Genomic DNA, 144,179 nt, shown 5'->3' with positions numbered 1-144,179 from the left:
TTCTTTATGATCAGGTAAATGCAAGCAACTGTGGAGCCCGTGTCCTGTATGCTGATAAATGTATACAATGCTGGACATCATTGCACAAATGTTCAGCAGCCCTTTGCAGCGGCTAGCATTGTCGGGTTTATGGATTCAACAAAGGCGAATTATGGCAGACCTTACACCATTCTGAATCCTGTTGTGGAGGAGCGAGTATTGTAATGAGTGTGGGAAGATCATGGAAATGGTATGGATATGCAGAACTTCAACACCTATGTGGCTTAGTCATCCTCTAGCTCTGGTCATGTTGCGCCAATAGATCATATACCCACATCATGTACACCATGTCCAAGCCCTTCGGTCTCTAGATCAGCCTGCCAACATGCAGTCTTGCCAATGGTTGTTGCAATGATGTTGTGAAGATCCATTTTTCGCAACGAAGATAGTGTTCAGAGATAAGGATGGTATCACTAGAGATGGGACACTTAGTTTTCATAACGAACATGTGTGGAATCAAGCAAATCAACAAGCAGTTGAAGAAGTATGGCATTAGCGCCGATTTTGAATTATACATTACGCTGAGGCTGTAGACTAATAAGACATTATGTACTATCAGATAGTTCGACTGGGGCAAGGTATAGTCACTTACGATCAAACGACATACATATCCTACTAGAGGTGATACCATTCCAACAATAGCTGCAGCTACAACTTATGCAAGAGGGAGCACTAGCCCATTTTCTTCGAAATGTCCGAGAAAATCTCCCACAGACATTTAATGGGCAGTGGGCTGGTCTGGGAGGTTCAGTACGTTGGCTCGCTGGTTTCCCGGATCTTAATCCCTAGGGTTTTTGGTTGGGGGAATACTTCTTGATGTATGGAAGACCCATGAATGATGTACAAACACTACAGAAACGCGTTATCAATGTCTGTCTCCTCATCTGTGACCAATATGGAGATTTTTATGGAGTGCGGGTTTCCCTAAGACGTCAGACAGGAGCATGGCTTACTACAATGGACGTTAAATAAGCAGTGGAACTCTTTTTTTCTGAAAGCAGGTTGGTTTTATTCAGGAATCCAGTACACAATGTTATTCTCTTTTTCAGTTACAAAACTCTGTTTCTCTGCATATTCTCCGTTCCATGCTACCACTTTATGACACCACACTGGATGTGACTTATACCCACGTGGTATCACTGTGGTGGTCGACGTCATACCCAACGTCTTGCTGCATCATTAAAATCATCCACGTATTACTTTATGCATTGGGGCACTGAGATGGAAGTCGGAGGTGCGAGATCCGGACTGTATGTTGGACAAGGAAGAACAGTCGAATGACTATTCCAACTGATGGATAACCGTGTCAGCCCTACAGAGAGAGTCGTCCAATGGAGCAGTGAGGTGTTAGATGGTGATCCGTCACCTCCAATGAGAGTGTCTACATGTTCCAGCATTGCAGGAGTCACAGCTGTGTGCGACCCGCCAGCATGAGGATCGAACAGGTTCGCGCGACCTTGTCGCTATGATTACAGGCGCTTCGCCCTACGTGTCACCATGCTTTTGTTTACTGCCAGGGCTCCGCCTATGAACATCTACGATGCCCTGATTTTCTGTCGAAAGAAACTCAGTGACAGTTCCCTGCTTGGAACGCTGCTCCGCTTAGAGACGCCATTTTGAAGGCTACGTATAGCTAGGCGAACTATTGGAACTTAATGGACCTGCAGAGACTCAGGTGGTAATATTCCACGATATCTCGTAACTAATTTCGCATTTTTTTCAATCGAAATTTGCAGAGAAAGAAATGTGCTTCCTTAATTATTGAATACTCCTCGCATGAATGTTCTCCTTCTTCAGCGATGGCTGAGAAGTGCTGATCTATGTAAAGTGCTGATCTATGTACTAACAAGCTGGTTACACTTGAATCTCTGCTGTTCCACAGTGACAGAACAATATGTTTGTGTTTGTTTGCTCACATGTTTACTGCATTATGAACGTAGTTCTTAGTTGAAATGAGAGTACAGCAGAAGAGATGTTTCACAGTAGCCAAGATGAACAAGCACTTATAGTCCACTGGATATTTTTTCCTTGTTTTGGTTTACAATACTGCCTCTCAAAATAATGAATCATTTTTTTCTAGTTTTTTTGTGAAATCGTGTATAGCTGCTGTTGTTACAGTTAAGGATCGAAAATGCGCAGTTTACTTCAGCGGTTGCAGATAATTTTAAAACTAGTGAAGCTACACTGAAGTAATTATACATAATTGATTGATCATTCATACAATATAACAATCATTCATACAGTATAACACAGGTGTTTACACACAGGTGTCAAAACTTTTAAATAGAAAACTGAGTGAAAATCCAACTGTCCACAATAGCTGTCTTTATTGAAATCGATCAGAGACTCACACAATCGGTTTCGCAGTTTTAATTCACTTGTTATGGCGTACATTTGCACAGAAATTTTTATGAATTAATACCTTGATAATGGGGAAAAGAAGTTACATATTTCCAAATACTGAGTGAATAGATTTATGCAAGCAATAAAAACTGTGCAGCTGTTACCAATTTCGGTGTGGGCCACATACGCTCTACAAAGAACGGTCTGAATCATACATAATAAATAAGATTTGTAATTTCGTACCAAAAGATGGTTACCTTGACTGTTATGTTGTTTGCTACAAGAAGGTATTTCAGAATGTCGCAGAGTAACAGTTGGCATGGCTATGCTAATTTCTCAATCTTCTTCATTTGGTAAAACCATCATCAACGAAGAATTTCAATCCCATAAAAGTGAAGGAATTGAATTAGGATTCAGAAACCGATCCTCGACTGAAAACAGTGAAGCGGTAACGAAAATAAAAAAGAGTGGAAAAGCAAACAAAACGGGACTGACCTGTGTTAAAATTACGATGACCCATCTGTCACATTACCGATAAAAAAAAAGGTTTCCGTGTGCCTACGTTAAGCAACGGACGATGCCCCTCATCAGTGTTATTTAGGAAAATTTGGGTGCTGGAGTGATGGAAGAATAAAATATAAATGAAGTTAATGACGGAAACAAATAAATTAATGTACAAAAATACAGTGAATATAATTATTTTAACACATTTTGAAGTTGTCAGTAAACGAAAGGAAAAAGATTATGCTGAATGTCAAACTTACTGGAAAGCGACATGCTTATGTGTGTTTCACCAACATAATAGTAAATATGGCGGCTGACAAGCTGTAAGGTTTCCAGAGAGTTGTTAAGGAAATCGAACTAAGGCGAGCAACAAAATCAGAAATATAGTAATGTTACTAAGGTAAAAATAACTTTTTAAAATCGTGCTACTTACTTCTGTAACATTAAAATAATGTACTCAATAAATATAGCTATTGCGTACTATTGGACATTTTATTCGGTTTTCTGTTTAAAATTTTGAAACCTGTATGTAACACCCCCTGGGGGTTGAATTTCCAAAAACAGTGACATGGGTATGTTTTATTTCTAACAGAGAAACCAAATACAAATTTTCATTGATTTAGCTTCAAAATTGCTTGGACAATGAAGTATTTCAAGAAACTTTTATCCCCTGTTTCACCCCCATAATGCTTAAATTTCCACGAACAGTGGAATATGTACTCTTTTATTTGCAACTGAGAAGCCAAATATAAATATTCATAGATTTAGCTTTAAAAACACTTTCATAGTTAAGTATTTTCATAAAACATCTCATCCCCTATTTCTCTCCCTTGGCGATTCAGTACCCCAAAAACACTGAAACATTTGTGACCGAGAATTAACTGCAAATGTCTGTATATATAGCTTTAAAAAGACTTTAGTAGTATTTAATAATGATACAGTATCGAAAAACGCTCCCATCCACTATTTCACCGCATGGGCTTAATTTGCAATCCTTCTGATACGTGTATTTCTTTATTTCTGACTGGGAAACCAAATACCAATTTTTGTAGGTTTAACTTCAAAAATGCCTTAACAGTGACCCCTTCATCCCCTATTTCACCCTCTAAGGTTTAGAATTTCGAAAAATCCTTTCTTAAACCACGCCTACAGTACAAGATCCACACCTTCTCCAAATTTCAAGTTTCTATCAGCGGTTTGGGCTGGGCGATGATTAGTCAGTCAGTCACTCAGTCATGACGTTGCCTTTTATACACAGATATTACTTCACTTATTTCATAAATAAAATCTGTCAGTATTTATATCTTCTGTTTACGCTACATATCTTTTAGGTTGTTTCTGTGTTCACTGATATTAAAAATGTTCGTCACTTCGTCCGTCATGTTTTTCGCGTACACGGATGACAAGGGGCCTGACGAGTAGCACACGTGAGTTCACTTGCCGCTCGTGAAGAGGTGTCCCCCGACGCTACAGCAAGTGCTGAGCGGTCTCGGCAGTGGCGCCGCGCCCCCAGACACACGTTATCTGGCCATTGTCTCTGGATTGAGGCAGCGCAGCGGCCACTACATCCACTATGTCGCCGCTCGGTTTCCGGGCTGGACACCGTCCAGTTGCGAATGTTTTGTTAGGTCCCGGACCGCACAACTCGGCGGTAAGTTCTTGTGTCGTCGCTTTTTCGTCCTCTGCCTCGGCCCTCCGTCTGTCGCCAGCGGAACTTTAATTCCCGGCTGGAGAAATCCGTTTCCTAGCGAGCTGGGAGCGAGTTAGCGGACCGCTCCTCGTTACGGTTACGCAAACAGGCCGGTAACAACGGCCGGAGGACTCTCCGCTCAATCCCGCCATTACCGGCCCAGATCCGCCTCGTTAACAGACCGCAGCGCTCTTAGAAAGAATCCTAACCTGCGAAACCCGACTTGCAGTTAATTTTCATTTTCAAATATGAAGAAAGTTGTGAATTTTTTATTTGCTTTCTAATGAGAGAAATAAAAATACTGTAATCAATATCATTTGTGTCACACAGACACCTGACATATTGCAGCACATGTCGGCATATTCTTTGGACGTTCCAAGTAAAAGCTCTCTGGTAGTACAGAACACGGCTTCTTCTTTCCACATTTCGACTAAGATACCACTGATTAAGGCAGCAGAAGTAACGGCTAGAATTTGTACCGTCTGTTTTCGGTGCTGCCAAGATGTACAGGGTGATTCAGCGGGCCCTGCGTACAGTTTTTATGCAACCCGCAATGCCTTCGAAAACCACACCGGGTTTTCACATTTTATAGCTCACTACGCACGAACTGTTAGCCCTACAGTAAAAATTAAAAAGATCATTTTGTAGGGAACGTAATGTAGTTAAATTTTGTAGTGGGATACGTTTTCGCTGGAGGCCAGGTGCCCCGACTGGGACTCGAACCCGGGATCTCCTGCTTACATGGTAGCCCTCCAAGCGGCAGTGGATTCTGACGATCTAAAGCGCCAATGAAACAGAATTTGGCACGAAATTCCTCAGGAGGATATCCGACAATTCTGTCAATCAATGCCAAACAGAATAACTGCTTGCAAAGGTCAACCAACACGTTATTGAGTTGCTCAATTTGTGAATCGTCTTAGAGTCTACTTTGTGAACTTCTGTCACTGACTTACTCTTGATAGTATGACCAAATGTTTGATCGTTTTGGCAGAGAACTGGAACACTTAGTTTTGTTGTTTGTAAAGTTCTCTGTTTTACCAGAAACGGTACAATATACTACTATAAGCACAAACAACACATAGAACAGTTTGAACCGTTATCATATAATTTGCTTGAAGCCAGCATAATTTCTTTCAGATAAATTTTGAGTAAGCATTGTAACTGAGTGTACCTGTGTGCGTCCGTGTGTGTGTGTGTGTGTGTATGTGTGTGTGTGTGTGTGTGTGTGTGTGTGTGTGAGTGTGTGTGTGTGTGTGTGTGAGTGAGTGTGTGTGTGTGTTTCGTGATGGCCCTGCAATGTGACTGAATTTGTCGGTGTCGGCGGAGGAATTGTCCAGCCTAACACCTCGTAGGAAAGGTGTTGAGTATCAAGAGCTTCAAATGGTTCAAACGGCTCTGAGCACTATGGGACTTAACATCTGAGGCGCATCAGTGCCCTAGAACTTAGACCTAATTAATCCTAACTAGCTTAAGGACATCACACACATCCATGCCCGAGGCAGGATTCGAACCTGCGACAGCAGCGGTCGAGCGGTTCCAGATTGAAGCGCCTAGAATCGCGCGGCCACACCGGCCGGCTATGAAGAGGAATGAAGGAAGATTTGTGTTTAACTTCCCATCGACAGGCAATCATTGGAGAACCAGCTCCGACTACGGTAGGCATGGGAAGTAAATCGGCAGTGCCTTTTCAAATGAATCATCCCGAACTGGCCTTGTGCGATTTAGGGAAGTCAAGCGAAACCTAAATCTAGATGGCCGAACGGGGATTTAAACCGTCGTCCCCTCTAATGCAAGTTCAGTGTGCTAGCCACTACGCCATTATGTTTTGTGAGTTAATTCGTGTATAGCTCTCCACAGTTGTCTTCCAAAATTGTGTGACGTATCTTATATTATTAACCGCTAGATTATCCCACAGGTCATGTGGACAACGGCATGTGCTTAATAACAACAACGTCTTAGATATGTTTTGTCCATTAAAACTTGCCCAATCTAACAATTCATGCTGCTATTAGTAAATGTGGAGTGAGTGGAAACGTCACATCGCGCTTATTCGACCAGAAAGGAAAGCCAGGCACGACGAGGGTGTGTTACACTCTCCTGGTGAGTGCCCAGCGCCACGGAGGCGAGCAGCGAGAGGCCGACGCCAGGGGCCTGCTTTCGGCGTCTCAGCCGGTCATTAGCCAGTCAGGCAGTGTTGTTTGTCTTTGGTCCCGCCGAGGCGCCCCAGGATAGTACACAGCGCAAATTGACTCTCGTTGTACTCTGTGTTTACAGATGGGCGCCGCTCTCCTCAGACGGGACAGTCAGAAGCCATCGTCTGTAATCCATTGTTGTGGATACATGAGCCGTGTGATTCAGGCGAAAACGCAGGAAACATTACACCACAACCCCTGGACTTTCTTTACACTCTTACTTCAGAGTTAATTTTTTCTCTATCCTCCAGACACAAAAATCAAAATGGTGCAACGTCGATAATTAAAAAAAACATTATGGATATCTTTGTATATTAGGTAACAACAATAATTTATGTTGTTGTAGATATTTGTTTGTGTGTGTGTGGCCGCATTGTGGTCAGAGCTGAGGTGGAAACAAAAGTAAATCAGGGCAATGATTTTTAAATATGATGCTGTTTTAACCAGACTTCGCTAAGATATTTTAACAAACTCTTTTGCAGATACGTGATCCACTATAGAACTCTTCGTTACAGCAGGACTATTACCGTAATTTAAAAATAAAACATTAGTCCCAATAGGAACCACGCACCTCACCTAATGTGACATGCAGGAATCTAATCAAAGCTTTGCTTTATGTCAATGATGTTGCTTGGCTGATACTTTGAGAAGATTAAATTTGATCTGAACCACACTGTGCAATGTCTTTAGTTATAGTAGTACTACAGACGAATGCTGAAGATTAGATGGGTAGATCACATAACTAATGAGAAAGTATTGAATAGGATGAAAGGCATGGAGATGTAGGAGGCAATGGAAACCACTCCACTGAATACACATAGTGGACATCCGCAGGACATGTGGCCTGTCATTGAAAAAGTGTCGTGATGATTTTTCCACCGGCAAAAGAGTCCGGAATAATCCCTTATTCGGACTTCGGACCTCCAGGAGGGGACTGCTATGCGGAAGGTAACATGAAAAACGGATTGAATAACCAACGAAAAGATAACGTTCTACGAGTCCGGGCATGGACTGTCAGAAGCTGGACCACGATAGAAAATCTGAAAATGGGAATGCAAAGAATTAGTTAAGATATAGTAGGTGTCAGTGAAGTGAAATTGAAAATAGATAAGAATAGGGTAATATCAACAGCAGCAGAAAATGGTATAACGGGAGTAGGACTCGTTATGAATAGGAAGGCAGAGCAGAGTGTCTCACTGTGAACAGTTCAGGGATAGGTTTTTTCTTATCAGAATCGACAGCAAACCAACACCGACGACGATACTTGAGATATACATACCGAAGCCGCAAGCTGAAGATGAATAAATAGAGAAAGTATATGGGGATACAGTATATAAAGGGAGATGAATATCTAATACTCATGGGGGACTGGAATGCAATTGTAGGGGGAAGAATACAAGAAACGGTTACACGCACATACAGGCTTGGGACAAGCAATGAGAGAGGAGAAAGACTAATCGAATTCCGCAGTAAATTTCAGTTAGTAATAGTAAATTCTCTGTTAAAGAATGACAAGTGAAGGAGGTATACTTGGAAAAGACCAGCTGATACGGGAAGATTTCAGTAGATTCCATCATGGTCAGACAGACATTCCGAAATCAGATAATGGATTGTAAGGCGTATCCACTAGCAGATATAGAATCAGATCAGTAGTGATGAAGAGAAGGCTTAAGTTTTTTTAGAGATTTGTCAGGAAGAATCAATACGCAAAGAAGTGGCGTACGGAAACACTAAGGAATGTCGAGATACCCTTGAAGTTCTCTAAGGCAATACGTACATCAATAAAGAGTAGCTCAGTAGGTAGTACAGTTGAAGAGGAATGGACACAGCTAGAAAGGGCAATCACAGAAGTTGGACAGAAAAAAATAGGTACAGAGAAGGTAACTGCGAAGAAAGCACGGCTAACAGAAGACATACCTCAGTTGATCGATGAAAGAAGAAAGTACAAAAATGCTCAGGGAAAATCAGGAATACAGGGATACAAGTCGCTGAGAAATGGAATAAAGAGGAAGTTCAGGGAAGCTGAGACTGAATGGCTTCATGAAAAATGTGAACAAGTCGGAAAAGAAATGTTGGTCGGTGGGATTGACTCAACATATAGGGCAGACAAAACAACCTTCGGTGAAATTAAAAGCAGGGTTGAAACATTAAGAGTACAACGGGCGGAAAGGGGGGAAAATTTGTCTCATGTGTAAGAAGAAGGAGGAGTGGATTTAGAAGAGATAGGGGCTCCAGTATTATAATCAGAATTTAAGAGAGCTTTGGAGGACTTAAGATCAAATAAGGCAGAAAGGACTGCTAACATTCCATTAGAATTTCCAAAATCACTGGAAGAAGTGGCAACAAAATGACTATTCACGTTGGTGTGTAGAATGTACGGTTCTGGCGATGTACCATCTGACATTCGGAAAAATATTGACCACATAATTCCGAAGACTGTAAGCCCCAGAAGGGCGGTATTATCACACAATCAGCTCAACAGCTCATACGTGCAAGTTCCTCTCAAGAATAATATACAGAAGAACAGAAAAGGAAATGAGGCTGTGGTAGATAACGAGCAGTTTCGTTTTAGGAAAGATGAAGCACCAAAAGCCAATTCTGTCGTTGCGAATGATAATGGAAGCAAGACTAAAGAATAATGATGGCACATTTGTAGGAATTGCCGAACAGGAAAAAGCATTCGACGTTGTAAATGGTGCAAGACGTTCTAAATTCTGAGAAAAATATGAGTAAACTATAGGAAGAGACAGATAATATATAATGTGTACAAGAGCGAAGAGGGAAAAATAAGAGTGGAGGACCAAGAACGAAGTCCTCGGATTAAAAAGTGTGTATAACAGGGATGTAGTCCTGCGCCCCAACTGTTCAGTATGTTCGTCGAGGAAGCAATGATGGAAATAACAGAAAGGTTCAGAACTGGAATAGGAATTCAAGGTGAAATAATATCAATGATACAATTCACTGATGGCATTGCTGTCCTGAGTGAATGTGAAGATGAATTATATTATCTGCGGATTGAAATGAACAGTCTAATGAGTACAGAATACGATGGAGAGTAAATCGAAGAAAGACGAAAGTAATGAGAAGTAGCTGATATGAGATCAGCGAAAAACTCAACATCAGGATTGAGCGTCACGAAGTAGAAGAAGTTAACGAATTCTACTACGTAGGCAGAAAAATAACCAATGACGGACGGGGTAAGGATGACATCAAAAGTAGACAAGCACTGGCAGAAAGAGCATTCCTGGCCAAGAGAAGTCTACTACTATCTCACATACCAATTAATTTGAGGAGGAAATTTATGAGAACGTGCGTTTGGAGCCTTGTGTGGTAATGAAACATGGACTGTGGGAAATCAGAAACAGAAGAAAATCGAAGCATCTTAGGTGTGCTGCTACAGACGAACGGTAAAAAGTAAGTAAACTGATAAGGTAAAGAATGAGGAGGTTCTGCGCAGAATAGATGAGGAAAGGAATATGTGGAGTTGTTGTTGTTGTTGTTGGAAATACTAGAAGGCATCAGATAGATTATATAATGGTAAGACAGAGATTTAGGAACCAGATATTAAATTGTAAGACATTTCCAGGGGCAGATGTGGCCTCTGACCACAATCTATTGGGTTATGTGCTGTAGATTGAAACTGAAGATACTGCAAAAAGGTGGGAATTTAAGGAGATGGGATCTGGGCAAACTGATTAAACCAGAGGTTGTACAGAGTTTCAGGGAGAGCATAAGGGAACAATTGTCACAAATGGGGGAAAGAAATACAGTAGAGGAAGAATGGGTAGCTCTGAGGGATGAAGTAGTGAAGGCAGCAGAGGATCAAGTAGGTAAAAAGACGAGGGCTAGTAGAAATTCTTGGGTAACAGAAGAAATATTGAATTTAATTGATGAAAGGAGAAAATAGAAAAATGCAGTAAATGAAGCAGGCAAAAAGGAATACAAACGTCTCAAAAATGAGATCGACGGAAAGTCCAAAATGGCTAGGCAGGGATGGCTAGATGTCAAATGTAAGGATGTAGAGGCTTATCTCACTAGGGGTAAGATAGATACTGCCTACAGGAAAATTAAGGAGACCTTTGGAGAAAAGAGAACCACTTGTATGAATATCAAGAGCTCAGATGGAAACCCAGTTCTAAGCAAAGAAGGGAAAGCAGAAAGGTGGAAGGAGTATATAGAAGTTCTATATAAGGGTGACATACTTGAGGACAATATTCTGGAAATGGAAGAGAATGTAGATGAAGACGAAATGGGAGATACAATACTGCGTGAAGAGTTTGACAGAGCGCTGAAAGACCTGAGTCGGGAGTAGACAACATTCCATTAGAACAACATTCCATTAGAACTACTGACGGCCTTGGGAGAGCCAGTCCTGACAAAACTCTACCATCTGGTGAGCAAGATGTATGAGACAGGCGAAATACCCTCAGACTTCAAGAAGAATATAATAATTCCAATCCCAAAGAAAACAGGTGTTGACAGATGTGAAAATTACAGAACAATCGGTTTAATAAGCCACAGCTCCAAAATACTAACGCGAATTCTTTACCGACGAATGGAAAAACTAGTTGAAGCCAACCTCGGGGAAGTTCAGTTTGGATTCCATAGAAATATTGGAAGAAAGATAAAGGAAAGGCAAACTTTCGTTTCTAGCATTTGTAGACTTAGAGATAGCTTTTGACAATGTTGACTGGAATACTCTCTTTCAAATTCTAAAGGTGGCAGGGGTAAAATACAGGGAGCGAAACGCTATTTACAATTTCTACAGAAACCAGATGGCAGATATAAGAGTCGAGGAACATGAAAGGGAAGCAGCGGTTGGGAAGGGAGTGAGACAGGGTTGTAACCTCTCCCCGAAGTTATTCAATCTGTATATTGAGCAAGCAGTAAAGGAAACAAAAGAAAAATTCGGAGTAGGTATTATAATCCACGGAGAAGAAATAAAAACTATTAGGTTCGCCGATGACACTGTAATTCTGTCAGAGACAGCAAAGGACTTGGAAGAGCAGTTGAATGGAATGAACAGTGTCTTGAAAGGAGGATATAAGATGAACATCAACAAAAGCAAAATTAGGAAAATGGAATTTAGTCGAATTAAGTCGGGTGATGCTGAGGGAAGTAGATTAGGAAATGAGACACTTAAAGTAGTAAAGGAGTTTTGCTATTTAGGGAGTAAAATAACTGATGATGGTCGAAGTAGAGAGGATATAAAATGTAGACTGGCAATGGCAAGGAAATCGTTTCTGAAGAAGAGAAATTTGTTAACATCGAGTATAGATTTAAGTGTCAGTAAGTCGTTTCTGAAAGTATTTGTATGGAGTGTAGCCATGTACGGAAGTGAAACATGGACGATAAATAGTTTGTACAAGAAGAGAATAGAACCTTTCGAAATGTGGTGCTACAGAAGATTAGATGGGTCGATCACATAACTAATGAGGAGGTATTAAATAAAATTGGGGAGAAGAGGAGGTTGTGGCACAACTTGACGAGAAGAAGGGACCGGTTGGCAGGACATGCTCTGAGGCATCATGGGATCACAAATTTAGCATTGGAGGGCAGTGTGGAGGGTAAAAATCATAGAGGGAGACCAAGAGATGAATACACTATACAAATTCAGAAGGACGTAGGTTGCAGTAAGTACTGGGAGATGAAGAAGCTTGCACAGGATAGAGTAGCATGGACAGCTGCATGAAATCAGTTTCAGGACTGAAGACCACAACGACAACAATGTTAAGATATCGGGGAATGACTTCCAACGTACTAGAGGGAGCCTGTAGAGAGGAAAAACTGTAGAGAAAGACAAGAAATTGGAATACATGCAGAAAATAATAGAGGATATAGGTTGCAACTGCTACTCTGGGCCGGCCGGGGTGGCCCTAGCGGTTCTAGGCGCTACAGTCTGGAACAGCGCGACTGCTACGGTCGCAGGTTCGAATCCTGCCTCGGACATGGATGTTTGTGATGTCCTTAGGTTAGTTAGGTTTAAGTAGTTCTACGTTCTTGGAGACTAATGACCTCAGAAGTTAAGTCCCATAGTGCTCAGAGCCATCTGAACCATTTTGCTACTCTGAGATGAAGGGATTGGCACAGGACAGGAATTAGTGCCGGGCCGTATCAAACTAATCAGAAGATAGACAGAAAAAATAAAGAAATGTTTATAATACTGGTACGATAACAATAAACAGCATGGGGGATCTTTTAACTGATACTTACAGCTGCCATTATCTGGCTAGGTGGAGAATCACCTTTCGTTCGCCTCACACACAGCTTCCCGTGAAACAGTCTGTGACGTAAAGCTTATCAATTACGAGCACCTTACAATTCTCAACCCTGTGCCACAAGTCTCGGAAGTGTCTGCCCAGTTGAAAACCTTCAATCTTTATGTTTCAAGCGTTCCATTTTGTTCATCACTGTAATTTTTGATGCAAGTAACGGTAAACAATTGCCTAGTGCTAAGTTTAATAACTGTGAATGATCTTTCCTCTCTTCATGGTAACATTACATTTTGATTTACAAGAAGTTAGTGAACCAGTACATCAGTCCGTGCGTTTGTACGAGATTTCGGAATGATTTGCTGATTCTTTGTGTGTGCTTGCCTTGATAATATTATTTAAAGGATTGCGTTTGTTATTTTCCTGGTTATTTCAGTTTTTGTAAATTTCCGGTTAATGTGATGTGATATTTGATGTTCTTGTTGATGGACATGCTTCTCTAATTACGTTACATTTTTAACTCTTTGTTGTGTCAATAAGCCACTGGGGATATCCTTGTAATGTGCCAAGGTTATAGAAACGTTGATTTTTGTGTACCGATTATGCTTATAATATACTTTGTCATGTGCAGTTAATAATGTCTGTTGGATCTTTCCATTTGTTGTAACTAATGTTTCTTCACAGGTGGGCAATCCGTTAATTAAGGATCTGGCATTGACTTTCGTTCTTATTGATATAGTGTTTTCGTTACTTAAGAATATTTCCTTACACATTATGGGATAGTTATTACGATGTTGACATGAATTTGGTATCAGAAAATAGTGCAGTGCTTGTAGCGTGTGTTGCAGTTATTGTACTTGGGTGTAGAACGGTGCTTAAGTAGTAATGAAGCTGGCCATGTTTACAAACAGGTAACTGCAAATCTAATGAACTCAGTAGGAGCTGTGCAACCCGCAAGTAAAATCAAAGTGCAATATTCGTATGTACGTGACAATGCTACATGAAGCACTCTGTATTCGGGCCACAAGTGGCCCATCCTGACCACTCGACCGCCATGTCAACCTCAGCTAAGGGTGCCGATGGGAGGAGTGTGTGGTCAGCACACCACTCTCCTGGTCGTTATGATGGTTTTCTGTGAGCGGAGCAGCTACTATTCGGTCGAGTAGCTCCTCAATTGGCATCATGAGGCGGAGTGCACCAAAAAAAAAAAAAAATGGCAACAGCGCATAGCGACCCAGATGATTACTCACCCAATAATGGTTTTCTGTGACCGGAGCCGCTACTATTCGGTCGAGTAGCTCCTCATTGGCATCACGAGGCTTAGTGCACCAGTAAAAATGGCAACAGCCCATAGCGACCCAAATGTTAACCCACCCAAGTGCTGGCCACGCCCGACAGCGCTTAATTTCGGTGATCTGAAGGAAACCGGTGTACCCACTGCGGCAAGGCCGTTACCAATGCTACATGAAGGAGCAACAAAATCTATTCAGAAGCATAACTAACTGATAAATGAGTTCTAGCTTCATGCATAAGTTAAAAGGAAAATTAATCCATGATCACAGTTTTTAATGCAAGAAAGTAGTTGGGTCCTCTAGAAGAGATAGGGCATTACTAATATTAAAGAGTGGTGGTAATCACTGTACTTGCAATGTTACATTATTCTTTTACTAAAATTTTTGTTTGCCAAGGTAGGAAGGAATGATACAACGGTTACTAGTTATGAGAAACTAACTGACGGTCTTCATCTGTTATTAAAGCAGATGCTTTGTTACAGTCGTGTAACTAATGGTCGTTGTATCCTTCCTTGTGATCTTAGCAAATAAAAGGTTCCCAAAAGAAGACTGTATTTAATGGTCTCCTCCTGGATCACTGACAATATCAGGTAAGTAAAACTCTGCACTTACCTGACATTGTCATCAAATAAATCTGATGGTTGAACCAGTCTTGGTACTGGAACAATGTGGAGAACATTCTATGAGGTAATGACAGCAAACAGTTTCTGGATGTGAACCTGTGGCATACGTCAGGCAGCAGCCAATTCTGTCAAGATGAGTAGTGGTATACTGAGTGATACAGCTGTGTCCACCACTCACGCCTGAGAGTAGTTTCTTGCAATGTAATCATAAACTGTGTTTAATAGAAAGCTCGTTTCTTGGCCTCCATGCGTTAACTACGGTGAACTATTGTATGAAACATGATACTCGTAACATCCCGTCCCCTCAGTAAGACAATGAATTAACTTTCGCTATTATGGATGATCGTGATCAGTTAATAACCTCTCACGTAAGGTTTTATTTTCTCACACAAATATGGCAAACAGTATTGTTTGATTAATGTATATTTATATATTCTTTTGCTGGGTGCAGGCTTAGTGATCTCAGAGTTCCTGAGCTGACAACAGGAAGAGCCGTCAGTCCTCCGTCACTCTAAGCTCACTTTATCAACCTCTGTACTGCACGTATGTGAAAACTTGTGCACCATGGTGAACAAGGATATTCACTTGAGCGCCTGGATTGCAAGGATGGTTAAAACCTCTGTAGAATCCTCCTCAACCTCAAAGTGTTCTGCACGCCGTTGAGATGCGTGGTTGATGAGGTGGAAAAGTCGTTAGCGGGCAGCCTCTGGGGAACCTAACGCCCCTCAGTTGCATGAGGCTTACTCAGGCACTTGGGGCTCTGTCTGCCTGTGCCTTTACTTTCCTAGTTGCTATTGGGACCGAGGTGGAACCCTCAAAATGTTCTTATTCTCCTCCAAGCAAAATGGTTGCTCCGCTGGGTACCAACACCCAGTCAATGAAGAGCGCTCATGCAGCAAGTCCTCCTGACTCAGGTATTAATTCCAGTAACAGAAAACATGCAGGTATTTATAAAGAATCTTTGAGGAAAAAGGGCAGCTTCGAGAAAGTTTCGCCTTTCTATATTCAAAAAGACATGCAGGGTATTTATGGCACTTTAAAATCAGTCAAGCGGTTGCGCAGTGGGGCACTGTTGCTCGAAACATCGAGTAACAAAAAAGCGACAAACCTGCAGAAAGCCAAAAACCCTGGGGAATATGCCACTGAAACTGAGCTCCATTCCTCCTTAAGCTACAGCAGAGGTATCGTCACATGCAGAGATCTGCTAGGCGTCCCTAAAAACGAACTTAAAGCTTAGTGCGCCCAAGAAAGGATTGTTGACCCCGAGAATATAATGAGAAGGGTAGATGGCGATCTGTTTAAGTTAGACTCATTTATACAGACTTTCAACAGCATAAAACTTCCACAGTACCTCAAGGCACGTTTTCTTCCCCAGCCTTATGTCCTCAACGCAATCCGCTGTCTCAGATACCAGAACGATGAAAGTACTACTCTTTGGTGTAAAGGAGAAGCAACTTGTGCAAATGTAAACCCAAGCAAATTAATGAAATAGATCACGTCAACTACCACCCTCAGGTGACGTCGCGTGTTTTTCTCAGCCTGCACATTAATACAATCCCCCTCCGTCTTCCCTGCCCTCCCCCTCTCCCAACTTCCCTATTGGCGCGAATTTAGAATTTTGGCGGGAATTTCGGTTTTGGGTGGCAATTTATTTATCCCAAGACTCTGCTGACGTCCCACCCCACCCCATCACCCGAGAATTGTCGAGAAATTAAAACTGGTGGAGCCCTATCCGGGACTCAGACCCTGGTCCTCCTAGATGGAAAGCCCAACTGTACCCACCTAACACAATAATACCACCTGGGGCGCTTGGAATTGGAGGGAAAATAAAAATTGTGGTGCCTCTTCTGGACAGAATGCCCAAGTGCAGCACTTAACACATGGAAACTGCCCATATGTAGGAGAGGAAGGCTAGGTTATTGTACTTTATTTGCTTTAGCTGGGAAATTCAAGTAAAGATCGATCCTAGTCACATAATTAATTATACAGAACGGTTCTAATTACGTAACTATATGCGTAGTGCTACACAATGACCGCCCAAAATCGTAATGCAGCTCAAAAATTGTCGATGCCGTACAACTGGTGTTTTCCTGGTCGGAAATTATTTCACAATACCACCCGAAAGAAGTACCAGACGCACTCAAACTCGACCCTTCACCTACAAGCTGGTGGGAGAAAGGTTGAGGTTTAAAGTACTATCTTTATTTTTTGGGTGGGAAATAGATTCAACTATGGCGTCGGACAGAGGAGTTTGATAAGTGTATTAACTGTAAGCATACAGCTGAGGACTGTATCTATCACTGTTTGACGTCAGAGTTCGCCACAGTTGCCTGCTCAACAATCATCCTGCAGCCAAGTAATCGAAGCCAATACATGCTACCACAACCGATGGAAAAAAATGCTTCGCTGTTCTAATTACACTTCGAAGTTGTCAAAAAACCAGCACTCGTAACGAATGGTTCATAATGCAAAACTTGTTCTGTGGCTTGGGAGAAAATCTTCGTAATAACGCAACTACCACAAAAACCGATCCCAGAAGATTGCAGAGGGGCAGCAGTTACAGCTGTGTCGTCCTCGATGGGCACTCACATACTAGCCAACTTGGAGGTAGTCATCACTACCCCCTTCCACCCCTCATTTCACCCTCCCTCTCTCCCTCCCCCCTCCCTCCTTCTTCACATAGATAGAGGCGTATTCTGTCATGCCATTGGTGGTCCACGAAAACAACCTGCTGGCACTGACACACTGTCACATGCCTCCGGAAATCAGTCACAGATCGATAAAAGACCAGAACAAGACGCTTCCTTCAACTTATTAAATGTATTTCTCGGAATGATTGGTCCTCTCCGGAACAACAACGTCTTGGAAATCAGTAAGCTCTCTTCCTGAAGCGACGGCAGACCCCGTGGTCCAGGAGGAAATGGGGGGGGGGGGGGGGGGGGCGTGGCAGCTACATTTGTTTGTGAGGGACAGGAAAATTCCTCGAGTACAGTACTATACCTCCCGGCTAATGTGTTTTCTGTACCGTACATGAGAATAATACTCACGAAGGACTCTCTTCATCCTTGCGACGGACATCTACCACACAAAATAGCGAAACTGAGATGATGATGAACCATCGTAGTGGATCTATAGAAGTATAAAAGATTGTTACGTAATACCGGTAATATAACTTGCATCGAAGATGGTAAGCTCTTCAACAGGAAGAACTTAAATGTGCTTACATCCTCTACAGAATTGTTTTGCTAATAGTTTTTCTCTCTTTACGCGTGTGTAGCAGTGTCGAAAATAACGTATAAGGGGTTGAAATCGACACTTCGCGACTGGTAATATGGATGCATAATTTTATGTTTGTAAAGCTGTTAACGGCGGACGGTTGTGGTTGTAATGAATAACTTGCTAACTGATCATAACTTACGTTGCCAGAGATCCGCACCCTGTAGGTACGGGGAAGGGAAACTCTCATGTTCCAGAAGAGCTGTCTACACACTGTCAACTAACCAATGACTTATTACTAAGACAAAATTATACTCAAAATTTGTAGGTTGTAAATGTCCTGACATGGTTGTGGGGGTGTATCAGAATTCGAAGGTGTAAACAAAAGCAACGAAGCTCATCCGGTAGGCAAAAAGAGCATACACTTATGAGAAAAATTATCAGAGCAACAGCAGAAATCAACTCTGTGCACAAGTTAACTCCCGGTTCCAGATCATCGGAAGTCTGATGAAGGTGTAGAACTGTGGCAGACTTTGAGTGTGCATCAAGTGCATCACTACATGAGTCTGCAGGCGAGCTCTCTGATATGCCGTAGAAGTACATGGACTTGTTTCCAGACTACGAGTTTCCAATCTGCATCACTCGTCAAGTCTCATCTAGGTATGAGGCGAGTGTTTCTATAATCCAAAATGTATACATGTAGATCATGAGGAAGAGGGGAAACTTTAGGATTGTTTAGTAGGCTACTGTATAGGACACGCAAATATCCTCGTATAAAATCAAACATCACAAGGGTATGCCAGCAGTATGAGCATTTACATACGGGAAAACATCAAAAAATATGAGAACATGACATAAAATTGGTAAAAATCGAGGGAAACCTGGTATAATTACGAGAAATTGATGGTGAATACGTAAAATTATGGGAAATATGACGAAATGTGTAAAACCGCGAAAAACCTAGCAAAATTGCGTAAATTGATTGAGAATACATGAAATTAGAGAAAACGTATCATGAAGTGCATGGAACTGAGGTGAGTTGAGGGTACCCCGTCACTCAAAACTGAGAAAAGCTTAAATTATGCTCTGACTGCATTCAGTTTTAACCCTTCCCCTCCTCCTGTAAACTACGTGGGGTTTAGTAACACATACTTCAACAAAGGCGATGTAAGTATTACACAGTGGCGTTATATTAAAACATGCAAGCCCATGCATCCCAGTTCATCACTGTGTTCTCACACATGCAGTTGAATATAGATATTACTGAATTACGGCTAGTTCTTACAAACAATGATATTCCTTAAGTATTAAGGAGGAGAATCAATGACTTTATGAGGCTTAAGCCTTTTCCTGGAGTATTCTGTAGGAGAGTGGACCGCTGTCACATGTATCACCTTTGTTAGTGTGAGAGGTGTGGGTGAGGGGGATGTGTATCCGAAAGATACAAGGGAAAAACGTATAAAATCCATTAATTTCCTAAGAGACAAAACAGCATTTTCCGCACTTCATTATAGTTGGTTTATAAGCAGATCGAGCAGTGGATATACACTGAAAATGCTATCCTAGCACACCAGAATAATGTAGGAAGCAGTTCTATCGTTTTAAAGTTTGTCACCATAGTGACTGGGATAGAAAACTTGCGGGTTGGTTGTATGTCTGAAGTCGGACAAATATATCTTGCATTAGAGTATTAAGAGCGTTGTATTCCACACGACTAATACTTCAGTAACTGTATGGCATTAACAAGATATCATTTTTAGGCGCAGAACCATGTAACCATAGGAATGAGTGTACACCGCTACATGATCATTTCTCTCATGCCGGTATCGTCCTACTACTGACCCCAGACAGTGGAATAGTGCTTCAGAATTTATAGCTCGGTTCATTTACGTGAAATGTTTCAAACTCCATCCATCTGGATCTCCATCATTTATAAAGAATACATTCCTTCTTAACCGCCTGTCATATCACTGCAACACTCTCATGTCTACTGTAGACCGATAAGAGGCGGTACCTTCCCCGAAACGCATATATCTGGAGAGATCTTGTGCTTTCGGATGGGAGCTGTGGGTAAGACTGGTGAGTCTCCGACTTCATCCTAAGAAAGCGAGAATCCACAGAAGGAAAGATGGCCAGTCGTAATCGTAAGTTCTGCACTATGATCAATATGTTGGAAATATGAAGATAACCCAATTCCAACGGTATAGGATGCTGCATTCGCAATATAGTATATAGTAGCTGCGAAGGAATGGAGGGGCGATTTAGCAATGATAAAGAAAATGGGAAGCATTTACTGTGTCATTAGATGACGTTGAAATTACGGAACAGCTGGTAAAACCGCTAAAATTCATCACGCTACCAACTGCAGTGTGTTACCGCAGTGCATCGTCCCATATCAACAATGTCTTTCCAATCCAGTCTGTCCACTGGAATACCGTTGATTACTGCATGATGACTGACACTATTCGGTTGAAATGAGAGCCTTAGCGGAACACTGGATATCTGTTGCTTCTCACTGTGGAGCATGGGATTAAATGTAGAGGTCAGCACATTGAGACAGTTATTTGGAAGCGTTCCGCAGTGTGCAGACTCGTCCTATTTCAATATGCTGTGATGCCCTCCACGTATTTTGTTTTTACCTATAAGATAACAGTACCTCTTTCTATTTCCACTACCTCGCACGTCTTGTGAATGGCACCTTCCGGCGAAGGTCAACATTGGAACACTAATCATGTACATGACAGCAAAATAGGGCTGGAATGCTCGTTGAAACAGAAATCCGAGACATTCGCTACCCCGTCGCTGTGGAAGATGAGATTAACTGTCTAGGTCATTACCTTCGGATAGCTGTTGGAAACTCTCTACAATGCTGCAAACTCTTCCAGTCTCCATATGTTGCGATGTCTTCCACATTTTCGTCAATGAGAAACATCGCTTCTGTTTTTTATTTCTACCGAACTGTGTGTTGTGGGAGCTGTATAGTTTACACCATGCAATGTTAAACTTTCTGTGAGAGCCAAATGATCGAAACGTATTTATACCGTTTTAGCACCTGACACAGACCTCGAAGTCATAGTAAGAAAAGAAAATTTGTGGTGGTGTAAAAAAACCGTAGTCGTACCCTGGTTGGATGTGTTAACAGCCCAAAAAACAATGTATTAACCCGCTTATGAAGGCCCAATGCAGAAACCCTCTCTTTTGACTGACAATCTTCTGAATATGGTCTTCCCCCAGTGCAGTCGACAAAACTTTACAAACATTTGTGTTAGCGACTTCTAGCACTGGCCACGTGCTCCAGTGGGCTGATGTGTGTATATATAATATGCTGGATGTCAACTCGTAGACTGTATTTGTGTTTTCGATACGTTGTAAGAGATAGATGTGGTTAAATATGATAGACGTTTCTGTTATAAATAGCGGTACAACTAGTTAAAATTTGGATGCAGATAGTTCTCTCAAAACTACACCGACTTCGCTCATGAAATTAATAGAAATCGGATTATCTATTCTCATGGAATCATGACTGTTTTTATTATTATTGCCATGACAGTGTTTTAGAAAAACAGGTGATACTGCTTGTCTTGTTTTAATTCGTACTTCATAACCTCTGATTATGAATAAGACACCAATTGAATTAGAGCTAGTTGTGGAACCCAGAAAAGACAGCGGTTTTTTTCCGACATGTGAGTAGATTGCGTGAAATAAGCTGTGATGATCAAACTGCTTGCAGAACTAGACCACAACGATCTACTGTACGATAGACAGTTTACAGACAAGTCGGTAGACGGGAGTTACGGAGCAAAAATATCAAATGTAAGCATGAGGATGGTAAATTGTGTCAATGTAACAGAAGACAGAGAGAGAGAGATTCGGTAAAATTTTGTGGGAGGTTCTGTTATGAGACAGGCCCCCACGATTTGTTTCATAAATGACAGTGCGATATAGAATCGTATTGGTAAAATGGGACTTGCCACAGCGTACGAAACAGAAACGTCCTCCTGAATTATATAGTCTGTCTGTAAACTGAAGAGCGAGCAAGCGAGTCCCTACTCTGCCTACCCTGCTACGTCACAGGGCGCTTCTACAGGCTGTTTCACAACGTAGTACCGGCCCTGCGGCGGTGCGCGCTTCATATCTGTGGCGACGCCGCGTACAGATACGTCCCGGCTGTGTTTATTTTTAGACAAATGCATTAAGAGTATAAGGAAAACAAAAGACTATAGCTTCTTCGAAACAAAACATTATAGAGTAAATAATATTAACATAAGAACGGAAGTCAGTATTCTACTACAAACATAGACCCGAATGCCTCTTCATGTGAATGTATGTTCCTCTATTCGTAAGACGAACCAGATATAGTGCAATCAACCTGTAGAATTTAAGGCTTGTTCTTACTAAAATGTAGAAGTTTTCTTTAAAGGGTCTGCATTGGAACTTAACAATTCTTGCAACACGAAGAGTGTTTAAAAAGTAAGCAGAAATTTATAATTCCGTGTTTTGTATTAGTTCGGTTTGCACTGCTTTTTTTGCCACTCTCTTCGTAAACATGTCTGAAAAGTATCTGTGCAATGTTTTGCATATTGGGTATTTACCCAGTTCTCAGTTGTCAAATGGTTCAAATGGCTCTGAGCACTATGGGACTCAACATCTTAGGTCATAAGTCCCCTAGAACTTAGAACCACTTAAACCTAACTAACCTAAGGACATCACACACACCCATGCCCGAGGCAGGATTCGAACCTGCGACCGTAGCAGTCCCGCGGTTCCGAACTGCAGCGCCAGAACCGCTAGACCACCGCGGCCGGCTCTCAGTTGTCAAAAAAGTTATATGTGTTTTGGTAGCATCAACTATTATTTGTTTTGTATAAAAATAGATTAGAGAATCTGTACTAAATTTTGTTATAAGAATGGAATAAAGTGTATCAAATTTTTAGGAATGTTAAATATTGCTTTTGGTGAGTCTCTTATGAGTAAACCCAGAACACACAAGTGGTATAAACATTTCAAAGCAGGCCTTAAAGGACAGCAGTTTTACAAGAATGGGTGAGATTAAAAATGCAGTCAAAAGGCCTATGAACTATCCCGAGGAAATAATTCCTAAAGTGTTTTGGGAATTGGAAAAAGCACTGGCATAAGTGTATAGCATGTACTGGGGAATATTTTGAATAGGATAACATTGTTGTAGATTAACAAGTAAAGTTCTTACCAAAAAATAAAAATTAATATGTGAACGCACCTTGTATGTCAAGCTTTTTACATAGAAGTCCAGAATCGGTATACGTGTCTCGAAAGAAATTTCAGTAGTGTTTAGATTAGCTATTGCACACATGTTTTAAGCAATATTCCTTAGAATCATGTGAATAGTAACCGAGATAGAGTTTTAGTGACAGAGTATATTCAAATGCTGCTGTTCTCTAGGCATTAAATGTATTACGTGATTGAATCACGTTCTGCTAGCGAAACGTTAATTGATTTTACCATGAAGCTCTCAAGTTATTCCTGGTTTTGTACAACAAGTGATAATGGTATTTATTGCTTTGGACAACATTTGACTGTATTTATCTTGGAAAATCTTTTACTACCATGTACTACATTTCTACCAAAAGAAATTTCATAGTGTATGAGCAGAGTCAGGCTTGAAAGAACACACAACATATTTTTCAAAAAAATATTCATTGCCTGTTTACATACATCGTATTTTAGAGGTCATCATCAACATTGTCACTATCATTACTGTCGTCGTCGTCGTCGTCCTCGTCGTCATCACTTTCTAAATTAATAACTATAGCGTCTATTATGTCTTCCATAACCCCATCCTTAACCCAATATTCTCTTTCAAGTTTCTCCACATGGAGGCAGTATGCACTCCAGTCATCTTGACTTATCGTTTCAAAACCTGTAACAATTGGGACAAGTTTTTGTATACGCTCTCTTTCGGTTACGGCAAAATTTAGTTCGGAATAAAACATGGAAGCTCAGAAAATGTCTACATACCTTCTTTCACCAACTGCAGCAACTTCGTCATGCAAATATCTCCAAGAATATTTCTTCCTCTGACGAAATTCTTGAGCTTTGCCCACGCCATTTCAATTGGATTTAAGTCACAGTTGTATGGTGGAAGTCGCAGCAAAGTGTGTCCATGGGCTTCAAGTATTTTATTAATTTCAAATACTTTGTCTTCCGGCTTATGTTGTTTAATTAAATCAAATAATTTTGTTTTTCTCATTGTCAACTCAGCTTCCACCTTATTTTTTAATAACCATTCAATCATTTCGCTTTTATTCGAGGACCTAGTTGGAGCTTTGTTGTGTTCCTTGTTGTGATATGAAGCGTTGTCCATAACAATAACACAGTTCGGTGGCAGATTCGGAATCACTTTATTCGATATCCAATTAGAAAAATTTTCGTAGTTCATTTGCCCATGGTAGTCTCCTGTTGCACAACCCGCTTTATAAACCAACTGTGCGTTGGGTAAGAACCCATCTTTTGATCCAATATTCACCACTATAATCCTATTGCTTCCGCTAACATTGTCCATAATGCCCTCAACGCCAGGGCCCTGCCAACATTTTCTGTAAGTAATGTTATTGTCCACCCAAGTTTCATCAATATAAAAGAATTTTCTGCCTAGCTCCCTTAATTTCCTCACTTGGATCAGATACTTACATCGCCAGTCAATTATATCCGTTCTTTCTACGAGAATCTTTCGTTTACTTACAGATCTTTTCCAGGTAAATCCCATTTCACGCAATGTCTTGTGTAAAACATCTTTCTGCCAAGGAAAATGTATTTTTTGTTTCACGGCATTAAGCAATTTCCGTAATGTCGGCACTATTTTTTGGTTTATGTAAAAGTCCTCCATCGTTTGTCGAATGACTGATTTTGTGAAACTGTCTATGACGATGGGTTTCCTCCCTAAATTATCAGTTTTCCTTCGCGGCGATTCCAGTAAACCATGCGGCTTGTTTTCACGTTCCTTCCTTATGCGTCCTATAGTGGCGAGGCTGACGTTTGCATAAACTGCAGCCCTTTGATTGGGGCTGTTAATGTTAACCAACAGTTCTTTTTGTGTTGCCTCCTTAACACACGCTGTAATAACGTTAGAGACGATCGAACGCTCGTTACTCCGCAAATACCTCCTCTTCTTCGTATTCCGCACATTTTCTTGCAATGCAGGGCGATTATCCATCACTTCGGGATACTGCAGTATATCAGTGAGTACACAAAGTCAACTGACTGACGCTGGCAACAAAGATTCCACAAACAGAAACGACGTATATCAGTATATCACTGCACGCTGAACTACACCGCTAGACGGGTAACAGGGCAACTGATTTTGGGTGGCCCTGTAGGCCGGTGGCAGCGTTCTTCCGGGAAAGGCCACTTCCCCCACCAAAGGCGCTGCTCGCTCTTCAGTTTACAGACAGACTATAGCATGTTGTTGTCGAATGTAATGATGACGGTGTTTCTTTCCGACATGTGAGTTAATGGTGTGAAATATTGTATTCTCTAACGTTATTTAACATGTCTGAAATGTTTATAATTCACATGTGCATAACAGTTTATTTACAGATACTGATTTGAAAACGAGAGACACACTCAAGTTGTGTAATTTTTCTATCAAGCTGAAAGAAACTGCTTAATAGAGTTTTTTCTCTCTGGAGATTACATTCTCTCTTTTTCTTTACTCAACGGTTTCTAAATAACAGCAACATTCTGCGGAGATCGGTAATTTTTACAGCAAAATAATAGAATAATTTTTTTACCAATTTTATGTGGGGTGGATGTGTATAGGGCCCGACCTCTGAATGTAATCAGTAGTGATGCACTTTGTTGGATTTCGCAAAACAAGGAGATGCGAATTGTATCCTGCAGTCGAACATTTGTTTGTAAAATGAAATGAGAATGAAGTAGCCTGTTTTCGTGGAAAGAGGTCATTTATTATGGATGCGATTGTCTTCGGTTATAAGAGATACATTGACATTAAGTAGAACTGTACTCCATTACAGAACGGCAGTGTGGGGGACAGGCTAATGTCTGTGTGTGTATGTGGGGGGGGGGGGGGGGAGGGGGTGGTCGCGCTAGGCAGATATGCCCCGACCAGAGCATGGCATGTGGGGTGTGGCAGTGTTGCTATATTTGAGATGAACAAGTTGCCCTTCAGGCAGCCCACCATTTGTATCCTGTTGTTTAATTGATTGTACCTATTTTTGTGTTGGTGAAGGACCGTCACTTCCATCACTTCTAGACTGCCAGCGTCTGCAGGGGTACAGCGGAAGGCCGGGTGCGGCCAGTAGCTGCGAAGGGATGGCTGTCGCCAGCAGAAAAGCCGTGAGGTGCTTGGCAGTACCAGTTGACCGTTTGTAAAAGCCCATGTCCCCCCCACTCGTGGGTGGATGGTGGGAAGGAGCTATGAGGAGAGGTAAGATGGCCTCGAATTTCGGCAGTTTGTGAGCTTCCATCGAGGAGGACACAGCTGCAACTGCTGCCTCTCTACATCTTCTGGGGGCGGTTTTTTGGTAGTTGTGTTATAATCATGATTTTTTCCCAGTCCTCATTATGTCCCATTCATTACTACTGCTGGTTTTTTCATGACAATTTCGATGTTTGATTACAACAGTGACGCCTTTTTTCCATGAGGTGTGGTAGCGTGTATTGACTTCGATTACTTAGGCTGGGATGATTGTCGAGCAGGCGTCTGTAGCGAACTCGTATGTTAAACATCGATAGATACTGTCCTCAGGTGTTTGCTTACAGGTAATACAATTATTAAACTCCTCTCTGTCTGACACCAGGATGTCGTAACTTGATTATACAGGGGGTTTCAAAAGGAATATACGTGTTCTGAATGCATATATTTATTAAACTTAAAGACATACGAATATGAAACTTATCACACATATTTATTAACCTCTCAAGTTTAAATTACAGATGTTCAATGTGTCCTCCATCAGCGACACGAACAGTATAACATCGATACTCAAATTCCTCCAATACTTGGGCAAGCATGTCCGTCACTGACGTAATGGCAGTGCGGTTCTGGTTCTTCAACACTTCCAGGTTCTGTGGGAGTGGTGGTACATAAACGTTGTCTTTAACGAAACTACACAGGAAGGAGTTAGAGGGTGTTAAATTCGATGACCGTGAAGCCTAGCTGATACATGCTAAGTCACCAGCTCGCTGACGACCAATCCAACGGCTTGGTTGAGTTCCATTCAGATATTCACGCACTTGGCGACTCCAGTGAGGGGTTGCCCCGTCTTGTTGAAAAATTAGATTGTCTTCCTGCAGCCTCGGAAACAACCAGTTTTGTAACATAGCGAGATACTGATGACAATTAAACCAGTTGCCATGAAAGAAGAATGGGCCTTAAACAGAGGATTGGGATATCGCACAAAACACATTGACTTTGGGCGAATGTCGTAGATATTCAATGGCTGCATGTGGGTTCTGTGGACCCCAGATTCGAACGTTGTCTTTGTTTACATGACCAATAACATGGAAAGTCGTTTCATTACTTAACACGATGCGTTTTTCGAAACTGTTGTCATTGTCAATCGCATCAAGAATCTCGTTACAAAACGCCACATGTTTGCGTTTGTCATCAGGACGCAGAGCTTGTAACAGCTGTAACTTACACGGATTCATAACCAACCGACGTCTCAAAATATGCCAAATTGTTGTTGTAGGCAGCTGTAACTCCCGACTGGCACGACGAAATGATTTTGAAGGACTACGTTGGAAATCAGTTTCAATTCATGCAACATTTTCTTCAGGAACACAAGGGCGGCCAGGACTCTTTCCTATACATACACATCATGTACATAGGAACTGTTGACACCACCTGCAAATGTTCCACCCATTCAGAGGGTCAATTCGTACCTTCATCTGAAACGTCTTTGCACTGTAATCACGAAATTGCACTGCGCTAACTGGAGAACACAAAATTATTTCTGCTGGGGAGTAGCCAATTGAAACATATGACGGTTATTCCGATAATGAAGGGAGACGAAAATTTAATAGTCATGGGTGACTGGAATTCGAGTGTAGGAAAAGGGAGAGAAGGAAACATAGTCGGTGAATACGGACTGGGGCTAAGAAATGAAAGATGAAGCCGCCTGGTAGAATTTTGCACAGAGCACAACGTAATCATAGCTAACACTTGGTTTAAGAATCATGAAAGAAGGTTGTATACATGGAAGAACCTTGGAGATACTAAAAGGTATCAGATAGATTATATAATGGTAAGACAGAGATTTAGGAACCAGGTTTTAAATTGTAAGACATTTCCAGGGGCAGATGTGGACTCTGACCACAATCTATTGGCTATGACCTGTTGATTAAAACTGAAGAAACTGCAAAAAGGTGGGAATTTAAGGAGATGGGACCTGGATAAACTGAAAGAACCAGAGGTTGTACAGAGTTTCAGGGAGAGTATAAGGGAGCAATCGACAGGAATGGGGGAAAGAAATACGGTAGAAGAAGAATGGGTAGCTTTGAGGGATGAAGTAGTGAAGGCAGCAGAGGATCAAGTAGGTAAAAAGACGAGGGCTAGTAGAAATCCTTGGGTAACAGAAGAAATATTGAATTTAATTGATGAAAGGAGAAAATAGAAAAATGCAGTAAATGAAGCAGGCAAAAAGGAATACAAACGTCTCAAAAATGAGATCGACGGGAAGTCCAAAATGGCTAGGCAGGGATGGCTAGATGTCAAATGTAAGGATGTAGAGGCTTATCTCACTAGGGGTAAGATAGATACTGCCTACAGGAAAATTAAGGAGACCTTTGGAGAAAAGAGAACCACTTGTATGAATATCAAGAGCTCAGATGGAAACCCAGTTCTAAGCAAAGAAGGGAAAGCAGAAAGGTGGAAGGAGTATATAGAAGTTCTATACAAGGGTGACATACTTGAGGACAATATTCTGGAAATGGAAGAGAATGTAGATGAAGACGAAATGGGAGATACAATACTGCGTGAAGAGTTTGACAGAGCGCTGAAAGACCTGAGTCGGGAGTAGACAACATTCCATTAGAACAACATTCCATTAGAACTACTGACGGCCTTGGGAGAGCCAGTCCTGACAAAACTCTACCATCTGGTGAACAAGATGTATGAAACAGGCGAAATACCCTCAGACTTCAAGAAGAATATAATCCCAAAGAAAGCAGGTGTTGACTGATGTGAAAATTACCGAACTATCAGTTTAATAAGTCACAGCTGCAAAATACTAACACGAATTCTTTACAGACGAATGGAAAAACTAGTAGAAGCCAACCTCGGGGAAGATCAGTTTGGATTCCGTAGAAACATTGGAACACGTGAGGCAATACTGACCTTACGACTTATCTTAGAAGAAAGATTAAGGAAAGGCCAACTTACGTTTCTAGCATTTGTAGACTTAGAGAAAGCTTTTGACAATGTTGACTGGAACACTCTCTTTCAAATTCTAAAGGTGGCAGGGGTAAAATACAGAGAGCAAAGGGCTATTTATAATTTGTACAGAAACCAGGTGGCAGTTATAAGAGTCGAGGGACATGAAACGGAAGCAGTGGTTGGGAAGGGAGTAAGACAGGGTTGTAGCCTCTCCCCGATGTTGTTCAATCTGTATATTGAGCAAGCAGTAAAGTAAACAAAAGAAAAATTCGGAGTGGGTGTTAAAATCCATGGAGAAGAAATAAAAACTTTGAGGTTCGCCGATGACATTGTAATTCTGTCAGGGACAGCAAAGGACTTGGAAGAGCAGTTGAATGGAATGGACAGTATCTTGAAAGGAGGATATAAGATGAACATCAACAAAAGCAAAACGAGAATAATGGAATTTAGTCGAATTAAGTCGGGTGATGCTGAGGGGAATAGATTAGGAAATGAGACACTTAAAGTAGTAAAGGAGTTTTGCTATTTGGGGAGCAAAGTAACTGATGATGGTCGAAGTAGAGAGGATATAAAATGTAGACTGGGAATGGCAAGGAAAGCGTTTCTGAAGAAGAGAAATTTGTTAACATCGGGTATAGATTTAAGTGTCAGGAAATCATTTCTGAAAGTATTTGTATAGAGTGTAGCCATGTATGGAAGTGAAACATGGACGATAAATATTTTGGACAAAAAGAGAATATAAGCATTCGAAATGTGGTGCTACAGAAGAATGCTGAAGATTAGATGGGTAGATCACATAACTAATGAGGAGGTATTGAACAGGATTGGGGAGAAGAGAAGTTTGTGGCAGAACTTGACCAGAAGAAGGGATCGGTTGGTAGGAGATGTTCTGACTAATCAAGGGGTCACCAATTTAGTATTGGAGGGCAGCGTGGAGGGTAAAAATCGTAGAGGGAGACCAAGAGATGAATACACTAAGCAGATTCAGAAGGATGTAGATTGCAGTAGGTACTGGGAGATGAAGAAGCTTGCACAGCATGGAGAGCTGCATCAAACCAGTCTCAGGACTGAAGACCACAACAACAACAACGACGGTTACCAAACGAAACAGAAGAAAATTGACATTTAGCGGCTATTAACATAAACTGCACTATGCATTCGTTTCTCCAACAGCCGAGCCGAGGCGCAGCGATCGATAGTTTGGACAAAATAATACTTTGTAATACGTATATTCTTTTTGAAACACCCTGTATTTCCCACCAAAAAATGAACGTAGAATTTACAGCCCAGTACCTTATACGCCAGCTCTTTTCCCGTCACTTGTAGGTGAAGGGTGCAATATGGGTGCGCTTGCCACTACTTTCGAGTGGTACTGTGAAATTTTTTCCCAGCAGGAAAACACCATTTGTAGGGTAACGTCAGTTTTATGCTGCACTGAGATGTTAGGCATTGAGAAGCGCTCTGCATACAGTTGTTTAATTAGGACCAATCTGTATGATTAATTACGTCATTAGGACCAATTTTTAGTTTCCCAACCAAAGCAAATATAGTACTCTCACTTAACCTTCCTCTCCTGCATATGGGCAGTTTCCATGTGTTGGGATCTGTAATAGGGTATTACGTCCAGAAGAACTACGGTTAGAGTCCCGGAAAGGAAACTGCCATTTTAATTTTCCCACCAGTTCCTAGAGCCTCTGATGGTATAAGTGTGTTACGTAGATGCAGCTGGGCTTTCCATCCAGGAGGAGCAGGGTTAGACTCCCAGAAAGGGCACCGAATGACGTCAGCACATCCCTGGGACAATAAATTCCCACCAAAATTCAAAATTCCCACCAATTGGGTAAGTGTGGGAGGGGAAGAGGTGGGGAAAGGGATGGAACCCACGTACAGGCTGGGAGAAACACATGATGTCATCCGGGAGGTGTGGTGGGCGCGTTTTGAGGATGTAATTAATTGATGAATTTCATTAATTTGCATATCAATTTGATATGAAAAGCGTGCTCTAACTGCCACCTACCTAATACTAACCTACCTATGAAGTAGTCGCTTGTTCACCTTCATTGAAGTGCGTATATTGCTCTACAGATTACCAGGGACTGCAGCATATATCCTGAAAAATTAAAGATACAAGAGCTTAAAATTACCAGACGCGCATTGTGTATGGTGAGGCATTCACTATCTCCTTTGCTTCTTTTCTTAAACAGCCAGCGAGAAGAGCAGCTACACAAACGGAGGTTTCTAATGTCGGCATGTACCTGAGTTTATAAATGAACTTGTGATGCAAAAGTTACTTCGAAGCCCATACCTCCTCCGAGGACATCAGATAATATCGTGGCTGCCGACGTCTCTAAGCTCCCTGCACCTCCAAAAGTTCAGTCTGGTCCATTGTCCAGTGTTACCACCACCACCAGGGCAGTTGTTACCCCAGAGCTTCCCCAGGACAAAAGAATTCAAAGGGAAAGACTCAACTGCTGATAGAGACAGTAAGTAAGCAGTCTGTGATGTTGATGTCGATCTCTCAGACATCTCTCACGATTCGTGTTCCTATCCGATGGACCTTGATGTCCTACTGTAGCACTTAGCTCGCCCCAAGACTAAGCCTTCACCCACTACAGACTCCCCTCCCCAGCGGAGAAACAGGGTGATAAATGGCTCACTTTCTACAGTAAATCATTAACAGATTTGACACGCAAGTAGAGGAACTGAAACATATATCGCAGGAACGACCCATGCGGTTGTACTTGTGGGACACACGTTTTACAATGTCTGATGCCCCTGTACTATGAGGCTCTACCCTTCATCGCTAGAATGATCTGACCGGGGAAGCGACCAAGACCGTTATTGCACTGTTTGCCAATGACAGGTACCCCCTCCTCTGCTTTCCGATTAGCTGTTGATCTGCAAGCAGTAGCATTTGCAATTTGTGCGTGTCAGAGATTTCTTGTTATGTCACTATATTTACCTCCACAAGATGCAATAGACTATGAAGCTATCAAAATTTCTGCTATTGGGAAACTTCAATACCCATTGTTTATTATGGCACTTGACCGCTACTTACCCACCGTGTCAGGTATTGGAGAGTCTCATGACGTCTCAAGAGCTGTGCGTACATAACACAGTCAATCCTACTCGTTCCAGTGCTGTTACTGATATCTCTTTCTGCTCTCCTTTGCTTTCTCTGTTCAGTGGGAAGTCACTGACGACCTCCATTCCCGTGATCATAGCTTTCCCGAAAGAATACAGCCATTATGGATGATCAGCAGAGCTGACTGGACACTTTTCAGTCGACTGGTTATATTTGACCCCGTGACAGCGTCCAGGAGCAGGTGGACCAAATCACATGAGTGGATCACTATGCTACTAACGTCGCCATCCCAAAGTCAACAGGTTACTTTCGAGGCAACCTTTTCCTTGGTGGACTCATGAGTGCCATTCCGTAGTCTAGCTCAGGCATGTGGCTCTGCGACGGTTTAAGTGCTTCCCAAAGACAGAAAGGGTAGCAGTTTTTCGATTGGCGAGCGCAAAGGCTAGACATCAAGAAGGGAAAGGAAAAGTAAGAGTTCGTGGACTGTCTGAATCGACCTGTTACAGCCAGCTATCCAGCATGCTTTCCTACATAAACAACTTTGTAGAAGTATATACTTTGATATCAGTAAGCGTATGACAATACTTGAAGATATAGCATTTTAGGACAGCTCCACCTGGTAGGCTTCCGTGGCCATGTCCCCATCTTCATTCGTTCCTTCTTATCTAAGCACATTTTTCGGTACCGAGTTAATGTCGAACAGTTTCCTCAGAGCAGTGTTTTAGGTGTTAGCCTCTTCGCCATAGCCATAAACAATGTGACATCGATGGGGCCTATTTTGCAGTTTTGCGTTCCTTCTCTAGTATTGTCACAGCAACTTGTCAGTTGCAACTTACAGCAAAGAAGCTGGAAGAGTGGGATGCAAAGACTTGTTTTACTTTCTCTGCAGAGAAGTGTGTATGTGTTAATTTTCAATCGTTCTTGTTGTATTCTTAATTTAGCTGAACTGATTGTATGCCAACGGCCTTGCAGCAGTGGTAATATCAGACCACAAAGATTAAGTTCTGTTGGTCTTGGCTTGTAGTTAGATGGGTCATCATCTGGGTCTGCCCAATGCTGTTGGCGAGCGGGGTGCACACTGTCCTTCTGAGGTAACTGAGAAAAAACGACGCCAGTCGCGAAAACTGACAACTGTTGGGAGAGTGGTGTGCTGACCACATGCCCCTCTGTATCCACATCCAGTGACGCCTAAAGACTGAGGATGACACGGTAGGTGATCGGTACTGTTGCTATTTCAAGGTCTTTCTAGATGGCCTTTTTTGAATTTATTATGTGGAGCACCATTCATCCTTTGAGGACGCTTTGCTCTTTTTGGGCCACATTTTTACTCCAAACTGTCGTAGTCACCACAGTTGAAGGACTTGCTGTGAAGATCCGAGATGGCGAGGCGTGTGTGGCTCGTGTTCGTGCCATATCTCATTTGACATCCTGTTTTTACTGTACTAATACGACGTTATGTTAATTTCAATTACTGGTGTCACTGAGTTGCCGGTTTGACTGCCTGTGAGCGGCAGCAGCGACTCTTATCGATATAACCCCTGGCGTATTATCTCTGATGACTGCCGTGTGTTCGGAGTTAGTTGGGATATGCCAGTGAGTTGGGAGGTACTAGCAGTGCAGTTTGGACCTAGCAGTCTTTGACTTAAGACGTGGCAGTAGTTCAGTCGGGGCGCGGCTGCAGTGAGATCCTGACAGCCATGACTCACCCGACGGTTGCCGATACAACGCACTTTAGTGCGGACCACCTTGGTTGGTCGTCTGTCGCTCGTCTTGTCGGACAATGTGTATGTTTGCCGGCGATCGCTTATGGGTTGCCTGCGTTTGCCGACTCGTGATTTGTCCATGTTATTGCACAGCCGCAGCCGTTAGTATTGTCTAGCCTTTCGTGCAAGTGTTCGTGAAACTGTGTGTAGCTTGTGATGTCGACTGCTCAGTTGTTTTAGTGCCGTCTCCGTGCTGATGTGTGGCAGTCGGACGGCTGGTGTGGATCAGCCAGGAAATTTCCGCGCGGCAGTAGGCCGGGCCCGCTGGCAGTGTGTACGCAGTGTCGGAGTGTGTGGGAGCTATTCCGATTGCTACGAGGTTCGTGCCTCACCGACCCAGGACATCAAAGTTGAGCGGTGATTTAATTACCGAAGCCAGTCTGTTCACATTATGCTCTTGGTTTTCATGGTTGGCTGTTGGGGGATTCCCATGAGCAACAACGAGAGTTCGAGTTGGCGAAAGTTTGTTCACCATCCGGAGGAGTTTAAATGTATATTGCTTATTTGAAGTCCAAGTGCACCAGTAGAATTTTCTGCCTTATGGCCATTAGCGTTCCGGCCACCTACCCTGACCGCTGACGTAAAATTCAGGTAGTGTCCTTTCTTCACCGTGTTCTCGCTGTCCAACACGTGAATGTAGTTAAGACAGCTTATGCATACTTGGTTGTGGGCGGCTATGCCTTTTACGTTTTGGCTTTGGAGTTCCTTGTGTACTGGTCAGGTGGAAAGCAAGTCGTCTTGTCGGTGGGTCGGTTGACTGTCTCTTGGTTGGGTTGCCAGCGGATTGGATATAGTTGGGCCGACTACTGGTCTCCCCTAAGTGAACATTAATATTTAAAGTGCAGACCGACCCCCGAAAACTTCCGAGCGCTGCTGGCTGTACTGCCTTTTCTTATTAGTGTTTGATCGTGTATATTCATGGCTCATAGCTATAGGTTTGAATTTGTATGCCCATAGTTCGGTTTTAAATAATGGACCTGCCGCCGCTTCAAAGTTGAATGTCCTTACTTCTCAAGTCTTGCAGTGATTGGGCCTTCAGCCTCATTTAAAATATTTTTTTTGGTAAAGCTTTGGGCCTTCTGCCTTTTGAAAATTCATTGTAGTTGTGTTTATCAATCATGGGCTTTCGGCTATTTTAACATTAAAACTCTTTACTCGATAAATCTTAGATTGTTTGGGCCTTCATCCTCTTTTCTTTAAAATTATTTAAGGATAAAGCTTTGAGCTTCTGCCTTTCAAAATTTAATGTAGTTGTGTTTTAAAAATCATGGGCCTTCAGCCGTTTTAAGTCATAAGATTTTGTGACATATTCTGTCGATAGTTAAGTTTGGAATTGGAGCTGTAATGTTTGGGCAACTAAATAAAGTTATATGTGTTCGAACGTATCTGACAGCGGCTCAATTTTGGGCCCTCTCCACAATTCTGACTACCTGTTCTGCCCTACGGATTTAACCAGGCGCGTAGATTTCCTGGCTGATCCACACCAACCGACCAACTGCCGCACATCAGCATGGAGACATCAATAAAAAATCTGAGCCACACAGGGCTTAAAGGCACTGAACATTATGGAGCGACTTAGCCGCAGGCCTTGGTAGCTGCAGTTTTATAATTATTGTCTGTGATCATAGGCGGACTATAGGTGCTTTCTTTTCTGAAGATAAGTGACACGTTTCACCTTGAGGGGATAAAGGTGGCCACGGATGCTTACAGGATCGTCCCAATACCCAGATCCGGTGCTGAGACTGGTGAACCGCCACTTACTATCCTACAGCAAACCCTCATGGTATGCCATGTGACTATTTTCTTTGTTACTTCTGATTCACCAGCACACCATACTGTTGCTGTCTAAACCATGAGACACCTGTTTATCAATCGTCCACTGGCTGTAGAGGATTTTGGAGTGTGCGCGAAGTGTTTGCTGTAGTCTCTTGTTGTAGGGCACGTACAGGTAGTCGTATTGAGCCATAAAAGTAGTCTAAGATATCCAAGACGAGCTTGTTTGCTTACAAAGACTGGGGAAGGAGGTGTCTTTCTACTGGTTGCCCATGTGCGAGGCGACATGGGTACCGTGAAGAAAGAAAGGGCAGATGTAGGTGCAAGGAGGCGTGTAGTGGTTCACAATTTGTTCAATGGACCATCTTCCTGCACGCTGTCGTCTCGTTGTATAGGTACAGAGTCATGCGTTGTTGGGTGACGAGAGGCTGGAAGTGACAGATACAAGCTGCGTCTAGAAATTTGTGGCTAAGAGCGTCACTGGGTCGACGAAGTCTTTGGTAGAGACCTTCAACTCCGCTCCAAACAAAAAGGTCCCGGATCAACTCTGATGACCATTCTGACTGTTACCAGTGTCTTAGCAAAGGTGTTTCAAACTCTTTGCGACAAACGTCTATGGGTGATGGATCTCGTCAGAGGGAACAAATTTCTTTACAGCTACAACGTTCACCAATGCTTCCCCACGATTTGGGCGTCCATAATGATAGATTATGCCCCTGAGAGGCGTCAGGACGTAGTCATTTTCTTATGCAATATATGTTGCCTGCAGTCCGCAGCTCGTGGTCGTGCTGTAGCGTACTCGTTTCCCGCGCCCGGGTTCCCGGGTTCGATTCCCGGCGGGATCAGGGATTTTCTCTGCCTCGTGATGACTGGGTGTTGTGTGATGTCCTTAGGTTAGTTAGATTTAAGTAGTTCTAAGTTCTAGGTGTCTGATGACCATAGATGTTAAGTCCCATAGTGCTCACAGCCATTTTTTGTTGCCTGCAAACAAGTCATTTGCTCCAGGTCAAAGGCAGTATTCCGCGCTTCTAAAACTATTTTTTTCCTCTTAGAGATACCAACTCTTACCATTTTCATGTTGAAAGTCACTATATCGTTTTCCCGCTGCAGGTAAAATTCCGACGAAGGACACTTGCTAGTTCTGTGAAATGCCTTCGTCACAAGGCCCCTAATTGCAATTAAATGTCGCCTTAAGTCGCCAGGAAGGCGACTCCGCATGCAGTTATCTACTACCCGCAGATGTCTTTCGCAAAGACTATGAAACAACATACACTACTGGCCTTTAAAATTGCTTCACCAAGAAGAAATGCAGATGATAAACGTGTATTCATTGGACAAATATATTATACTAGAACTGACATGTGATTACATTTTCACGCAATTTGGGTGCATAGATCCTGAGAAATCAGTACCCCGAACAACCACCTTTGGCCGTAATAACGCCCTTGATACGCCTGGGCATTGAGTCAAACAGAGCTTGGATGGCGTGTACAGGTGCAGGTGCCCATGCAACTTCCACACGATTCCACAGGTCATCAAGAGTAGTGACTGGCGTATTGTGACGACGCAGTTGCTCGGCCACCATTGACCAGACGTTTTCAATTGGTGAGAGATCTGGAGAATGTGCTGGCCAGGGCAGCAGTCGAACATTTTCTGTATCCTAAAAGGCCCGTAGAGGACCTGCAACATGCGGACGTGCATTTTCCTGCTGAAATTTGGGGTTTCGCAGGGATCGATTGAAGGGTAGAGCCACGGGTCGTAACACATCTGAAGTCCACTGTTCAAAGTGCCGTCAATGCGAACAAGAGGTGACCGATACGTGTAACCAATGGCAGCCCATACCATCACGTCGCGTGATACGCCACTATGGCCATGACGAATACACGCTTCCAATGTGCGTTCACCGCGATGTCGCCAAACACGGATGCGGCCATCATGATGCTGTAAACAGAACCTGGATTCATCCGAAAAAATGACGTTTCGCCATTCGTGCACCCAGGTTCGTCGTTGAATACACCATCGCAGGCGTTCCTGTCTGTGATGCAGCGTCAAGGGTAACCGCAGCCATGGTCTCCGACCTGATAGTCCATGCTGCTGCAAACGTCGTCGAGCTGTTCGTGCAGAGGGATCGAGACGTGGCTGCACGATCCGTTACAGCCATACAGATAAGGTGCCTGTCATCTCGACTGCTAGTGATACGGGGCCGTTGGGATCCAGCACGGCGTTCCGTATTACCCTCCTGAACTCACCGATTCCATATTCTGCTAACAGTCATTGGATCCTAACCAATGCGAGCAGCATTGTCGCGATAGGATAAACCGCAATGGCGATAGGTTACAATCCGACCTTTATCAAAGTCGGAAACGTGATGGTACGCATTTCTCCTCCTTACACGAGGCATCACAACAACGTTTCACCAGGCAACGCCGGTCAACTGCTGGTTGTGTATGAGAAATCGGTTGGAAACTTTACTCATGTCAACACGTTGTAGGTGCCGCCACCGGCAGCAACCGTGTGTGAATGCTCTGAAAAGCTAATCATTTGCATATCACAGCATCTTCTTGCTGTCGGTTTAATTTCGCGTCTGTAGCACGTCATCTTCGTGGTGTAGCAATATTAATGGTCATTAGTGCATGTATACAGGGTGTCCTTCCTATGTGACATCAGACGCAGTTTATCTGATGTTACGGCAGATATTTTTACTTTCGTTTTTGCGAAGTGTAGCTGAGTGCTGCGCAGTCGGTGCTGGAGTACCGGGTTAGTCTTCTTTTTTACAGTCCCTATTGATACATATCGTTAAAACGAATACCATACTTAACCAGTTTGAGACAGTTCTGTCGAATGGAGAGTAGAATTCCGATTTAACAATCAATTTGCTTGTAACCGGAAACAAACCGACACTTGGTGTCTTAACTGGATGCCGCATGAGAGGTGTCATGTGCAATATTTGTTTTATCTGACTCATATACTGTAAGACCGAAATTGCCAATATCTGCAGAAACTCTAGACAAAATGTGCCTGATGACCAACCGGAGATACTTGGATATATACGGGATGATTCTTATTAACGTTTAAAACCACTAGAAGCAAAATAGATGACGATGAGATAAGTAATTTAAAACAACACACATGGGGTCGTAAATGTCGGGAAATATCCGAAAAGGATGAGAAATGTTGAACATGCGACGTCGCCAGACGACATACATCGCCTTAAGCACAGCGGGTGGGGTTCGTCATGAAGGGATGACTAACCGATTCAATACGTGCATTCAAGCAAACATTTCTAATTTCGAACACCTCTTGTAAATGTGATCTGATGTAAACGTAGAAAATACAGAATTATGGTCTTCGCTGTAACCAAGTAGAACTTGCTCTTATTTCGTTTTTTCTTCTTCCCCCCCCCCTTTTTTTGTTTACAAGCATTACTTAGCAAAGGAAACGTAGATATCTTATTGGAAACGAAGCAGTTCGGAAATTTATACTTATTTACTTGTGATGGAAGAAAGTAGCTTTTTGTTGTAATATTCTTTGCAGTAAACTAGCGGATACCGCGAGACCCGTAACTAAAATAATAATTCTTACCTCACTATAAACAAGTAATTATGTAACGCAATGAAAAATGCACTACATGCCAGACGCAAGACTCGAACCACGAGCTCCACGCACTAAAGTTGCACCACACAGACTGGAATATTTGGCTTGGACTGGGATCATCGGCTGCGGCAGACGGATAGGATAAACCGCTGAGCTTGAAGCAATGTACAATGTGATTTGGAATCCAGTTTTGCTGTATTTCACGACATTTGATACCATAAGTGTATTATATTAAAGTAATTGCCTGAGCGGCATATATATGGCTTCGCAGTTTCTTTTAATGGTAATGAGAATCGCAAACACCTTAATTAAAGTGCCCTCCACCTCAGGTAAGAGAGGATCAAAGGCAATAAAATAATTTTTACACAACCCCCTGAATTTTAATGGTAAAAGACTACTGATATAGAAATTATATATGATTTTAAACCATTTCCACAGTTCACGTTGCTGACACTAGACCAAATTTGCAGATTAATTAATCATTTAAGCTGCTTTTATCTGTGACACATACACTGCTATAAGCTTTTCCTGAAGCCACTTCCCGTACCAAATGGAACACTGGGCTTAACGTTAATGGCTTCACACAGACCCAAAAATCGGGGCAACATTTTACTCATAACTTTATCAGTTCAATTACTGACCACCCAGAAAATCTTGGCCAAATCCTATTATCCGATTTTTACCCTCGTGAGCCGTTCACCCTGGTCACACATTTTTGTTGCTCTACACTGCGCAGCTAAAACGTTGTCCTTTGCTTTACGCCAATTTCCTGGCAGGATACTGTCACGATCGGTCTTCTCTCACGTTCTATGACTCTCGCAATTGACAGTATTAAACTCATAATTTAGCCATGGAATGGACTGGTCCCATACCATTTAATGTTTGTAATGATATGCAGTCAAGGCCACTTTCAGATTACGACTTACCGTTCCTGCAAATCATTGCTGTAGATAATAGAGTGTGGCGTGACTAAAAACCAAATCACTTACATCGATTCGACAGGAATGCGGATGCGTTATAATTTACAGGAGTTTTGGAGATCCCGAAGCTAACAAAAACGTTTCTTAAGACCTTCATCTTCTGTCTAGTAATTAACAGACAAACCTTAAAATCTCATCGACTACCACAGACAAGAACTTACGTCGATTCGTTGATCCAGGAAGAGAGCCCATGCACGAGAGAGGACTCGAAGCTTCGATGGGGAGAGCGGCGCGAATCGTGGCATGACCCCTGCGTGGCCCACAGTAGATGCTTTTAGAGAAAGTACCTGTGTATATCTTCTTTATTTTCTATTTTTTTAAATCGCACTTAATTCAGTATCGCTATTTGGCACTAATCAGATTCTGTAAGAGTTCTGCTAGACTCACCAATACAATTATTCACCCTTCCTTCCTCTTCCATTTCCTTCACTTGTCTGCTATTTCCCTTTTTTTTTTTTTTCCTGGAATCTTCCTGGAACATTCGACTTAGACTATAAGGAATAACATTTTCCGTTCCCCTTATGTGCTTGTCTTGTAATTTCAAAGCATACAAACATAACAGCTGTCGAGCAGTTCATCTGGTTTTACGAAGGCGAGCCGACAATCAATTCAGTGCGTGGCTATCAGCATCCAACGTAAAACTTCTGTGCTCCAGATACAAACGGAACTTTTCTATAGCTAATAATGCTGCTAGTGCTTCTAATTTAAATACTGAATAATGAGTTTCTAATTCCGTCGACGCCCTAGAAGCAAATGCTAGTTGCCTACATTGACTATTCTCTTCTCCAGACAGAAACGGAACTTTTTATAGCGAATAATACCCCTAGTGCTTCTCATTAAAATATTAAATAAGCAGTTTCTAATTCCGGTGATGCCCTGGAAGTATATCCTACTTGCCTACGTTCACCATTAGCTTCTTGAAAACGGATTGTCACTACCCCCGCCCCCCCCCCCCTCCATGAATGTGTCAGTCTGACAAATAAACTGTTTTTCAAAATCAGGCGCAGTCGACACTGGAACATTAAGCAACGCATTTTTAAGCCTCCAAAAGCATCTTATTACCAATCCGTCCAAAGTAATTTCTCCCATTCTCACATCAGCTCATTACGTTGAGTCACTAACTGAGCAAGATTATGGACAATCTTTCTGAAGAAATTGATGATTCCAATAAGTTACACCTTGAACAGTTTTTGGTGGAGGAAACGTATAAGTAGCATGCGTTGTTTCTTGATTAAACTGTAAGTCCTCCTCTAATATGATATAAATGAAATGCAGGAATGAGCTCAACTAATGTTTCGAGGTTTCACAGTATCACCCTCTTCCCTTAAACGCTGTAATACCTTACCTACATTATTCAAATATTCTTCTAATGATTCTCTGTATACGATAACATCAAATAAATAATGATACACAAATTTACCTTTTAAATCATTAACCATTGTGAAAGCACAGATGCTTCTGTTGATGACGTAAAGGGCAACCTTTGAAACTCATAAAGATTCCACTCTGTACAAAACGCTCTGGCTGCCTTGGAATCTTCAATCAAGGGTATCCAGTAATTTGCCAGGTTAAACTGTAAAACTGTAGAAGATCCCTTAAACCAACAAAAACAGGTACGCAAGTCAGAAAGTGGTTCTGACTGTAAAAAACCTTATTCAACTGTCTACAACCAGTTGCTGCTCTAAACCCCTTGCTCCAGTTTTAGAAATAAAAAATAAGGGTGAAGCATAGAGTTAGTTACACATTGTTATAGTAACTGATGCACAATCTTCCTCAGTTTCTTTATTTTAGGAAGAGACAATCTATACGGTTTTCTTTTGACCAGTACCTGACCCATCAGCTGTTTTTTGTATTTAATGCTCTTAGTCACACCGCATCCCTCCGTAAGAACATCGGCATATTCAGTTCGTAACTGACCAAAAACTTTCATTCACAATGGCAGTAGTTGCCCTATATTCATCTGCTTCACTGCTTCAATATCACATTCTGGGCTACCTGCACATCATTAATTCCATTATTTGTGCAAAACGGATATCTCTTATCTGAGCGAAATTTAAATGAAAATTGCCTTACTGCCCAATCACAATTCAACCATCCCTTTTGTGTGACGGGGGACCTAATGTTAAGTTATTTGAGAAATGATCAGTAACTAACAAAGTGGCTTTGCAGGATCACCATTGTATATCAGTTTTCTTACCGAAGTCTCACCAATTATTTTTAACTCCAAATCACCTGCTACCTCACATCTCATTCTAATGTTACGTAACTGTACATACCAACATTTTCATAATACTATTGCAAACCCAATATAAAAACGGAGCTCTCAGAGTGTCAGTCAATGCACAAACAGGTTACATTGCCTGACCAGTAATAAGTTCTTGCTCTTACCCGTTATCATAATCACAACACTTGTCTGCCTCCTTGCGTCTTACTCGGAAAATCACGTGCCTTTTGTCCTTCTTTATGGCATTTAAAATACCCCATAATTTCTGCTACTTCAACCTCATTCAGCTGTCTCAGTTTTTCTTTATGTTGAACTGCCTTGTTATTCACTGGTCTGATCATCTAACGCTTTCAGTTCTTGTACGTAGTGTTTCTGTCTCCGTGAATATCTTAACTTTATTAAAGAAATCTTTTCTGGATCATTCATCTAGTTTGACTCCTTTTAAAACATGTTTCACTAATTCCATTTCTTCAACCTTCACAAACAATGGATTACATCAAGTGCTAATTTCACATACATAATTAGATTAGATCTTTTCTTCACCCTGAACCTGAGAATAGTAGTTGTGAACGGATTCGTACATGAGCCTTACAAATTATTTCCTGCAGCCGCAGGATAACCCCTCTAGTTGGATTATTTGACAAATTTTATCCTCCAGCATTGCTTTTGCTGGTGGATGTAGTATCTTTAACACATCGGCAAGACCTACATTAGATATTCGGCCCACTTCCAAAAGATCCTGTGTGGAAATTGTGTTCTGCGGAAATTGTTCTCTAGCAACAGTCACTACTTTTTTTAATGTAGGATCATCTGCTGATATGATGTAAAACAATTTTAACTTTTCTTTCCCCTCTTCCTTTCGGAACTGCAGATTGATGTCCTCTGCTTCACCACTACTTCTTATAGTCTAGCCACTTCAGCATGGTAGTCAACAGCTACACTCATTAGCCTCCGAATTTTATTTTTCCGTTCTACTTCTAACTCGTTTGTCTGCAAATATTTAATCCTATATCCCCAGTGAACAAGCTGAGGCTGCCGTCTTTTGACTTGCCTATGTGATGGTGCACATGGCTCAAGAAAGACCAGCATACTGCCGAGCGCTTTTAAGGCATTTATAATCATAGAGATAGCCACACTCATGTCGTTCCGGCATGACATGTATGGCGCACCCTGTAGTCAACATACCAGCTCAACAATGCATGTCTATCCTCTCCTCTTATTAGAAGCCTGTATAACAAAGATATCTTTCTTAAATCTCCAACCCCAGGAATCATTCGACACTTCATTTTGCAGAAACAGAATATTACGGCAGTATCTATTCACAACAGTATTGACGATTTTCAGCAAGACATTTCCTACTATATTTTCCATTGACTGACCACAAGTGTTTTCTTGTTATATAACCACAGTATGCTATCGATCGAAGCATGCTCGGCTCGTAATCCAGACGCCTGTGGACCATAACCATGCTCTGCTACAATGAGAGGAAAGAGACATGGATATTGGGAAGTGGCACGTAATGGATGATTGGTGGTTGTCAAAGAGAAACATTTAAACAATTATTTGACACTCAGCAACCTGACATAGATAATAATTACTGAACATTTATAACATGCCGTGCTCTACCAGATCACTGTCAGTACTTATCTTACAAAGTACACTAACATTTGGCCATGCAGACTACATAAGAAACTACTACAACTTACTTAAAGTTGTTTGTGCAAAAATTCAAATACATTTAAGTAGCAACTTCCATAAACATAAAAGCCTTTTCAAAATTAATACCGTATTAAACTGGTTTATCTAACTTTTTCAAAAAAACAGGAACTGAAATTATCTTTAAACAAATAAACTTGAAACAAAAACATTTACTGTTAATATGCTGCAGAATGTTCAATAAGGACTTTTGTTACTATCAGGCTTATGTCCAATGACAATTTTCATATACAATATGTTCTACCTTTAGCGGTAATGTGCTCAATAAAAAAAGTTAACTTGATTTCTTGATATCTACCACTCCTTTTTGACTTGTCAGGTTGGCTAAGTTCTAGTATCATCTCTCTATGTTTCTAACATTAACGAGGTTAATCACAGAATAAGATCTAAAGATCGGAGCAGCTTGTCTTGCTAACAGTTTCAGTTATTACTTGATCGAGCAAATTTTAGTTATTACTTGATCGAGCAAACTAATTCTTCTGTGGATAGGTTACACTTGTTTAGAAGTACATCTGTAATACCGTTCAATTATGCGCGACGTGACATCGGTACATTTGCTTTATATCTTCAAAACAGCTTTTGACGATTCCCGTGCTTAACGTACCGTTTTCTTACGCAACATAGTCGATCTCCAGTTCCAATGCTCGCCATTCACGGTAGATGCATTTCAAATCCACGCATCATAATCTAGACCTGAGGCGCTGATACCAGCGGACAAGGCTCCCATCACAATACCGGCCGCCTCCTACAATCGCACCGTCTACGCACTGTCGTCTCTCTCTCTCTGTATATGGAGAGGACTGCTAATCGTGCAGTAACATGCTCTCTGTTGGTGACCACAGCTGTTTCCACAACTTCAATTCTTACTGGGTACCGAACTCTATCTCACTCTTACTCTTTCCGGCGATTACATTTATGTACCGCATAAATCGTGTCTTTGATAAAAGCGGATTGATAATGTGGTAGGGATCAAACCTTTGTTAGATACAAAAGCTGATATCCTCGGCGTAGAGCGTCCGTAACCTTCAAACACATCCCCCCCCCCCCAACCCACCAACCCGCCCACCCACACACACACACACACACACACACACACACACACAACGTTGGATGACAATTTCGGCTAACTCTAGGCGCCCTTTAGTATTTGCTGGCCAAGGGACGATTGGTCATCACAGAACTAGCGGGGTCTACTGACCAGGTGCCTTTCACACTATCTTAGTAAACTGACAGGTTTATTTTCATCAAGAAAAAAGATATATGCTTAGAGACACTCATTCTTAATGTTTCTTGTTGAAAAAAATAATAATTTGTTGAGGTACTTCAAAGTCTTTTGACTATCATTACGATATTCATGGGAAATACACACACGACCTTGTATCGATCATTCTGAAGGGTTACGGACTCCCTTCACTGTGCACATCGAAACGAAGTGAGACACAAACTGCAGTTTTTCCCGGTACAAATTTTCAGTCGCGTAACTGCATATTTACGCCTTTTTCAGTGCTGTTCAGCTATAAATCACCAGTCAAACTCGTCCGCATTCAGATGTTTAAAACACATCCCACGTGATATGGTTTGCTCAGGTCCTCAGCATTCCGTTTAGCGCTAATATGAATGAATAGGAGTTCATCTCTGTTTTGCTGCTACCTTCAGTCTATCTTCAAAGGCTCGATCATCAGCCATGAGAAACACCTCGTCTGTGTATACCCCATCATTTGGATATTAGCGCCCGCGATCAGTTTAACTTCCTTGAGATGTAACGATAGCATGCGACCAGGTATTGTTCAAGAAAACAGGTGTGTGTAAAGTACGAAGCTCAATAAGCCTCACTGAAATTTACATACATTAACTTAAACTTTCATACTAGTCTTTATGTGGTCCACTCCAAGTGAGAAGTAGTGTGAATTGTTAAACAACCGACAGAACTGGTGATCGCTTACGAATCTCTGAGAGCACTAAATAAATACCAGAAAATTACGAGAGTAGCCGTGTGTATATATTTACTGCTCGTGTTACTTATAGCTCCTTGTTGGAGAGCGTGCCATCTGGCTCGCGATACACATCCTCTGCTAGACATCCTGCGAAGATATCCGTTCCCTTCAGATTGAGTGAACGAGTCTTCACTACCACATGCTGGATCGAGGATCTGCCAGTGTATTATAGACATACCTCATGATATTGTCAGAAAGTGAGGTGCTAGTAACATGTCTTCAGGTCCATTTAGACGCTTGGGGTGAGGAGGGGGGTGGGTAGCATATGAGTATATTATTAACCAGCACCCCGACTGCATTCGCACTACGATGATATCAAAATCAAATAAATGAGACAATCTGTGGAGATAATAGTCTCAAGCTTTTCATCGGGTGGTCGAATTTGCAGATTTAATGGAATCGGAGCACCAAAACTTTTAAGTGGCCGGTTTCAGCCTTCAGGCCATTTGCAGATGTTCTCAGTAGAACAGCAGGAGCCACTCAGTCAGTTGTGAATACTTGAAAATGACCTGTAGGGGAAACAGGCCGTTGTAAAAACATTATGAGAATATGCTGCAATGCAATGTAAATATTACTGACAGTTGAGGATGTCTTTTTTTTTTTCAAAGAAAAGTACTGGACAAAATAACGCATCAGACATGGGTTTAACACGTGCATTGCGGCTAGCCATGGGAGTGGGAGACTTTCCCTGACATTCAGTGTGCATGAAACTAAATTCCTCGATGTCTGTAGGTTGGCATCTTTTCCAAGCAAAGCTGGAGAATATTCAGGATAGCTTAAGGCTTCAGAACAATTGAACCAGCTGGAATGAGTAGGATTAACAGAAAATAATACAGCTCTCACCAATACAGGTTACCGTTTTTATAACGTCCATTCTGTCAGTGCTGTTCCTGGGCAATGGTTCTTTACAGTTGGTGTGCCCGTCTTATTTTTACACCACTAGTAGATGCTCGTACAACATAATAACTTATCTCCTCCCTCCCAGTTTTAGGTATTCCGTTGCCGGTAGTAGGGACGATTTGATCAACAACACCCCATATGAAACTTCCTGGCAGATTAAAACTGTGTGCCGGACCGAAACTCGAACTCGGGACCTTTGCCTTTCGCGGGCAAGTGCTCTACCAACTGAGCTACCCAAGCACGACTCACGCCCCGTCCTCACAGCTTTACTTCTGCCAGTACTACGTCTCCTACCTTCCAAACTTTACAGAAGCTCTCCTGCGAACCTTACAGGACTAGCACTCCTGAAAGAAAGGATATTGCGGAGACATGGCTTAGCCAAAGCCTGGTGGATGTTTCCAGCATGGGATTTTCACTCTGCAGCGGAGTGTGTGCTGATATGAAACTTCCTGGCAGATTAAAACTGTGTGCCGGACCGAGACTCGAACTCAGGACCTTTGCCTTTCCCGGGCAAGTTTTCTACCAACTGAGCTACCCAAGCACGACTCACGCCCCGTCCTCACAGCTTTACTTCTGCCAGTACCCCGTCTCCTACCTTCCAAACTTTACAGAAGCTCTCCTGCGAACCTTGCAGGACTAGCACTCCTGAAAGAAAGGATGCTTGGGTGGCTCAGTTGGTAGAGCACTTGCCCGCGAAAGGCAACGTTCCCGAGTTCGAGTCTCGGTCCGGCACACAGTTTTACTATGCCAGGAAGTTTCATATCAGCGCACACTCCGCTGCAGAGTGAAAATCCCATTCTGGAAACACCCCATATGTTGTTGAAGTTATAGGCTCTCCCAGCGGCTACTACCTTAGCTAGGTTTTGAAGGTCGAGACGCTCGTGGTGTGCAATACCCTGGTACCGTTTGACTCAGAACTGACTATTGATTTCAAGGCTCCCATCATTCAGCACCGGCCAACTGGACGTTGAGTTTAATTCTCCAACTAATGAAATTCGTCCATCATCTGCTGGTGGAAATACTGTGTGGGTGCTGATTTGGATGTGCTTGCTGTGTAATTACGAGGGTATTGCTGATGCCGTCAGTGCGCAGAGGGGTTATAGTAGTTAATTTTATTAGCGTATGGGTAGTATAGACGTATCAGTGTTTACTTATGTATGCATACACATATGACCAGATGAGAAACCTTATAATCTTTGTGCTTCACAACTGGATATCCAGTCCATCAATCCAGCACACAGTATCTGTAGGAGCCAGCAGGGAATCTTCTTCGTCAGCGCGAAAATATCTGGTCTTGCAGTGACATAGAATGTGATGAAAAGTCTGGTGTGGAGCTTCTCAGTCACACTCTGGATTAGGTAGCTTTTTTCACTTGTGGAGAGCATCTCTGCAGCGATCGTGGCTCGTTCTGCTTTTGTTTAGCACAGTCTGCGTCTTGCGTAGTAGGTGGGGTCCACTTGGAAGTCTAGTACCTCTAAAGATGTTATGCAGGCGCGCATCTGTTACTGCCTCCCACCGACCTTTCCATTCACCAAGAGGTTTGAAATCCTTGACATTCATGTCTGCACCATCACGTAGGATTGGGTTGCACGATTTCAGTCTTTTAAGATTCAAAAGTTGCAGGTCACTATGCCCAGATAGACTCTGATTCTTGGAGATCTTGTGTGACTCCCTGATAAGGACAGTAGACCTACGTAGATCAGGAGGCGTTATACCGGTTAGCAGTGGAAGCCAATGAACTGGAATAGAACTGACTGAACCAGATATTGTGCTCTTTGCAATATTCAGCTGGATCTCAGTAGGCCATGTTTGTTGACTGCTCATCCAAACAGGTGCACAATACTAAGCACCTGAGTCCACCAAACCCTAGGATGAAGATAGCAGGGTGGTTGCTAAAGATCCACAGGTAGTTCCACATAGCTAGTGGAAAAAGTTGTTTCGAGTCCTCAACTCTTGAGACAGGTTCAAAAGGTGCTGTCTGAACGATAGTGTACGGTCCAAGGTGACATCAAGATATTCTGTGTTCTAATTATAAAGAGGAATTCAGTCTCTGAGCCGCGCGGGGTAACTGCGTGGTCTTAGGCGTCCTGCCACGGTTCGCGCTGCTCCTTCCGTCGGAGGTTCGAGTCCTCCCTCGGGCATGGATGTGTGTGTGTTGTCCGTAGCGAAAGTTAGTTTAAGTTAGATTAAGTAATGTGTAAGCTTACGGACCGATGACCTCAACAGTTTGGTCCCATATGATTTTACCACAAATTTCCAAATTTCTGCCTCTGAAACTTACATTCAAATTCACGTTCGACAAAGGATTATTTAAATGGAAGCAAAGACTCCTCTGTTTTAGTCACACTGGGTTGAAGTTTCCAGGTTTTGAAGTAACTTTCCAACGTAGACAAGTCGTTGGTCGGGATCTCTTCAGTTGTCTCCATTTCCTGGTTTTGTAAAGCTAGAGCCAGATCATCGGCATAGCAGGATTTTCTGGGGGAAAATGTATACGTACAGCTGTCATAATTGTTAATGGCGCGATGGAAACTGATGATGCGTGAACCAATGTCGGTTTCAGAGGCAGTTCATTACCGCAGATAATGACTAGCATCATTTAATTTTGCCTGTGGAATCTCAGCATTGCAGAACTGGGTTTTACTACGTCAGTGTATATAGAGCATTTTGATGGATTTTCATACGCAATTTGATTCAATATTTTGGGGAAACTATAAAGGCATAGATCAAAATAAAACAGAATCACATGTATCATTCAGTGACAAAATAACTTTCTACGTAGCATCTGAGTATTGTGTCTCTTATGAGATTTATAACTGATTATTTCCTGTGCGAAAATATTAGATAATCACACAATTAAACACATTGAATGACCAAGTACACATACCAAACAATTCATTATTTACACTAATAGATAAAATAATAGAATAAAGTTCGCAAAAAGGATAAATATAAAAACAGTGTTCAATGTAATAATAATAGAACCCAACACCTTTACACTCACTCATCCATGACCCCTTCCCAGAATATTGAAACGGAAAGACAAAACAGCTGTCACCAAAGTTCAGCCACTCCCTAACAGCTAATACAACCGCCCCCGAACCCCCCCCCCCAAAAAAAAACCAGCGCTTCCCCTCCCCCCCCCTCTCTCTCACCCATAGGCACACAGACGGTATAAACAGCGTAAACAGAAGTTAGTAACAAACATATACTTCGTCAGGTTGGCGACACATAGGTAAACATACGAAAGACGTGAAACACGTAATGGAGTCGCAATATTTACGCCGTGAAAAGAAGTGTACGACGAAATAGTTGTATCGAGTGACAGAAGAACGATAGTCCACCACAAAAAAGAGTGATAAACATGCTGAACAGTGTGTGGATGGTGAAAACACGAAGAGGTGAATATAGAACAGTGACAAAAGTGGTAGTGCGACCTCCAGACCAGATGTGAGGAAACGCAAATCAGCAAATCGTAAGTAATTACATTTTTTACAAAAAATCGCGAAGTGAACTGTTTGGTAATTTATAACTAACAAAAGTGTATCAATATAGATCCCACTGATGATGCCTTGAAACAGTAGAAGGCGAAACGCGTATGGATTAAATAAAATAAACGGCAGGAAAAGGCAGTTCGATTTGCAAAACATGTATACGTATATAGGAGTATGAATAGACCTCCACTAAACCCTGCATAATCCTGCTTTCGCTCTGAAGGCAGAGAAATACCCAGCAATTCAAATTTATTTTATAAATGTAACCAAAATAAACAGGTTTTTGGGATATTTGAGTTGTTTCCTCTGGTTCTGTTTCCTTGTATTTTAACCAACTTGTAGTACAGGTTAAAATTCCAGTTACGTAGCTGCATGTAACTTAAAAAGAAATGTACTTATTCTTTAACCAAACGACGATTTCAGCTACGGACACTCTGTATCTAATTGTTCTGAAAATTGGCAGTGAAAAGTAAAACTAAAGGTTCCTCTTGCAAATTTAGCCTCTTCTCTTTCTAACTCCAAACGGTAAATTTCGGCAAACTAAAATTAAAGCAAAGACACCATCATCGAAATTAGGTTACTTCGTGTCTCACTGTTTGCAGTTCCATCTGTTCCAAGAATCGTACTGTTAATCACAAAGGTATCAGAATTCCGAAGAGCTCTTTATCGACGTCTTATTCGAGATCACAAGGATATAATATTTGTTGCCCAGAATGTTGGTTCTTGCTTACACAGCTGTTAAGACTTATGGGCCTAATATTCTGCAAGTCGTTTATTTTTGCCTATTATCGCCAAACTTCAGCGCCATTATCGCAGGCTTAAACTTTGACGTAACTTCGCGACGAACAACAGGTGCCTCCTCGGAGACCAAGAACACAGCCTGCTTCGATAAATTAACATCCACGGTGAACATCAAGTTCCCGGTGGCGCTGTTACAAAAGAAACTCAATATGAACTTCCGAGAAGGGATACTAAGGCAAATTTTTACGATGAAAAACCCATTAACTAATAGGCTGTTCTTAATATCATTCCTAAGTCTTTTGAAATTTCTTGAAAGGAAAATCATTTCCCCAGATATTGTATATACTTTTTTATTTAAATCACTAGTGGACAAGTCAAAGCATATCATGGATTTACGTATGCAATGAGATTCTATATTTTGTGAAAATTATAAAGGTATAAATCAAAATAAAACAGAATTACATGTATCGTTCAGTGATAAAATAATTTTCTACGTAGCATCTGTGTGTTATGAGTCCCTTATGAGATTTATAAATGATTAATTCCTGTGTAAGAATATTAGATAATCACACAGTTAAACACATATATATGAGTGTGAATACACCTTCACTAAACCCTGCATAATCCTGCTTTCCCTCTGTGGCAGAGAAATAACCAGCAATTACAAATTTATTTTATAAATGTAGCCAAAATAAAGACAGTCATTCAATTTATCACAAATCGGTAAATATGTAGGTATGAGGCCTGTAAAAATTAACACTGTTTTCACTTACTTTTCCATTTGAAAATGGCTATGTAGCTTAAATTAGGCAACAGTGGCTTACACAATCACAGGTATATAACCTCAGTGGAATTAACGACGTCTTTCAATAAGTTCTTAACTTTGAAAGCACAGTGACTGAAATTGAACATTCACCTAAAACTTGCAGCTTTCGAAAAAAAACATGGAATTTATTTCAAAATAAAGATGTCCTAAAACTGAATGAGGAGAAGCAAGAACCCTTGAAACAAATGAACTTGTTCCATTGGGATATACGTAGCTGAATAGAAAAGATCAAACTGATTAGACAGTAGTTAGCCGCGACGCAATGTATCATCAGCTATTCAAGAATAACAAGAAACGTTGCTGTTCATTTCAACTGAGCAAGATCAAGCAGAGCAATTAATATTTTTGGTCCAAGTGTTGACGCAGTTTAAATGATCACGTATGTTGCCACATTTTAGGAATAATAGTGCTAGTTTTCTGTCATGATTATAGAATCAGATAGGCCTAATGTGAACAGCAAAAGGTGCACGAGTAAGTGTGTACTACAACTGCGTGCACGTACGTCTCCACATAGTACTCTCTTGGCAATATGTTATGTAATGAGATCAATGTTATTTATGAGGCAAAAAGTATTGAATCATAATGTATCACGCAGAAAGGTCGTAATACTCGTATCTTCTGTGTATGACAAACGTCTGATCGAAGTTTTACAGTTGGCAGTCTTTACTAAAATGCACAGTCCGTGGCACTTACAGAGCCATTGATTCTGCAACGTTAAAACATTCAGCACATTATGATGCTGTCACAGATGTTCGCTACTGTCTTAAAAATTTTGTGAGCTTAAGGTGCCAAAGTGACTTGACTATGAAGTTGTCTGGACTAAGCCAAATTCGATTTTTGTAACAGTATTGGCATATAACTGAAAAATTTTAAAGAAATAAACAATGAAGTCCCATCGTTAAAAGGAGTGTGGTACGCCTGACATTAATTTGTGATATAGTCTGCCTGTTCGCAGTTCTTGTTAGTGGGATTAGATTACATCAAGTTTTCGTTTCATAGAACCCAAAAAATGGGATGCATCTCGTGGGTATGGAACATGTCAGAAATTGTAGCACAAAAAACATAAAACATTTGAATATGATACTTACATCCCTGATCATTTGTCAGGAGAGTGTCAGAATAGGTGAATACTTTAAAGCAAACTGGAACTGTTAATAATTACGGAATTAATACACTGTCAGAATGAAACATTGCTACACACTTTTCATAAGTCTATCATAACCAAAGTATCTATCTTGACAGTTATCACCAGCTGCTATCAAAACTGAAGTCTAACAAACATCTTTACTTAAGCTGGTCTCGCAGTCGCTGTTAAGATATTCATCCATAGAGTAGGAGTTGCGCATCAAAAAGTGTTTCAAACTCTGTTTAAACTATGCTTTATCCGAAACCAACGTTTTCATAATTGCTGGCAGTTTCTTGAAAATGTGTGTTCCTGAATATTGGACCCCCTTTCGGAGCAAGGTAAGTGATTATAGGTCCTTATGTAGATTGTTCTTATTCCTAATATTGATACTATGTATTGAGGTATTGGTTGGAAATGGAAACATATTACGTGCAGCAAATTTCATTAAGGAATAAATATACTGCGAAGTAGTGGTTAGAATATAAAGTTCCTTGAACAAGTTTCTACATGATGTTCTTGAATTTTCATCATAAATGATTTTTATTACACACTCTTGCACGCTAAAAACTTTTCCTCGGATTGACGAGTTACCCCAGAATTTGATCCTATTCGACATAATAGAATGAAAGTAAGCAAAGTATGCAACTTTTTTTATGTTTATATCTCCTACGTGTGACTTCGTTCTCACAGCAAAGAGACTTGTTTAGGTGAGTCAGCAGTTCTGTCGTATGCCCTTCCCAACTGTATCGAGCTGTAATCCCAGACATTTAACACTGTCAACCTCCTTTATGTGCGTGTCTTTGTATGTTATACACATGCTGGAAGGAAATGTCTAATAAGTTCTGAACTGCAGATTGATTTATTCATTATTTATTGATTTATTTAACCTGGCAAGATTTGGGCCATCAGGCCCTCTCTTACATTTAACCAGGCATTCTACTTATTTTACATTCATATGTTTTAGTGTTTTTGTTGTAGTCTTCAATCCTGAGACTGGTTTGAAGCACCTCTCCATTTTACTCTATCCTGTGCAAGCTCCTTCATTTCCCAGTACTTACTGCAACCTACATCCCTCTGAATCTGCTTATTGTGTTCATCTCTTGGTTTCCCTCTACGATTTTTACCCTCCATGCAGCCCTCCAATGCTAAATTTGTGATCCCTTGATGCCTCAAAACATGCCCTAGAAACCGGTCCCTTCTTCTTGTCAAGTTGTGCCACAAACTCCTCTTCTCCCCTATTCTATTCAATACCTCCTCATTAGTTACGTGATCTACCCATCTAATCTTCAGCATTCTTCTGTAGCACCACATTTCGAAAGCTTCTATTCTCTTCTTGTCCAAACTATTTATCGTCCATGTTTCACTTCCATACATGGCTACACTCCATACAAATACTTTCAGAAACGACTTCCTGACACTTAAATCTATGCTCGATGTTATCAAATTCCTTTTCTTCAGAAACGCCTTCTTGTCAAGTTGTGCCACAAACTCCTCTTCTCCCCTATTCTATTCAATACCTCCTCATTAGTTACGTGATCTACCCATCTAATCTTCAGCATTCTTCTGTAGCACCACATTTCGAAAGCTTCTATTCTCTTCTTGTCCAAACTATTTATCGTCCATGTTTCACTTCCATACATGGCTACACTCCATACAAATACTTTCAGAAACGACTTCCTGACACTTAAATCTATGCTCGATGTTATCAAATTCCTTTTCTTCAGAAACGCTTTCCTTGCCATTGCCAGTCTACATTTTATATCCTCTCTACTTCAACCATCATCAGTTATTTTGCTCCCCAAATAGCAAAACTCCTTTACTATTTTAATTGTCTCATTTCCTGATCTAATCCCCTCAGCATCACCCGACTTAATTCGATTACATTCCATTATCCTCGTTTTGCTTTTGTTGATGTTCATCTTATATCCTCCTTCCAAGACACTGTCCATTCCGTTCAATGTGTTTTAGTTTTAGTAGGTATGTTTAGTAGGTATGTTAAACTACATCTAGCTCAAAAAGTGAAATAAACAATTAGAGAGGCACACTTGGAAAAATGTATACATATTTGTAGTTGATAAGTACTGTTATAATTAGACATTATGAAAGAGACAGATTTTAGATAGGAGTGCAAGCAGCAGGGAGTATGAGTGAGACTGATGGTGAAGGGAGGAGAAGAATAGAGACATGATGTAACGTAATTAAGGAAATATAAAGGAAAAGAAGATTGCGTGGTTAATAGAGATAGATGAAGAGGAAGATAGGAGACGCTAGCTGTCCTATTTGACAGAGGAGAGGATTGTCCTTGTGCATTAATTTAGTGGAAAACGTTATAAGGATGACAGTACGAAATGCTTCAGCTTCTTCTTAAAAACAGCAGGGGATTGAATTTTGCGCAAGATAAGGGGCAGTTTGTTCCAGAGGCGGACAGCGGCAACTGAGAAGGAGTTTACAAAAGTTTTTGTTTTGTGAGTTGTCATAGTTAGGATTATGATGGCATGAAAGGTGTTTAATCTCTGAAGCAAGGTACTGGGGTGCTTGCGCGACGAAGAGTCGGTGAAGTAGACATAGAGTGTGGTAGTCACGCGATTTGTGCGGCCGCAGCCACCCTAGCTGGCAGTATGAAGCACTAACATGAACATATCGGCGAATGTTGCAGGTGTAACGCACACAGGCATTCATAGTTAGTTATAGCCGTCGGTTGTTTTCACTTCTTATGCCTTGTTGAATTACAACACAATACTGGAGGTTCGGCAGAACGAGTGCCTGCACGAGCTGGCGTTTCAAGTCCTGTGAAAATACGTTCCGAAACTTTTGAGATCATAGAGACAAGCCGACGTCTTTCGGCACACTGCGACTGTATTCTCCGCCCAGTTTAGACGCTCATCCAAAGTTGCACCCAAGTTCTTAAATGTTTTCTGAAGTGGTATTGGAATAGGAGTCAGCCGTTCGCGGAAATCTGAACTTATTAATTTCTGATGCGCTATTAAGATTACTTGTGTCTTTTTTTGCATTTAGTTTATGCCCCAGGTTTTTCGCCCATGTCACTACTGAAGACAGATCATCATTCATCCGAGCGATTGCAGTGTTTATATCTTCAGGTCAGACGCTTAGGTAGAGCTGGAGGTCGTCGGCATAGAAATGATATTTAGAAGAGGAGAATGGGTCTTTTCAAAGTTTAATGACAGTGAATTAGGTTTAGACCATTTATTAATGTCAGAGAAAATTTGATTAGCAGCTCTTTCTAAATCTGTACTTGACTTGCCACTTATTGCAATGTTTATATCATCTCCAAACGAAACATAATTAGCATCTGGCAATGTAGAAGACGGGAGGTCATTAATGAACACAAGAAAAAGCAACGGAACAAAGATGGATCCCTTTTTACCAAATGAGGAGTGATATGTCATTCGTAGCCGTCGTTTTGATTATTTATTTTGCACTCTGTCGCTTTCTATTTTGTGCCAAGCATCTCATCTATACATACCAATTGCATCCAATACCTCTTTTACCAGTTTTCAGATACGTGACGTTTATCTATTTGTTCAATTTTTTTCTCTCCTCCATAATCTCGGCTATTCCCTTGTTTACATAAATCCTTTTAAACGATAGCCTAATGGATCCACATATCGTCCAATCAAAATTTGTGCCCCGCCTTTGTCGATCTCGATGAGAACGGGACGTTAATCCAGAACCTTCTTTTCCTTTTTCTAGGGAAAAAAGTAAGAAAGAAACAATTACGTCTCTTTTTAAATGTCAAATTTTCTAGTACTGGATTGCCTGACCTTCGCCGTCTTCTAGTAAGAGTAGCTGTTGGAATATCACATCAGTATTTACCTGAAGCTGGTATAGGACGTTATCTCATCGTCCTGTGTCACTATCGGATGGTCCTTTCTTGAAGAGTCACTTGCTGACCGCTGGATTCATAGAGGTGGACCTATGCCACTTTCATACTTCATAAAATTTGCTATAAGTGGTCGATTTGTGCTATTTGTGTTGCAGGATTGCGGATACTGTGCGACTAGGAACAAATGTCATTAATTAAAAGGCGTGACAATACATGGATAATCAGATGGGCAAAGTGTGTGCTGTAAATGGTGTACGAGTAGATGCGTACTACCGGAGCCGATGAGATATACGGGCCCTTTCGCTTACGTCGCAGCACGTGACACTACAGGTGTTAAGAGCTGCAGCGGCCGTCACAAGCAGGGAGAGAGTAACTATTTTAGACCAAACGATCGTGTTGGAGGAACATCCGCACCTGAGCATTATAGCACAGGTTGAAAATACCGCTTTAGTTACAAAGTTCTTTTATTATCACGCGACCGGTTTCCGGCTCTTATAACAGGGAGTCTCCTTGTTCTGCTCTCATAGGTATCACACACCCGCCTAGTACACGTCCGCCGTGGCGCTCTCGGACCACAGCACCAATTTACGACACCTGAAGATGGGTTTATAAGAGCCCGAAACCGATCGTGTGATAATAAAGAACTTTATAACTGAAGCGGTATTTTAAACCTCTGGTGTTTTAGACCAGTTTAATACTTCGTAAATAAACTTTGAAAAACACTCACCCTCTCGATAGCATATGACAAAGCTAAAGATTTCATTAACTGCATTATCATTGACATATTGATTTCCGCCTGTGCCCGGACGTAGACGAACGTTCGGAATGTATATGGGGCAAGGCAGCTAAGTTCGCAATGGGGCCCGTTCTTCCCGTGGTCACCGGTACTGCAAATAGATCAAACAAGAAAACATCATGTACCTGATATTTTAAGGGAAAAAAGCACACTTGCAAGATAACAGCCCCGCAATCGATCCCGTTTGGACTACAATTCTGGTGGTTTGCATTTATGACCTTCTGAAAACACAACTTTAAACTTTGCGCCGGCTTCAGTTGTTACTCGCTTCATCTCACGGCAGCCGCTTAATAACTGCAGAACATCAATATGATAATATTCTTAAAATAATGTTGAACGTATATGAGCGTGCATTTGACGTATTATTTCATATTCCCCATGTGGAGTAACACATTCTTGAACAAGACTTCAAACTACGTAGCCCACCTCCCCCCGTCCTCCACCCTCACCTTCAGCATCCCGCAAAGAAGAGGTCTCTGGTTCTCACACCTGTGTACAGCACTTTGCTCTCGGGTAATCGTGTGGCTGCAGTGGGGGGTGAGCGGGAGGCAAACAACAGGCGCATGCGAAAATTCAAAAGCTATACTTTCAGAAGTTCATAACTGCATACGATCAGAATTACGGTTTAAGTTTCTATGCAGGATTGTATACTCGGTTGATATCTTGTAAGTGTGATTTTTTTTTCCTTAATATATGGTGTCAGTTTGGTGACGTTTCCTTTTACGTATCTTTCCACGTTGAAACGAGTAAAATTATTTACTTACAACGTACATATCTACAAGCAATGAACGAGAGTGGGTATAAATACCAGGAGAGTAGAGAATGAAAGAACAAACTGATGAAACTGAAAACGGTCCTGTCGGAATTAAAAAGGAAACAAAACAAAAATACCAAAGTGTACATCAATCGACATTTGTGACATCACATCTTGGTAAACTCAGTAAGGTATTTTGATATGCTTCGAAACTCCTTGACGTGCTGCTCACAAGGAGTTTATGACAATTTCACTGAGTCATTTTCCACGCTTTGACAGCGACGTCCTCAGTCAATAGTGCCAATAATTTTAATATTAGTAAATAGGTCTCCCATGTATCTCTGATAATTTATAAAAAACTTTATTAAACTACTGTAAATCATATTTTGAATTATATTTTTACCAATTCTGTAACTTTTTGTTACTTGATGCATTCAGAATCTCCAGCTGATGAATGCACAAGTAACAAACAATTCATTACGCTTTAAGATGTGGAATCAAGGTTTCTGGCAAGTTGCAGTAATGAGAGTGGAAAGTTTTGAGCGACATATGTAGCACTCGTAAACGAAGCAAGTTTGTGCGATGTGCGTTATTTCATTCAATTCGTAAACTATGAGAAAGTGCAGCATTAGTAATGTTCGCAGTCGAAACAACCAGCAAAACTTTTTGGCAAATACGTTAACATTAGGGCAATATTCTGTCGAAATATTAAAGATTCAGCGCCGTTGAAAGTAGACACCGGATATTAAGTTTGAAAGCGTGATGTATGATGCAGATATCATGTTAGAATATTAAGCATATGTTCTGTTTTCCTTTTAAGAATCATCCAACTGAATTATTAGCTATAATTAACTCTCCATCGCCGGCCGCGGTGGTCGAGCGGTTCTAGGCACTTCAGTCCGGAACTCCCCGGCTGCTACGGTCGCAGGTTCGAATCCTGCCTTGGGCATGGATGTGTGTAATGTTCTTAGGTAGGTTTAAGTAGTTCTAAGTTTAAGGGACAAAATGACCTTAGCTGTTAAGTCCTGTAATGCTTAGAGCCATTTGATCTATTTTTTTTAAGCTCTTCATCCAAATACCTATTAACTGCAAATCAGAAGTAAATCGTTCAATTAAACACGATTGATCTACCCTCTGTAAGGAAAAAGTAATTACAAGAATTTCTCTCCAGAAATGTTTGCAATACTTTACGTTCTGTTATTTGGCTGTAAACTTGTTGAGTCATTTTGAATCTTTTGTGAATTTTTGGAATATTCTTCATTGTGGTTGGTTGTGCACACAATGAGAAAGCGGGAAGCAGGCAAAGGGATGTATATCAAAGTGTGTTACTGACAGTGTCGTGATTAATTAATTAATGCGTGACAAAACAATTACATGACTGAAAAATCAGACCAACATATATGGTGTTCTGAATTTTGAGATATCGTACACAGTTCTCAACATTCCTAAAAAGACTCTTCTCTTTTAACCAGCGCATAGTTGAGGGTCTCTAAGTTTCCCGTTACAAGGAATATTTCTCTCGCTAGCATTACGAGAAGTAATCCATCTTCATACTGCGCCCGAACATGTAGTCGGTACCTCTGCGCCGAAACACGCGTGCGTCTGCATCTTGCCTTCCCGGGGGATAGAGAAAGAAGGAAAGAAAGAAAGAAAGTAGTGAGGCAAATCTGGAGATTTATCGCCCTGGAGCCACGTCTTGGAGCGGAGGCGAGTCGCCAGCAGCGACGTGGACCGCCGCTGCGCTGTCGGCGTGGCTCAGACGTACTGGGGATTGGGGTGGGGGGTGCAAGGAGGGGACTGGCGCGACAGAATAAGCCGACGGGCTGCTGAGAGGCGAGCCGTGTTTTAACCAGATTATGACCGAGATCTGCAGCGGCGGCTGGCGCCACATCCGGCTGGCGCCACCTCGCGTCCACTTCCCATCTACCTATCCACCCCTCCGTCTACCGCCCTACCTGCTGCGAGAGACGGCTTACGCTGCGAGAATTATTCCATACGGCTCCGGCGCGCCCACCCGCTTGTCCGACGAGAGTTATGTTGCGAAACTGCTCGCTCGCGCCCTATTTCCGCGTTAAATGGGAGCCCGACAGACGGCGTGCCATTAGTTATCCCATTGTCTCCGCGGTGGAAATCCTCTTGCGCGATCTGGACTGCATATTCCGCGAGGCTGCGTACCACCGCTCGCCTTCTCAGCGTTGGGTACTTAATCATCTCACTTATTTTATGTTTAGGCATTATATTATTCTGGAAGCTCTGGACGACTGAGAAAATATCTTACACTGCTGAAATATTGCACGGGGCAGTAGGGAAAACACCTACTGGCAAACTCTGTGTCATGAACGTCGTCATTATTATCAACAACAAAAATTCACAATATCGTCATTAACGTTGGACTGTAATGCACAATCACGATTATTTTATTAACGTTGAGCAGTGTTCTGATTAGTAAGTCAAACACAGTGTGCGATTTAGTACAACAAAACATTACATTACAATCTGTTATTACCTACGTTGGTCGATAAGAACTGGAATTCATTCGCAACCATTTCACTAAAAGTAATTCAGAAGCAGTCATAACTTTTTTGTTAATCGAAGTAAATCGGTCAAATTAAACTTTGAGTCACTCTTCTGGCGTACAACGCGCAATTAAACTAAAATGAGACATACGGAAAAAAAATTGGCAGGGTCCGAGTAGAACTCGCGATCTGAGGGTTGCCTACAAACTCAATTACGTAAATAGACAGTCCGTCCATACCAGAAAGCACGAATCTCGACGTTTTTTGCCTGTCATCGAAATTGACATTGGCAAGATATCGGTACCAGGTATTCCAGCACTTTCGAGAGTAATTCAGTTTCACGCTTGAAGTCGGATAAAAAATGACAGAAGCATTTGCGTGTGTTATAATTACAAATTAATAATTTTCTGTACTTTGTGCCTTTACTTGCAAAGGGGAAGCTTTCTTCTTGCCAAATTTCATGTTTGTACGTCAAGGGGAAGTGACAATTAGAGTTTAAGGAGTGATTTCGAGTATAAAAATATGTGACAAAAATCGCCGAATTTTTTGATTGCATTGAATTCGAAGCTTTTTTACATCGCCAAGGAATCTCAGACCTTAATGCGTGACGTAAATTTTAAATGCATACGTTTACCCGTTCCTGGAAAACAGTTGTTTGAAAAGTCGGACAGACAGACAGACAGACGGGCGGATCACAAGTGATCCTATAAGGGTTCAGTTTTTACCGAGTCAGGTAGGTAACTCTAAAAAGTAAGTAAACTGATAATTATTTAAAACATAATCACAATAACTATCAATTGACGTATCCCAGTGTGAAACAAGACACCCAGTCCCTTCATGAAAAAGTGTTTGCGGCTGCACCTCTTCGACCAGAGCAAGCTGACGGCCACGAACGTCTATCTTCAGGGCTCCAGAAATATGGGTAGTTCTGCAGCCTAGTCAGAACTGCAGCACTCTGTTGCAGGATAATGTCCGCCCACATGTTGCCAAGGTTGTTTCGAATACTCTGCAGAAGGTTCGCTGCGTAGCCTTTACATATACTCCATAGATTAGTGGTCTCTCCCCAAACTTGTTTGTGACCGTATACTTCCTTCGGGCGAAGAGGTGCACGCCTGGACACGACCATGGTTCTCTAGGCAAACCAAAAGCATTTCTTCATGGAGGCTCTGGCCATCTTTTCTGACAGTGTGATAAATGTATTAACAGTTATGGCGATCTCTTTTCAAATAATAAATAGTTGTTTTTCTCATTGTCTTCTTTCCATTTGACTGCCCCTTATACATAACACACGACATATTAACAATTTAAAACGCTGATTTTCTGGCCATCGTGGCACTGAACTCTCGAAACCTCTCGATGAATTTCATCTGTGCAATATTGCATCCGCTTCTGCGTTTCAGTCTAAAATGCTCTGCCTCAGTAAACTGTTGTGGAATGTACTGTACTGGGCCAACTAGAAAAGCTTAAAAGGCATAATATGAGGACTGCAGGCAAGTCCAAAGTGCTATCCGCTCATTTGATGCCAGGAAATCGCTTTCAGGTGCGTGTGTGGTCTTCTTCATAATGATTCGTAACGTCTCGGTCCGTACATTGGGCACCAAAATGGTGTGGCTACAATATGATTTCATGCCTTTCACATAGAGACTATTTAACATTACCTTTTTTTCTGAAATTATTCCAGTCTCTGTCTTCCTGTATAGTTTTTACCCTTTACTGCTCACCGTAATACCATGGAAGTTATTCCGTGATGTCTCAACAGATGTCCTGCCATACTGTCCCTTCTTCTTGTAAGTATTTTCCATATATTCGTTTCCTCATCATCCCGGACCTTATCAGTTCACCTAATTTTCAATATTTGTCTGTAACACCATATATCTAATGCTTCCATTCTCTTCCGTTCCGGTTTACCCACAGTCCACGATTCACTACCATACAATACTGTGCTCAAAACGTAAATTCTCCGAAATATGTTCCTCGAATTAAGGCCTATGTTTGAAACTAACGGACTTCCCTTGGCAAGGAATGCCCCTTCTGACAGTGCTGGTCTGCTTTTCATGTCCTCCTTACTCCATCCGTCATGGGCTGCTTTGCATCCTAGGTAGCAAAATTCCTTAACTTCGTCTACTTCGTGACATCAGTCCTCATGTTAAGTCCTCGCTGTCGTCAATTCTGCTGCTTTTCATTACTTTCGTCTTTCTTCAATTTACTCTTAAACCATATACTATGCTCTTTAGACTGTACATTCCATTCGGAGAATGCTGTAATTCTTCTTCGCTGTCATTGAGGGTAGCAATGTCATCAGCGAATCTTATCGTCGACATCCGTTCTCCTTGAATGAGATTTCCACTCTCGGACCATCCTTCATTCTTGCTTCTTTGATGAACAGAGTTAACAGTAGGGGCGAAAAACTACAGTCCTGTCTTACATCATTTTTAAACCTAGCACTCCGTTCCTGGTCTTACACTCATACGATTCCCTCATGGCTCTTGTTCATATTGTACACTAATCGTCTCTCCCAATACCTTACCCATATTTACCTCAGTATCTTGAACTTCTTGCACAGTTTGACAGTGTCGAACGCTTTTTCCAGATCGACAAACCTTATGAACGTTTCTTGATTTTGCTTTAACCTTGCTTCCATTCTCAACTGTAACTTCAGAACTGCCTCTGTGGTACATTACCCTTTCCTAAACCCAAACTGATCTACATCTAACACATCCTCAGTTTTCTTTTTTATTCTTCTGTATATTATTCTCGTCAGTGGCTTGGATGAATGAACTACTAATCTGATTGTGCGAAAATTTTCGCACTTGTCGGCTACAGTTATCTTCGGAATTGTGTGGATGATATTTCTCCGGAAGTCAGATGTTATATCGCCAAACTCATACATTCTACACACTAACGTGAATAGTCGTTTTTTAGTTACTTCCCTAAATGACTTGCAATTTTGATGGAATGTTGTCTGTCCCTTCAGTCTTATATCATCGTCAGGATTCCAAAGCTCTTTTGAATTCTGATTCTGAATACCCTATCTCTTCTTTCGGTGACCCCTGCTTCTCCTTCATCACATCAGACAAGTCTATCCCTCACAGACGCCGACAGTACTATTTCCACTGGTCCGCTCTGTCCTCCACATTTAACAGTTGAATTCCCAATATGTTTTAATGTTACCACCCTTCCTTTTAATTTCACCGAATGTTAATCTGACCCTTCTGTATGCTGAGTCTGTCCTTCCGACAATCATTTCTTTTTTGATTTCTTCACATTTTTCATGCAGCTGTTCAGCCTTAGCTTCCCTCCACTTCTAATTTCTTTCATTCCTAAGTGACATGTATTTCTTTATTCCTCAGTTTCCCTGAACATTTTTGTGCTTCCTTCTTTTGTCGTTCATTTGCAGTATTTCTTCTTTTGTCCATGGTTTCCCCGCAGTTACCGTCTTTTTTCCTATCTTTTTCTTTCCAGCTTCTGTGATTGCCTTCTCCAGAGACGTCCATTCCTCTTCAACAGATCTGCCTACTGAGCTATTCCTTATCGTATTATCTATAGCCTTAGAGAACGTCAAGCGTATCTCTTCATTCCTTAGTAATTCCTGTTAAACTTCTTTGCGGATTGATTCTTCCTGACTAGTCTCTTCAACTCCAGCTTACTCTTCTTCACTACTAAATTGTGATCTGAGTCTGTATCTGCTCCTGAGTACGTCTTACGATCCAGCGTCTGATTTCGGAATCTCTGCCTGACCATGATGTAATCTAACTGAAATCCTCCTGTATCTTTCTACCTTTTCCAAGCAAGTATACCTCCTCCTCTTGTGTTTCTTGAACATAGTATTAGCTAGTACTAGCTGAAATTTATTTCAGAATTCAATTAGTCTTTCTCCTCTTTCATTCCTGGTATCAAACGCACAGTCACCTGGAACTCTTTCTTCTACTCGTTCCCTTCCATCCGCACTCCAATCTCCACATGACTATTAGATTTTCGTTGCCCTTTCCGTAATGAATTACCTATTCAATATCTCTTCATCTTCAGCTTGCGAAGTCGCCATGTATTCCTGAACTATTATTGTCAGTGTTTGTTTTCTGTCGATTCTGATGAGGACAACCCTATCACCGAACTATTCACAGAATTCAATCTATGCTTTACCTCCCCCTGAGTAACTAATCTTACCCTTGTTATACCATTTTCTGCTCCTGTTCATATTACCCTATACTCATATGACCAGAAACCCTTGTCTTCTTTCCATTTCAGTTCACTGACACCCACTACATCTAGACTGAGAGTTTGCATTTCCTTTCTCAGTGTTTCTTGTTTCCCTACCACGTTCCAATTTCTGACACGCACGCCCCGACTCGTAGAACATTGTCGTTTCGCTGGTTATTCAGTCTTTTTCTCGGAATCAACTTCCAATTTTCAGTCCCCTGTAGGAGATCCGAGTGGGTGACTATTCTGAAACCATTTGGCAATGGTCTTCGGCCCCTAATGCTGATGATTTTTGTTCAAAATTTAAGCGATAGCGGTGTTCGAACCCTGGACCGAAGACAATTTGATTAATCAAAGATGCTACCTCCTTTTAGTTCTCTGCAGTTGTTCGAGGAGAACGTCATTCGACACCTGTTCTACTTGATCGTTGAATATTTCACTGAGTTTATTTGTTACAAACTGGCAGTCAGCCCTCGAACAGAACGCACTGAGCTACCGTGCCAGCAAGCCCCTAGACCTCGAGTCTTAGTGAATGGTTACCATGCGTCAGTTGAATCATACTACGGGGACATAACATATGATAGGAATCTGGAATGTCAGAGCTTGAAACATCAACGTTAGGAAAGACATCTGCTGAAACATTGGAGACAGTCGTGGGCTACTTTTACATTTGAATTATAAAAATACAATGACAGAAGAAAAATCGCAACACTAACAAGGAGTTTTGTGACATTAACGAAAGCTGTGGCGTGTTTCTACATCTTAAAGAATGTCTCTTCGAATTTCGGGCCAGATGCATAAGAGTGACGCTAGCAGTGCCTCTTTGAGGATGCAAATCAGGTCTGCTTTAAATGCGCGCTGTGACGGTCGAGAGCGTTAGTTACCTTTGTTACTGGAAATGTTGGGTTGATGTTAGTCTAGAACGCCTTTAAGGCGACAAAGGTGCCATTATCAGCACCTCGCCGAGTTGGAACGAGATTGCGTGATAGGGCTAGGAGAATGTCGACGTTCCTTCTGCGACACTGCAGAATGACTTGGCAGGAATGTAGCCATTGTACACGATTGCTAGCAGCGGTGGTCACGAGAAGACCATGCTACACGCGGACACGTGGCACTTCCGAGAGGGAGGACCTCCGTGTTCGGCATATGGCTCTGTCGTATCGTACTGCATCTGCAGCAGCAATTTGACCAGCAATTGGTACCGCAGTGACATTATTTACTTATTATTCATTATTACAGTCTATTACCTGAAAAGATAGAATAGGCCACACGAATCACTTTTCGTGGGAAGGTAATAAATTACGTATTAACCAATTATTTCTGATACTTAATTTTTAAAATACTGCAATTACTTCTACTACTACAATTATTAATACCACACTACAATAAGCTCTACAGACTCTGTTCTCTGTTTATTCATTTATCTTAGTTAATTTAACTTGTAGACGGTTGTTTCCGCTACTAGATTCGCCCTCATTCCGCCCCAGACCACAGCCATTATTTGCTGGATTCATTGGGCATCGGGCAGCACTTCAGCAGCTTTTCCACCACTCGCATCATTGGCACGTCTTTAAGTCCACACTTCCATAATCACTTGCACCAACGCAAGGTAGATTCTTGTTATACTATTTCATTCGGTAGTTGCCGACCTCAGCAATCTTCTCTCCAACTGCAAAGAACGTTGTCTAATCTGGATAGCAGGATGCTCACTTATGGCTGAATACCTCGTGAAGTCCTCCAAGACTTTCCTGGACACTGCGGATGTAGTATCGTCCAAGACGCACCAGATAGACTCACTCCTTAGTGCTGCTTTGGAATCCAACATCCTCAATACCTGACGTCCATTCATAGAGCTCGCATGTCCCACAGTGTGTATTCTGGTGAGCCCACACTGCAACAAGTGCAACTATCATTCATCTGTATTTTGATTTTGTACAGATACGTAGCATAAGAGCCATGGGCAGTCAAATAATGTATCAGTCCACTCGATGGGTTAAGAAATCTCATTTTTAATCTCTCCCTGATGTTAAGGAGAAATTCGTATACTCTCCCGCCTGTGCCTGACAGGTCACATTCATTTTCCCAGAGTTGGAAATATGCAGTCTCTTACTGCTCTATTCGATTTGGCCTTAGTTCGAAGCTACTTCCATTTGACTGACTTTCTTTAATCAGTAAAAGGCTCTCCTTTTCCTAATTTCGAAGTCCAGTGGACATTTTTCTAGAATTACTAACAAAGCATCATTTGGGGTAATGCAGTACGCGCCCGTTAATCTTAGTAGCACTCTTCGTAGAACTCTTCTCACTAACGAAGCTAGCTTCGCTACCTGCAATCTGTGAGCCAAAACGCTCCCACCATATCCTGCGACTGATTCAAATATATATTGGTGGTATACTCTGTTTGTTCTCAAGGGAAGCAGAAAATGCCTATTTGCAATTATTATAATTTTATTTATGACGTTTGTAATTTTTCTGACTGCTTCCTCTGTATGATGTGTAAAGTTTCGACGTTCGTCCAGAAATACCCCAAGATATCGCGTTACTGCGCTTCTCCTAAACGATAAATCATTTTATTTTATTTTAGGGTTTCTTACTAGGTTCCCAAGTGCTAGTGTGTCAGGTGCTAGGGACAAATTAACACTTCGACACCAATCCTCGAGTTCGTGGAGTGTCGCATTACATTCGTCTTCCAGAATCCTTCTGGAGTCACCGCTTACAATGAATATAACTTTATCTGCCAATGCTACCCGTCCGCTTATGTTATCCCTGACACGTAATTTCTGAAGTATGAGCTCCAGTGCTGGACCACACGACTGATCCCTGCTGACAGCTTCTTTTTATTGTCTTCATAACTATCTTTCCTGGCGTGTTAAAGAAGCATGTCGCCCGTGTCAGTAATCTCTCAGGCAGTTGTACAGCGCCTGTGGACACTACAAATCCCTAAGGCGACCATAACAAGGCGGCCACCATAGGTTATCGAAAGCACCATCAATATCAATCATCACCGCTACGGAGTACGTAGAATGTGTACCTGTCACTAGCGAAATAGCCTTATTAATTGCGACTTCAGTAGATTGCCTCTTGTAAACCCGTACTGGTGAGGGCTCATCCCGTGTGGTAGTTGGTGGCCTCGCAATCTTTTGCATAATAATTTTTCAAATCTCTTGCCGAGAACAACCAAACGAGAGACTGGTCTGTAGGATTTGGATATCACTGGATCCTTATCTAGCCTTTTAGTAATTATTACCACTTCAGCGTTCTTCCACGGTGCAGGGACTCTTCCTTGCAAGAGGCACTCATCGTACAGTTCGCACAGGTAACTATCTAATTGGTCGCACAGGGCTTCTATTACTTCACGTGGATACCGTGCGGTCCTGGAGGCTTTTTTCTTTTTCAGTATTAAAATTATTTGTCTAATTTCTTCTTGTGCGAAGGGATATACAACTTCATTGTTTCTACAGTCTTCCCATATCATTTCTCCTAACCTACGCTGATCATCTGTCGATTGTTCTTCTCCATCGTTAGGAAGTAGTGTTCCATGTTAACTGAATCTTCCGTCGGTTCTAGGTAGAGCAACATTACAATAAATGAAAAGCACTAGTTTTCTTTTATTCTACACTATTACTTTTATTGTGTTAACCGGTTTTCAGCTTATAAGGCCATCTTCAGACATATACTGAGTATTGTCACCAAAGAAATTACAATGTTTGAAAACAATATTGGAAGAGAAGTTACACGTCTACATTGAAGCAGAAACGTACAGTAAGTAACATCTTTGACAGTGTGGTGGTAATGCAATATAAAAGGAAAAAAATCAGACCAGTAAATAAATAAAAATAAAAACGGAGTAGACAGGAAAAAACTTGAACTCGAAATAGGAACAGCATGCCTGCATAACAGTTTCTATTAATAAACAAAACTAATGAAATAAAATAAAATTAGTACTTGACAAGGCTATTTAAGGAGGTATAACACATGGAGAGTGATACACAAACAAATTAAAAGAAGAAAGAATTGTCAATGTAACTACAGAATATACGAGGAACTTAAGCAATATCAGTAAGATAAACAGAAATTAATAAATGCAGGAAAATGGAGAATTGTGAGGGAACACAATGTAAATGCAATCTTTGAGAGTGTGGTGGTACTGCATTTTAAAAGGAAAGAAGGCTGAACAGTACACAAATACAAAAGGAGCATACAGGAAAAGCATTAGCATTATACTCAAAACTGTGACTATGTAATACTTTGCATTAAATAAATGAACCAAGTAAAATAAACTATTTGAAGAGACAACTGCAAGAGGTATTAAACATGGAAAGTAATACAAGTACCAGTTAGAGGAAAGCCTTAACAATTGAAACTATAGTTTATATCGATTACGTGGCAAATTTCAATAAAATAAAAGAACTTAATGAATACAGAAAATGGGAAATGTAGGAACAGACAAAGTGGGAAGTAATGAAAAACAGAGATGACTATTTGAAGTTTAGGAGAGGGGAAGTGTTGAGCTGTGTCTGGTCATTTAGGATAAGGTCAGGACTGTGAGCTAGATGTCTGTTAATTTACAAGGTTTCCAGTAGTTTGAGTATATGGCCTTTGGTTGCTAAGTGAAGGACATCGGATTCTGGCTGATAGTTGTGACCCTCATTGAGTACTTGCTCAGTAAATGCGGAGTCAGAATTCAGCAACCTCCAGCTGCATTCGTGTTCAGTCAGCCTAGTTGATATGTCTCTGCCTCACTACCAATGTAAAAATTGTAAGCCGATCACCGGTTAACACACTTAAAGTAATACTGTAGAACAAACGCAAATTAGTGCTTTCATTTACTATGTAGTGTTTCAATTAGTAGGATCGCTGACTGTTTCTAACTTACTGTTACCGTCCGATCATTTCTCTCGAGAGTTAATAACATTGTTGGTGACTGCATTTTTTCGCAGACTGATTATATGGTACACCCCAGGGATAGATTTCTAAGTTAGCCTATACGAATTTCTTCCATCGTTCCATTTTTGCTTTCTGTAACTCGTCTTTAAAACGTTATTTAACATACCGATATCTACGCACTTTCTTCTTGGGTCATGGTGCCCTGGTATAGCCTCCTGGGTCTTCCTCTTTCACATCTTAATTTGTGCAGAACCCGAATCGAGATGAAAGATATTCCTTTAGAATGAGCTCTGCTGACGGATATCGATGCCTCAATTGTTCTATGTATATCCACTGTCAGTTCTTGCGCTTCAACATCTACAATTTCACCCAGTGATGGACTTCCCGGACAATTAAACACTCTTCTAAATTCTTGCCAGTTAGCGCCGTTGACGCTATATTTGGGCCTTATGCATACGCTTTCTATGGTACCTTGGATTTCCCTCCCAGTGAAGATATACAAGGTGTTACGAAAAGGTACGGCCAAACTTTCAGGAAACATTCCTCACACGCAAAGAAAGAAAATACGTTATGTGGACATGTGTCCAGAAACGCTTACTTTCTACGTTAGAGCTCATTTTATACTTCTCTTCAAATCACATTACTCATGGAATGGAAACACACAGCAACAGAACGTACCAGCTTGACTTCAAACACTTTGTCACAGGAAATGTTGAAAATGTCCTCCATTAGCGTGGATACATGCATCCACCCTCCGTCGCATGGAATCCCTGATGCGCTGATGCAGCCCTGGAGAATGGCGTATTGAATCACAGCTGTCCACAATAAGAGCACGAAAAGTCTCTACATTTGGTACCGGGGTTGCTTAGACAAGAGCTTTCAAATGCCTCCATAAATAAAAGTCAAGAGGGTTTAGGTCAGAAGAGCGTGGAGGCCATGGAATTGGTCCGCCTCTACCAATCCTTCAGACACCGAATCTGTTGTTGAGAAGCGTACGAACACTTCGACTGAAATGTGCAGGAGCTCCATCGTGCATGAACCACATGTTGTGTCGTAAAGGCACATGTTCTAGCAGCACAGGTAGAGTATCCCGTATGAAATCATGATAACTTGCTCCATTGAGCGTAGGTGGAAGAACATGGGGCCAAATCAAGACATCACCAACAATGCCTGCCCAAACGTTCACAGAAAATCTGTGTTGATGACGCGATTGCACAATTGCGTGCAGATTCTCGTCAACCCACACATGTTGATTGTGAAAATTCACAATTTGATCACATTGGAATGAAGCCTCATCCCTAAAGAGAACATTTGCACTGAAAAGAGGATTGCCACATTGTTGGATGAACCATTCGCAGAAGTGTACCCGTGGAGGCCAATCAGCTGCTGATAGTGCCTGCACACGCTGTACATGGTACGGAAACAACTGGTTCTCCCGTAGCACTCTCCATACAGTGACGTGGTCAACGTTACCTTGTACAGAAGCAACTTTTCTGACGCTGACATTGGGGTTATCGTCAACTGCACGAAGAATTGCCTCGTCAATAGCAGGTGTCCTCGTCGTTCTAGGTCTTCCCCAGTCGCGAGTCATAGTCTGGAATGTTCCGTGCTCCCTAAGACGTCGACCAATTGCTTCGAACGTCTTCCTGTCGGGACACCTTCGTTCTGGAAATCTGTCTCGATACAAACGTACCGCACCACGGCTATTGCCCCGTGCTAATCCATACATCAAATGGGCATCTGCGAACTCCACATTTGTAAACACTGCACTGACTGCAAAACCACGTTCGTGATGAACACTAACCTGTTGATGCTACGTACTGATGTGCTTGATGCTAGTACTGTAGAGCAATGAGTCGCATGTCAACACAAGCACCGAAGTCAACATTACCTTCCTTCAATTGGGCCAACTGGCCGTGAATCGAGGAAGTACAGTACATACTGACGAAACTAAAATGAGCTCTAACATGGAAATTAAGCGTTTCCGGACACATGTCCACATAACATATTTTCTTTATTTGTGTGTGAGGAATGTTTCCTGAAAGTTTGGCCGTACTTTTTTGTAACACCCTGCAGTGCATGGTATTGTGGTCAGTTGATGTCATTCCACTCTCAACTTCCAGCCTTTCACACGGCGCGCCGCTGTCGTATTTGTTAATATGGAATCAATATTTGACGCTGTTCCTCGTAAGTTGTTGGATTGTGAGGTGCATTCAGTGCCTGTACGCTGAGTTCCATAATGACTTCTTCTAGTTGTCTTCCACGGACATCAGTCAGCCGGCTATGCCACAATACTGGCTTCTCATTTGCATCAGTGGTGTACGCAAGAGGCTTAGTTCGTCCTAGGTGACTAACATCCTCTAGTCTTAGCAGATACTCGTCGATGGCGTCACTAAATTGAAAATACATATAAATCAAGAGGCAACTCTCCCTTCCGGTTAACATTTCCACACACATTATGTGTTCTGAACAGTAGTGTGATATTTTCGTCACCATTATGGCCTTGTTAAATATTATTATTGCTGCCATAGGACGTCGCCATTTTGTCACTATCTGTGCAGTTATTGGCGTACTAGGGATATTTCCTGCCATCACATTCGGTTTTTTTAGGTAAAGCATTAGAGCTATGGTGTTACAAACAATACTTCAATATTATGTTAGATACACCGTCGTATCCATAAGAGTTCTTGGTCTTTAGTGATTTAATTATTAACTCAATCTCCCTCTTTTAAGTATCACATTCGGTTTTTGGAGGTACATTACATCTAACTGCAGCTCTTATGCCACTCTTCTAGCCTCGTGCAATTCGCTGATACTTCTGTTGGCGTTAAGCCGTCCTATTTTTATGATGATGGGTATATAATCGGCAGTGTTGCCCTACTCGCCTGTAACCCCATGCCGAACGACCATGCGTCATCACGAAGTGCTTCTACAACGTATCTAGGGAGAATGAGTCATTTCTTCTGGCAAAAACCTGCTTCAACAACTTATTCAGTTTCTCCACTTCTGTTGGCTTATTATTCACTCTCAGATGGATTCTGTCTACGAAATGAAGAGCGGGAAACGTAATACAATCCATTTCTGGATGCTTATCCGTTACCATATGTCTTAACTCTGTTGTGTCATCGGCTCTTCAGCTCTAGTGAGATGTATAACGTTCTTTGTGCTTTGATATATGTGTCGGGGATCCGGTCCGGTCTGTGCTTCATTGTTTACTTCTTTGTAGTAGGTGTTGGTTTTCTGTACGAACTGGCTCTGAGTCTCCCACTGTTTTTGTTGCAGATTCACGTCCTGCATCTTCTTTTACTTCTGTCGGCAGCGTAGTGTATTCCTTGGATGTCTACTGCCGCATTCTACGTACAACTGCCCAGTTCGTGTGACCAGATCCTGATCACCTGCATCGTATGTCACTCCTGGATCCGCTTCTGGTCTTGCTTCTCTGTTATACCACATAGTTCTGAACAGGACAGGGCGAGTGACAAGAAGTTAGGAGTGGGATCGGTCGCCGCCAGTGTGGAGGGATTGTGGCTCTCCCTTTGGTGCAGAGTGCGCGTCGGCGTTTGCGCTGCGTCGGCTGAGGAGAGGCACGCGGACCGCAGCGCTGAGTCAGGCGGCCTCTGCCGCTGCCGCTGCCTCTGCTGCTGCCAGCTGCTCCGCAGTCCAGACGAACCGCGACCGAAGCGAGGCGAGCCACGCTAGATGCGTACGGCGCTGCTTCCGGCGACTCAGCGGCGCAGCTTAACGTGCAGAGGTCGTGCATTGCAGCTTGTTCCACATCAAACAGATGTAGTCGGGTTGGCTACCTGGAAAGGAATGGTGGCGACTGACACAGCTAATTGAAATGATAACGCAGAAGGGAAAACTACAACAACCAGAGAAGCAGTGAATAAACGACAGCGGCATGAAGACTTGATGACATTTATTGAAAATTAATATTCCGTCTTTCACAGCCAACCCCTGGCCCCTTTCCCCACCCCGTCCCCTCCCCACGTAGACACACTCTGCATCACACTATTCCTCCGGCCACTCACCTCACATATGAGACAAAAAGTGAAATAAACAAGAAACACCTCAAATAGGACAGTTTATGTTATTTTATATACTGTGGTGTAATGAAACAAAATATTAACAGTTTTTGCCGATTTATTCATTGCGATACATTCAGTCATCCCTACATCAATGTAAATAACAAGCAGGCTACTAAGCGGTACCCAAGGTACATTCTAATTAAAAACAAAATCAAACTGTTACTTATTAGTATCGTTACGTAACTGGTAAGACTATCATCTTACGTTCAGAATAAAAACATATAAATCTAATCAATTAGGAGCTGAACTCTGCCAGAAAAAGTTATATAATAAGTGAAAAACTGTAATTTAACGCAAAACTCGCACAATGAATAGATCATTTCAAAGAAGTATATGGGATTGAATATTTAAGTAGAAATGTAAACTGCAAATGAAAAGTACTATGTTATTTCTTGGTACAGTCACATTTTTTGTGATATAGTAATAAACGATTTCGATCACAATGGTCATCTTCAGATGCTACAAAAAGAAAACTTATACTAAAACCTTGTTACTTGATTTAAGATTTCAGTGTAATCCATTGTGACTGAAACCAGTTACGATTTTATTGCTTAGCAATCTAAATTATTGTTTTACTTAAATGAATGTTTCATCGTTCTCGTATACGAAAAAAGGAAATTTATTTTAGAAAAATTAGTGTTATCTGCTCTTTTATTTTCTATATATCTGTACACGTACAGTTTCAATTTCATCGACACTCTGTGAATCACTATGAACTGCGTGATCCTGGAAAGGGGGGGGGGGGGGGGTTAAGTTTTCACTGACCCATACATTAATTTTTACTCCTCCTCTTATTTTGCGAATGGAGCGTGGGATACGCCTCTGTGTTAGTTTATTATCTCTATAATTTTATCTGCACGATCTTTATAGTATGGAAACGTAGAACGCTCAATAACATTCGAAGTCTGTACGCTAAAATATGAGTCTCTGAGAGTCCCAGGCATGTTCTTGAGATATGTACGGCATAGCAATTCTAGTTAGCCAGTTACCCAAATCTGCGACAATTCGCGGCACTTTCACTTATTGATACTATTTCCGAACCGGCTAACCATTCCCGACTCATTGTAGAAAGTTATATATATATATATATATATATATATATATAGGGTGAGTCACCTAACATTACCGCTGGATATATTTCGTAAACCACATCAAATACTGACGAATCGATTCCACAGACCGAACGTGAGGAGAAGGTCTAGTGTAACTGGTTAATACAAACCATAAAAAATGCACGGAAGTATGTTTTTTAACACAAACCTCCGTTTTTTTAAATGGAACCCAGTTAGTTTTGTTAGCACATCTGAACTTCTAAACAAATACGTAATCAGTGCCGTTTGTTGCATTGTAAAATGTTAGTTACATCCGGAGAAATTGCAACCCAAAGTTGACGCTTGAGTACCACTCCTCCGCTGTTCGATCGTGTGTATCGGAGAGCACCGAATTACGTAGGGATCCAAAGGGAACGGTGATGGACCTTAGGTACAGAAGAGACTGGAACAGCACATTACGTCCACATGCTAACACCTTTTTATTGGTCGTTTTCACTGACGCACATGTACATTACCATGAGGGGTAACTCCTGAAGTTCACGCACGCTGCTGCGAGTCAGTGAAGTGAGAAGGCACTGAGCGCACCAGCGGCCAGCTGAGACTAGCACATTTCAGCAGGCCAGGCAGACTGCGCTTTGAACAGTGAGTAGGCGAAGACTGCGCCATCGATGTGGGGCACCTTGGAGCATCGAAATCCGGACTTTAACTTACTGGTGGCGGCTGATAGTACCGATGGCATTCTGAATGCTGGGGCATTCTGCAAGACGGGGTTGCAGCTGACATCTTAAACCCACTGGTGGTTTAATTGATGCGTATAAATGACGACCCGGTGGATATCTGTCGGTGAAGGAATGTACTGACGATCTACACATTATTGCATCGATGAGTTGTTACGAGCGACTTGCCACGCGTTGAACTCACACGTCGTGCGTTTCACAGATCAGTCTGTCGTTAGCCGCTTGTCTTTAGAACGGTAGTAGGAACACCGTGTCTCGATATTTCTTGACGTCAAGATGCTCCGCCCATACTGCAACATTATAGATTAATTCGTCCATCAGCAATCTGAGGCACATTTATTTGTTGGTGGTGGACTCTCGTTTAGTCACTTACACTTCAAACGCTGATAGCAGAGTCATACCAGTGACTAAGTGAACACAGATTAAAAGTATCGGAGAGGAGACGTGGAAAAGCAGATAAGGGTCTTACGTCACGAGGAAAACATGCATTCCGTTGGTGCATAAATTCGTAGTGTTTTTGTTTTGAATGTTGGTTTTGCGGATGCTATGGATTCATTTATCGATTGTCATTTCTTGATTGTAGTTCACTGTTTGAGTTTACATATTGTCTTGATGGAGATAGCGAATCGAGCTGTGGACGCCAGAAAATGGAGTGTCAAGTGGACTCTTATACGTGTCAGGTGGAGAAATCGGTGCATTTCGACAGTTCCTTCCGTTCGGATTCATTAGAGGGGTGGCAGGCAGCGTAGGCACCCAGAAATATTTGCGCCATGTATGGGGTAAGAGAATAGCTTTCTCGTTTTAAGTAGGGTCGTTTTGACACTAGAGCCTCTCCACATCCAGGAAGACCTTCAAAGGTTAATGAAGATCGTTTAAACGCATTAATCCGCAATGCTCAGCGTCAGTGTACTCGAGAACTGCAAACTGGATGATCATCGTGCAACATTTGCATGTAGTGGGGAAAGTTAAAAAGACCAGGTGTATGGATACCACATGCTCTAAGCCAAAATAACTAAAATCAGCCGTTGATCATATGTGCATCTCTGCTTGCTTGTCCCCAATTGCCTCATGAAAAACACCGACCATTCCTATCCGGTAATTTTACTAGTGACAAAAATGGTGCTCTTTTTGCTAACTTAAGGAAAAGCAAGAAATAGGTGTGGCGAAAAAAGCAGCAACTCCCCATTGAAAGACCTGCGTGCATCCACGGAAGATAATATTATGCATCTGGTGGGGCAGCGATGGTGTGGTGCTCTAGGAATTGCTTCAGTGAGGTGTAACCATTACTGTTGACATTTATTGTCAACAACTGATTGTGAGACGTCGTGCAGACACAAACCAAGAATAATGACCAGGTAGACAGCGTGAAGTGATGCTACTCCACGATAACACTTACAGGCATTCCGCTAGGTTGACAATGAACTCTATACTGGAGTAGGTGGCTAGGCGGAATTGTTGCCAAATATATCCAAGATGTTGGCCATAATGTAGCAATGTCACACTGACATCATGGAAGTAAATTCAAATTTTGGCAAGAAATGAGGCAATTGGGGTACCTCCACTAACCTAACGTCCATCAAACTTCCCCCCACTCCTATGACCTCATCCACTACCACCACCCAGCCCCTTGAAATGGCGGGGAATTATAGAATCTGTACGGCTGCCTGAGAGGAAAGTTATGTTAGTGTACATTATTTATTATTGGTGGGAAACTGAAGTAAAGATTGCTCCTAGTTATATATCTATATGCATTATGCTACACAACAAGTGCCTCAAATTCCCATACGGCTCAAAACTGATGATGTCACACAACTAGTGTGATCCTGTTGGGATATAACTCACAATACTGCTCGAAACTAGTTGCAGCCAGACCCAAAATAGTAACTCGACGTAGAGTGCTCATTTCACCTACAAACTGAAATAAATTTCTCTGATTCACTTTTGAATTGTCTGGATAACTACGCAGTCTACGGAGGTAGCTGAAACAACTGCCTAAACTGGTGTACACATACAAATTATGGAGTGTTAAGAAAACGCCGACCAGTGTGGCCGAGCGGTTCTAGGCGCGTCAGTCTGGAATCGCGCTACTCCTACGGTCGCAGGTTCGAATCCAGCCTCGGGCGTGGATGTGTGTGATGTCCTTCGGTTAGTTAGGTTTAAGTAGTTCGAAGTTCTAGGGGAATGATGACCTCAGGTGTTAAGTCCGATTGTGGTCAGAGCCATGTGAACCATTTTTTGTTAAGGAAACGAGAACTACAATGGTTTTACAAATCGGACTTCACGTACCTGCTACTAATTATAACACCACGCTAGAAACGACAGTGCAAACAGTAAACCAATTCAGTTGTAAATTACCACCGTACGCCTTGGGATAAAAAAAAACTACTCAAAAAACTGTGTAAACTACGGGGTGCTAGCGCAGCGGAAGTTAAAACTATTGCATATGACATTTACAATCGTGTATTTAACGCACAGTCTGCTGCGGAGTGAGGTCCGGAGCTGCTGGGGGTGGCACATCATGTTGGGGTGGTGGTACACCTCGGTTGACGCTCTCTCAGCGACGGTAGCCAACAGAGGTCTGCCGCGAGTGGTGGCTACCGTCAAGATATGTGATGACCGCCAGTGTAATTATAGCGAGTCACCCAGCACAGCGCCCCAAGTGGCTGCAGTATGAGACGGCAGGGGGAGTACTGTTATGATTTTACGTCAGTACTAAGGCCGGTTGACTGTTGTGATTTCACGTGAGTGACATGGCCGGTTGACTGTTATGATTTCACGTGACTAAAATGGCCGGTTGAACAGTATAGACGGACACGAGCTAACAGAAGATGTCGCTGGTTTAGAATAACAGCATAAATTCGCAACACCTGTGTTTGCGTGTGCCGTTTTCACAGACAACCTTCCTGAGATACAGTTCTCTAACCTCCCCACTGACAAAACTTTCAACAGAAACCTCCAACAGTACACCTATTTTCAGAGCATTCTGCCGTTAACGCTAAAAGCTGTCGCAGCACATCATCAGCAGAAGTGACGTAACATGGGTTCAAACTAAACAGTTATTCATAAACAAATTTCCTGTATAGCATATATTATGAACCGTTAAGCACACTGGCTTCCAAGATATTCCCGAAAGCTGTGGGAAATGCTTTCTTCTAACACATGCCGGCCTTGCAAACAATAGCAAAATACCTCTCTGCTGGCTACCCCTTTCGCAATGTATGTACCGCATCGTATTCATAGCAACTGAGGAAACACACGTTTTCACATCGCTAAAGTATCATGAAAATCTGGTACAATAAGTAATGTCTCACTCACTGAAAAAAATGTTCTTATCCGTTACATCCCACAAGAAAAAACACCTGATCACTGCTCCAACTGATGAATTATATCCGTGGCTGCTGTCGTCCTCTGTGTGGTGCACAGCTGCCTCTCACTACGATGGCACCAACAGGCAGCAGCCCTGATGAATCCCCCTAAGCTAAAGATCAAAGTGCACAATGTTTAGTAGGAACATCCGCAGTTGTATTTAAACAAATACCTTGCAGAGCGGGGTCGCTATTTCGTGATAGCGAAGTTCATAATCACCAGACAGGTTGAGATGTCCACCCTCACCCCTTCCAAGGTACCGCCGCTAAGAACAAAGTTAGGATAGCAACAATTCTGTCTGAAACACCACTCCAGGGAGGACCTCTTCCTGCATACCATCTGCAAGCAGTCACAGGACTGGGGACTGCCGTAGATAGCAAGCAAGGCCAGGCACACTGTTGCCCTAACCACATCGCCAATGTTGTAGCAAGCACCTTGTCGTCGAAGAGACTGAGTTTGCTACTATATTACGCTTTTAAAAATTCGCAAAAGATTTATGAGTGAAATGGAAGACACTAACATAACCAATATCTCAACACCTTCGCACCACCACACCCTAAGTTAAAGTCCAACCTGTGCTCTCAAACGCTAGGAGGGTAGGAATCTTCTGGACATCCCAAATTATTTCCCTGCCCATCCCAAGTGGCCAGAGCCCGCCGCAGCCTCGGCTGCAAGTAGCGCCTCTGGGACCCAAACCGTGTCATTCTAGTACCAAGAGTGTCAGCGCCAGTGTGCATTACAGTGTTAGGCCATATGTTTCAAAAGACAGACGAGAAAGCTGCAAAGGAAAACAGTGTCATGTGTCTAATGACCACAACGCACCAAGCTACTCGGGAGAAAAAACCACCCCCTGTTAATAATTGTGGCGAAACATACTTCATGAGCCAGGAGAAGCTTCGAATATTACGACCCGCCACTATGTGTGCTTTTATGAAGTGCAGCGGTATTGCTGTACACTTCGTGAGTGGTCGTCGGCGTTTTCTGCTGTAGAATGGTGTGCCTGAGAATCGTTTACGAATTTAGACCCTACCGCTGGTTTCTAGTTTGTCCTTTCTGTACCATCCGAACACACAAATATGCACTTAACCTCACATGTATTGGCAAAGGAAAGCAAACGCAAGACGGCGCTGCTCTGGAACAATAGTGTATTTCTACCTATGTGTGCTGTGGGGGCAGTGGAACCAAACAGTTCTTCAAAAACAAAATTCCTACATAGAATACCCATGAAACTTTAAGCGTTCTGGCTTGAAACAATTCCTGAGGGCTGAACGGAAATGCTTTCCGCATACTGAAACGTGCCTGCCTTGTGAACAAGAGCAAAATACCTGTCTGGTGACCACACTTTCCCAAATGTGTATCCCCACCTCATAGTCGTAGAACGTGAGCGAACATCTAACAGTATCACAGTGTTTCCAACACACTGTCCTGTGTATCATTTACACTGGGGCAGAAACCTCACATCTCCACTCACAATTTTGAGCTACTGCAAGAGTACGGGGTATGTGGGACATAATCACAGCACTGCTCATTTCTTTTTACCCCCACATCCTACGCGATAGTGAACCGACCATGATACTGTATTCAGTATAGAGAAGAGTGTATCCGCACGGGTAATACACGTATGTGTAATAGTAATTATTAATTTAGAATCAATCAACCTTCTTAGGCCTTTACGACTATCGTACGCTGAAGACCAATTAACAAACAAGAACAAGCTGGAACAAACCTATCTCAATGTTTCCTCCAGCAACAGCAGTCATTTTACTACCTCTTATACTTTGATTCAAGTTGTAGCACCACAGTGTCTAGCTGACATATCGGCAGGACTCGTGATAACTCGTTTCGTAGGCAGACACTTCTTAGTGGGTGGATCACACTCCCCTTAAAAATCCATGCAAATGAATTTGAGCTTGACGTATTCCTCTGTTTTAGCTCACCGACTTGTCAGTTCCTAGTGTTGGTTTTCCTTTCCTTAAGATTCCAGGAAACAAACCCGAACCCGACATAAGCATTCTACTTCAGCTTGCTGAAGATGCTTACTGCTAGACATTTTACGATAGTTAACGCTTCTGATGACAGTGTACAGGATTACTAGTCCTATTAAGGTGCAATAGATTTAGGTACGTTCAGGTGAACAACAAACTCCACCACAGATCTTCCCACCTACTTGCAGACAGCTTAATCACATCTTAAACTAATACACACCAAGAGGCTGTACAGTGCGTGGTGGAGGGTTCATCATACTAGTATTACCCTCACATACCAATCTATCTCACACAGTGATCGTTTAAAAAATTGCCTATATACATCCATACATGACCTAGTGCACCCCTATGTTTCTGGCAGTAATACGCCTTCTTTTCCAGAGATATTTCTTTTCTATCATATGTTCGTACGGAGTATGACAACCCATATGATCCTAGCAGCATCCATATGAACCTTTTGTTTTACAAATGAGTCACTTAACACAAACAGATGTGGGCTCACAGGATTGCAAAACAGCGACTGTGCTGTGTTGAGCTGTTGATGTTACTGTTCACTGGTACATATCATTTAACCACAAATGTATCTATGCATGTCAATGTCCCGATAGTAGGTAACCATGATCTGAAAGTTATAGCGAAAATTAAAAACATATAGTGAGGTACGAAGGTGGGACTCATTCAAATAGAGTGGGAGCAGATCTGTAGCAAACTGACCTATATGTCGAAGGCAGTTGATAGCTAATTACGACACATTCTGTCCCTGCATTCCCATCTTCCACAGCAGCAGTGTTAGTAAAGCCACTGTGCTTGGTGTTGCTACACTAAAATTAAAATCCTGAGAGCCATCACAGGACGTATATCTAACGTAACAATTACCATGAAAACACTTGGTCTGCAGTAAGTCGTAAGCGCTACCGTGAAGCAAGAGTAGATCTGTTTTTTTTTCTGTCCTTAAAACAGGGGGAGCATTGTCATGGAGATGTGCTGTTCATTATTTTGGTCACTTAATCATTCTAAGATCACTGAAAGTTCGCCGGCCGAAGTGGCCGTGCGGTTAAAGGCGCTGCAGTCTGGAACCGCAAGACCGCTACGGTCGCAGGTTCGAATCCTGCCTCGGGCATGGATGTTTGTGATGTCCTTAGGTTAGTTAGGTTTAACTAGTTCTAAGTTCTAGGGGACTAATGACCTCAGCAGTTAAGTCCCATAGTGCTCAGAGCCATTTGAACCATTTTGAACTGAAAGTTCACTGCAACATGGTAATCTTGCTCCAACAGGTGTTGCATGCAACAAATGTGGAACTCAAAGCATAAAAATATGTATTAGTGAAATATTGTCAGTTAGCCTCCAAACATCAGTCACTGCTATTTAGGTACAGTGATGCTATGTTTGATAATCCCTCTGGTCATTAACAAATAGTCCATCAAAAGTAGAGTCTTCCACACCACATACGTGCGTATAGACTCCATCCTAATTTCAAAATGTAATCTACTTACGATGGAAATACCACCCATCTAGCAAAGCAATGGAGTCAAACGGCTGTCACATAGTTACCAAACGTCTGTCAGTACTATTTAAGTAAAGTGATGCTATGTGTAGTTGTCCCACCACTAACAATTGTGCATTAAAAACTGTAGTCTTCCATGCCATGTGTGTGGGTAAAAAATGTTATTTGCTTAGGAAAAATAAATCGAGTAACCCAAAGGTGCAATGAAATGACATGCTTGTAACTTAATGTCCAAACAGCTGTGTAAGGTACTGAAAGGTGGCTACACTGTGCCACTGCGCCAGAGATTGCGCCAAAGAGTACTATTAAGCCGCCTCCACAGTGCGTGTTAAGAGTTCATGGCAGACAGTGCTTGTTGGGAGCTCGTAGCAGACAGTGATTGTCGGGAGTTCGTGGCAGTCAGTGCTAGTAGAGAGCTCGTAGAGGACTGTGTGTGTTAAGAGTCCGTAGCAGTCAGTGCTTGTCGTGAAGTCGGAGCGATATGTTGTAGTAAAGGGTGTTGTTCCATGTTTTATGCAGTTATTTGATGGGAGAGATAGCAGATGTTATTGTAATGAGTGCATTTCGTCAATATATGAAGGTAAAAACTACCATGTTCTTTTATTAATTGTGTGTCTGAAATAATGCGTCAGTACAGGTTCAGTCAACAAAGCATCTGGCTTGTGTTCTTGTATTAGAGTGAATTCTGGTTTTCTTGCGTAATTATAGTTTTTCTAAATTTCTTTTGTCACGTCAGTATAGTTGGTATTTAAAAATTGTTGTCTTGTTGGAGAAGAACCGTGCCAGATGTGGACGTTGAGTCACACTCCCACATACAGAACAGTTACTCTTGTGCTTATTGGTTTGTAGGTTTTATAGTTGCTGGGGACTTAATTAATTAACTGTGTTCACGAAAATTTTCGTACATTGTTTGTTGCAGTCAGATAGCGTAATAATACTAGTCAGGGCCAGCCGATTACGAGACACTGCGTAATCGGACATACAGCTATCAAAATCATTTTCAATCATATATATTTAATTAAGCCCCCATGCACGTGGCGACCCTGCCAGGATCGTCCCTTGGATTCTTCTGATTGTGAAAATTGTAGACTGTAGTATTGTTGTAGTAATTTGTAGTTTAGTAATTGTAGGTTATATTGCATGTGTAGATTTGGTAATTGGCATTCTTCTAATGATATTTTTTTCTCAGAATTTGATTTGTTGTCTTGTTTACGCATTTGACAATCTAGTGCAATTATTTCAATTGTTCGATCAATCGTGTTTGAGGGAGTCATTGCATGTGAATGGTATTGTTGAGATAAAGAGTCACCGTGTGTAATTTTCGTACAGTGACGAATCTTTCGTATATTTTGTAAATGATTATGCGATCAATGAAAAAGGCAAAAATGATGAATAGTGAGAATAACGAAATTGTTGACATGGCGAACTCGCCAACAGAGGAAAACAGTATGGTGGATAATGGAGTTGAAAACAATGTAATAAGTCGGGAAAATAGTCCGGAACCATTTCAAAATTTTTCTCAATCAGAAAATTCACAGAATACGAGATCAACGATAGAAGATTCTGAAATAGTATCGAACACAGATAGCTTTACAGCTATGACGAAGGAAACTGGTTTTGCGGGAAATGTTAGGCGCGAAAAGAATTGCGAACCGGCTACTATGGAGCAGTTGATGGGTGCAATATTAAATCTGGGATCACAAATGGGAACAATGGTAACACGGATGGGAACAATGGAAACACGAATGGAAACTTTGGGATCTGAAATAAAAACAGATAGGGGAATAATGGAGCAGTTTCGATCTGAATTAAAAACAGAGATTGGAACAATTAGAACTGAGATGGGAACAATGGAAACACGGATGGGAACAATGGAAACTCGGATAGATTCACGAATAGGAACATGTTTCAAAAATATGAAAGATGAATTAAAGAAAGAAATCAGAGAAGAAGTGCAACCAATTTTGAATGCTCACAATAATAGATTAACTGCAGTAGAAATCAGACAAAGGGAACAGGATAGAGAACAGGAAGAAAGAGATCGCGTGATAGTACAGAAATTTTCAGAGTTAAATTTACAACGTGCAAAGGATAAGGAAGAAATATTTGAGAGAATCGAGGAATCCGTACCAAATGACAGATTAAATAACCTAACACAACAGTATGAACAGTTAGCTACCAAATGTGTCAATACTGAAACCCGAGTCGCGACACTTACGGAAGACGTAAATAAACAGAAAGAAAAAATAGGTGACTTATCGGAAAGAGTTGAGGAAATTTCAGATAGATTGACAAATCTTAGTTTACATGGGGACAGAGATTCGGATGATACAGCTCCATTACCATTTGCAGAAACCGAAGAGTATCAGAACATAAATAAGCATGTTGAAAATCACGGAAAATTTAATGAACGCGTGAAAAGGGAATTTGAGGCATTACGGAAGCAAGTCAAGCAGATCGAAGGCGAAATTGTAGGAAAAGATAGCAGAAGAAATTTAGAATCACAGGTAGCAGAGGGGTTTGAAGAAAATAATTTGTTTCATTTACGGGATGCAACAAGAGAGCGCCAGGCGCGCGAACTTTACAATAATCGACATTCGGACCGGGACAGACGCGGTAGGTCTTTGTCGCCACGAGGCGAAAACTTTGACTATAAACACTTTTTGACTGTTCGGAAGATTAAGATATTCCGCAATTCTAAGAATGAGATACATCCATGTGCATGGTCAGGTCAATTTGCGTACACACTTCCGCCAGATGTGCCACAAAGTCACAAACTGGAAATTATGTGCAGCTATTAATGTCCTCAGGGGATTCACTACTCTAAGTGAATATGTGCCGTAGCGAGCATAGGGCCCCGAGCTGTAGTGGTGCTATTTCTCTTTTAGTTTTCTGTACCGCTGCCTACTCTTTTACTATTCTTTGCATCTGTCAAACCAACTCTTCGACTATCAATCTATCTAGAGATTAAGTAAACAATAACCGGATTGGATTTGACTAATTTACCCAAAAGTGACTTCGAAAATTACTGTTTGAACTTATTAAAGTCCTCAGGGGATTCACTACTCTAAGTGAATATGTGCCGTAGCGAGCATAGGGCCCCGAGCTGTAGTGGTGCTATTTCTCTTTTAGTTTTCTGTACCGCTGCCTACTCTTTTACTATTCTTTGCATCTGTCAAACCAACTCTTCGACTATCAATCTATCTAGAGAGTAAGTGAACAATAACCGGATATGACTGTTTTACCCAAAAGTGACTTTGGAAATTACCGATTGGACTTACTGTACCTATTGCAGCATTCATTGTAGTTTAAACGAAATGTTACCTGTTTATCTTCGTGACAATATTACTTCATATGTTGCCGATATTCTTATTGCTAAACGTTCTTGGAGTGAGCACAACAAAATTTTGGATTCATTGTTACGTATTTTTGCACGAGTTGGCATGACAGTGAACTTGGAAAAAACTGAATTTGGTCGTTCTCAGGTGAAATTTCTCGGTCACATTATTGCTACAGAAGGTATTCTTCCTGATCCAGAGAAACTAGACGCTATTCGTAATTATGCTGTTCCTAGCACAAAACGTGACGTTCGTAGTTTCCTTGGTGTCTGTAATTTTCCTAGGCGCTTTGTTAGTTTGGACGATTTGGCCACACCTCGTTTTGCGATCTATCTGGAAAGTTCTTTTTAAACGAAAATCGGTCGACAGCTTCGTTTGGTTAGTTTGTATTCCTGATGAGTGGGTCAATAAATTGATTTGGTATACGCATTTCAGTTATGCACACTTTGGGTCCAGAAAATGCTTTCATAAATTACGAGAAAATTGTTACTTCAGTAATATGGAAAAACGTATTCGATCTGTTCTGGCCAAATGCAAATTATGTCAAATGGCTAAGCCTCCAACGATTTCTCACAGAGCACCGTTGTTTCCCATCATTCCAGCGAAATTAAAGGAGATGGCTGCAGTCGATTTGTTTGGTCCAGTGGTTCGTTCTACTAATGGTTTTGCGTACATTTTCGTAGTAGTGGAACTGACATCAAAATATGTGTGTTTTACACCTTTACGCAAAGCAACAGCTCGTTCAGTATCTAACGCTTTCATCAAACATTTTCTTAAAGAAGTTGGTCATGTTGATAAGGTTATATCAGATAATGGATCACAGTTTCGCTCTAAAATTTGGCTTCGTACTTTACACCGTCGTAAAATTAAACCAATCTTCATTTCACTTTTTCACCCTCAATCTAATGCTTCAGAGAGATGGATGAAGGAAATCAATAAATTGTGCCGTCTTTATTGTCATCAGAATCACAGAACTTGGGATCAGTATCTTCATATTTTTCAAAACATTCTGAATGAACTTCCTAATGACTCAACTTCTTTACCGCCTCTATTGATATTAAAAAATAAAGTACCAACAAATCGCATTTCTGAAATCGTTCCTTTTCCGCCTTCACGGAAACTGCGACATTCTGAAGTTGTCAACCTGGCTCTACAAAATATTGCATCTGCGGCTGCTAGAAGAGAGAAATCAGCGAAACGTCCTGGTCATTTAAATATTTTTTCAGTTGGTCAAAAGGTATTAATTAAGTCTCATCGTTTGTCTCACAAAGGAAAAGGCTTGTGTCGCAAATTTTTTCTGCTTTATAACGGTCCATATAGAATTCGTAAAATTATTCATGATAACACTGTCGAAGTAGAAACTCTTAAATCACGACGCTCTAAGGGAATACATCATATATCTAACGTAAAAATTTTTGTGGAATGACATACTTGTGAGAAACCAACAGTTTACGTAAACACGGAGAATGCAAGAGTACCGCGCTGTGTTTTGGCGGCGGCACATACTCAAAGCAACAGTGAAGTCTGCGCGCCGCACGAGGCAGTCGTTGACCGCGAACAATAGGTTCCTACGTCACGCGCCCACAGCTGATCAAGCGCTCAGTGCGAATGCACTGACAGCCGTAAACAAATACACAGTTTAATTTCTCCGACTAAATTCTGTATAAAGCTATAGTGACTTGATAAATTCTGTTATTAACATTCAGTATTTTCCAGGATACGGTTGTGTAAAATATTTGAGAACTTCAGGTAAATTCTGTGTGTCTCCGACGTTAAGACGACTTGCTATCGAGAAATTTTCAGGAAGAATGTAATTTCGAAGAAGAAACTAATTAACTAAAAAAAGGTAACTATTAACTGAGTTCATTTTACAGGTAACATATTTCCACTTAGGTACGTACTTTAGACGTAATTTGCTGCTCACGATTACGTGATTCATACTTTGTGCTAATTTCATGTTCTATGAATTTACGTGTAAAGCGACGTGCTTGTGTACATTTACTGATTTTGACAATTATTGATTAATGAACAGGATTGTTATTTGTATATATTATGCATCGCTTGGCTGCTATGCTTTTTCACTGATGTCATATTTTTTAATTATGTGCCTGCTGTGCTTATTTATTTAAATTATAATTGTCACCTGATTAGTTGTGCTGATATGTATGTAAGTTATACCTTGTGATTTATCTGCTTGCGCCTCCATGTTTACTTGCTAAGATGACATATGAACATTTATTTGCTTATGCTGATATGATGCTAATGACCTGTTTATTACGTAAGATATATGTTTGCTGCTATGCGTATGGATTACATATTTACACATTTCTGTTTTGTTGCCATAACTGCTCTTTAATTTGGTATATAGAAATGCTGATATAAGTTGTACGAACATAGAGTTTAGGTTACACTGTGGTATTAATTATAGATTGTTCGCTTGGCAGAGCCTCGTTGTAGGGATTGTGCTGCATCCACTTGTTGACATTCTGTTCTCTACTGGTATATTTACTCGCTATTGCATGTTTTGCTTACGCTCAGTGCCTTATATTTTTAAGATAAGAAAATTAACTGCTATAATTCGACGAACGACATTAGTACAGGAAAGTCATTGAAGTCACATGAGCTGAGGTTTTATGGAATCTGTATAAATTTATGCTAATAGGAAGGAGGCTAACGACATGACAGACCGAAACTAGGTTTAGACCATTGACAGTATTACACTGCATTTTCGTGAGCAATTGAAATAGGAAGTGACACTTGACACAAAAAATACTCCACATGTTTGCTTCTGCTATGATTCTTGAAGTGGTGTACACACTGTGAAACATTATGATTATTCACACTCCGTAATCGTACTTAATTACTGAGAGTTATTCGAACTAAGTCTGTTAGAGGTCAGGTATGCATTTCTTTTATTTAATGATGGACAAGGAACCAAAATGTATCTTATAATTTATAATGAGTAGAAAATTTGGGTCAGATGGATTACACAGAGGTTGTGTGTGGACACTGTGTCTTCGGATTGTATGGGATACTGAATTGAAGTTGCATTAGGATTTTATCTGTACTTGTTCGAGGAGACTGACTAGAGGAAAGAGTTGTTATGGAAGTGTAATGATATTGGTGCTGAGGTTTATATTTATCGACGTATTATTGAGGTATAGAGATTATATGAAGTTGATGATTATTGGAGTTTTTGTGGACAAGAGGTAAGGTAAATGATATTGATGATAAGACGTAGTGAAGAGGTATTATTGAGGTATTATTGAGATTATGTGAAGCTGATGATTATTGGAGTTTTGGTGTATAAGAGGTAAAGTTAGTGAGGAGCATATTTTTTTTGGTTGGTCTTATGGAACAAGGAGGATGAAGAGAGCAGACTAGAACACTAAAGTAGAAGGAAGATAGTCTATACACACACTTTGTTAAATAACTAAGCAGTATATACTTTTTTTTGGAGAGAGGAAGTAATTGCATATCTTGGCTCACTGACAGTTGTTCAACAACAGTACATTTTGATCTGGCTTGGCAAACATTGGTCTTGACATGATGACTATGACGTTGACTTAACTATTATTGACTGTTATACATTGCTGCCAGTACTACTTGATACACATGATGAACATCAGATTTTGACAGAATTACATTTACACAATTAACACTATTTAATTACACAGTAGTATTTAATGTGAATGAAAGATGAGTGAGTGTGTTTTGTGTGTTTTCCTTTACTAATCCTACCCACCTATCTCCTAAATATTATTTTATTTGTTTGTAGTGGCTTGCACTGACACCCATAAATATTATAGGTTTACTGGTATTTGTGTATTGTAATAGTTAATAGGACAATTATCTGATATCATTTGTGTGTTTGTTATGATTTGTATGTTAGTGTAAAAGCACTGTATGTGGATTCAAACTATTGTTCATGCCTGAACTGTCTGATTAGTGAAGATAAATATTCTGAACTGTTACCTGCACTTTTTCAACATGATGTGTGACATTTGGTCGTGTTTAATTTCTGCTGATGAACTGTGTGATCAGTGATTGTAAAAAAAAATTTATGGACTGTTACCTGTACCTTTTCTACATGATTGGTGCCACTAGGACATGTTTAATTTGTGCTCATAAACTCTGATGAACAGTGTGATCAGTGCTAGTGAGTTTGATGGAACTGCTTCTGCTGAGAGATGTGACTTTTTGCTGTCTGCACCTACTCAATATTGCTGGGTGCCACTGATAGACTGCGTCTACTGAAGAGATGTCCCCTGTTGCTGTGTGCACCTGATCAACATTGCTGATGCCACTAATGGACTGCTTCTACTGAAATGGTGTCACTTGTTGGTGTCTGCACCTGCACTCAACATTGCTGGGTGCCACTGATGGACTGCTTCTACTGAAAAGATGTCCCCTGTTGCTGTGTGCGCCTGATCAACATTGCTGATGCCACTAATGGACTGCTTCTACTGAAATGGTGTCACTTGTTGGTGTCTGCACCTACTCAACATTGCTGGGTGCAACTGATGGATTGTTTTTACTGAAATGATGTCACTTGTTGGTGTCTGCACCTGCTAAACTTTACTGGGTGCCACAGATGGAACTGCATCTACTGAAATAATGTCACTTGTTGCTGGGTGCACCTGCTCAACATTGCTGGGTGCAACTGATGGACTGCTCCTACTGAAATGATGTCACTTGTTGGTGTCTGCACCTGCTCAACTTTGCTGGGTGCAACTGATGGACTGCTTCTACTGAAATGATGTCACTTGTTGGTGTCTGCACCTACTCAACATTGCTGGGTACCTATGATGAACTGCTTCTACTGAACTAATGTGACTTGTTGCTGTGTGTACCTCTGCAACTTTACTGGGTGCCACAGATGGAACTGCTTCTACTGAAATAATGTCACTTGTTGGTGTCTGCACCTGCTCAACATTGCTGGGTGCAACTGATGAACTGTTTTTACTGAAATGAAGTCACTTGTTGCTGTCTGCACCTACTCAACATTGCTGGGTGCCTCTGATGGACTGCTTCTACTGAACTAATGTGACTTGTTGCTGTGTGTACCTCTTGAACTTTACTGGGTGCCACAGATGGAACTGCTTCTACTGAAATAATGTCACTTGTTGCTGTCTGCACCTGCTCAACATTGCTGGGTGCAACTGATGGACTGCTTCTACTGAAATGGTGTCACTTGTTGGTGTCTGCACCTGCTCTCAACATTGCTGGGTGCAACTGATGGACTGCTTCTACTGAAATGGTGTCACTTGTTGGTGTCTGCACCTGCTCTCAACATTGCTGGGTGCAACTGATGGACTGTTTCTACTGAAATGAAGTCACTTGTTGGTGTCTGCACCTACTCAACATTGCTGGGTGCCACAGATGGACTGTTTTTACTGAAATGGTATCACTTGTTGGTGTCTGCACCTGCTCTCAACATTGCTGGGTGCAACTGATGAACTGTTTCTACTGAAATGAAGTCACTTGTTGCTGTCTGCACCTACTCAACATTGCTGGGTGCCACTGTTAGAACTGTTTCTACTGAAATGATGTTACTTCTTGCTGTCTGCACCTGCTCAACATTGCTGGTTGCATCTAATGAACTGTTTCTACTGAAATGAAGTCACTTGTTGCTGTCTGCACCTACTCAACATTGCTGGGTACCTCTGATGGATTGCTTCTACTGAATTAATGTGACTTGTTGCTGGGTGTACCTGCTAAACTTTACTGGGTGCAACTGATGGACTGCTTCTACTGAAAAGATGTCACCTGTTAGTATCTTTTTTTTGTATAAACTAATCATTGAAAGCATTTTATGTGAACATTTGTATAAACTGATTTTTTGTATATTGTGTAAACTATTATGTAAAGTCACGTGTATGAAAAGAAGTTGTATTGCTTACTGTATTTCATATATTAGGTTAGTGAAAGGTCAGTGCTAAGCCAAAATTTTTAACTAATTATGTGATATTTAGGTATTAATATTATCTTTTATTTTTGTCTGTATTTTTCTGGACGAATTTGGTGGTATTTTCACCACCAATGCTGGCAAAAATACCATCAAATTCTGGCCTGTGGAGGAGGGGCATATGAAAGGTGGCTACACTGTGCCACTGCGCCAGAGATTGCGCCAAAGAGTACTATTAAGCCGCCTCCACAGTGCGTGTTAAGAGTTCATGGCAGACAGTGCTTGTTGGGAGCTCGTAGCAGACAGTGATTGTCGGGAGTTCGTGGCAGTCAGTGCTAGTAGAGAGCTCGTAGAGGACTGTGTGTGTTAAGAGTCCGTAGCAGTCAGTGCTTGTCGTGAAGTCGGAGCGATATGTTGTAGTAAAGGGTGTTGTTCCATGTTTTATGCAGTTATTTGATGGGAGAGATAGCAGATGTTATTGTAATGAGTGCATTTCGTCAATATATGAAGGTAAAAACTACCATGTTCTTTTATTAATTGTGTGTCTGAAATAATGCGTCACTACAGGTTCAGTCAACAAAGCATCTGGCTTGTGTTCTTGTATTAGAGTGAATTCTGGTTTTCTTGCGTAATTATAGTTTTTCTAAATTTCTTTTGTCACGTCAGTATAGTTGGTATTTAAAAGTTGTTGTCTTGTTGGAGAAGAACCGTGCCAGATGTGGACGTTGAGTCACACTCCCACATACAGAACAGTTACTCTTGTGCTTATTGGTTTGTAGGTTTTATAGTTGCTGGGGACTTAATTAATTAACTGTGTTCACGAAAATTTTCGTACATTGTTTGTTGCAGTCAGATAGCGTAATAATACTAGTCAGGGCCAGCCGATTACGAGACACTGCGTAATCGGACATACAGCTATCAAAATCATTTTCAATCATATATATTTAATTAAGCCCCCATGCAGTACTCCCTTCAGTAATTAATAAATGTTCTATGTCTTCCAAACCCTATAGACCCCCAACAGAATAGCAATTTTAACTTCAGCCGTTTCCAATCTATATGGTTTGTTTGTAGATCCTCAGATGCTTTCCTTGCGACACCTACACAAAGCATGCTAATCCTGACCTTCAGACACTCCTATACCGCTACCGCTGGAAGGTCTAAGCGTTATATTTGCTGGTACAGTGTCTGTTCCTTCTAGGATATGGCCAATACCAAGGATCTTCCTGTCGCTACTGGGAAGCTGCGGTATACCACGTGTAACGACACCTGGCTCATGTGTGTGTGGCCATATCATAATTTTTTGTACGCTATATATATACGCTGAAGCCTGAAAGAAACTCGTTTAGGCATGTGTATTCAAATACAGAGATATGTAAACAGGTAGGATACGGCGCTGCCGTCGGCAACGCCTGTATAAGATAACAAGAATCTGGCGCAGTTGTTAGATCCTGTACTGCTGCTACAATGACAGGTTATCAAAATTTAAGTGAGTTTGAACCTGGTGTTATAGCGATGGGCACAGCATCTTTGAGGTAGAGATGAAGTAGGGATTTTCCCGTACAACCATTTCACGAGAGTACCTTGAATATCAGGAATCCAGTAAAACATCAAATCTACGATATCACTGCGGTCGGAAAAAGATCCTGCAAGAACAGGACCAACAACGTCTGAAGAGAGTCGTTCAACGTGACAGAAGTGCAACCCTTCCGCAAGTGGGTGAAGGTTGCAATGCCGGGCCATCAACAAGTGTCAGTGTCTGAACCATTCAACGAAACATCCTCGATATGGGCTTTTGGAGCAAAGCACTCATGTACCCTTCAGACTGCACGACACAAAGCTCCACGCCTCGACAGGGCCCATCAACACCGAGATTGGACTGTTGATGACTGGAAACATGTTGCCTGGTCGGACGAGTCTCGTTGCAAATTGTATCGAGCAGATGGACGTGTATGGATATGGAGACAACCTCATGAATCCATGGATCCTGCGTGTTAGCAGGGGAGAGTTCAAGCTGGTAGAAACTCTGTACTGGTGTGGAGCGTGTGCAGTTGGAATGATATGGGACCCCTGATAGGTGTATACACGATTCTGACGGATGACACGTACTTAAGCATCCTGTCTGACCACCAGCATCAGTTCACATCCATTGCGCATTGTGACGCACATGGGCAATTCCAGCAGGACAATGCGACATCCTACACATCCACAATTGCTACAGAATGGCTCCAGAAACACTTTTCTGACTTTAAACATTTACGCTGCCGCCGGCCGAAGTGGCCGTGCTGCTCTAGGCGCTGCAGTCTGGAACCGCGAGCCCACTACGGTCGCAGGTTCGAATCCTGCCTCGGGCCTGGATGTGTGTGCTGTCCTTAGGTTAGTTAGGTTTAACTAGTTCTGAGTTCTAGGGGACTAATGACCTTAGAGGTTGAGTCCCACAGTGCTCAGAGCAATTTTTGAACTTACGCTGCCACCAAACTCCCCACACATGGACATTATTGAGCATATCTGGCATGGATTACAAATTCTGTTCAGAAGAGATATCCACTCCCTCGTATTCTTACGGATTTATGGAGAGCCCTGAAGGAAACATGATTTCAGTTACTTCCAGCACTACTTCATGCATTAGTCTAATCTATGCCACATCTTGTTGTGGCACTTCTGCATACACACGGGGAGGGGGGGGGGACGACACACTTTATTATGCAGGTGTACCAGTTTTCTTCACTCTTAAGTATATGTATATATGTTACTGTGGTTAGTGTTCCGACATATCACCATGTGTGCGGGAAGAGATCAGACTTCTAAGAGATTACATATGTATACCTATAATGGGAGTGTAGATTTGATGTGGGGAATTGGGGTTCCAATGCACTGATGTGTACATCTGACTTTAAGGAGAGAGAGATTCATTTTGTGAACATCTGCATAATATAGCAATGCAAGGGTTCAAGTGTACAAACAGGGCAAGTAATGCAGCTCTAGCATCATGGATACACAGAACGTTGTCTCATTGGTTCTCCTAAGCGGCTCCTCACATGTTATTTTTCGCACTATCAACTGCAATGTTCATATAGGTAACAGTACACCAACACATATTGATGATATCTTTCCTACCATTTTGTCCGTGGGAGCACTTTCGTTTATCACACTTAATGAGGTAGTCTTGGTGGGATGCAGCACCTTCCAGAAGTGTTGATTGAAAATACGTGTATTCTGTTCACGAACATAATTGGTTGGAAGACATACTGCCAAGTAATTTCCTAGAACTGAGAATAGAGACACCTAGCGGGTGAGAGTGTGGATATACCATAATTATTTCGGACATTATACACAAATAAACGATAATAGCACTGCTTGTCTGAAATTCGTGTATGTGTACAGTTCCTGCGGCATGTATTCCTCCATGTGCAATGAAAACTTTCTGGGTGGCAAGTGAACAGGAATATCTGTTCGTAAGGGCGGTACAGATTTCATGTGGAAAATTGTAATTTGAACACATTGATAGCCGTAAGTGGTATGAAAAGTTTTACGTCGAAAATTATGTCGAGGCAAAACGAAGATATAGATTTATATGGGAAATTGATATCTGTGAACCCACAATCGTCGGAAGGAAGTATTTCCGATACTTCGCTCATTCCAAAATATCATCAGATTGGCGCCGCGATCGTAATATTTAATAGTTATTACACTGATAAATATGTGGCTGGTTTCCTAGGACGACTCTCCTTGGCGACCGGGCGCATGGCAGAGGTGTTCGGCGTCTGGAAATATAGATAACCATAATTATCGCGACATACAGCAAATGTAAGGAACGCCGAATTCTTGCAAGTCCATGATTGTTTCAATGTGTCTGCTGAAGAAGCAAACTTGGTTCAGATTCGTAAACGGTTGTCACGCACCCCTTTCAGCAGTGAACAGCACACTCGACTTCTCACACAGTGTACAGCAGTCCTGTTCCATTTCACAAAAGCACACACTGTGCTGGGATGCAGTATTCGAAGCTTCTCCTGGATTGTGAAGTATGTTTCGTGATTATTGTTACAATGGGGGTATCTTTTTTCTCCAAATTAGGACAATATTAAGGTCGAGAACAAGGATAGGAATTAATTTAAGGAAACCATGTGGAATGGTGGCCCAGCTAGATACATCATCTATGATTCCCAAACAAATATTTTTATTTAATAACAATTCAATAATGAGTCAACTGATAATTATCAAGATTCTTGCAAAATGTGTATAAACAGTTTAAGATGTTTAAATTAAATTCATAATGTGTGTGGTAATTTGCACTATACATAAATTACAAATACTACTCAAAAATGTCAACCGAACAACACAGTGGTGGCTCTAGTACAAACAGTTAACTGATTAAGTAAACCAGAGGCGACACACAGCCCCCACAACTACATCGCAACTGTGGGATAATCTCACAACAGGACTTGAATATAAGTTCAACAAACAATAAATAACAAACATTAAAATACATACGTCTCCTCTGGCTGTTCTGCTTCCACATGGACAAGATACAGCCAACCTGCCCAAAGGCTACCCTCTTATAAAATCTAAGCAACAATAGTACTGTTCAACATAAATCACGTTAAGTACTTAAATAAACTACTGGGCCCCTAAAACACAATTGAAATCATAATGACAATCAAACCCTTAACTTTTTTAAACAAAACAAGAAGCTCTGTGCTCAGTGTGCCCAAACACTTTGAGCACGTGCCCACATGGCCCCAACACTAACAAAAATACTGAGTCAATTACTCTCTAATTCGGCGGTAGCCCCGCCGTGGCACGATACTAAAAGAATAACATACTACGCAACTTGAGATTGGAACAGGAGATCTGCAGACTGGTCCTACCAACACTTAGGCCTCGTGCAATTAAAGGAAGGCTGCTGAAGCATAAAAAAAACGCGTTCCTGCCCAGATCAGCACAACAGCAAAGCGTCACCCACCGCCAGTGCAAGGCTGTCAACAAATACCAAACAATAAACAGCAAAACAAGTTGACAAAAATTTAAATACACAGTAATGCTTAAATGAGCCACTGAAAATTCAACTACTAAAATTTCACTATGGGTGAGACCCACTCACAACACTGCAAATGGTTCAAATGGCTCTGAGCACTATGGGACTCAACTGCTGTGCTCATCAGTTCCCTAGAACTTAGAACTACTACTTAAACCTAACTAACCTAAGGACATCACACACATCCATGCCCGAGGCAGGATTCGAACCTGCTACCGTAGCAGTCGCACGGTTCCGGACTGCGCGCCTAGAACCGCGAGACCACCGCGGCCGGTCACACAACACTGCAAGTTAACCTTCCCAGTAATAACAAGAAGCGATGTACAAGGTTATTTAAAAGAATAATTGCATAATAATTCCAACAAGATTTAAAAATTAAGGTACACCACTACTAGGTCTTCTTAATGTGTAATAGAGGCTGTAATTGGTATACACACCAAATGGCAGATGGCTGATTAAACTCTACAAGTATAACACAAAGGCTCCTCAACACAGAGTAAAAGAGTTTGCAAACATAAGCACACACACACACACACACACACACACACACACACACACACACACACACACATTCATGACCCAGATGTGAATACCCTTAGGCTGAGTGCACACAACTTTAGTTACAGCCAAAATGCAATAACTCGCCCTATAATGGGCCATGAGGTCTACAAAAACAAAAATTACGATCAGTACTACCAAATACTCAATAATAATAACATCAAATACTCAGTAATAACAAACCATGATTTCAATTACAAGCTTAACATTGTCAAATACCACTTTGGTCCATACAGAAACCTCCAGATTGGGACACATAGCCTCAAGGGTGTTACCGAAAGGCATAAAGAAACTGGATTCCTGGCAAGTTCATACTGGGAAGAATTAACAATCCTTAAGTACCGTACTTACTAAACGACCTTCATAGCCAATTTCATAGAAATGACAAGGAAGCCAATAGTGTCAGGAATCCAGGTAGGCAATGACTAATACTGCCCTGCTGCTCGTGGCTGCTAACAAGTAGTTCAATACATCTCGACATCTTTAGCACACCACAACGGACTGATGCACGTCATCACCAGGTTGCACGTGACAAGGGCCGCTCCTTGCCTACTAAACTCCAGGAAGCAACGGTCAACACTGCAGGAAAACATGGGCCCCCGTAGCCCAGCGGTCAATTGTGTAAACTCTCTGCAATCGCCAGGACGCCAAGTACTCTGGCACAACCATCCAGCTCCATGTGTGACACACCACTCACCACCAAACTGCCACAGAGGGAACACATAACAGAGCAAAATTGTTACGACGAGGGCCTGAGTCGATGGAATGCATATACAGGTGGCGTCAATAGGATCATGCATGCACACCCTCATGGAATGTGGCTCCTCAGTTGTGTTGTGGTTATTAGACGTTTTCTTTTGCTGTCTTCTCATCTGGAGGGCTGACACGAATTCCATTGTCTTTCTAAACACGTCGCTTAACATGCAATGCACAATGGCGGTGTGACTCGTGGCACCCATCCTGTGCAGTACACAGTCCTGTAGCTATGATTGGTGGCTGATGTTACGAGCTGTGCCAGCCAGTTAACGTGGAGAGGGTAATAAGTCGGGGCACGTCCAGAAGATTCTTGCCCTCTGAGGTTTGAGAGTAAAGACTGGACTTTGGCGTAGGGTATGCTGTCACGCAGGTGTGTACAGCTGTTTGATATTGCTTAAGTTAGTTCCGTCTGAATCAACTGGTAAATCTGTGGTAGCTCTTTTTTTTTTTTAAAAAAAAAAACAAGCGTAATACACTACCTGTCTCTCAGCAACAACTAGTGTGCTACAACACTGGCGATGTGGTTTGGGCAGCAGTGTGCTTGGCCCTGCTTGCTATCTACGGCAGCACACAGCTGTTGCAGTCTGTTTAGTGTTTGTAGATGTTATACAGGTTCTGGGCTAAGTGGAAGAGCCCCCCCCCCCCCCCATGGAACGGTGTTTCAGATGCATGTGTTTGTATCCCAAGTGGGATTCCATGGATGGTGTGGTTTGGACTTCTTGACCTCTCTGGTATTTGTGATCTTTTCCATCAAGAAATAGGAAGCTCACCACTGGAAGTATTTGTTTGAATAAAGATGCGAATGTTCATACTACACAGTGTACATTTTGGACTTTAACTTAGGGGGATGAGTCGGGGCTGCGGCTTCGTGGTGCCAGCATAGTGGAAGGTGGCTATGTGCCACGACAAAGGACGGCAGCGGCCATGGATATGATTCGCGAGTTGGAGCAAGATCACCGTTTTCCATTGCGAGGTGTAACAGAGGAACATATATTTTCAATAGCTGTGACAAAACTTAAATAAAATATATCCTATGATATACTATTGTACAGGATTTTAATGATACTTTAGCGATGTAAAAATTTGTGTTTCCTCAGTTGCTATCAGAAAGAGATGGGATATATGTTTAGGAAGGGACAGTTAGCAGACAGGTATTTCTATTATTCACTTGGGCAGAATGTGTCTGTTTGCAGAAAGCATCTCCATCAGCATTCAGGAGTGTCTTTGAAGCCAGAATGTGTAATTGTTTGTTAGATATTCTAGACAGGAATTTTATTTACTAGGAACTGTTTGGTTTCGACAGATGTTACCTCTCTCTCTGCCGCTAGCATTAATGGCAGAATGCTTTGAAAATATTAGTATTATTGAAGTCTGCTGTTGAAATCTCGGATAATGGGCAGTTCAGAGAGCTGCTTCTGTGGTAAGACCTTATCTGTGAAAATGATAGACAGGGTCTGTTATTTAAAAAATGTAGAGGACTGCAGGCCATTTACCACACACACACACACACACACACACACACACACACACACACACACAGGTGGTTAAAATGTATGCTGTTGTAGACCAGTGGCAGCTCTTTTCTGCTCTTGTCCACATACGCACATGATGCTGAATGCTTATTTGTGTTTGGATCCTGCGGAATGCACCACAACCAATCTTGTGAAACTATATCTGAACTGACCACACAATTTCATGCAGCAGCCATTTTTAACATTGTTTTGAGTGCCTTGTTAGAGCTCCACCAGCGGCCATCAGGTATTCCTACAGCTGGCAGTATGCGTGGCATCTACACTACAGACCAAAGGTGCCTGCAGAATGTTGACCAAGCTACATCACCACCCTAACACAATGCATCACATCGTTCGGCAGCAAGGGACCCCATACAACACCATGCTGCACGTTAAACAAGTGATTACTAGTGTATTGTGTAGTAGACATTAACTTTCGTTGGACTAGCATCCGATAATTTACGAAAATTTTTACATCCCACAGCATATAGCTTTCACAGATGAAGTGCTGATACGCTTTGCAAACTTGGTTTTAGCAAAGTGGTGTGTTGTCGGATCTCTTAACACCACCGCAGTTCACGTTAATTTTAACACTTAGTAATTTCTATGTATATACCAGTTTAGGGGCTTGTTTCAACTATCGTTTTCGACCGTGTCTTTTCCGTACTGATTCACAAGTGGGACAGAAAGATTTATTTCGACTTGCAGATGAAGGGAGCACTCTGCACAGAGTTACTATTTTTTGAGTTGGCCTACCACTAGTTCCAAGGGTATTGTGAATTTTTTCCAATAGGATATCACTAGTTGTATTCCGAGCCATACTGCGATATTAGACACTAGTTGTGTAGCACTGTACATATAGACTTGCAATTAGGGGCGATCTTTAGTTTCCCACCAATAATAAATAAAGTACACTAATCAAACTTCCTCTCCAGCAGCTGAACAGAGACTTACTGTTTCCCGCCATTTCCTGGGGCTTGGTGATGGGTGACATCATAGGAATGGGGGAGGGGCGTGGGTGTTAGGTTAGTCGAGGTACTGAAATTCTCTATTTCCCACCAAAATTTGAATTTCCGGCTGTAACATTAGTGCGACGTTTCCCCGTTTATGGCCGCTATCTTGGTTCCACCGTCTTGGAAAAATTTAGCAGCAATGCAACATGTGCCAGAAAATCGCCTAGCCCCACTGCTTACAGGAGTTTGGATGGGAACTCATTCCGTACCCACTTTATTCACCGCAACTTGTGTCCCCGGATTTTAAACTTTTCCGCTCTCTATCGAACAATCGTCAAGTAACTTCCTTTCCAAACGAAAATGCGCTCCGAACATATTCAGTTATCAATCCTGTGATTTTTTTACCACAACGTGTTTTGGGACAACGTTATCCTATTATCAAGTGCGTATAACTTCTTTGCCATTGGTCACAGTAAGAGGTTTAAGCCGTTGATAATGGGATAATATAGTCCTGATACATGATGTGGTAAAAATATCACACGTTAGACAACTGGTGCATAACATTCTCAATACCCATTCACAAGACAGTTCTATGACTGCTTTATAGCAGACAACAATGTATAGATTTACGAAACTGGCGATATCCTAGTCATATATTTCTATAATTGAGCAGAAAATAAAACTACTACGGTACTGGGTTACGTGAAAGCTTTGGGATATTTCTCACTTATCTTTTAGGATATTTTATTTCTCCCTGGGTATCGTTTGCCCTTATGTGCCTTCGTGCGTTCACAAATAGACGTTTTTATTTCTAGTTTAATTTGCAACGCGTGTTACTATGTTATGGTATGTTCAGCAGTGTCGTATCTTCTAGGCATACTTGGAACAGTGATGACAGATCTAAAAGAGAACTTGTAAACTACAAGAAACAGCCTATTGTCGTCGTTTTTATTAGTCAGTCACTTTAATTTTTACAACGAGGATAGCACATGGAAAGCATGAAACCAACCATACTTCTCCATTGTATGTTTTCACTCTGTAATTAATGACGGTATAGCAGTTTCTATATAAGGACAGAAATGGCTAGATGAAGGAGTCAAAGAACGGAATAAGTCATTTAGGCTACTTTTAGAAACATAATACATTCATAGAAACCTCCGTCTGAGTGGTCTGTGGTCTCCTTAATTTTTTCTCCCTCTCTGTATGTCTTTTAAAAAAAGTAAAAAATCATTAAAAATAGATTACATTTTCGGACAAATATATCTAGAAAGTAGAATGATGCAATAGCGACACATATGAAAAAAGCGAAAATAAAGCCTATTTAAACATGGAATGAGATCCTACAGAAAGTCTGGGTGGACTATTGCAGTTGGACTTTTTCCTCAGAAATAGAAGGTTCGAGTACGTACGGAAATTCTTCTCCCGTATAGGCACCGTCATGACACGGTGCTTATCTCATGAAACGAAAATACGTGTAATTTAAATGAAAAGCGATCGGCCTTTTGTAAAAGCATGAAGCAAATAAGTCTGTAGAGATTATTGGCTTTATTTTGCCAATTAGAAATGCAGGATTGCTATCTGATGGAAGACAAATATCCCATGTAAGCCCCTTGATTATGTTACCGTGAATTAAAAAGTAATCAAAGGACAAATTCGTACTTTCCAAATTATTCAAATGCGATAAAATCTCTGCATCAGAGGGAAGACTCCTGACTAAAAGAAAGTAATAATTGTATCACCTTCGGGGAACCGTGTGATTTCGCACCCAAAAGTGAATGAGAACATAGTTTAAATTACATTGCATTACTAGTGTCATTAACGTAATTTCTGATAAGAATTCTGAGCCACTTTTGGCCACATTTAAATAATTCTTTAATATTTTAGTTTATTGGCGCCTCTGAACTTTCTTAAAAATTTCGCTGAGTGGTCTAAACTGCATTTGGGAAAATTTAAATAATTCTATGATATTGGTCCTAATTGGTACCTTTGAACTATTTTGCGTTAATGTAGCTTTTTAAAATAATTTTTGACAAATTGCCTAATTTGCTTTTGGATGCATTTAAACATTCTTTCACATTGTTCCTTATTGGCACTACCTAATATTTTCGTTTTGGGCATGTTACAATGCTGTAACTGTATTACTTTAACACTTTGGAGAGCAGTCATTTAGAAGAATATTGGGGCAAGGAAACTAATCACTATACCGTTATTTAAATCGTTACTTGCACATTAAGTAACTGATATATCTTCAAGAGTAATAAGTACTATGTAAGAATCAAACTCCAAATTTTTTTTCTCATTTACTTTATTTCTTTGACAGATTACCAATTCCATAGTAACGATGACACAAAAAGTAGATACGATCCCAAGAAAAAAATTTGTCAGTTAACGAGCATTTCCCTCTCACTTAAGTATATGGCCGAAAGACTCAAAGGACAGTTCAGCTGGAGACACCAAAAGGTGCAGTTCGGATTGAGACGCGAAAGCGGATAGTCGGTCTTTAGGAACCTAGGAAGTGAAACTACTTACAAAATTTCGCGTTGTGTGGTATTGTGGGACATAGTCTCTGAGCGATAAGCAGCCGCGCTGGAGACACCAAAAGGTGCAGTTCGGATTGAGACGCGAAAGCGGGTAGTCGGTCTTTAGGAACCTAGGAAGTGAAACGACTTACAAAATTTCGCGTTGTGTGGTATTGTGGGACATAATCTCTGAGCGATGAGCAGCCGCGCGCCTGGTGTGAACACTAACTTTTCATATAGTTAACGAGGTATTTCGTGATGAGATTGTGATTGATCGAACTGTGTCAAACGGGTATGCGCTCGAGTGTAACAGTAACTCTAAATACAACCACTTTCGCTAATAATGTGCTTTCTGAATAAACATTATTCTTACCAAATCGCAGCTGTGTGGCATACATCATTTATGGGTCGTTAATTTAGTTTCCGATATTATTATAGCTGTTATTATATGTCACGTTAACTTCAGATTTTTCAAACTTGCCATCTACATCTACATCCATACTCCGCAAGCCACCTGACGGTGGCAGACAATTTAACCAAAGGGACACAAGTGCCTAATTTAGGGCGTGTAATGCGACACGTGCGGCTCAACCCCTAGACGAGTTTGAGCCAAAACATTTCCACGAAGAGGAACCGCATGTGAGCCCGAACATCTTTAGGATGTTAGATTGCAAAGTTCGAGTTGGGTTATTGAGCAATTTCCTCCTCTTCAGTTTCGAAAATTTGTTTCTCACTTGACAAACGTGAGCATGAAGCAAATAAGTCTGTAGGGATTATTGGATCTATTTTGCAAATTAGAAATGCAGGAGTGCTGTCTGATGGAAGACGTAAGCCCCCTGATTATGTGACCGTGAATTAAAAATTAATCAAACTTGATGAGTACACGCACAAAGTTGCATCAATGCGATAATATTGGTTCAGTCATTCGCTACAGCAGCTTATGTTAGCTAAAGTTTATTTCGAAATAATCAACGAAATTGATAACAGAAGGCAGCACTAGTCAGGGAGCAGGTAGCGACGTCCGTACATTGTTCCCATACGAAAAGAGTCCAGTTTTCGACCAATAGATGGATCGCATGTGAAGAGAAACACAGTCCGACCTATACTCGGGTGTGGTCTTTTTAGTGTAAAATTGTGGCCCAAGTTATTTTCAGGCTTGGTTTCCAAAAACGTTAAGAAGGTACTCAGGTTACTAGTGTGTGCTTCATGTAAATTTGTTACACTTTATTAAAACTGTTTAATTTTTGTACTGAGTCTACGCTGAGTAATTTACCGGTCCCGTATCCTCGCATCTTTATGTACTTGAATGGAAGTGGGTTACTTGCTTATTTAACAGGCCGTTAGTTACACACGCCGGTAGTGAGAAAGTGGTCTTTCCTGTAGTTATTATAGTTATTATTTTGCTTGTTTTTGAAGAGTATCGGATCAAGGGAGCAAGAAGCATCCTAAGACTAACGCACTTACGTAAAGCCTGTTTGAAGCACTAGTTAAGGATCCATAACGAATTGGGGTAGAGTGGTATTACTGAGATGTGCCAGTAGTTTTGATAGACACTATATCATACTGTAAACATCACCACAGGAACAGCTGGTGAGATAAGTACTGCATGCTCCGATCGCCACACATTGCTCACTTATGTGCAAGACAGTGTTACCATGATAGTTAATGCCTGTTCATCTTGCACGTAGACCTTTAGCTTAGAAGCAGTCACGGATCATGTTGCTAACAGGGTCAGTGATGTGCTTATGCTTAATACGGATCCCATTTGTTTGCCAGATATTCTGGAATTGCCAGAGGAATAGAGGAAACTATTATACTGCACAACGAAATTCGTTTCTTAAGCGTTAAGCAGAGAATGCAGTAATTAATACTGATTGTGAGCAAAATGTAAACATGAACAAGGGGCCGAGTAAGAACATAGCTGTGTGAAAGGAATTTAATGAACTACTGAGTCCACTGATGGTGATTGTTCATAATGAACAGGAGTTATCCACTGAAAAAACTAACCAAATTTTGGAATTTCTGTGAACTGTTAGACTGCAGATAGAGGCAGATGTGTTGCAAATTTTGCATGGCATTATGTTCCAAGTAACTTATCTACTAGTGTTCAGCCAATTGCATGGACTAACGGCTGAAACTCCGCAGAGCAGAGGCTCACTATGTGAGCTCCATAAGAAAGTTCTATTAGAAATTTTGGGGACCTTCAGACGAAAGGAATTAATTGACTATCGTTTTTCAGTGTGCCAGCAATGAATGAGCTCTTAGGGGATTATAATGAGAGTATACATGTAGCAATGTTGTGGCTCTGCTTAGATATTTCCAAAGATGAGACAGATATTTTGGAACGGATGCGAGCAGAAAACCTGTCTAGGATTTTATTCACTAGTAAGTTGCACACATTTTCTAATTTTGACAAAATGGTTGTCGACACTGAGAATATGGGACTCAGTGATCAGAAGTGGTACATCTGGGGCAGAGCCATGAGGAAAGGTGAGACACTGCGGCTACTTATGCTGGCCAGACAAGAAAGCGGAGCTTGGCTGTGGGTGCATGTCTTCACTGTGGCAAAGAGTGTCATTTTGTTAAAGACTGTGTGGAGCCACGGGACTGGCGCCCAAGACGTTGGCGCCATTTAATGGTGGCAGGTTGTATTAGAGACACTTTGTTCCAGAATGGCTGTCGTTAAGCTGCACGCGTTTTTATGCTCCTCCCTCAGTTCAGACTCACTTTCTGCTTTGCTCCACTCCGGCAGTAACGTTTCATCAACTGACGACAGTAGGTTTTTTTAGGTATCGCTAGGCAGGGAAATTGCCTAACTTGCAAGACGTTCGTGGTAACTGCTGTTCCGTTTACGGTGGTCCATTGGTTGGTCGGTTGGTTGTTTGGGGAAAGAGACCAGACAGCGTGGTCATCGGTCTCATCGAATTAGGGAAGGATGGGGAAGGAAGTCGGCCGTGCCCTTTCAGAGGAACCATCCCGGCATTTGCCTGGAGTGATTTAGGGAAATCACGGAAAACCTAAATCAGGATGGTCGGACGCGGGATTGAACCGTCGTCCTCCCGAATGCGAGTCCAGTGTCTAACCACTGCGCCACCTCGCTCGGTGTGGTCCATTAAATGTCATAGAGCAGACCAGTTTTAAATTAAGAATTCGATAAGATGGACTTTGAAGTGTACTGTGGTCGAAGGCCTTACTAAGGAGGTACTTTTGGGGTGTGATTGTTTTTCTTGCTGTTCTGAGTGTTAGATTACATAGTGAAATATTTTTTCTTTAAGTTCCAGGCTGTGTGTTTAATGTCTTGGCTAGTGATTTTAAATTCACTGTAGGTCACTTAGCCGAAAAATAGACGGCACAGTTATTAAGTTTACACTATCCTACTGACGATGTCTTTAGATAATTAACCTGTATCAGTATGTAGATGCCCAGTGTAGACCGTAAACTCTCACCTGTTATCCCAAGGTTTTTTTAATGCTCAATGATGGCTCTGCAGACTTCAAGACGGTGGTTGTATAATGACACTGTAATGACCAGGTGAGATATGAACGTAATGGAAGCCGAAGTTACCGTAAGTTCTATTGTTTATTATAAATCTGCACACGAAACGAGTGTAGTACTTACATTGAAGTGTATCACGAACATGTTTAACAACATATTATTCACTGTCAGATTGTCACATGAATACAAAACAGTTACAAATATGTAAGACTGTCGGAGATTCAATACAAGGAACCGATAGGTGGGTTACTACATTATTCGCATTCAAATCCGTTTCTATCATCTGACGACAGTGATAGCCAAAATCTGAGTATGTAAAATTATGCATGCCAAAATGGCTTGTTCCTCTTACTAATTAACACTTTAACTTTTACTGTGTGCATTACGAACTATATACGCCACAGTCGATTGCAGATCTTATTTTTTTAACAGCGTCATTGTCTTATACCGAAATTTGCGAGCAGAATTCGAAATGATTCTCCAACTAGCAGTAGACGAAGTGTCATTTTAATTGCTTCTGCCTTCCCTCGTAACATTTGTCTCGTCTTCGAGAGTCAATCCTAGCCTCTCAGGAGCATTTATCCAATGACGTGTCAATTCTGCTGGAGCATCCTCCCACTTCTCAACAATTTTCCAAAGCTACCACATCAGACCAGGCTGATCAATCAAATTCCTGCATTTTCGCTTTTAGAAACCTACAGCTACCCTCTTCTGGAGTAGTCCAGACTGCCGCAGCATTACCTGTTGTCTGCATTGTGTCAGCTCGCGATTGGTGTCATCTCATTCTGTCCAGTACACACAACTGTCTTTGGTGAAAGCTGTCTTACCTGGACTCAGCGCTACCTTTAACAACCTGCGTTAAGTTGATATTTTACTTCGTCCTGCTTTGATAATCTGTCTGTCTGAGAAATTGCCAGGCTAGCCAAACGTAATTCTTCCCAAATAAAACGGCTGCAAGTATTTCATGTGTTGGCAGTCCCGGCCGGATAATCTTAAATAAAAATAAGGGAATATTTTCCAAATCAAATTAATTCGATCTACATATCACTCTATATAAATTGCATCTCAAATATCAATACTGTGAAAGTCAACGGAACAGTCAGTTTCACCGTCTTACAAGTTGTTTGGTAGGCTTTTGAGATCATATCCAAGTAAGTGATAATAGTTCACTCCACCAGACTGCATTCGTCATCAAAGTTGGGAGAGTTACGCAAAATCATAAATAGATTGTTAGACGCTGCCGTTATTAGACCTTCTATTTCACCCCATACGACTGATATGTATTTGCTGCCAAATCCTAGTAATGAATGTAACAAACCCCTCGTTAAATCAAAACGTGATGTAGGATCTGTTTCGCGACGTGACCTACGTAATTGTTTCACGCGGTTTGCTGTGCTTTTTCGCTTTTCTGGATCTTATCGAAGTCTATTATCACTGACCATTCCAAGCCATTAACAGCGTTCTGCACGGACTACCACTTCTGTGAATTTATCAGAGTTCTTGGCCTCTTCACCGAGGTATCAGTGTCGTTTCGCCTGCTAGATTCCGTACTGGCAGACCTAAAATTTTAGTGTGTCTATAATTAATTCGACGACATGGAAATTTATAGTGCAACCCTCGTTTATCATTTAGAGCCTCTTAGGGAAGAGTCTGAGCATATGAGGGTGGCGGGGTCGGCCATTAAACAGTTTAAAGTGAATTTAGGCTTTAGTGAAGTCTCCTATTCTGACTGTAATATCACCCAGGAGAATTTGTATTCATCAGGCCCATAACCAAGCTACATAAAATTTCCCATCACGCAGGGAAAGAAGGCCGTTGCCCGATTGATAGATATGATGAACTTTTATTAGAAAATTTTAAGGAATATCTGCTATCGATAAATATTTTATCATTTGGGACCCTTCCCATGTACCAAAAATGGTAATAAGTATATTTTAGTAGTGTTTGACGGCTTTCCAAAGGTTGTCTGGTTGATGACTAGTAATAGAATTACGACCGCTGATATTATCCACTACTTAAGTTCTATATTTGCTGGTTTTGAGCATCCTAAATTCTTAATTGGTTACAACGCTCCCATGTTTATGTCACGTGAATTCAAACAATTTTGTACCTATGAGCCACAGTTGAGGGAGACACGTGTCTTAAGTAACGGTGGGAGATTTTGTTTACGTGAGGAATTTCTGGGACAATGTAAATAGTCACAGAGGACCATGAGCAAAATTATTTTCCGATTTTTCCGGCCGTGAAAGGTCTCTAAGAGTTAGAGCCGTGTCAGCTTCCTCCTCTAAAACCTTAGGACTCGTAAGAAAATTTGGGGTCATTTGAGTCAGTTAAAATGAATTAGTACTAAAACAGAATGTAGCACATGCTGTATTAAAGAAACTGTTCTAACTACCGAAGTTTATAATTTGAGGGTGGAGATTAACACATTCTCATTAATATATTTTGTGTTATCTGGCGGCGATGTTTAACCTGGAGTTTTCGGTAGGCCGCGAGCGCGCTGTATATAGATATACGGTCTTGGGAAGCCGTGCAAGTGTAAAAAAGAGGTGCAAGGCTTGGACAACACACTGGGGCCAATCTGCTGGGATCCATGACTAATTAGTACTGATCAGGACAGGGACGAGTGATGCTCTTAAGAGCGCCAAAGTTTCCAGTTTGGAGATGCCTACGTGACTGGTTGCCTCATATGTAATCGTCGGTTCCTCAGTGGCACTTATTTCTTGGTTTGCAGCATTCGCATGGGGAAGGGTGCTTCTAATTCCTCTGAAAAAGTACTTCACGTAGACGTACTTGCTGTTAGGCCATTGTGGTGGTTATCATCATACGAAGGAAGTTAATTGTGAGCTCCTGTATGCCACGTTGTAAATAAGGTGGAGGATAAACTGGTGTGTCTATTTTGATGTGGTTCAGTGTTGACAGAGGTCACAGGAGCTCGGCTGCCTCAGCATTTAAGTGCCTATTCCGTTTAAAATTTCCAAAGCTAGCGTCAGTGGTAGCTTGTTGAGTACCTTGTGTATTTCTAGTAACTGTAACTGGACTGTTTTGGCTCTTGATCCTCTGAGCTGGCACTCGGTTGATTTGGTAAATTCATTTGCGTTCTCAAAAGGAAAAGAGCAGAATTTGTACATTATCTTAAATTAAATGTAGTAAAGTTGTGAATATATTGTATGTATATTAACGCTGTATTTCTTGTTCTAGAACTCGAAAACCTAACTCTGTACTGTTGTGTACTGAGATACTATACAAGAAGTGTTTGCGACAATTGGTACCAGTAGTACCGCGGACGGCCGTCCGCAGCAGTGGCCTATAGAAAGACTGTTGTGTCTAGACAAGACAGCCTAGACACAATGAGAGGAAGCCGAAAGGCACGCGCTTAAACTCACGCAGGCTGGCATGAGGTCTGAAACAGGATACGTAATGAATGCTATAAAAAAAAGTACGTAGCTTCTGGAATACTTAACTTTAATCCACATTTGTAGAACATCGCTCTTGATGATACATTTAGAATCTCAATATCAATTGAATACGGCGCCTTGCTAGGTCGTAGCAAATGTAGCTGAAGGCTATGCTAACTATCGTCTCGGCAAATGAGAGCGTAGTTGTCAGTGAACCGTTCCTTGCAAAGTCGGCTGTACAACTGGGGCGAGTGCTAGTAAGTCTCTCTAGACCTGCCGTGTGGTGGCGCTCGGTCTGCTATTACTGACAGTGGCGACACGCGGGTCCGCCGTATACTAACGGACCGCGGCCGATTTAAAGGCTACCACCTAGCAAGTGTGGTGTCTGGCGGTGACACCACATTCCTCCCCCGCAAATCGGCGAACGGTTGTGTTATAAGGCTTCCGCCCGCCGTGGGGAGGACCCCATGTTGACGTATGCGACGAGGTGGGGAGCCTAACAACAGGCGAGGCTGTGCCACCTGCACCGTGCCATTCGGTCCGAGGGGAGCTGGGAAACGCCTGAAAACCTGGTCCCGGGTGCACGTCAACATGCGGTGTATGCGCCCGGAAAGAGACAGGAGGGGCCGAAGATTCGACCTCCATCGCGTCGGGGTAGCCGACGGGCAAAGACGATAGCTGGTCCGGAGCGGGCAAGCGTTCCATGTCGGAGAACAGCTGGTCACGGGAAGCAATCGGCGGCGCGTGACCCAGGGAGGCGCTTGGCGGCTGCAGCGAAGCGTCCACTGCGGGCGTCGCCGGCGGAAGAACAGGCGGCAGCGGCTGCGGCGCGTCGCCATGGGGCAAAATGGAAGGCAGCGTCGGTAACACCTGGGGATGAGGCGAGCCAGTAGATGGGTCCCCAGGGCGCTGACCGGACGGCACCGTCGCTGAAAGCAGACGGGGAGCGGCAGAACCCGGGCGACGACAGAGGCGCAGCTGATTGGGATGCCGACGCACCTCACCAGAGACCCCCAAAACCAGAAACATAGCGCGGCCGAGGCAGCGAAGAATGCGCCCCGCGAGCCAACGCCGTGAACCTCGATAGTTGCAATAGTACGCAACGTCGCTTGGAGCAAAAGCAGGTGGCTGCCGCTGCACAGGAACCTGATGCGGCGGATGCAGCAAAGACACCAAGGTTCGATGAGGAAGACCGTGGAGCAACTCAGCCGGCGAGCGACCATCTCGGGGCTGAGGGCGATACGAAGACAAGAAGAGCAATAACGCGTCCTCCCGAGAATGCGACTCTTTCAACTTCAACATCTGTGACTTGAAAGTCCGGACCAATCGTTCAGCGGCACCGTTCGACTGAGGCGAAAACGGCGCGTATGTCAGATGTTGAATACCATTGGCCTTGCAGAATGACCGAAATTCTGCGGACATGAATTGTGGGCCATTGTCGGAAACAATAGTCTGTGGAAGACCTTCTATGCAAAAGATAGCCGATAACGCTTGGATGGTGCCAGATGACGTCGTGGAAGACATCCGGACAACAAAAGGAAAATTACTGAAAGAATCGACGACAACCAACCATCGAGCATTCCAAAATGGACCAGCAAAATCAATGTGTAAGCGTTGCCAAGGGGAAGTGGCTTTCGGCCATGCAAAGAATTTCCGCGGTGGTGTGGATTGTTGTTCGGTACACGCCATGCAAGAAGAGCACATATTCGTAATCGCAGCATCGATTCCGAACCAAGTACAGTGCTGACGAGCAAGTTGTTTCGTTCGCAGTATACCCCAATGTCCTTGGTGGAGAAGCCGTAAGACAGAGGACTGTAACGAACGTGGGACCACGACTCTGGACTGATCATTATCAGAACGCAACAGCAAAACACCACGTCGAACAAAAAGTCTCTCCTTGTGAGCAAAAAATCGGCGAACCAACGGATCCTCGATCGTGACTTTGACAAGGGCCATTGTGTAGCAACAAAACGCAGAACGGTAGCAAGGACAGGGTCGGAAGCTGTGGCTGTAGCTACACGACGAACATCAATCGGAAACGATTCGACCACGTCATCGGTTTCCGCATCAATGAACATGCAAGCAAGTTCGGAAGAATCGAATGCTCTATCCTCAGCAACAGGCAAACGGGACAACGCATCGGCGTTTCCGTGCTTAGCAGTGGACCGATACAAGATATCGTAGCGGTACTGCGAGAGGAAAATAGACCAGCGAATGAATTTCTGCGCTGTACGTGGAGGTACAGGCTTGTTTGGATGAAAAAGCGATGTCAAAGGTTTGTGGTCTGTGATGATGGTAAAGTGACGACCATGAAACTTTGTAACACCAAATACGAGAGCCAAGGCTTCTTTCTCTATCCGTGAACAATTTCTTTGCGCAGACGAGAGCAATTTGGACGCAAAGGCAATAGGGCGATCGTGTGAACCATCTTTGTGCGCAAGCACAGCACCGATCCCGAAATCCGATGCATCTACCATCAACAAAAGGGGTTTCTGGGGATCGAATGGAGTAAGGCAAGTAGTGGAAAGCAACGCCGATTTCAACTGGCGAAAGGCGCTTTCGCATTCCGTCGTCCAGACGAACGGATCACCTTTACGGCATAAGCGATGAAGCGGAGCTGAAATGGAAGAGGCATGTGGTATATAACGATGGTAGTAATTTACTTTACCCAGCACACTCTGTAGCTGCTTCAAATTCTGCGGCGAAGGCAAGTCTTGTATGGCACGGAGGTTCTCGGGACTGGGATGTATGCCTTGGGCATTGATTACATGTCCCAAATATGGTAAGTCACGAGCAAAAAACACACATTTGTCCTTGCGCAAGCGAAAACCATTTTGGCGCAAGACCTGAAATAATGTCCTGAGATTGGCTAAATGTTCTTCTTCCGTCTTTCCGGAGATCACAATATCGTCCAGATAGTTCGCTGCGGTAGGGACCGAGGCACAAACAGTTTGCAGATACTGCTGAAACAATGCAGTGGCGGATGCACACCCGAATGGCAGTCTTTTGAATCGGCACAAACCAAGATGCGTGTTAACCACAAAGATGCGCTGGGATTCGTCGTCCACTGGTATTTGCAAGTACGCATCTGCTAGGTCCAACTTCGAAAAATATTTACCCGGGCACAGTTTGTCAAAAAGATCTTCCGGGCAGGGTAAAGGAAAAGTTGCAATCACTAATTGTGGATTCACTGTAGCTTTTAAGTCCACACAAAGTCTCAGTTTTCTGGAAGGTTACGGCAAAATTACTAAGGGTGATGCCCAGAGAGAACCCTGCACATGTTCAATCACACCTTGTGATTCCAATTCGTGTAATGTTCTTGCGACCTCATCACGCAATGCGTGGGGAACATTGCGCGCTCTGAAAAATTTTGGTTGCGCGTTTACTTTCAGTTCCAAATGTGCTTTATTGTGCTTAGTGCAACCAAGGCCCGGTGCAAAAATGTCTGCAAATTCTTCACATTGACTAGAAACACTGGCGGAAGGCACAGTCTGGTTCACTGATAGGACCTGATTGACAACTGAAATAAATCTAAACCAAACAAGTTCACAGCAGAAGAAGAACGAAGGACGTAAAAAGACACAAGTTTTGTTTGTCCCTTGTATGTGCAAAGAAGGCTGCACTGTCCTAACACAGGGATCTTGTGACCTGAATATGAAGTGAGCTTAACATTTGCGGCACGCAACGGAGGAGTGCCCAGTTTTTAGTACGTGTCTTTATTGATCAATGAAACTGCAGCTCCGGTATCGAGCTGGAATGGGATCACATTGCCACGAATGTCCAAATCTACAAAAAGTTTATTGTCCTGCTGACGACAAGAATGACTGTCTCGTGCAATTTGAACAGACACTGGTACAGAATCACTTGCTAATTGTCGTGATTTCCGGCGACGTCGACGCACACTTTTTGTGGGACGCACACAGTCACTTTTAGAGAGAGTGTCACTGAGCGGAGTGGAATTAACTACATGAATTTCCATGGGTGAAGGTTCATGAGCCTGAGCATTCTTGGTTCGATTCCGGCGCGAAGCAAAGGGCCTGGAATCGTTGTGAGTGTCCGATCTGAGCTTTTTCTGGCAAACACTCTGAACATGTCCTTTTCTATTACAGAAAAAGCAAACAGCTTGGCGTGACGGGCAATTTTCACGCGAATGTCTAGTAGCACACCGCGGGCATGATTTCACTGCATTTGCTTGCTGCCGCGGGACACGTGGTTGAGATCGTGGTGGCAGCTGCGCGGACGGGCGCAAGGGCTGTTTACAGTTCTGTGCAGCTCGCCCGGCGGGCCGGTTAATGTGACACACAGCTGGCGAAGTTGCAAATGATTCCTGAGCAAAGTCAAGTGTGTCTTGCCGATCCAATATGTCTATCACTTGTTGAAGGGAGGGATTGACTAGTTTCAAAATCTGTTCTCTTATACGAACATCAGAAACGTTCTGTGCAATTGCATCACGCACCATAGTATCTGAATAAGGGAGTCCACATTCACACTCAAAAGCACAATCCCTAGTAAGGCCTTGCAAAGTTGCAACCCACTCCCGATTAGTTTGACCGGCCGTACGTTTTGTACAAAAGAACGTATACCTTTTTGCAACTACATTGACTGATTCTTTGTAATATGCATCTAATGCAGACAAAATTTCGTCGTAGGACAGAGTTGCTACGTCGTGTCGGGGAAACAATTTCACTATCACACGGTACGTCTGCACCCCTGCACACGCTAATAAGTGAGGCTGCCGCTCATTACCTTGAATTCTGTAGGCGGCGAGATGGAATCCAAATTGGCGTGACCACTCCGTCCAGCTTTCCATCGCAGCATCAAACGGACGGAAAGGTGGTGCAACTGCATGTTGTGACTGCGGTAGCGGTGGAGCGGCGGCCGCCGCATCGTTTCGCAGTGCACGTTGACCCCGGACGAACTGTCCAAGGGCATCCAATAACGCCTGCGTCTGCTGATTCTGCAAGCGATAAAATTCGGACAGTACATCTGGAGATTGTGGCGAAGCCATGACATAAGTAAATTAGAGCAATACGACCGTTAAATCGTCGTCGCCAAATATGTTGTGTCTAGACAAGACAGCCTAGACACAATGAGAGGAAGCCGAAAGGCACGCGCTTAAACTCACGCAGGCTGGCGTGAGGTCTGAAACAGGATACGTAATGAATGCTATAAAGAAAAATACGTAGCTTCTGGAATACTTAACTTTAATCCACATTTGTAGAACATCGCTCTTGATGATACATTTAGAATCTCAGTATCAATTGGATACGGCGCCTTGCTAGGTCGTAGCAAATGTAGCTGAAGGCTATGCTAACTATCGTCTCGGCAAATGAGAGCGTAGTTGTCAGTGAACCGTTCCTTGCAAAGTCGGCTGTACAACTGGGGCGCGTGCTAGTAAGTCTCTCTAGACCTGCCGTGTGGTGGCGCTCGGTCTGCTATTACTGACAGTGGCGACACGCGAGTCCGCCGTATACTAACGGACCGCGGCCGATTTAAAGGCTACCACCTAGCAAGTGTGATGCCTGGCGGTGACACCTCAAAGACAGTGGTTAGTCTTTAACAGAAACAGAACAGCGAGTATAATTAGCATGTATGGACAGAGCCCTTCCTTCCTAGAATTTAATTACTGTTAGTCTGGAACTGTTCTTTGAGTAGTAGAATACATTGTTTTCTTCCCACTTTAGTTCAGAGAATATAATTTAGTTTGTGTTCACGGAACTGTAGTCAACGCAGGACACATAGCTTAAAACAGTATTCTACAGTTGAATAATATATTTTCCTGTTCACTGTTCTGTGTTACTTTCATCGTGTGTTTGCTGCCCTAGGACCTACGCAACTGTCCTACCAGGACATTTTTATTAGTATTTTTCAGCGGCAGCTAGAGTTTCATCAAAATGGGCGTCTGCAGACTATAAATATTCTACCGACGTAGAATTTGCGGGACAGCCTCTTGCATTCAGTGACGCTTCTTAAGAACATTTTGAGGCCAAGCCTTTGGCATTATTCATTGATAAACAATGGGTTATAATTTAAATATCTTGCATTACTGATATTTTTAAAATAATTTCTTATAAAATATCTGGGCCGTTTGTGGACGTATTTAAATAATTCTCCAAAATGTTTCCTTATTGACACCTCTAGACTATTTTCTATTACTGGTGAATTTTACCATAATTTTAATTAGTTGTCTAAATTGCTTTTTGGCGCCTTTAAACAATTCTTTCATATTTTTTTATTGGCACCTCTGTAATATTTCGATTTTGAGTGCGTTGCAGCGCAATAATTGCATAACTTTAAGGAAGGTGCTCAGGTTACCAGCCTGAAACTGATGTGAATTTATCTGACTAAATTAAATTTGCTGAATTTTTTCCGTTGAGACCGGGCACAATATTTTATCAGCCTCACATTCCACTTCTTAGACCATTTCAATATCAAGATCCATAAGTTCATTGATTCTCATTATGACCAGTTTCGATCTCCATGGATTATATTCAGTTCTAGAAATAAGTAAACTAAATAAATACTCTCTACTATTTTGCGAAAAATGTAAATGCGGTATGCTCCTAACATATCTCGCCCATTTAAGTCTAAACTTAATATTTTAACAATAATTTTCTTTAAATAATTTTAGTTTTACAACTTTAGCGGAGGAGTCTCTCCCTTTACACGACATGCAATAACGTTTTATTGAATGTAAATCTGTTAAACTCATTATATTGCTCACACTCCCTCTCGCTGCCTTCTTTCCCTTTTCCCGATCCCCCTACTGTATTTTTTCACTACCTCCTTTCTTACTTCCACTTGTTCCCTCCAGCCACTAGTCACGTACTTAAAATATGCACCAGAACTAGGTACTCCAGTATTCTGATGCGAGGTTCTGAAATAGACAAGGTGGGTTGCTGACGCAAGTATGGAGGTAAATTCAGCATTTACGTGCAGTACATTTTTAGTTTTTGTAAAGTAATAGGCTGTAAGTGTCTAGTTTTAATTTATTTTTCGATATGAAATGATCCAGGAAGTTGGAATCTCATCATACTGTAAAAAAACGGCGTGACATTGCTACTGAAAAATAAACGATGTATTTGTTTCAAATATCAATAGCCGTTATTGTTTTGCGATGAATATGTCGGCCGTAGAGGTACTGTAAGAGATTTCGTAGGACTAATATGCGATTACCTCTAGGTACCAACTTCCAGATTACTTACATCTTCTAACAACATCTTATGGAATATGTACCATTTCGGTATTGACCAAGCAAGCAATATTACTACGTACAAAGAAGAACTTGTTCTCCTCACTTTAATTTTATCGTCGCAGTGCTGTTAAAGAGACATAAACCGATGATGGGCAGTCATAATTATCTCCAAAGTCATCGGTATTCTACACGTCAAGCTAGAATTAACGATTCCCTCTTACAAACCTTGGGATCTAATCTTTATCCATGTCTGACACATCGAAGAACAACTGAAAACTGTTATAACAATAACGAGGCCATCCATATGGAGATCACTGATAAATTGATGGATCAACGACAACATTTATTCTACATGTACGTTTAGCCAACTAACTATGAATGGCAGAAGATACTTCTGGAACCATTATGTGTGCCGGAAGAAGAAAAACCGAGAAGTCCGCGTACCAGCCCGATTCCTTCGATTTTTTCATCGTAGAGATATCTCGCAAAGCATGTTCGAGTTGGCAGTTTGACTTTTCTTGGTCAGAATACTATCGTAATCTTAAAAGTGATTCATTCCGTGATGCACAGCACCTCCCTTGTGGCGTCAGAAACTTGAGTTTCATGGGAATCTTTGCAACGCTCTCAAGTTCATTAGGCAAATCCGTGTCGATGTGCTCTGTTCATCACTATTTCCTCCATTAATCCTACCCACTGAGGGTCCCAGAATACCGAGTAGGATCCAAGAATCAGTAGAATGAGTGTTTCGTAAGGAATATCTTTAGTGGGTGAACATTTCCCTAGGATTCTTCCAATGAACCGCAGACTGGCACGTGCTTTTCGTATTGCTATTAGCAATTTCATGTAGCCGCTCCATGTTAATTTCGTCCGTTGAGTTCGCCTCATTTTTTTCCATTCTTACTGTTACTGTTCTTTCTCTATACAAGTGCAATGTGTAGAATGGGATTTAGGTGGAGTGGGGCTTGGGCTGGGAGTTGTGTAGTCACACACTCAAGTTGCCAAAAGAATTTCTTAAAAAATATGGCACAGCAAATTATAGGAACAGGATATTTAACAATAATGGTAACACAAAGGTATACAGCCCACCTTTATTTCTTGAGAAAATTAATTGTCAGTATACTAAAAACAAAAGATTCCTTAAGGAGGATCACAAAACAACGTAATATTAGATACAGCCCAGTGATACATAAGGGAACATCAACAAGAACGAAGTTACAGATCGAAATTTTCGCACTCTCGGCGCACAGTCGTTACTGTTGGGCACCTCTCAATATAATAGAGCAAATGCATAATGACACATTCATCTTTAAAGACAAAAATAAACTGTAGAATCACAGTTTCTGCCCTTACAGTTTACAATCGGACGTAAAGTCCACGCAATAGAGCAAACGAATAATAACATCTGCCTGTACTTGTACAAGCCAATACCTCCACCATCACACCTGCTACGGTGTAAAGTGCTACTATACTTCCCACACTCTGAACAACAGTAACCACACAAATTTATTCACTTAAATGTCCACATAGGGTCCGGCAGAAATACCACCCGTATTTGGAGAGGCCGCTGTTTGAGCTGTGGTGGGGATACTGATGTTAAAGAGGCTATCGATCGATAGCGGTTTACCTTTCATTTTCAATAGGCTCAGTGGCTTAGCTAGATAAGCTTCATGCTTTTGCTGTGGAAGATTATATTCGTAATGGTTGTCGTGTTGCTTTTTACTCAGCAACCATTTCGCATTCGGTTCGGACTTGACCGACAATACTCTGTTTCCATAGAAAAGCTGATCCAGAACGTATATCAGACTTTAGACCATAAGGTACAGTACTAAAAAGAAAATCTACGGGCTGACGTTGGATTGTAACAACGGCGGAAAATGTGAGAACTTCCGTCCAGCAAAAGTCAAAGACTTCAGCGATTACACATGCAGCTGGCATGGGATTGTCTGATAGGAGTATACCAAGAATCCATCACTGAGATCTTCACGTTCACTCACACAAAATGATGATTACCCAATAATTAAGTGAGAGACATTCTGAAACTACCATAGCCCCCCCCCCCCCTGGCGCTGTTTTAATTTCTTCTGATGAGACCCGCTGCCGCCTATCAGGTACTATAAATAAACAAAATTTCTGCTCTCTGGCAACAGAAAATTCTCAGGGAATCCACGAGACCACTTCTCAGCCGTCTTGCGACAGTTTGGTGTGCCGTTCTGAATTTGGTGTTGGGGTCCGCATTTTTTCGAAGAAGAAGGGGGAACGATAACGGGTAATTCACATGATAGAGACGGTCTTCCAACATAAGTTAAACACATTTGTTGCGGACCGCAAAGAGGGTGACAACTGGTTCCAACAAGACGGAACTACAGCTCATACTTTTCGGTATTCCCTAAAAAATTTGACAGAGTTGTTTCATAGACGTCATCTCTGCACGAGGGCCCGAGCGAGGTGGCGCAGTGTTTAGCACACTGGACTGGCATTCGGAGGACGACGGTTCAAACCCGAGTCCGTCCACCCAGACTGAAGTTTTCCGTGATTTTCCTAAATCGCTACAGGAAAATGACGGGATGGTTCCTTCGAAACGGCACGGCCGGTTTCCTTCCCCATCCTTGATTCCAACCGAGCTTGCGCTCCGCCTCCAATGACCACGATGTCGAAGGGACGTTAAGCCCAATCTTCCTTCCTTCTTCTCGAGGAGACTCCACCTGTCCCTGAAAGTCACCACATTTATCACACTGTAATTTTTTTCCTTGGGGACACCAAAAGGCTCAAATGTATGAACGTCGTTTCTCAATCGTGCAAGGACTTCAGGAGGCAATCGCTCAGGAGGTGGCTGCTTCTCCATCGGAAATAACACGAAGATCATAGGTATCGTCAATGTGTCAAGAATGGAGGGTGCTATTTACTGGGCATAATTTTGAAAACCACCTAATGCAAAAAGGCACAGTATTTGTTCTGTATTAATAAAAGTATTTTCTCTGCATCTTTGTTTGTAATTAGTTTTTTGAATTACTGGAGGTCTTTTTGCCACATTCTTTCTTAATACGGACCGCATTCTGAGTATCATGAGACAAATAATTCACAGAACTGTGATTTCGAGAAACGCTAACATACTCCAACAATGTGCGAGAAAACACCATACAGACACATTTCTCTCTCACACCATGTCAGGGAAAGTCACATTAAAGATCGCCATGCTGGCACTCGATGGTCCTCAAGATATCGCCGCAGTCTGTGTGTGTATATTTGTATTCCCGAAAAAAAAAATAAACCAGACCCAAGGTTTCTCTATGCTAAAGCGAACAATACGGTTGTCTTCTTGGGTGCTAGTCGGACGGAGCTTCTCGAGATCCTATCTGGTGTCTATTATAGCCCTCCTGAACCTTCCATCCGATATTCACATTGTGGTGTCCTGACAACGCGGGCAGCAATATCGTGGAACGGTAAACTGTTGTCTCGATAGAACAGGATCTTGGCGGTATGGAATTCCACACATTTATTCTTCTTAGACGCGACATAACACCACCTTTACATAAGCAACAGAATGCGATTACTGAACTGAAAGCCTATTGTGCCTTATACAGAGTGCAGACGTCATTACTGTTACCTATTCCTTTTGGTTCCACGAAAGTGATAATGAATGGCATACCACCTTGAAAATTTTACAAACCCTTTCTTTATATACCGGAATTTTAGTGGACGTCAGTGTATTTATATTGACTGTCAGCTGCCTGAGTAATCTTTGACCATATATTTATGGTCCAACAATTAACAGTATTGACAGGTATAATTGGTTTCAGTTATTAACAACAAGCAAATGTCTTGACTGCTTAAGTAGCACATATACGATTAACTAACACATTTTGAAGATGCGTAGCACAAAAAGGCGAAGGTTCCATATACGCTGGTGTGCAAAACGTAGCCGGCCGGAGTGGCCGTGCGGTTCTAGGCGCTACAGTCTGGAACCGCGTGACCGCTACGGTCACAGGTTCGAATTCTGCCTCGGGCATGGATGTGTGTGATGTCCTTAGGTTAGTTAGGTTCAAGTAGTTCTAAGTTCTAGGGGACTGATGACCACAGCAGTTAAGTTCCATAGTGCTCAGAGCCATCTGAACCATTTTTTTGCAAAACGTAGGGAAGAAAGTAACATTCGCGGGATGAGTTAATGCCAAGTAACACAGCCTGATGAAAGTTCGACTATACTTACAAAGAAGTGCTAGAGCATGAGTACATAAGGTAACTGAAAGAAATACAGAATGAGACGAACGGAACTGGTACTTTTCTCCAAACTATGAAGTTTAACAAACTAGTCAGGAAGAATCGCTGTGCAAAGCAGTGAGATTTAGAAGTATTAACAATGAAGAGATACACTTGAAGTTTTCTGAGACTATAGATGCAGTGATAATGAATAGCTCAGTAGGCAGTTCACTCGAAGAGCAATCGACATCTCTAGAAACCAAAACAAACGAAATTAGAAAGAAAAAGGTAGGTACAAGAAGGTACCTGCGAAGAAACCATAGGCCACAAAGGAAATGCTTCAGCTGATCGACGAAAGAAAAGTACAAAAAATGACAGGAAACTTCAGGAATAGAGAAATTCAAGTCACTTAGGAATCTGTAGTGCAGGGAAGATAAAAGGAAATAGCTGCGTGGAAAATAATCGAAATAGAAACGACTGTCGGAAGCAATGACTCAGCAAACAGAGAAGTCAAAGTAACCTCCTTCACATTAAAAGCAAGGACGGTACCATGAATAGTGGAATGGAATTTCCACTCTTAAAGGTGGGAAGACTACTCAGAAAAGTAGCAATTGCAACCTACGTCCGCTTCCCACGCCCGGGTTCCCGGGTTCGATTCCCGGCGGGGTCAGGGATTTTCTCTGCCTCGTGATGGCTGGGTGTTGTGTGATGTCCTTAGGTTAGTTAGGTTTAAGTAGTTCTAAGTTCTAGGGGACTTATGACCACAGCAGTTGAGTCCCATAGTGCTCAGAGCCATTTGAACCATTTTTTTGCAACCTACGTCCAGAATTATTTGCTGGATGTATCCTAATCTCTGACTCCCTGCACAGGTTTTACCCCAGAGAGCTGCTTCTAGTGCCACTCCCGCTTGTACCATGCCTGTTGTAACCGCTCAGTCTCATTCAATACGATCACGACGACACCCCTCGATCGACATTAACACTCGTGGTGTCACTCGCCTTCATACATGGCAGTGGACGTTTGAAAATTCGTGACGCTAGCTCAATGGTCGTCAATTGATTTAAATGTATTTCACGGCTGACTCTTAATTCAATTACTGCGACGGGGGTGAGGAGAAAGAAGACATCCTGGTGGTACCAGCATTATGCGTATTTAGATGTTCGATTAATCTGAATGGTTTGCAATGTTCCAGCGATTCCATTCGGACTCTATGCTGATGTACCGACAAGGACCAATTTCGCAGATAAACATGCAAGTACGTAATGGATGTTCAGTTTCTCAATATAGTTCGTCGCACTCACACTTTATACATCCGCTGTAAGAACAATTTCATGCATTTACATTTTTGATGTCCCACAATATTGGTTGGCTAAATATTATGACGATACGTTGCATAGAACTTCCACAGATATTGTTTATCATGTAGTCAAGACTACGTAATGAAGCCAAAATCGTGGATAAAATTTAAATGTAGTTTGTTTATTAACACTTTTCTTTTCTAGTATTTTAGGTCCCCGTTAATTAATATCTGGTAGCTAATAAGCGAACTATTTTTTATGCTGGCGCGTTGTTTGTGTCAGTTACCCCCGCAACCTTCCAAGGATAAGATTCTATTAATGTTCCGCGCACTCACGTTTCACCATTTTATAAAATGCAGAATTACGTAAACTATAGCTTTCCGTTGCGCACAACTTTCGTGGGTTCCACAACCATAATAGTTTCCGAAGAGTATTTTTCCCAGCTAACACAAAGTTCGAATTATGTTGTCGGATTCATTTTCACTTCACCCGACAATAAACGTCTCTGATCACTTCGTCACACGTAATGTGTTTTAAACGTGCTTGAAGAGTCTTTAAATAATCTCCTTAACGAATTTCGCAGTCGCGTACCACTTTTTCATCGACTACCCCGATCTCGATAACTGAAGCTAGAGAGCTCAATAATGTGTTACATGTTCTTTTATATGCATTAAAAAACAAACGCGCCACTACATCTTTCTGTCCCGCTTGGTCTTTGCTACTTTGCTTTTTATTACTTTTCATTACATTGCTTCTTAGTAATACTGTGCAATTATTAAAGTTTCGTATTACTTTCCCCTTTTTAATTCTTCCCCGATTTTAATTAATATGATGCTAATTGACACGCCTGCCCGCAAAGTACCGTTATAATGTTACTCGCTGCTGTCATAACAAATATCCTATTATCCTGACCCTTTTTTTGTCGTTGTTTTCCATATATTCCTTTCCTCGCCGATTTTGTGGAGAACTTCCTCATTCTCTATCTTATGAGTCCACTTGATTTTCAACATTCTCCGGTAGCACCGTGTCTCAAATTCCTCGGTTCTCTTCTGTTCCGGTTTTCCCAAGGTCCTTGTAACGCTGCCATACAATGTTGTGCATCAAACGTACATTCAGACATTTTTTTCTAAAATTAAGGCTTATTTTTTATATTAGTAGACTTTTCTTGGCAAAAAAGCCCTTTTTTTGTCCGAGCTAGTCTACTTTTATGTCCTCCTTGCTCCGTCCATCATGGGTTATTTTCCTGCCTCAGTATCAGAATTCCTTAACTTCATCTACTTCACGATCACCTATTAAGATGTTATGTTCCTCGCTGTGGTCATTTCTGCTACTTCTCATTACTTTCGTCATTCATAATATCTAACAATACTCTGTACTCATTCAACTTTTTATCCCATGCAGTAGATCATGTAATTCCTTTTCACTTTCACTGACGATCGCAACCTAATCAGCGAATACTCTTTTACCTTATATTCTAATCCCAGTCTTGAACCTTCATTTCCATCATTCACCAGAATTTATTTCCATCATTGCTTCTTCGATCTATTGACTGAACAGTAGGGGCGAAAGACTACACCCCTATCTTACACACGTTTTATCGTTGCACTTCGTTCTTCGTACTCCACTCTTATTGTTCCCACTTGATCCTTGAAAAAATTGTCTATTAAACGTACATCCCTACAGCTTACCCCATTTTTCTCAGGATTTAGAACATCTAACATCATTTTACATTGTGGAATGCTTTTTCCAGATCGGAAAACCCTTTGAAAGTGTCATGGTATTTCCTCAGTCTTGCTTCCATTATGAATCGCAATATTACAACTGCCTCTGTGTTGCCTTTACGTTTCATAAAACCAAATTGATCGCCATCCAGCAGATCCTCAATTTTCTTTTCTGTTCTTCTGTATATTACTCTTGTCAGCGACTTCAATGCATGAGCTGTTAAGCTGATTGTACGATAGTTCTCTAACTACTAACTTCTTGACATCTTCGGAGTTATGTGGGTGATGATTTACCCGAAAATCTGATGGTATATCGCCAGTCTCATACATTCACACATTAATGTAAACGATCTTTTTGTTGCCACTTCCCAATGATTTTAGAAGTTACGATGGAATGTTATCCATCCTCATTTGATTTTAAGTCTTCCAAAGCCCTTCCAAACTCAGATTCCAATACTGGGTCCCCCAACTCTTCCCTGTAGATTCCTGTTTCTTCTTATACCACTTCAACAGACATGTACTCCCTCTCATAGAGGCCTTGAATGTACAGTTTCCACCTATCCTCTCCCTCTCCTCTGCATTTAACAGCAAAATTGCCATTCTACCCTTACTCTTACTACCCTCCCTTCTAATTTCACTGAAGGTTGATTTCACTTTTCCAAATGGGAGGTTAGTTCTTCCAACAATAATTTCTTTTTCGATTACTTCACATTTTTAGTGCAGTCATTTCACCTTATTTCACTGCACTTCCCATTTCTTTAATTACTGAGAGGTTTGTATTTCTGTGTTCTTGAATTTCCCTGCACTTCTGTACTTTCTTCTTTCGTCTATAAGCTGAAGTTTTTCTTCTGTTACCAAGGGTTTATTCGCAGTTACCTTCTTTATACCTATGTTTTTCTTCCCAACTTCTGTGATTGCCATTTTTCGAGATGTGCATTGCTAAATAACTTAACAGCCTGCTGCAATACTCATCCTCATTCTATCTGTAGGTTCAGAGAACTTCAAGCATATCTCTTAATTATTTACTACTTCTGTACCCCACTTGTTTCAGCATTGATTCTTCCTGATTAGTCTCAAACTTCAGCCTACTCTTCATCATTACTAAATTGTGATGTAAGTGTATATACAGGGTGATTCACGAAGACATGCAAATATTTTTATGATACAAACATAGTTATGGAGATATGGTTAATAAAAGATTTTGCCTCAAATTTAGCAACTTCGCTAATATGAAGCCATCGCAAAATTGTACGAGGTTAAAGTAAAGCACGAGTTCCATTTATTTTGTTATTATTGGTATGGTGAATCTAATAAAACATGTCCCAGACGAGTATCTGCAGTGGTTTTCCGGAACATCCAGAGAAATAAAGATGTAATTTCGTAAAATTTTCAATTTATTAACTTCTTGGCATATTTTTCTTTTTAATTCCTGACAATTTCACAAAATTTTCAACAGAAGTTGTGGAGAATTTAATTTTGGAAAATTGATTGTAATTACGTTAACTGAAACTTTATGAATGTGTCCGATGATATGCTTTCATTAATACCATGAATTCACGTTAAAATGGAAAAAACAAAGCTCAGAGTTAGGAAGTTGTATAGGGCATATAATGTTCTTTCACTGAACAATACAGAAAACTAACTCGTTTCGAGGTTAGGAAACGACTTAAGCAACTCACCAACTGTTGCCAACAATGACATAAACGTTTCTACATTCTTAATGGAAAGTAAACAGATTTACATTTATAATGATCCTTGCTTTTCCGGATGTTCTGGAAAACTACTGCAGATGCACGTCTGGGACATGTTTTATGAGATTCTCCAGATAAATAACAACAATAAAAATGGAAATTGTGCTTTACTTTGACCTCGTACAGTTTCGCGATGGCTTCATATTAGCGAAATTGCAAAATTTCGGGCAAAATCTTTTACACTCCTGGAAATGGAAAAAAGAACACATTGACACCGGTGTGTCAGACCCACCATACTTGCTCCGGACACTGCGAGAGGGCTGTACAAGCAATGATCACACGCACGGCACAGCGGACACACCAGGAACCGCGGTGTTGGCCGTTGAATGGCGCTAGCTGCGCAGCATTTGTGCACCGCCGCCGTCAGTGTCAGCCAGTTTGCCGTGGCATACGGAGCTCCATCGCAGTCTTTAACACTGGTAGCATGCCGCGACAGCGTGGACGTGAACCGTATGTGCAGTTGACGGACTTTGAGCGAGGGCGTATAGTGGGCATGCGGGAGGCCGGGTGGACGTACCGCCGAATTGCTCAACACGTGGGGCGTGAGGTCTCCACAGTACATCGATGTTGTCGCCCGTGGTCGGCGGAAGGTGCACGTGCCCGTCGACCTGGGACCGGACCGCAGCGACGCACGGATGCACTCCAAGACCGTAGGATCCTACGCAGTGCCGTAGGGGACCGCACCGCCACTTCCCAGCAAATTAGGGACACTGTTGCTCCTGGGGTATCGGCGAGGACCATTCGTAACCGTCTCCATGAAGCTGGGCTACGGTCCCGCACACCGTTAGGCCGTCTTCCGCTCACGCCCCAACATCGTGCAGCCCGCCTCCAGTGGTGTCGCGACAGGCGTGAATGGAGGGACGAATGGAGACGTGTCGTCTTCAGCGATGAGAGTCGCTTCTGCCTTGGTGCCAATGATGGTCGTATGCGTGTTTGGCGCCATGCAGGTGAGCGCCACAATCAGGACTGCATACGACCGAGGCACACAGGGCCAACACCCGGCATCATGGGGTGGGGAGCCCTACACTGGCCGTACACCACTGGTGATCGTCGAGGGGACACTGAATAGTGCACGGTACATCCAAACCGTCATCGAACCCATCGTTCTACCATTCCTAGACCGCCAAGGGAACTTGCTGTTCCAACAGGACAATGCACGTCCGCATGTATCCCGTGCCACCCAACGTGCTCTAGAAGGTGTAAGTCAACTACCCTGGCCAGCAAGATCTCCGGATCTGCCCCCATTGAGGATGTTTGGGACTGGATGCAGCGTCGTCTCAAGCGGTCTGCACGTCCAGCACGAACGCTGGTCCAACTGAGGCGCCAGGTGGAAATGGCATGGCAAGCCGTTCCACAGGACTGCATCCAGCATCTCTACGATCGTCTCCATGGGAGAATAGCAGCCTGCATTGCTGCGAAAGGTGGATATACACTGTACTAGTGCCGACATTGTGCATGCTCTGTTGCCTGTGTCTATGTGCCTGTGGTTCTGTCAGTGTGATCATGTGATGTATCTGACCCCAGGAATGTGTCAATAAAGTTTCCCCTTCCTGGGACAATGAATTCACGGTGTTCTTATTTCAATTTCCAGGAGTGTATTAGCGGTGACTCCAGAACCAAACATTTGCAGACCTATGTTCATATGACTTTTTTTCTTTGGTTTTACTTCTAGAAAAACATAGTAAATTATTTGCATATCTTCAAGAATCACACCCTGCTCTTGGGTTGTTGTTGTTGTGGTCATCAGTCCAGAGACTGGTTTGATGCAGCTCTCCATGCTACTCTATCCTGTGCAAGCTTCTTCACCTCCCAGTAATTACTGCAACCTACGTCCTTATGAATCTGCTTAGTGTATTCATCTCTTGGTCTCCCTCTATGATTTTCACCCTCCACACTTCCCTCCAATGCTAAACTTGTGATCCCTGGATGCCTCAGAACATGTCCTACCAACTGGTCCCTACTTCTTGTCAAGTTGTGCCACAAACTCCTCTTCTCCCCAATTCTAATCAATACCTCCTCAATAGTTATCTGATCTATCCATCTAATCTTCAGCATTCTTCTGTAGGAACACATTTCGAAAGCTTCTATTATCTTCTTGTCCAAACTATTTCTCGTCCATGTTCCACTTCCATACATGGCTACACTCCATACAAATACGTTCAGAAACGACTTCCTGACATTTAAATCTATACTTGATGTTAACAAATTTCTCTTCTTCAGAAACGCTTTCCTTGCCATTGCCAGTCTACATTTTATATCCTCTCTACTTCGACCATCATCTGTTATTTTGCTCCCCAAATAGCAAAACTTCTTTACTATTCTAAGTGTCTCATTTCCTAATCTAATTCCCTCAGCATCGCCCGACTTAATTCGACTACATTCCTTTATCCTGCTTTTGCTTTTGTTGATGTTCATCTTATATCCTCCTTTCAAGACACTGTCCATTCCATTCAACTGCATTTCCAAGTTCTTTGCTGTCTCTGACAGAATTACAATGTCATCGGCTAACCTCAAAGTTTTTATTTCTTCTCCATGGATTTTAATTCCTACTCCGAATTTTTGATTTGTTTCCTTTACTGCTTGCTCAATATACAGATTGAATAACATCGGGGGATAGACTACAACCCTGTCTCACTCTCTTCCCAACCACTGCTTTCCTTGCATGCCCCTCGACTCTTATAACTGCCATCTGGTTTATGTACAAATTGTAAATAGCCTTTCGTTCCTTGTATTTTACCCTTGCCACCTTCAGAAATTGAAAGAGATTATTCCAGTCAATATTGTCAAAAACTTTCTCTAAGTCCACAAATGATAGAAACGTAGGTTTGTCTTTCCTTAATCTACCTCCTAAGATAAGTCGTAGGGTCAGTATTGCCTGACGTGTTCCAACATTTCTACGGAATCCAAACTGATCTTCCCCGAGGTCGGCTTCTACCAGTTTTTCCATTCGTCTGTAAAGAATTCGTTTTATTATTTTGCAACCGTCACTAATTAACCTGGTAGTTCGGTAATTTTCACATCTGTCAACACCTGCTTTCTTTGGGATTGGAATTATTGTAGTCTTCTTGAAGTCTGAGGGTATTTCGCCTGTCTCATACATCTTGCTCACCAGATGGTTCTTTCAGGGCTGGCTCTCCCAAGGCTATCATAAGTTTTAATGGAATGTTGTCTACCCCCGTGGCCTTGTTCCAACTTAGATACCTCAGGGCTCTGTCAAATTCTTCATGCAGTATTATATCTCCCATTTTATCATCATCTACATCCTCTTCCATTTTCGTATGTTGTCTTCATGTACGTCGCCCTTGTAGATCCTCTATAAACTCCATCCAACATTCTGCTCTACCTTCTTTGCTTAGCACAGGGTTTCCATCTGAGCTCTTGATATTCGTATAAGCGGTTCTCTTTTCTCCAAAGGTCGCTTCAATTTTCCTGTAGGCAGTATCTATCTTACCTGTAGTGATATATGCCTCTACATCCTTACATTTGTCCTCTAGCTATCTCTGCTTAGCCATTTTGCACTTCCTTTCGATCCCATTTTTGAGAGTTTTGTAGTCCTTATTGTCTGATTCATTTACAACATGTTTATATTTTCCCCTTTCGTCAAATAAATTCAGTATATCTTCCGTTACCCAAGGATTTCTACTAGCCCTCGTCTTTTTACCTACTTGATCCTCTGCTTCTTTTACTATTTCATCTCTCAAAGCTACCCATTCTTCTTCTACTGTATTTCTTTCGCCTATTCTTGTCAATCGTTCCCTAATGCTCTACCTGAAACTCTCTTTAACCGCTGGTTCCGTCAGTTTATCCAGGTCTCATCACCTTAGATTCCCACCTTTTTGCAGTTTCATCAGTTTTAATCTACAGTTCGTAACCAATAAACTTGTACTGCTGTGGTAGAATTGGGCTTCGTATATATGTTGGCCACAATAATGCGTTCGCTATGCTGTTTGTAGTGGCCTATCCGTATTCCTATTTTTTTATTCATTATTAAACCTACTCCTGCGTTACCCCTATTTGATTTTGTATTTATAACGCTGTATTCACCTGACCTGAAGTCTTGCTCCTCCTGCCACCGAACGTCACTTATTCCCACTACATCTAACTTTAACCTAACCATTTCTCTTTTTAAATTTTCTAACCTAACTGCCCGATTAAGGTAAAATTACGGCTGTAGTTTCCCTTTGCTTTCATCTGTTCACAGTACCAGCACAGTAAGGCCGTTTTGGTTAGTGTTACAAGGCCACATCAGTCAGTCTTCCGGACTGTTGTCCCTGCAATTACTGAAAAGGCTGCTGCCCCTCTTCGGGAACCACACGTTTGTCTGGCCTCTCAACAGATACCCCTCCATTGTGGTTGCACCTACGGTACAGCTATTTGTATCGCTGAGGCACGCAAGCCTCCCCTCCAATGACAAGGTCCATGGTTCAAGGGGGAATTTAGGAACCGCTACCTGACCAACATGTAACGTAACTGAAATCTTCCTGTACCTCCCGGCGTTTTCCGGGTACACCTCCTCTTCTTCTGAAGCTTGAACAGAGTATTCGCTACTAACAGTCGAATTTTATTGCAGAACTTTATTGGTCTTTCTCCGCTCTCATTCCTAATAGCAAGTCCTTATTCTCCTGTAACCATTCGCTCTAATCCTTCCCCTGCAATTTCATTCCAATCTCCAATAACTGTGAGATTGTCATTCTCCTTTACGTACTGAATTATCTGTCATATACTTTGTCTTTTCATCATCTGCTTACGACGTCGGCATGTATTACTGAGCTATTGTTGTCGGTGTTGGCTTGCTGTCGACTCTGATGAGCACAACACTACCCCTAAACTGTTCACAATAATACACTTCTCGTTCATAACGAATTCTACTCTCTTTATTCAGTTTTCTGCTGCTTTTAATATTTCACTACACTTGTCTGATTAGAACTCCTTGTCTCTTTCCGTTTCATTTCACTGACATCCATTATATCTATATTGAGTCTTAGCAGTTCCCTTTTCAGATTTTCTAGCTTCCCAAGCACGTTAAAACTTCCGGCGTTCCACTCCCTAAAACTTGAAACGTTATCCTTCAGTTGTTATACCGTCTTTCCTCCATTGTCACCTTGATCCTTCGCAGTCCCTGCCCACAGATCCAAATGGGAAGTAGTCTGGAGAGTGGAGAGATCGTCATGAAACTTTCTCATTTACAAGTGCCGTGGATACACCCTATGTGTTTTTCATGCAGTGGTTTCCATTGCCTTTGTACCATCATTCCATTGGTTATTGCCGATTCCTCCACCTTATAGGGACAGTTTCCCGCCCCCAAAAGCAAGAAAGTGCCCAGAATCTCAGTCGTCTTTCACTAGACCATTCGCAGAATTTTCATTTCCTATGCTGGAAGTCTTCGGCTGCCATTGGTGATGATTTTTGTTCAAAACTGAAGCAGTGGTGGGGCTCATACCTGCGACGAATGACTCTTTTAATCAACGATGCTACCCCTAGAGCACGGATGCTCCAAATCTAATATCAGAATCAGAATTTAAAAGGGCATAGGCTAACTGAAAATCACAATTAGGCAGCGTGGACCGACTACATTTCATCGGAATTTTTAAAATCAATGGGATATGTCGCAAAAAACACAGATATTCACGTTGGTGTGTGTATTGTATGAACTGACGAGAGTGGCGATACACCACCAGATTTCTCCACACAATTAATAAGATAGAAAAAGGCGACAAATGCCATAATTGTCGCTACAGCTGGTAATGGAAGTAAGACTGAAGAAAAATCAAAACACGTTTGTAGGGTTTGTCGACCTGTAAAATGTGTTCAACAATGTAAAATCGTGCAGTATGTTCGAAATTCTTAGAAAAGCAGGGATAAACTACAGGAAAAGACCGGTAATATATAAATACTGGCAATATAGAGAAACTGGTATTATAGAAGGACTGTTAATATACAGTATGTGCAAGAATCGAGAGGGAACAATAAGACTGGACAATCAAGAACAAAGGGCCCAGATTAAAAAAAGTAGACGTGGATATAGTCCCTATTGTTCAATCCATACATTGAAAAAGCAATGATGGAAGTAGAAGTAAAGTTCAAGTGTGAGACTAACATTCAAAGTGAAATGATATCGATAATGACATAGCCAATCTGAGTGAAAATGAAGAAGAATTACAGGATTTGTTGAATGGCATGAAATGTCTAATAGCTACAGAATATGGGTTCAGAGTAAATCGAATGAAGCCAGACGTAGTGAGAAGTGCCAGAAATGAAAAATGCAAGAAGCTTAATATGAGAATTGGGGATAAGAAAGCAGACGTATTTAAGGAATTCTGTAACCTAGGCAGTAAAATGACCCACGGACGAAGCAAGGAGGACATAAAAGGAAGATTAGCAAAAAGGGCATTCTCAGCCAAAAGAAGTCAACTAATATCAAACACAGGCCTTAATTTGAGGAAGAAATTTTGCAATTCGTTTTCGTCATTTGATAACTTTGCAAGACGGTAAATGACAGCATCATCTGCAAACAATCTAGGAGGGCTACTCAGTTTTTCTCCTGCGCCGTCAATATAGATGAGGAACAACAGAGGGCCATTAACACTTGCCTGGGGAGCGCCGGGTATTACTTCTGTTTTACTAGATGACTTACTTCGAAGTGTGACATTTCTGACAGGAAATCACGAATCCAGTCTCACAACTGAGGCGATATTCCACAGGCACGCAGTTTGTTTAGAAGACGTTCGTGGGGAACGGTGCCGAAAGCCTTCTGGAAATCTAAAAATATGGAATCAATTTGATACCCCCTATCGATACCACTACTTACTTACTGACAGGGGAACCTCCCCATCGCACCCCCCTCAGAATTAGTTATAAGTTCGCACCGTGGATAGGCCGTGAAAAACTGAACACAGATCTATCGAGAAAACAGGAAGAAGTTGTGTGGAACTATCAAAAAATAAGCAAAATATACAAATTGGGTCGTCCATGTGTAATATAAGCAATATTAAGGGAACCGTGAGATGAGGTGCGCCGTGGTCCTGTGGCTAGCGTGAGCAACTGCGGAATCAGAGGTCTTGGGTTCAAATCTTCCCTCAACCGAAAAGTTTAACTTTTTATTTTCAGTTTATGTGACAAACTCTTATGTTTTCATGACTTTTTTTGGAGTGATTATTACATCCACAAGAAAACCTAAATCGGTCAAGGTAGAAAAATCTTTTTACGCATTCGCCAAGTGTACTAGTTAGGTAGGTCGACAACATATTCCTGTCATGTGACGCACATGCTGTCACCAGTGTCGTATAGAATATATCAGACGTGTTTTCCTGTGGAGGAATCGGTTGACCTATGACCTTGCGATCAAATGTTTTCGGTTCCCATTGGAGAGGCACGTCCTTTCGTCAACTAATCGCACGGTTTTGCGGTGCTGTCGCAAAACACAGACACTAAACTTATTACAGTGAACAGAGACGTCAATGAACGAACGGACAGATCATAACTTTGCGAAAATAAAGAAAACAAAATTTTCAGTCGAGGGCAGATTCGAACTAAAGGCCTCTCGTTCCGCAGCTGTTCACGCTAACCACGGGTCCACGGCACTCCTCGCCTGAAATTGCCCATAATATTGCCTATCTTATGCATGGACGACCCAATTTGTATATTTTGGTTATTTTTTCGTAGTTCCACACAACTTCTTCCTGTTTTCTCGATTGATCTGTGTTCAGTTTTTCAAGGCCTATCCACTGTGCCAACTTAAAACTAAATCTGAGGGGGGTGCGATGGGGATGTTCCCTTGTGAGTATAAATAGCTAGTTGTGTTTCACATGATATTTTATGAATCCGTGCTGACTGTGTATCAGTAAATCATTTTCTTCGAGGTAATTCATAATGTTCGAACACAGAATATGTTCCAAAACCCTACCGCAAATCGACATTAGCGATATGAGCCTGTAATTCAGCGATTTTTTGGATATTGGTATGACTTAAGCAATTTCCCAGTCTTTACGTACGAATCTTTGTACGAACGAGCTGTTGCACATAATTGGTAAATATGGAGCTATTGTATCAGTATACTTTGAAAGGACCTGACTGGTATAAATCTGGACCGGATGCTTTGACTTTATTAAATGATTTAAGTTGCTTTCCTACACCAAGGATATCTACTTCTATGTTTCTCATCTTGACAGTTGTTCTTGAATGGAATTCAAGAATATTTACTTCGTCTTCTTTGGTGAAGGAGTATCGGAAAAACCGTATTTAATAACTCTCCTTTAGTGGTACTGTCATCAGTGACTTCAGCGTTGTTATTGCCCAGTGAAGGTGTTGATTGAGTCTTGCCACTGGTGTTGTTTACGTATGACCAGAATCTCTTTGGGTGTCTGCCAGATCCCGAGACAGAGTTTCGTAGTGGAAATAATTAAACACATTTCGCATTGAAGCATGTGCTATAGTTCGAACTTCCGCAAAACTTTGCAATCTTGTGAATTTTCCGTTCATTTAAATTTAGCATGCTTTTTTCGTTACGTCTGAAACAGCTATCTGACCCGTTTTGTGTACCATGGGGGATCAGTACCATCACTTATTAATTTATGTGGTACATATCTCTCAATTGCCGTCGCTACTATCTTTTTGAAATCATTCCACATGTTATCTGCGCTTACGTGATCAGATCGGAAGGAGTGGAGATTGTCACTTAAAAAGGCGTTAAGAGCATTTTTAATAGCTTTTTTTAATAGATTTACGTTTCGTTTTCATGGTTGTGGGTGTTATGGTATTCAGCCTAGCAACAACTGCTTTGTGGTCGCTAATCCCTCTATCGATCATGATACTCCCTATTTGGCCAGGATTATTTGTTGCAAAGAGGTCGAGTTTGCCTTCGATAGTATTTACGCTTCGAGTGGGCTCATGAACTAATTGTTCAAACTAATTTTCTGAGAAAGTATTCAGTACAATTTCGGATGAATTAACGTATAGTTTTTCAGCACATCGAGGGTAGATTGAAGTCACTATCGATTATAATCGTATGAGTGGGGTACCTGCTTGAAATGAGACTCAAATTTCCATTGAACTGTCCAGCAACTATATCTTCTGAGTCGCAGGTTCGGTAAAACGATTCAATTAATAGTTTAGTCTGTTTGACTACTCATACTACTTCGCAGGAACAATCTACTTCAATTTCACTACAAGGTAAACTACTTCTGACAGCAATAAATACTCCACCACCAACTGTATTTAATCTATCGTTTCTGAACACTGTTAGGTCGTTCGAAAAACTTTCGGCTGAACTTAGTTCCACCTTTAGCCAGATTTCAGTACCTATAACTATTTGAGCTTCAGTGCTTTTTATTACGGCTTGGAGCTCTGGTTCTTTCCCACCACAGTTACGACAATTTACAACTATAATACCGATTGTTGCATCAACTACATTACTGTGTTTTACCTGTCTGCTTTTAGACGGAAGCCCTTTCTGTGGTTACCTGAGACCCTCTACCCCAAAAATAGCCCAGTCCTTTCCACGCAGCCTCCGTATTAATCGAAACCCGGAAACCTACCAACCGATGGCGCGAGTCAAGGAATCTGCAGCCTACACGGTCAGAGAACCGCCTGAGCCCCTGATTCAGACCCTACATTCGGCTCTGCCCCAAAGGACCACAAACAGTTCTATCGACGATGCTGCACATGGTGAGCTCCGTCTATGGTAATTAAGTCGGGTGAACGGCAGGTTACACCATTTGTAGAACATCCTCTGCATGGGGGCTTAATTATATATAATGCAAATATTTTTTATTTTCGTAGCTGTATGTTCGGTTACGCTGTCTCGTAAACGGTTGGCCCTGACTAGTTTTAGTACGCAATCTGACTGCATAGAATAACAACAAAGAATGAAAGAAAATTAATTTCCGTTAACACAATTAATTAATTAAGTCCGCAGCAACTATAAAACGTACGAAACCAAAGCACAAGTGTAACTGTTCTGTGTGTGGAAGTGTGATTCAACGTACACATCTGGCACGGTTCTTCTTCAATAAGACAAGAAATTTTAAATACCATTTATACTGAAGCAATAAAAAAAATATAAATACTATAATTGCGTAAGGAAACCAGAATTACACTCTAATACAAGAACACAAGCCAGATGCTTTGTTGACTGAACCTGTAATGACGCATTATTTAAGACATTGAAATAATAAAAAGAAAAGGGAATTCCTTTACCTTCATATATATTGACGAAAAGCACTCTCATCATTACAATATCTCCATTCGAACAACATCTGCTGTCTAGCCCATCAAACAACTGCATAAAACATGGAACAAGTACTCCCTACTACAACAGCTCAACACCGACTCGACTCCTACTACTTCTCAACAAGCACTGACTACTGCTACTTCTCAATAAGCACTGCCAGTGGAGGCGGCGGAATAAAACTCTTTGGCGCAATCTCTGGCGCTGTGGCTCAGTGTAGCCACCTTTCATATGCCCTTCCTCCACGGGCCAGAATTTAATGGTATTTTTGCCAGCATTGGTGGAGAAAATACCACCAAATTCGTCCACAAAAATACAGACAAAAATAAAAGATAATATTAATACGTAAATATCACATAATTAGATAAAATTTTGGCTTTGCACTGACCTTTCAATAACCTAATATATAAAATACATTAAGCAATACAAATTCTTTCATAAATGTGAGTTTACATAATAGTTTACACAATACACAAAAAACCAGGTTATACAAATGTCACATAAAATGCTTTCAATGATTCAAAAAACAAGTAGTTGATAGTTCCAGCAGTAGCACCCAGCAATGGTCAACAGGTGCAAACAGCAAGAAGTAACATCATTTCAGTAGAAACAGTTCCAACAGTGGCACCAAGCAATGTTGAGTAGGTGCAGACACCGACAAGTGACATCATTTCAATAGAAGCAGTTCCATCTGTTGCACCCAGCAATGTTGAACAGGTGCAGACACCAACAAGTGACATTATGTCAGTAGAAGCAGTTCCATTAGTGACACCCAGCAATGTTGAACAGGTGCAGACACCAACAAGTGACATTATTCAGCAGAAGCAGTTCCATCAGTGGTACCTAGCAATGTTGAACAGTTGCAGACACCAACAAGTGACATCATTTCAGTAGAAGCAGTCCATCAGTGGCACCCAGTAATGTTGAACAGGTGCAGACACCAACAAGTGACATTTCAGTAGAAGCAGTTCCATCAGTGGCACCCAGCAATGTTGAACAGGTGCAGACACCAACAAGTGACATCATTTCAGTAGAAGCAGTCCATCAGTGGCACCCAGTAATGTTGAACAGGTGCGGACACCAACAAGTGACATCATTTCAGTACAAGCAGTCCATCAGTGGCACCCAGTAATGTTGAACAGGTGCAGACACCAGCAAGTGACATCATTTCAGTAGAAGCAGTCCATCAGTGGCACCCAGTAATGTTGAACAGGTGCAGACAGCAACAAGTGACATTATTTCAGTAGAAGCAGTTCCATCAGCGGCACCCAGTAATGTTGAACAGGTGCAGACACCAGCAAGTGACATCATTTCAGTAGAAGCAGTCCATCAGTGGCACCCAGTAATGTTGAGCAGGTGCAGACAGCAACAAGTGACATTATTTCAGTAGAAGCAGTTCCATCAGTGGCACCCAGTAATGTTGAGCAGGTGCAGACACCAACAAGTGACATTATTTCAGTAGAAGCAGTTCCATCAGTGGCACCCAGCAATGTTGAGCAGGTGCAGACAGCAAGAAGTAACATCAATTCAGTAGAAACAGTTCCATCAGTGGCACCCAGCAATGTTGAACAAGTGCAGACAGCAGTCCATAATATTCACTATCACTAATCACACTGTTCATCAGAGTTTATCAGCAGAAAGTAAACATTTCCAAGTGGCACACATCAATGTTGAACAGGTGCAAGCACGAACAACAGTTTGAATGCACACACAATTGCTTTTACAAAATTATTATCAATGCTCTTACACTAAACATACAAATTATAAGAAACACACAAATGATATCAGATAATTGTCATATTAACTATTACAAATGCACAAATATCAGTAAACCTATAATATTTATGGGTGTCAGTGCAAGCCACAACAAAGAAGTAAAATAATATTTAGGAGATAGGTCGGTACCAATTATCTGGGATTAGGAAAGGAAAACACACAAAACACACTCACTCATCTTTCGTCCACATTAGTGCTACTGTGTAATTTAATAGTGGTAACTGTGTAAATGCAATTCTGTCAAAATTTGGTGTTCATCATGTGTATCAAGTAGTAGTGGCACAGTGTATAACAGTCAATAATAGTTAGTCAACGTCATAGTCATCATGTCAAGACCAATGTTTGCCAAGCCAAATCAAATGTACAGTTGCTGAACAACTGTCAGTGTGCCAAGATATGTAATTACTTCCTCTCTACAAAAAAAAAGTATGTACTGCTTATTGATCTAACAAAGTGCGTGTAGACAATCTTCCTTCCACTTTAGTGTTCTAGTCTGCCATCTTCATCCTCCTTGTTCCATATAAACCAACAAAAAAAATATGCTCCTCACTTACTTAACCTCTATCCACCAAAACTCCAATAATCATCAGCATTACATAATCTTAATACTTCAATAATACCTCTTACGTCGATACACATAAACCTTATCATCAATAGCATTTACCTTACCTCTTGTCCACCAAAACTCCAATAATCATCAACTTCACATAATCTCAATACTTCAACAATACCTCTTACGTCGATACATATAAACCTTAGCACCAATATCATTTTACTTCCATAAGAACTCTTTCCTATAGTCAGTCTCCTCGAACAAGTACAGATAAAATCCTAATGCGAACTTCATCATCCCATACAATCCGAAGACACACTGTCAACACACAACCTCTGTGTAATCCATCTGACCCAAATCTTCTACTCATTATGAATTATAAAATACATTTTGGTTACCTTGTCCATCATTAAACAAAAGAAATGCATACATGACTTCTAACAGCCTTTAGTTTGAATAACTCTCAGTAAGTACGAGTACGTAGTATGAAAGATCACATAAGTCTTTGAGTGCATAAATCGTAATATTTCACAGTGTGTACACCACTTCAAGAATCATGGCAGAAGCAAACATGTGGAGTATTTTTGTGCCAAGTGTCACTTGCTATTTCAATTGCTCACGAAGAATGCAGTGTAATAACTGTCAATGGTCTAAACCTAGTGTTGGTATGTCATGTCTTTAGCTTCCCTCCCATTAGCATAAATTTATACAGCTTCCATAAAACCTCCAACTCATGTGACTTCTATAAAGTTTCTTGTATTAATGTCGTTCGTCGAATTATAGCAGTTCATTTTCTTATCTTAAAAATATAAGGCACTGAGCGTAAGCAAAACATGCAATAGCGAGTAAATATACCAGTAGAGAACATAATGTCAACAAGTGGATGCAGCACAATTCCTACAACGAGGCTCTGCCAAGCAAACAATCTATAATTAATACCATAGTGTGACCTAAACTCCATGTTCGTACACAGTATATCAGCATTTCTATATACCAAATTAAAGAATAGTTATGACAACAAAACAGAAATGTGTAAATATGCAATCCATACGCAAAGCAGCAAATATATTTCTTACATAATAAACAGGTCATTAGCATCATATCAGCATAAGCAAATAAATGTTCATATGTAATCTTAATAAGTAAACATGAAGGCGCAAGCAGATAAATCACAAAGAATAACTTACATACGTAACGTTAGTCAGCACAATTAATCAGGTGACAATTATAATTTAAATAAATAAGCACAGCAGGCACATAATTAAAAAATATGACATCAGTGAAAAAACATAGCAGCCAAGCGATGCATAATATACACAAGTAACAACCCTGTTCATTAATCAATCATTGTCAAAATCAGTTAATGTACGCAAGCACGTCGCTTCACAAGTAAATTCATAGTACATGAAATTTAGCACAAAGTCTGAATCACGTAATCGTGAGCAGCAAATTACGTCTAAAGTACGTACCTAAGTGGAAATATGTTACCTGAAAAATAAACTCAATTAATAGTTACCTTTTTGGTTTATTACTTTTTTCTTCGAAATTACATTCTTCCTGAAATTTTCTCGATAGCAAGTCCTCTTCACGTCGGACGCACACAGAATTTACCTGAAGGTTTTAAATATTTTATGCAACCGTATCCTGAAAAATACTGCACGTTAATAACATAATTTATCAAGTCACTATGGCTTTATACTGATTTTATTCGGAGAAATTAGACTATGTATTTGTTTACGGCTGTCAGTGCATTCGCACTGAGCGCTCGATCAGCTGTAGGCGCGTGACGTAGGAAGTAATTGTTTGCGGTCAACGACTGCCTTGTGCGGCGCGCAGACTTGACTGTTGCTTTGAGTATGTGCCGCCGCCGGAACGCGGCGCGGTATCCTTATATTCTCTGCATGTTTACATGTAACTGTTGGTTTCTCACAAGTATGTCATTCCACAAAAATTTTAACGTTCGATGTATGATGTATTCCCTCAGAGCGCCGAGATTTAAGAGTTTCTACTTCGACAGTGTTATCATGAATAATTTTGCGAACTCTATATGGACCGTCATAAAGCAGAAAAAATTAGCGACACAAGCCTTTTCCTTTGTGAGACAAACAATGAGACTTAATTAACACCTTCTGACCAACTGACAAGATTTTTAGACGACCAGGATGTTTAGCTGATTTCTCTCTTCTAGCAGCTGCAGATGCAATATTTTGCAGAGCCAGGTTGACAACTTCAGAATGCCTTAGTTTCCGTGTAGACGGAAAAGGAATAATTTCAGAAATGCGATTTGTCGGTGCTTTATTTTTTAATATTAATATAGGCGGTAAAGAAGTTGAATCATTAGGGAGTTCATTCAGAATGTTTTGAAAAATATGAAGATACTGATCCCACGTTCTGTGATTCTGATGACAATAAAGACGACACAATTTATTGATTTCCTTCATCCATCTCTCTGAAGCGTTAGATTGAGGGTGAAAGAGTGAGATGAAAATTGGTTTAATCTTACGACGCCTTAGAGTACGAAGCCAAATTTTAGAACGAAACTGTGATCCATTATCTGATATAACCTTATCGACATGACCCACTTCTTTAAGAAAATGTTTGATGAAAGCATTAGATACTGAACGAGCTGTTGCTTTGCGTAAAGGTGTAAAACACACATATTTTGATGTCAATTCCACTACTACGAAAATGTACGCAAAACCATTAGTAGAACGAACCACTGGACCAAACAAATCGACTGCAGCCATCTGATTTAATTTCGCTGGAATGATAGGAAGCAACGGTGCTCTGTGAGAAATAGTTGGCGGCTTAGCCGTTTGACATAATTTGCATTTGGCAAGAACAGATCGAATACGTTTTTCCATATTACTGAAGTAGCAATTTTCTCGTAATTTGTGAAAGCATTTTCTGGGACCAAAGTGTGCATAACTGAAATGTGTGTACCAAATCAATTTATTAACCCACTCATCAGGAATACAAACTAACCAAACAGAGTTGTCGACCGATTTTCGCTTAAAAAGAATATCATTGCGAACTAAATAATGCTGTCTAATCGCTACGCTTTCCTTTTTCCTCCACTTCTCCTTAATGTCCTTCCAGATTGGATCCTTATTTTGCTCCTTAGCGATGTCCTGGAGCGAAGACGAAATAAAATTCTCAAACGCGACACCTTGAATATACATCAAACAATAATGGTTTTCTTTGCAGTCCTCTTCAGCACTTTGTTTCAAACCAATAGGTGCACGCGATAAAGCATCAACAATAATATTTGAAGAACCCTGTATGTAAACAATACTAAAATGAAATTCCTGTAGATACAGCGCCCATCGTGACAATCTGCAATGAGTTAATTTTGTTGACATAAGAAATTCCAGAGCTCGATGATCGGTGTAAACCTTAATATGTCTGCCAAACAAAAATGTCCGAAATTTTGTGAAAGCCCAAAGAACAGCCAAAGCTTCAAGTTCCGTAATCGAATAATTCTTTTCGGATTTAGAGAGAACACGACTTCCAAATGCAATAGTCTTCTGTACTACAACGCCGTTTTCTTCTATCTCTTGAAATAAATGTGCACCTAGGCCTTTGTATGATGAGTCCGTCGCCAAACAAAAATCTTTAGATAAATCCGGATGTGAAAGAAGTGGAGCAGCAACTAAAGCATCACGAAGTTGTTCAAATTCTGACTGAGCTTCCTCATCCCAACACCAATTAGAATTCTTTCCAGATAGTTCACATAAACGAGCTGTGGCCAAATCGTCCAGTCTAACAAAGCGTCTAAGAAAATTACAGACACCAAGGAAACTACGAACATCACGTTTTGTGGTAGGAACAGCATAATCACGAATAGCGTCTAGTTTTTCTGGATCAGGGAGAATACCTTCTGTAGAAATAATGTGACAGAGAAATTTCACCTGAGAACGACCTAATTCAGATTTTTTCAAGTTCACTGTAATGCCAACTCTTGCAAAAATACGTAATAATGAATCCAAAATTTTGTTGTGCTCTCTCCAAGAACGTTTAGCAATAAGAATATCGTCAACATACGAAGTAATATTGTCACAAAGATAAACAGGTAAAATTTCGTTTAAACTACGAATAAATGCTGCTGAAGGTACAGTAAGTCCAAATGGTAATTTCCGAAATCACTGTTTGGTAAATTAGTCATATCCGGTTATTCTTTACCGACTCTCTAGATAGGTTGGTAGTCGAAGAGTTATTTTGACAGATGCAAAGAATAGTAAAATAGTAGGCAGCGGTGCAGAAAACTAAAAGCGAAATAGCACCACTACAGCTCGGGGCCCTATGCACGCTACGGCATATATTCACTTAGTGTAGTGAATCCCCTGAGGACATTAATAGCCGCACGTAATTTCCAGTTTGTGACTTAGTGGCCAGTTTCGTGGAAGTGCGTACATAAATTGATCTATCCATGAACATGGATGTATGTCATTCTTAGAATTGCGAAAGATCTTAAATTTCCGAACAGTTAAGAAGTGTTTATAGTCAAAGTTTTCTCCTCGTGGCGACAAAGACCTACCACGACTGTTCCAGTCCGAATGTCGATTATTGTCAAG

Source organism: Schistocerca piceifrons, chromosome 1, assembly GCF_021461385.2.
Source record: "Schistocerca piceifrons isolate TAMUIC-IGC-003096 chromosome 1, iqSchPice1.1, whole genome shotgun sequence".
Taxonomy (NCBI): Eukaryota; Metazoa; Arthropoda; class Insecta; order Orthoptera; family Acrididae; genus Schistocerca; species Schistocerca piceifrons.
Note: the sequence above shows the minus strand (reverse complement) of the source record.